This window comes from Ursus arctos, unplaced genomic scaffold (assembly GCF_023065955.2).
Source record: "Ursus arctos isolate Adak ecotype North America unplaced genomic scaffold, UrsArc2.0 scaffold_7, whole genome shotgun sequence".
NCBI lineage: Eukaryota > Metazoa > Chordata > Mammalia > Carnivora > Ursidae > Ursus > Ursus arctos.
In genome coordinates, this window is record NW_026623089.1 from 16,120,963 (window position 1) to 16,265,141 (window position 144,179).

The 144,179-nt window shown below is 39.9% G+C and overlaps 2 protein-coding genes and 1 long non-coding RNA gene across 6 annotated transcripts; 2 read left to right on the plus strand and 1 right to left on the minus strand.

Annotated features, from left to right (window-relative positions):
- Nucleotides 1-6,046: 6,046 nt before the first annotated feature.
- On the plus strand, nt 6,047-46,840 carry LOC130543081 (uncharacterized). The gene is made up of 5 exons (XR_008958100.1): nt 6,047-6,600; nt 6,996-7,206; nt 37,110-37,280; nt 41,574-41,666; nt 46,234-46,840. It is a non-coding gene; the product is annotated as an uncharacterized LOC130543081 (long non-coding RNA).
- On the minus strand, nt 38,128-98,473 carry NHLRC2 (NHL repeat containing 2). The gene is made up of 11 exons (XM_026494176.4): nt 98,078-98,473; nt 95,078-95,230; nt 76,500-76,955; nt 74,435-74,556; nt 66,617-66,746; nt 54,742-54,841; nt 51,965-52,196; nt 51,290-51,412; nt 49,943-50,152; nt 48,764-48,983; nt 38,128-45,540 (listed from the first exon to the last, which is right to left on the minus strand). The coding sequence occupies exons 1-11, from the start codon at nt 98,253-98,255 to the stop codon at nt 45,284-45,286; spliced, it is 2,181 nt and encodes a 726-aa protein (XP_026349961.3). The 5' UTR covers nt 98,256-98,473; the 3' UTR covers nt 38,128-45,283.
- Nucleotides 98,474-98,484: 11 nt separating this feature from the next.
- On the plus strand, nt 98,485-119,646 carry DCLRE1A (DNA cross-link repair 1A). Of its 4 annotated transcripts, none has more exons than XM_026494173.4 (10): nt 98,485-98,766; nt 99,346-100,478; nt 102,675-104,366; nt 105,999-106,132; nt 107,236-107,354; nt 110,409-110,549; nt 112,081-112,226; nt 113,019-113,173; nt 117,912-118,053; nt 119,056-119,646. In XM_026494173.4, exons 2-10 carry the CDS (start codon nt 100,013-100,015, stop codon nt 119,214-119,216), a joined length of 3,156 nt encoding a protein of 1,051 aa, XP_026349958.2. In that variant the 5' UTR covers nt 98,485-98,766; nt 99,346-100,012; the 3' UTR covers nt 119,217-119,646. The 4 variants fall into 4 exon arrangements, with proteins under 4 accessions (XP_026349958.2, XP_026349957.2, XP_026349960.2 ...); XM_026494172.4 differs by having other exon boundaries at nt 98,766-98,992; XM_026494175.4 differs by lacking the exon at nt 98,485-98,766 and adding an exon at nt 98,925-99,127.
- The last annotated feature ends 24,533 nt before the right edge of the window (nt 119,647-144,179 follow it).

Consider the following 144,179-nt stretch of genomic DNA (forward strand, 5'->3'; position numbering starts at 1 on the left):
TGCGTGGCTTAAGCAACACACATGTCTTTCTCTCAGTTCTGGAGGCTGGGAAGTGCAAGATCAAAGTGCCAGCAGATTGGATTCTTGGCGTGGGCCTCCTTCCCAGCTTGCAGATGGCCACCTTCGCGCTGTGTCCTCACATGGCAGAGGAAGGAAGCTCTGGAGTCTAGTCTTCTTCTTATAAGGACACTGGTCCATCACGGGGACTCTACCCTCACAGCCTCATCCACACATTAATCTCCTTCGAGAGCCCCACCTCCGAATACCATCACAGTGGGGTTAGAGCGTCAACATAGGAATGGGGGGGGGCACAAACATGCAGTCCATAACACATGGTAACCACCCTGGGACACAGATAATAGACCCTCTGTCGGATGTTCTCTCTACTTCACCTTGGCCACCACCCAGCTGAGAATGTAGATGGCAGACGTGGCTGGTTCCTTTCGCACACTCCAGGCTTTCAGGAGCCAAAGTGGAGGAAGAGAAGAGCCTGAGCAGCGGCGTGCCCAATGAGGACCTTCAAGTGTTGTTTGTTGGGATGAGTGTGTCTGTATGGGTGTCTTGTTCCAAAAAAGATTTAAGGTGTTTGCAAAGATAAAAGGCACTGGAAGGCGGTAGGAGAGATGACGTAAAAGGACAAGGATAGAGACAAAATTGAGGGCCAAGCCTTAAAATAGAACGCAAATTAAATCTATTTTGCTTAACTAGGGAAAAGTGCCATGTTTTCTGGGAAGCCAGTGGCGTTCTGTTCCATCTCTCTTTTAAATTAAGAGGGAAGCAGTGTTAGTCTCCGTTTAGGGGCCTGCATTTTGATGAGTTTGCTGTGTTTTGGTTTTTGTTTGGTTCACTGACCTTAAATCTCCATTTCAATAAGAAAAGCAGGCTCCAGTCAGGGCCAGTGAGTTTTCTTGTGGCCGCCTTCCTCTGGGGATCTTTTGGTGGGGAACTTGGCAACTCATGAGGGTAGCAGAGGAAGTCAGAGGTTAAGAAAGAATCAGCCTGTACAATGCAGGAACTCCAAAAAAGAAAATTCTGGAAGGAATATCCATTTTACCTCTAGCATTTAGATGGCTCTGGACTTAATGATTTTCTAAAAGGGAGTAAGACTAGGTAGGCATCCTCCACTAGAGCTAAAATCTCCATAAGTAAAACAGGATTATCCAGATAATTGACTTAACTTTTTCCTTTGGCTGTGTAGGCACAGGGAAGCAGAGTAGGGCTTATTCAATTCTGTGATATTTTTATTTGATGGAACAAAGGCCATCTTTTCTTTGAAACCCAAGGCTTGTTTGCCAAGATTATCCTTATTCAAATGCTCTGTGTTAATAAGCAACACCTCCGTAGGCTCAGGTAGAGGAGATATTTTCAGCTGCCGGTATTAAAAAACAAAACAAATAAGAAACAGGGAAGTCACACAAGTATTATATTAATACTGTCTAATGATTCCCCATTATCTACAGGATCCAGTCCAATTTCTTAGCCAAGGATGAAAGGCTTTGCTACATTGACTCTTCTAACTTGATACCTCGCTTTTTTTTTTTTTTAAGATTTTATTTATTTACTTGAGAGAGAGAGAGGCAGAGGGAGAGGCAGACTCCCCGCTGAACAGGGAGCCCCATGCGGGACTTGATCCCAGGACCCTGGGATCATGACCTGAGCCGAAGGCAGATGCTTAACTAACTGAGCCACCCAGTTGCCCCGGTACCTCACTTTTCCTCCAGAAACTTCCCTAAAGGGATCCTCAGCTCCATATAAAAATCTTCGGTGTCTCAGATCCAAGCGCGGGCACTTAGCCTCTCCTCCTCCAGCTTCTTCACTAACAGCCTGCGACCAATAGTTTATGGCCACTGATAATAAGGACCCAGCCTGTCCGCCTCTGAGAGCCCAGGAATCAATTGGGATTACTTGGAAGATTTAAGGTCGATGGAATCACTTGGGATGGATGTTGTTCTGGGCTGAATTGCGTGCCCCTCATTTTCACATGTTGAATTTTAATTCCTGATCCCCAGGACCTCTGCGTGTGACTATATTTGGAGATAGGCCTTTAAAGAGGTGAGTTTAATTAAAATGAGGCTGTTGAGGTGGGCCCCAAACCAGTCTGACTGGTGATCTTATAAGAGGAGGAAATTTAAACAAATAAAGAGACACCAGCGATGGGAACACACAGAGGAAAGGCCATATGAGGACACGGCGAGATTGCAGCCGTGTGTGAGCCAAGGAGAGAGGGCTGTAGGCACCTTGAACTTGGATTTCCAACCTCTGGAACTATGAGAGATCTCTTTCTGTTGTGGAATCCCCTCCAGTCTGGGCTTTGTGATGGCGGCCCGCGCACACTGATACAGGCGCCCTCCATAAAAACTTTCCTTTGAGCTCAAGTTCATTGCAATCATTCTTCCTCTCCACCCATAATTATTTTCTGTACCATTCATTTGAAAATTAAACTTGAAGTTTAAAAATTGTTTTATTTGGCTCTTCATGATGTATTTTTTCCCCTCCAGTTCCTCAGTCGTTAAGCAGATCTTTACTGAGCCGTCCTACGCACTCTTCGAAAGCAGTGAGAGCCCCAGATTTTCCAGTTCAGCTTCGAGTCTGACACAGAATCAAATAAAGCCTGGAGCACTGTAGGGCTGAGAAAAGTGTGATGAATTTCTCTGTAAAAGTCACCATTGTTCTGATTGTTAAAGTAATTGGAATTGTTAAAGAATTTGGAAAATAAAGAGAAAAGCATGACTGTGAAAATAAAATCACTCACAAAATGCCATTGGATGGGGAGAATCGGTCTTAAGATTTTGAAGAATTTTCTCTATAACCTGACTTTGACACTATGTGTTAGGAATACTTTCCTAGGTTCTGAAATAGCTCTTTAAAACCATTTTAACGCTGTAATAATATTCTATTGTACAGACTTACTTAATCTACTTATTTTACCATTTACCTGACATCTGACTTTTTCCTATGATGATGATGATGATGGTGATGATGCTATGTTAAGTAGCCTGGCTCATTAACTCTCCAGATAAATCTATTCAAATTTCCACTAGCTTCCTTGTGATAGATCCCAAGAAGGGAACTGCAGGATCATGGGACATGAACTTTGCAGGTCTTGGTAGACATGCCCAAACTGCTAGCCTGGGGTGATTGCACACCTGGACATGGTTTTTACTATAAAATAATCAGAGACATGCTACGGGTCCTTCTCTTGCTTAGATTTGATAATCCCAAACTTAGAAGGAAAATCTTTATAAGCTAGAAAACTCCTGCATAATATTGAAACGTTGACTACAAAACAGTGGTTTTTGTCATTGCACCTTGATTATGATACCAATCATTAAGCTTGTCACAATTAAGATGGAAGACTGAAAATCTGAGTTTTGGGTTTCTTTTAAGTCTAGGATTTAAAATCTAGTACAAAGAGTAGAAGGAATTTTAGAAGCCACCTGCCAGCTTTATAGATGGCAAAACTTCAGCCCAGGGAAGTGGATTCCTTAAGGTCATGTAACCACTAGTCACAGGGTGGTATCAGCATTCCTGTCTCCTGGGTACTAGTCATAGAACCTTCTCTTAACAAGATTCAAGTCAGGGCAGCAGGTAGCAAGAAAGCCGTAACTTAAACATTTCCTGACAAGATATCCCTAACTCCATTGCTAATAAATGGCTTTTCAAACACCTTCCCTTGATTGGTCAATTAGGAGAACAGTGGTTTTACAAAGAGGACTCTGAAATAATGATATTTCTAAGTAAGAGGTACAGTGGGAAATGAAGATTGCCCACTGTAGAAACCACCAGGCCTTGTATGCAGAGAAAAATGAGACCTTAATGCCTTTTGGAGCTTTTGACTGACTGATGACAGCCCTGTGCTCACCTCCTTTCTCAGGGCTTTTGGAATGAATAGTGAGACAGAAAGCGTTATTCTAGCTTATTTTGTAACCTGGGAAAAAATGGATCGAATATCCAAGGACAGTGGGCAAGGCAAAATGTTGTTTTCCTTTTTTTTTTTTTTTTAAAGATTTTATTTATTTATTTGACAGAGACAGCCAGCGAGAGAGGGAACACAAGCAGGGGGAGTGGGAGAGGAAGAAGCAGGCTCCCAGGAGAGGAGCCTGACGTGGGGCTCGATCCTGGAATTCCAGGATCACGCCCTGAGCCGAAGGCAGATGCTTAACGACTGTGCTACCCAGGCACCCCCCTTCTTTGAACTTAGAAACTTAGAATTCAAAGAAAACTAAATTCTAGATCCGCACAGTCCAACAGAACATGATATGAACCATATACGTCATTTTACATTTTCTGGTAGGCACATTGGAAAGGTAAAAAATTAATGTTATTAATGTATTTATTTGACCCAATATATCCCAGATGTTATCATTTTAACATGAAATCAGTAGAAAAATTATTATTGAGCTATTTTACATTTTTTTGGTCATATTAAATCCTTGAAACCTGGTGCACGTTTACACTTACGGCCTCTCTCAGTTCAGACTTGCCCCACTTCCAGGGCTCAGTAGCCACACGTGGCAAGTGGTTTCTGTACTGGACTGCAGAGCCGTGTACAACAGAGTCCAGTCTCCGGTGGGCCCGTGCCTGTGGGGCTCGTTAGCAAAATGGAAGAGGGATCTTAGGCTAGAAAAGATGATACAGTCATTTCTGTCTTTAAATGTCTAGCAGGCAATGTGTCTAAGTTGTTAAGTGTGTGTGGGAGATGGGGTGCCTGGCTGGCTCAGTTGGTGGAGTACTGGACTCTTGATCTCAAGGTCATGAGTTCAAGCCACAGGTTGGCCACAGAGTTTATGTAAAAATAAATAAGTAAATAAATTAGTAAGAAGTAAAAATAAAAAAAGTGTGTATGGGAGAGAGAAGTTAATCAGCCTCAGCTGGGGAATTTTGCACACTTGGCCGACTGCTTGAATTCACGTCCCCAAGTCTCAAAAGATCATCTGCTGACTGTGTAGGCCCCCAGCCCCCCAGCTCCGTTCCTCACACGCAGAGGAGCCCCGAGGGCCTGGCCAGGGAGAGGAGCCACAGGGCAGGTCTCGAACAGGATGTCACAATTGCAGAGGGTTTCTCTTATCAGGGACACGCAGTCAGAGAAAGTCTCCTTCTTCAGGGAGGGTTTCTTTTGTTTGCTTTTTCTTTTCTCTTTTAGCTGAGGGGTGTTCCTGGGAAAGATGAATGCCCTTGGAAGCGGAAATTCTTGGCAATAAGAAAAAAACCCGCCCGGTGCAGACACAGGGCCCACCCGAGCACCTCCCAGCTGCAAGGGATTCAGCAGGCGTCCGGGTCCCGCTGCTCAGGATCGCGGGAGGGCGGGTCTGCGGAGAGCCGGCCGGGCCCATCCCCTGCCTCTCTCCCGGGCCAGGCCCTGGCAGCACCGGCGCCCAGAGCCGCCTTGCTGATTGGCATCAGGGGAGACCAGGCAGGCCGGGCAGACCCTGGCCTCTCGGCATCTGCGAGTGAGGAAGCCTTGAAGCCGCCACCCAGGAATCTGGGGGAGGCCTGGAGACCACGTGCCCGAGAGGGGGGTCCAAAGAGGCAGAGGGCCTTGTCCAAGTCACACAGCTAGAGAGCAGCCACTCTGGGAGCCGAACGTGTCTGGCTGGCGGCCCCGCCTCTCTGCCTCTCATTCCTGCAGCGTCTGCGCGAGGACGTAGAGCCTTCTCCCTGGTTTGCTGCTGAAATGTCACTGTGTGTTTGTGGGTGCTGGGGTGGGGGTTGCAGAGGGAGTCTGGGAGCCATACCACACGTCATCACCCGGGCCGTCTGTGGCCGGGCTTGGGGCCACCTATACAACACGGCGACCCGGCTTGCCGCTTCATCATTCAGATAATGATCGCGTGGCTACTGTGTGTCGCCTCAGGCACGCTTCCAGACCCTGGGGGTCCAGCAGGGAACAAAATAGGCAGAAACTCCTGTCCCTGCCTTCCCGGGGTGAAGGGAACAAAATAAGCCAATGACATAGTAGGTTAGAAGGTGACATGCAGGGAAGGGGGTTAAGGCAAACAGAAGGGAGAGGGAGGGCTGCCATTTAAATAGGGTGGTCGGGGGAAGGCTTCACAGAGAACGTGGTACGGGAGCACAGTCTTCCCAGAAATGGGATGTTAGGCAAATCCTTTATCCTTCTGGACTCCAAACAATAGTCGTGGTAAGAATAGATCTATGTAGCATGCTTGTCTGCACCCTTCCGAGCTCCTTATGCACGGGAGACTCATCGAATCCCTGTAAGCCTATGAGACAGGTGCTGTTATTTACCTCATTTTACAGAGTGGAAACAAGAGGCAGAGAAAAGTGAAGTAAGTTTGCCTGAGCTCCCACAGTTAATGACTCAGGCAGGCAGGTTTGACTCCAGAGCCTGCCCCTTTCTTTGCCAGCCCTAAAAGGGGTGGTCTCGAACAGAGATCTCAGGGTCCGGCCCGGTTTCAACAAGCAAAATCAGCAGGAAGTGATCGCAAGCTAAGCCTTGCCCGTGCGCCGTGGCTCGTGCTTTATCTGGGCGGGTTCCTCCCGGTGCTTCCATTTTTCTGTCTCCAAAACCGAGTAACTAACCGTTGTTTCAACATCTACCATTTTCGAAGCATCGTGCTGGACTTTGCAGACGATACTCAGGTGTGGCACAGGCTGGGGAGACGGTCCTAAGAAACAGATCCTCCCTCTGGGCAGAAAGAAGCAAGCCCGTTAGAAGGGTAGGCAGGACGAGGTATCACCCAAAGGCTGCAGGACCCACATCCAGGGTGGTCAGTGCCCTTGGGGCCAGTGGGGGGCCTCTGGCAAGATGTGCTCAAAGCGGGTCTTGACTGCCAGGAGGATGTGGGTAAGAAGTGAATGGGGGGGGGGCAGCTCGCCCAGGCAGGAGCGGCACAAGTTCAGGCTGGGACAATGCAAAGGCACATTAGGAGGATAGTTTATCAAAAACAACCTTATTCTGAAGCCTGTTTCCTAGAGATGTTAAGATTAATAAGCACAAAACCATTCCTGAATCCTGACTATCTGTTCTGATTTAGGGGGCTAAGAAGCTGGGTAATTGACAACGTCAGCAAATCCCGAAGTAATTTCCAGCTGGTTTGGGAACGCAGCTGCTTTGACCTTCCCATTATATTGCTTGCCCTTGGCGCCCATTGCCATGGCCAGGTGGGAAGCCGTCACGGACCGACAGCAGGAAGAATCCCTTTCTGGTAGAGAGGAAGAAGAGCCCGGAGGACTGAACACAGCCGGGTGAGTTCTGTACATCTTGTTACTTACACTGAGGGTGTGTGACCTCGTCGGCAGTTTCTCTTTATCTCAGCTTCCCCATTCTGTGAATGGAGGGTACAATCCCTCCTGCCTCCCCGAGTTGTTTAGGGACCAAGGGAGCTAGCAGATAGCGTCTGCTATCAGTGCTGCACCCAGACCCGCCGTGGAGCCGGCTCGGGGGTTCTGTGCGTCCATCCCCCGGTTTCTGAGCGCTTTGCTTCCAAAGGCTCCAACCTGAGACCTCCCTCGGTGGATGGCTGTTGGGCTGCAGTAGCTGCTGCTCCCCCCCCCCCCTTGCTGGTTTCTCCTGGGAGCACCTCCGTTGTAAATCACTCCCACACGAATCTTCTCCTGAGCCTACTTCTGGTGAAGCCAACTGAAGACAGTTTACAAAAGTATTTTTGAAAATTTGCAAGTGAAACACATACTTGTAAGGCATTACCATTTGAAATAACTTCAGAACTGACTGTACAAATCTTACATCTCTGAATTATTGGGGTCAGGACAGAATGAGAGGTCAAAGGGGACCTGACGCTAGTTCCATAATTTACTGAGCACTCTCCGTCCGCCTCCATGACTACCCGACCCCCGACTTTGGGCTCACCGCCCCATCACCAGATCAACTGGGAGCCTTCATCTTCTTGGGCCTCTGGGGGCCTCTGCTGCTCTGTCAGCTGAGGCTGTGCTGTTTTCCACCCAGGGGTCGTCAGCTTATTCCCACTACACTCCCTGCATGACCTTTCTCAGGGCTCCAGGAAAAAGCCAAGTCTTGAGCGTAGGACAAGGGCCCCGGCTGGATTCATTTTTGAGAACCGTATAAACAAGGTGCATGCTTTTGGAAATTGTCAAGGGGGCAAATCATGAACTCAGATTTTTTTTTTTTGAACTCAGATTTTTTGATCAACAAAACTTAAATAGAAACAGAGACTATTCATTATATCCCCCAATTTAGTTACTTTTAACAAGGAACGCATACACACATGCTTTCAAAATAGATCCTTAAGATTCAAAGTCTTGTTTTGATCTCTCTCTTATGGTTGATGAGTTTCCACATATCAGGGATATCCTTGGGAACCTGGGGACAAGGATGGACGCGTCGCCATGTTCAGATCCTCAAAGTGTTCATTTAATGAGAACATTTCAGCTCCCTTTCAAAACCAGATCACTTTAAAGACCATAAATAATCAAACTTACCTTATGAGACCCAACAGCCTTATTTTCTAATGGCCGAATTCTTGGCATCCTGTCCTATGTGCCTTCGTGCCAACAACCAGAGAGAGAATACGCGTGCTTACCTATTTCTATGTGCACAGGGCTGCTTTAAACCAGGTGTATCTGGCCTGGCCCGCTTGACTTTCATCAGAAAACATAGACTTGATCTGGGTGGAGCAAGACCCAGCCAAGGGCTGAAGGAGGGGTGGGGTGGGGATGAGGCAGAAACCAGGTGGGAAGCCAGAGAGCTGTTTAGCCTACAGGCCCCCCCATCCTGGTGGGGCATCATCGGAAGGTACAGACGTGTGGGGTCAGAACCACCAGCCGCTTCCCTCAAGCCTAGCTAGGTGAGATCCGGAGAGGTCTAGTGAAGATTGTCCTGTGTTCCAAAAGGAAGGCAGGACCCAGGGACAGGGAATCCAGAACCCAGCACTAGGGACATCTGTCATGGGGTGTGCGGGAGAATTAGGGCCCGTGCTGAGAACAAATCATGGAACCTGGCAGGTGATGCCAGGAGAAGCTAACCCTTAGGCACAGAAGGACAGAGCACGGGCACCAACTTAGGAAATCGGCAGCTGGCCCGAGTTGAAGCAGAGAGCTGAGGGCCAGAGCTCCTTAAATCCGTCCTGTGGGCCAGGCCAGGACTGAACCTTCCTGAGGGAGCCAGACAGGGACTGACCAGACCCTAACTCAAACCCTCTGGCTTGTGATTCAATGGCTCCATTAGGCGAAGTGCCCAGGACCAAATACCCCCAAATGCTAGATCTACCTGCTACCCCTCTCAGTCTGCTTCAAGGGCCCAGAAGGCATTTGTCATGTAGGTCCTTTCCAGGGGTGCAGATACAGGGGAAATGGGCTGGATGTTTGTGGAACATGAATTTACTGAGCATGAGTCTGGTACAAAACACTTGACATGAGTGAACTAAGTAAACGGATCACTTCTAGAAAAGTCAAAAATCCTCTTTTTCCAAGAGAACACATCAAACCCCGTGAACACAAATTTCCAAATCTCTAGGTTCTGCTGGAATTCCATCATAGCAAATATTGACTGAAGTTGGTGGGCCGCTGGCAGGGTCTTGTCAATGTTTTGGTTATCTGGAAACTCTGCCAGGCTGTAGTGGGAAGATCCAATTGTGGGGAGTCAGGAGGCCTGGCTGGCTTCGGGCCCAGGCTCTGTTACCAACCAGCAGGTGTCCTGCGATGACCTTCTTTGACTCACTGCCCACCCACTTTCCTTCTTTGTAGCATGAGGGCGTTGACCTAGAAGACCTCTCAGATCCTTTCTAGCTCTGAAAATGCATGATTTTATGACATACATGGGGGCACGGTGGCTAAAATTGTCTGTTAATCTGGACTTCACATCCTTTTGATAAATGTTTTCAGGCCTGGGAGGTGGCCTGTGGTACACTTGCAAGATCCAAATGGGCCTTTTCCAAACCCCATGTCTACAGGAGGCTTGTGGCCTTGGGGAGCCATTTGGAGCCTCCAGCCTGGGCAGATGGTGCAGACTTTGGTGCCACTGACAATAAAAGTCGGTCCCTATCTGGCTGAACCCTGCAGTAAAGACCACACGGAGTATTTTCTTTTGCTTTTTACCTGGATGGAGCTCAGTGCAAACACAGACTGGAAACTCCACAAGCATTTTAATAGATAGTCTGTCAAAAACATTAAAATTCTTCCAAGGGACACACTAGACCTTGAGCCGCGTTGATACAGGCTGTCGGGACAGACTCTGAAGACCCTGCTTCGAGTCACCAGGGAGAAGCAAGACAGCTCCCATGTGGAAACGGTCTTGCGTTTAAGCTGGTCGCTAGCAGCATGACCCCTATCTCGAACATCTGCTGCTCTCCTTAAAAAAGAACAACAACAGCAAAAGGGTAAAGTGAAAACATTTTTTTTCTTTGAGGGGAGTATCAAAGCTGCTCTGACGATGGGGGGCCAGCCTTTTGCATGAGTGAGCGTTAGAAAAACCACCCAGTATGATGGTGGAGGGAACTCTGCTTCAAGAAAACGCTCTTCACAAAAACGTTAGTTCACAAAATAAAGAATGAAGGATCAAGGGGATTTTTTTCAGCTCCGTAAGTTCGCTTAAGCAGGGTGGTGTCTCCAGCAGGCTGTTCTCGGGGAGAAAGGAAGACCATCTGCCAGGGTGCTGTCAGGAGCAGATGCTGGGTTCTGGGTCCCCAGGGAGAGATTCGGCAGAGGCAGATGCTGGGTGGTGATGACAGGTGACAGCTCTCTCCCATACTCCCTGTGTGGGGCCGTCCCTTTGCTATGCTTACCGTGTGCACTTGCATTTATAACACGGGAGAAGACTTTTTTCCAGTCGTAAAAAGAATATACAGTGTACGGAATGTCCCTGGACTAAAAGTGGACTCAGTGAGACACTCGGACACCTCATTAAACATACCCCTTCCTTATCCACAATGACGGTAAGAGCAGCCTAGATAGTCCCAAATGACAGGGAGTCCAAAAATAATTTATAGCAGGCACACACATGATTGTCTGGTATTGTTTCTAGAGTTCCGTTATAGAATCCCATATTTTTAGAATGAGATTGGTCTGTGTCCTTTTAAAAAAAAAATTGTAAAACATAAATTTACCCTCTTAACAATTTTTAAGCATATGTTACAATATTGTTAACTCTCTGCAAATTGTTGTATAACAGATCTCTAGAACTTTCTCATCTTGCAAACTGAAACTCTATAATTGAACAACTCTGCTTTTTCCTCTCTCCCTAGCGGCTGGCAACCACGATTCTTTCTGTTTCTATGAGTTTGATTACTTTAATACCTTGTATAAAGGGAAACATGCCGTGTTTGTCTTTTTGTGACTGGCTTATTTCACTTAGCAAAATATCCTTTAGGTCCATCCTTACTGTAGCAGGATTTCCTTCTTTTTTAAGGCTGAATAGTATTCCATTGTATGTATAGGCCACGTTTTGTTTATCTGTTTATGGACATTTAGTTTCTTCCACCTCCTGGTTATTGTGAATTATGCTGCAGTAAACATGGGTGTGCAAGTTTCTCTTCCGGATCCTGTCTTAAATTCTTTTGGATAAATACCCAGAAGTGGGATTGCTGGATCATATCATAGTTTTAGTTTTAATTTTTTAAGGAACTTCCATACTGTCTTCCATAGTGGCTGCACCAACTTCCATTCCCACCAACAGCGCACAAGGGCTCCCTTTCCACATCCTTGCCAACTCTTACTATTTCTTTTTGATAATAGCATTCTAATAGGTGTGAAGTTATATCTCATTATGGTTTTGATTTGCATTTCCCTGATTAATGATGTTGACCACCTTTTCACGTACCTGTTGGCCATTTGCATGTCCTCTTTGGAAAATGTCTATTCAGTTTCTCTCTCTCTCTCTCTGTGTGTGTGTAACTATTGAATTACAGGAGTTCTTTGTGTTTTAGATATTAACCCCTTATTGCATATATGACTTGCAAATATTTTCTCCCATTAAGTACATTGTCTTTTCACCTTGTTGATGGTTTCCTTTGCTGCATAGAAACTTTTTAGTTTGATGTGGTCCCACTTGTTTATTTTTAGTTTTGTTGCTTTGCTTTTGGTGTCAAATCCAAAAAATCATCACAAGACTGATGTCGAGCTTATTGCCTATGTTTCCTTCTAGGAATTTTATGGTTTCAGGTCTATAGTCAAGGTTTTTTTGTTTTTTTTTTTTTTTAAACCTATTTTGAGTTATTTTTTGTGTATGATGTAAGGCAGTGGTCCAATATCCTTCTTTTACATGTGGGTGTCTGGTTTTCCCAACACCATTTATTGAAGAGACTGTTCTTTCCCCATTTCCTTGACTCCTTTGTTGTAAATTAATTGAGCATATAATTGTGGGTTTATTTCTGGGCTCTCTATTCTGTTCCCTTGATCTATGTGTCTGTTATGCCAATACCATACTGTTTTGATCACCAGAGCTTTGCATTATAGTTTGAAATCAGGATGCATGATGCCTCCAGTGTTATTGTTCTTTCCCAAGATTGCTTTGGGTATTTGGGGTCTTTTGTGGTTTCATACAAATTTTAGGGTCATTTGCTCTCGGTGAAAAGGGCCACTGGAATTTTGATAGGGATTGCATTGACTATGTAGATTGCTACAGGGAGTGTGGACATTTTAACAATATTCTTCCAATCCATGAGCACAGCGTATCTTTCCATTTATTTGTCTTCAATGTCTTTCATCAGTGTCTTACAGTTTTCAGTGTACAGGTCTTTCACCTCCTTGGTTAAATCTATTTCTAGATATTTTTTGTTACAATTATAAATGAAATTATTTTCTAATTTTGTCTTTTTGATAGTTCATTATCAGAGTATAGAAACACAACTAATTTCTGTATATTGATTTTGTATCCTGAAACTTTACTGAATTTGTTGATTAGTTTTAACAGTTTTGGTGGAGTCTTGAGGGTTTTCTATATATGGTATCATGTTATCTGCAATTAGAGACTGTTTTACTTCTTCCTTTCTGATTTGGCTGCCCCCCTCCCTTTTTTTTCCTTGCCTAATAGCTCTGGCTCGTGTTTCCGGTACTATGTTAAATAAAAGTCATGAAAGTAGGCATCTTTGTCTTGTTCCTGATCTTTGAGGAAAAGCTTCTAGTTTTTGATCACGGAGTACGATGTTAGGTGTGGGCTTGTCATATATGGCCTTTATTATGTTGAGGTATATTCCTTCTATACCTACTTTGTTGAGAGTTTTTATCATAATTTTTTAATGTGCAAAGTGGGTCCTAGGTTGGGGAGGGATTCACAGCAAATCCCTTGGCATCATAGTTATACAAATTGTGGTTTCCCTTTGGTGGGCAAGGAAACAGGAGTTTGGGGACCCTCAAACATGGATATAGGGGTCCTGGTGGAGAGGGGACCACTGAGGAAAAAAGGGCGAGGAGAGATCCCCAGTGATGGGAATGTCTATATCAGGGAAGTGATGCCTGATGTTGAATTATTACCGATCCCTGTGCTGTTCTCCAGTTCCATTAGATCCAAACCCTTGATAAAAATATATTGCTGTTTCCATGGTGCTGGGCTGGGGTGGGGGGGCGAGTGGAGAAGGAGGAGTGATGGGGGCTGGTGTGGGGCAGAAACAGAAGAACAGCAGCTCAGGGAGGCCAGGAGCTAGAATGGAAGTAGGAGAGATGGTGGGAATGTGAGCCCCTGGAGTGCTGGGAAATCTAGAAACGGTGCTGGGTTTCACACTGGGGAGGAGGATGTTATTTAAGGGTACGGCAGCTCAGAAAGGATAAAGGGGACACTGTTCCTGCCCCTAAAGCTGACAACAACGCAGTTAGGGGGAGACGGTGTGCGTGCACGCACATGCGCGCACACACACCTCCAGGAAATGTACCTGGTAACTAAGTCAGCAAATGCTAAATGCCCATTCATTGAGGAGAAAAGATAGGAAGCACTTGGAGAGTTTCGAATTCAGAGGGATTACTTTGGCTGGCATCAGTGGTGGTGCTGGTAAATGTTTAACAACCAGCTCCCAGGGAAGAAAATAAAAGCTTTACTTTGTAGCATTTGCCACTTTCCATGGTATAAATACCATAATGCCACCCTGGTTAATTTCAAGTCACCAGGCTGACTTCACGAAATGTGGAGCTGGGAAGACACACACAGGAGACACACAGGAGCAGCCCTCATAGAGTAGTTCCGCCATGAAGGTGCAGTGGGTGCAAAGACACTCAGGCATAGATTATTATCAGATGTAGGACAGTAATTCAGAAGTGATGAGTTCTGGGCATTTACTACCTTTGTCTTTAATTTCTTTCATTGTTAGTTTACATGATACAATTTTAAATGTCCATGTTCAATAATTGGCTTGCAAAATTCCTGAAAAATTACCAGTTAACCAACTCTCGTGAGCTCATATGAGCCAGCTCTGGGACGCTGCTGGCTCAGGACAGGCTTTCTGGAGAACGTGGGCCTTAAGCTGGGCTTTGGAGGGCGAATAGGAATTTGATAGGCCTGGCAGAAGACATTCTAAGCAAGGCAAAAGATGTGGTAAAAGTGTGGCCAGTAAAGCAGGTGGCATGAGTGACAATAGTAGGGCTTCTCTTGGTTCTGTAATGTTTCAAGGTTAAGAAATTACTTTTTTAACAAATCGAAAACGATGGAAAGACCCAGGAGGCAGTGAATGTTCATAATACACGTAAAGTATATAGGGCACCAAATATTCATGGTATCCTATATATAGTCAGACCCGGTACTGAATATTTATAAGGTCTTAAAATGGCCGCATATTGGTGTTACCCATTCTGGTCGCCTATGTTCCCTGCCAGATGAAATTCATAGCCGCTCAACAGGCTGATTGACGAGCCACAGCTGTGGCCGTGAGCACTTGCCTCTGCCTTCCCCCCACGGAGCAAATGTGTGTTATTGGCCCAGGTACATTCTGCCTGTGGGACCTCAGCTCGGTCTTCTTAGTGAAACCGTCAGTGGGGAGGGTTAACCTGGCCAAGAGAGACCAGAGACCCACATACTGCATAACCCAAGGCTCGGGTAGTATGGTCCTTCACTTCTGCCCTAACCCATCTCTTTCCCCTTGTTTCTCAATTTTTAAATTGATTTAATAAGCTATATTAATGTCTTGGTGAGGGCTACTATTGCAGAATACCACAGACTAGGTTATAAACAACAGAAATGTATTTCTCCCAGTTCTGAAGGGCTGGGAAGTCCAAGATCAGGAGCGGCCAAATTTGTTGTCCGGCCCCATCCTGGTTTGTAGGCTGTCCTCTCGCTGTACCCCCCCCCCCATGGTAGAAGGGAGAGGACGCTCTAAAGTCTCTTCTCTAAGGGCACTAATCTCATTCATGAGGGCTCCACTCTTATGACCTAATCACCTCCCCAAGGTCCCACCTCCTGATATCGTCATACTGAGGATTAGGTTTCAACGTAAGCACTGGGGTGGGGCGGGGGGGGGGTGGAGTATGACAACATTCAGTCTTTAGCAGTTAGTTCTCTACGGCTGTGTAAAAAATTATCCCACAACTAGTGGCTTAGCATAACAAACATTTATTCTCCAAAATTCTGTGGGTCAGGAATCGGGATGGGTCCTCTGGTCAGGGTCTCTTGCTGGCTATCATTCGGGCGTAGGCTGGGCTGCAGCCTTCTCGAGGTCAACTGGGGGCTTTCAAGCTGCTTTCAACTGCTTTCAAGCTGATTCAGTGGTATTGGCAGGATCCTCCCCTCCGTCAGAGGCCTCCGCCAGTCCCCTGCCGCGTGGGCCTCGCTACAGGGCACTTACAGCATGGCAGGTGCTGTCCATCACAGAAAGGGGGTGAGAAAGCAAGGGATGGTGAGTAAGACAGAAGTTGGGGTCTCAGGAGAGAGAGCCCATCACTTTTGCCAGGTTCATTAGACTGTAAGTCACTAGGTGTCCAGTTGATACTCAAGGGGAAAGGATTACACAAGGATGTGGCTCTCAGGAGACAGGGATCCTTGGGGGCCATCTCAGAAGCTGCCTGTCACATAAAGTTCTGTGACTTCCAGCTTAGCCAGCCCAGGGTTGGACTTGGGGGCTGGTGTCGCATCAAAATAATTCCATACTGCAGTCCACCAGAGGTTCTCGCCCCTGTCTCACAGCAACCTCGAGATGTCAGTGGTGGTGGTCCGATTTTATGGCAAAGGCATTGAGAGTTTAATGACTCATCTGTGTCCACATGAGTAAGTAAAAGAGCCAGACCTTGAACCCGGGTCTCCTGAGTTCTAGGCTGTGGCCTTTACCCTTTGCTATATGGTACTAGGGTGAATGGTGTCCCCTTCCCCATCTCCCACCCCCACCCCCACCAAATTCATGTCTACTCAGAACCTGAGAATGAGACCTTATCTGGAACGAGGCTCTTTGCAGATGTATTTAATTAAGATGAGGTCATACTGAATCAGGATGGACGCTAAGTCTAATGACGGTGTCTTTATAAGAAGGCCGTGTGAAGACCCAGAGGCCCGGGGGGCAGGGAGGGAAGGGTGCTGTATAGCAGTGGAGGCAGAGACGGGAGTGCTACAGCGTCGGGCCAAGGAAGGGCAAGGATTTCCAGGAACCATCAGAAGCTGGGAAGAGGCAAGGAAGGATTCTTTCTTCGAGCCTACAGAGGCGCTGTCAGCCCACCAACACCTCGATTTCCGATTTCTAACCACGACAACTGGGGGAGAATAGACGTGTGGTGTTTGAAGCACGCAGTTGGTAGTCCTTTGTTACGGCAGCCCCAGGAGCCCAATACACGGATCGTCTCCCTAGAAAAAGATTCCAGCCGCAAACTTCCCGAGGTCTACAGTGTGCTGAAAGGGTTTGTTGATAGTTCGCAAAACACAACTACTCTGGCTTAGCCTCCATCCAGAAATCGGTCTCCCAGTTGCCCTCTGGCCGGCATATCCCGTCTTCTGAGTCAGCAGCCATAACCCAGGACTGGGGGAAGAAAAGTGAGTAGATCGAGTGTAGATTCACTGCCTGTGATCTAAGATGATGAACGTTACGGGACAGAAGCGTGGGTATGCGGATTTGCTTTCTTCTTCCAGGTGACAGGCCAAAGATTAGAATCCCTCTGCCCTTCTCCCCCTCAACCCCTTGAACTTGAAGGCAACTTGGAGCAACTGGCTCACAATAGCTCTGTGTGTGCGTGTGGAGTTGTCGGTAGTCTCTTGCCTTGTATGGGCTGGCTTAGCATAAGAAGCGGAGGTCAGGGTTCAGCTGGAAAAGGGGTGGGTGGGGTAGGATGACTGTGGGACGCGGCCTTCTGTGTGTCCACGTTCGTAGGCTCACACAGAGGAATCAGCAGCATTGGATCAAAGGAGAGGAAGGCTCAAAGGATGTTCTTCGGACTCAGGGCTACGGCAAGGGGCTCCTGGTCGTGTTTGCAGCTTTGGAAATGCAAGAATTTCCTCTTGTACGAGGAAAAATAGCTCCTCATGTGAATTGTGATTAAGGTTTAAGGATTAGCCTTAAAATAGCGCTAAAAAAAAAAAAAAAAAAAAAAGGCCTGCCACCTTCCGGCTGACCTTCTGGTAAAAGCGACTGTCCCACTTGTATTCTGCAGGGCCCAGTGACTGGTGATTCACAGTTTGTGGTCCAAAAGCATCGCAGCCTGGAAAGGACCGTAGAGATGGTCTAAACATACTCCTTTGGCAGAAAGAGCAGCAAAGGCACAGAAATCCTTTCCAATCCACCCAGAAGCTTCCCTGTCCCCCAGAGAACCCAGCTGGACCAAGGGCTCTGCCCCCCATTTGTCTCCCTACTTGCGTTCTGGTATCTTCTTCTGACCTCCACATCTGCCTGTATGATCTCCTCTGCCCCACATCTCCTCTGTCCCTACAGCATCTGTAGTTTACATGGTGGGCTCCAGCGCGGTGTAGCCCTCATCCCTCCATCCATGTACCCGTCCCATATTTATTGAGGGAATTGCTGTGGGGCCACCACTAGGTACTGTGGATATGGAGATTAGCAAGATCCTTGCTGTCCGTGAGCTTACCGCCTGATCAGAGAGCAAACACTTGCATGCAAGGAACTAGACCTCAAATTAGCCTCCTTCAAGGGAGTATAGACTAGTTCCCATCCAGCAAACCATTTGAAGAATTAGGAAATAATTGTCACTAAGTGGCCATAGTCTCACAAGGAGGTACCGTCCATTGGCCTATACAATTTGAAAAGTTAGTGGAATGTATATTTGGCAATCCTACATCCTGAATTTTTCAAAATAGCTCCGATGTAAAATAATTCTCTTTTCAGTTCATGTGTCCTAACTGTTGGTCAAGAAGAGCCGGATGTCACACAGGCAGGGTTTTCTCTACCCAGTCCAACTTCTCTACCTCCTTCCTACTTTGCGTCTGACACATTCATTCTTTGGACCGCAATCTTGCAATGCATCTCTCCTTGGAGGAGTAACACCCTAAGCCACAGACCAGCTAGCTTTTCAGCAAGCACTGGAAGCCCCACTTCGGACGGGGCACTGCTCCGGTGATCCGGGGGTGCTTAAGTGTGTCCGGGAGCACTGGGCTGTTGGGCTGAACGGGAGATGGAATCTTATGAACATCACGACATAGACATTGACAGAATGCTTAGGGGATATTGTCAATGGGCCTTGGGGTAAAGTATTCAGGATAAGCAGGTAGAAAATGAGAGAAGGTCCTGGGCAGCGGGAGAGAATCCGATTCTTCCAGCCATTTAACCACTCTACCCAGGGCTGGTCCTGTTAGACGGGAGCTCACCGGCTGGAGACCTGGAGATGGAAACCATAGCAAGCAGGAAGAGCCTTTAAAGTCTTTGCATTTCAGTTTTATAGGTAAAGAAGCCCTGCTCTTTCTTTTCCCAATGGCTTAGAGAGAAAATAAGTCAACGCTGTTTTCTGGATTAGTGTGGACGCCTTTTCTCTCTGTATAAGAACAAATGGTTCCCCTGTGAGGCAGATCTTCATTCAGTCATGGACGAATTAACCAGAAATTAGGGAGCATGTTAGGGAGTGGTCTCAAGGCATCCAGGGTTCATCCACCCTGGTAGCCCTGACACATGACCCTGTGCTGTCACAGATGTCCTTATTCCCTCCGTGTCTTTCTCTTCCTGGTGTTTGAACAACAATTATCAGGGTAATTGAAGAGTATGTTATATAATATGCATATTTGAAATAGATATGTAAGTTTAGAATAGATTTGCTCTATTTTCCTTCAGTAAATATATTTTATTTACTGAATAAATATATTTTAAATGTATTTATTTAGTAAATATATTTTAAGCACCAACTGTATACCAAACACGAATGGGGCTGAAGAGGGAAGAGTCCCTGGGGTACGGCAAGGTGTAAAGTCTTCTGGGAAGGAAGCAGGAGCAGTGCCTCCTCCCTGCTGGGGAGTTTCCTCTTTAGACCCCAAACCTGCTCTCCAAGTCAGGTCACAGTCATGAGCCTTTCGGCGAGCTCCCTTACGTCCATGGCCGGGCACTTGAAGGCATTGTCCCAACACTCTTCTTGATCGATTTCATCTGAAATCCACTTCAGAAAACCTCTGTTTCACAAATGTTTTGACTTCAGTCATTTCGATCTATTGCTTTTTGCAGTGCTGCCTCAAGCACTTGGCAGGCTTCTGTTGTCCCAGTCCTTGATCTTGTCTCTGGATTACAGGAAAGACCTCAGAGCAAGGCCCAGAGAGGTTCAGGGACCTCTTCCAGGTTGGGCAGTGAGTTAGGATGCCTGAACACTGCTCCCAACTTAACACCAGTTTCCCACGGGATGGGCTTACACCACCTGGGGCTGAGAACGATCTTCGATGTCTAGCTTGGGTCAGGGCCCTCATCTTTTGGATAAGGAAAGTGAGAGCCGGAGTAAGTTACTGGTTGTCCACAGCCACGGAATCACAGACTCCTCGAGCTGGAAGGCACCTTGGGCCTTTTGTTATCTAGTTTCACCTCCAACCCAAAGGAGCAATACTTTCCAGACACTCTTTGCCAGTTGATCACCCAGCCTCTGCTAGAGCACTTCTGGAAATGGGGAGTGCATGATCTGTCTGTCCATTCCACTTACAGTCATGTCTCATTGTTGTCAAGCTCTTCTCTGTAATCAGAGGGAATCTGGTTTCCTGCCCTGTCTACGAACAGCTACCTTGCAGAGCGATCACCCACAACCTACAGCCTCTGTCCTAGGACTGTTGTCCCCACCGTGGATCCCTTTACCCAGCTGGACCCTTTTAGCTCACCCTGCCTCAGTTTCCCTGGTTCAGACGGCCTCTCTTTAGCATGGCTTAGTTCAGAATGTTTATTTTGCTTTTATTTATTAATGGGAACCACCGCCTTCTGTAAGTCCCACCCATCTCCCCCTTTTCTGAGATGCAGAAGGCGCTCGTTAGAGCATCAGTGAGTTTACTGCACTCTTTAAAATCAGGACAACAACCAAAAAACTTGAGTGTGGTTCCCCTGACAGGCCTCCTTAAATATAATCATAGATCTGTCACAAAATCAGCAGGCTTATGAGGGCTTGTCAAAAAGTCTTTTCTGGAGTGGGAGATGTTTAGGGGAAAAAAATTCTTTTACGTTAACTGAAAAGGAACAAAGTAGGAAAAGAACAAGGACCAAATGATTTTGTGAAGGTTTTACGTAGCTATAATGTCACAAACTTTGCCTTGATTAATGATAATGCAGCCGGTTCCGAGGAGGGAAAGAGGAGGTTCTGAGCTATAACTGTAATTCTGAGCATGTAGTTGGTCTTGACATTTCTATTCTATGAGTTTTTCTCTTAACTGAGTGAGAAAGCAGGTGAGGTAAGAGCAGTGAAGTCTTCCTTTCCAGTCATTACGGTTCCCACCTCCAGTTCTGATGGGGAGTAGACCAAAAGGCGCCATGAACGCTCCGTTTCCTTTAAGCAACGTCTTGCTTAGTGATTCCCGTTATTAAGTTGCGTCCACACCATGACTCTGGAGGGTTTAGGGACTCTGAAGCATTTGCCATTTTTAAAAAATTTCTTTTTAAAGCCATTTGGCTTTATAGCTCAACTCAGATCCTTCTGGGTTCTACAGATGGGGATCCGTAAGGTAGTTCTGGTTTTCTCTGCTTCTTGGGGCGGCCTCTTCGAGGTCTGGCGGACATCTGCCTGTGCGTCAGGTTCCCAAATGAATTCTTCACTGGCCTAAGCATCTGGTTGCTTCAAGGGCCAGCATAGACGTGTCCCCACATTGCATGACATTAGAGGAGTAATTACAAGGACAAACAATACAGAGATCTGGTGCCCTGGCTCCTCTGGGACTCTCCAGCCATGATCACATCACTCTGTCCTCGTCTGATGCCAAATCTCCCAACCAGTGCAGGGATTTCTGAGCCTTCGGCAATTACTCAGCATAATAAGATTTCAGAGCTCTCCCTGGCTTAAAATGAGCTTTCCATTTTCTCACCAGCCCACTCCCCTCCCCCGGCCTTGCCCTGAATTAGAAGTACATCAGCAGAAAGATTCACAGGCCCTTCAGCTGCCCAGTGGCATATTTCTGTCTTCCCTTTCTCCTGTGAGCATCTCCTCGGCCCTCCTCCTTCACACACCGGGCTGGACAAGAGCATTACGTCCAGACACCCCTACGTTGCCCTGCCCGGAAGTACCGCATTGTGAACGTCAGCTTAGCCTTTCCTCCACGTGAGAAAGCTGTCCCCACCTTCTAAAGTCCCAGTAGTTGTGATGAGGATTATAAACAAACACTACAGAGATCAGTTTTCGAATGAAATGTAAGAACCCTTTCAAGTGCCTAACCCTAATTGTAGGCTCTTTTGGTCGTCCTGGAGTTGGTTTTGAAAACCACGTTGATGATGCCCGAAATTAAGTTACCACGCACCTGTGCACGCAAAAGGCAGAGACATCAAAGGAGGGCTCCGTGCAGACGGCCAACAAAAGAAATGCCAGGCACAGACATTGAAGACATCTGGCTTTTCTGGAGCCTGGTGTTTGTTTCTCAGGCAAGGACAATTAGTGACTTTAACGAGAGCTGGGTGTGGCTTTGTTCTGTCCCCAAACTTGACTGTGAGTTCGTTTCTGAAGCCTCCCTAATTTCCAGGCAGAAAGGATGTGTCATTGACTTACTTGTTACTCTTTAAAACTTTTCCTTGTCTTTTAATAAAGAAGAGTAATCTTTTAGGTAAGAAGTCGATGTCGACCTGAACGCGGGCAAAGTCAGATTTAGGCCATGGTGAAGGGAATGCAGCTTGCTTGCTTTCAACCTGGAGAGACAGAACATTGCATGGGAGAGAGAGGTCTTTGGGAGATTTGCTCACATGGAAAAAATAACAAATATTTTTAATTAATGTCACTTGTCTTTTTTTATGGACTTTGACGCGTTTCAAATTATTTTTGTATGCAATTTTAACACTATCTCCTAAGATCTTTTTATATTTTATCTCTGAAATGTGTCAGATTCCAAACTGACACCATTTTAATAGAAAGGAAGTGGCGTTGGTGGTTCTAGAGTCAGCAGGGACCGGGATTTGAATGCTGGGTGGGCAGCACTGTCTGGGTGCCTCGGGCACGTCATTAACTTCAGGGGGCGGTGACAGTCCCCACTTTCTGACGGCATTGTGGAGATGAGATGACCCCATCAGTGGGCACCGCGGCTCACAGCAGGGCTGGGCACAGAATGTGAAGAACACTTGCTGATAACTGGGGATTTCTGAGCACGGCATTGGGGATTTCCGATTCGTGGGGCAAAGGCTGCGTCTGCAAAGGTCTCTGCTCCCCACCGCCCTTCCCAGGAGGAAGCCGGACAGCGCCTGCTATGCCCAGGCTTGAGCCCTAAGCAAATAACAGATCTAATCTCAGGGGAAGCAAGTGCATTTTGTTATGGGTACGGAAACATTTTATCAGTCTTCAGACAAAGTAAACAGTAGATGAAAGAACGTCATCTTTCCAGTGTTTCTGACGTGTTGGGCGAGAAAACAGCAGTGTGAGTGGCTAGGCGGCCTCAGGGGCACCTGTCCTCTCACAAATAAAACCCCGATGGGTGTTAAGTGCTAAGTAAGAGCCCCGCCCGGGCGTCTCTGGACGCCTGGGTTCTAAAGCCAGTTCTACGCTGTGCCCCAGTCACAGGTGCCGTGGGCCTGACTCCCCCTGAGGCTACGATGGCTCCACTCGTTTGTCGCCTTAGATTTTGTGACCTCCTGAGGCGTCCTACCAGCTCTGCAGGGGTGTTTGTTCACAGCAGGGATAAAATCCCCTCTAAGGTCTAAGAATACCTGCCTTCCACCAAGGCCCCGGGCAGGAGGTGTTTTTCCTGCCAGATATCCATGTCCCCAGCCGTCTCTGGGGCGACTCCAGGCAGGCCAGCCAGCCCCCAGCATGGGGATCCCTGCAGGGATGTTCTTTTTGGGGCCAACACCCACCGTCAGGCGGATGGGCCCTGGGCTTCCACGGGGCCTTCTCTGGAGAAGGACCACGCGTAGCTGGGGCTGCGGCGATTACCCAGATGGCCAAGAACACGTACCCACTGCTCCATCCCGGGCACGGAAGGTCTCTACGGGGAGTTTTAGAACCTTCCCTATTTAGTTCCAGACTGCACGTCCCTGCCTGCGTTTTGTCGGCAGGCCAGCTGTCTCTCAGTGGGAGTGCGTGCTGCTGTTTCTTCCTGACGTGGGCTTGCTTGACACCGTCGTGCTGGCTCCGTTTGAAAGCAGAGTCCACTCGCTCCAGCCAGAAGCGCTTAGAAACCAGACGCGGGTCTCTGGTGCTCTCCGAGGACGAAGCCGTGTCTTGCTGGAAAATGGGCCACCGGTTCAGTTCTGTGTCTTGTATGGGTCCAAGTACGGATATGCTTTCAAAGTGCGGCAGGGGCAGACTGAAAGCTTGGTAGCACACCGTGAGAATGAACGAGAAGAATGCTGTATGTGCTCATGAGGTGCTCCCCGAGTAAGCCAGTTCCCTTTCCTCAGCTCGCCGGCCGCCGTGACATCTGTCGTCAGGGCGCCCCGATGTCCCAGGATTTGTGGCCCTGGTGGGCTTGCTTTCCACAAAATTAGTGACACTCTTGCTTTTCTCTTATTGTTCTTATTTTTGCTCTCTATATAAGACTTGGGCTTATAGGAAGAAGGCCTTATGTAACCCATTTTTTTATTTTTTCTAAAGCAAAGGCTGGTCTTGAGACAGAGGTGTGGCTCTGAGTGGCACACTCAGACCCTGGAGAGCATGAATCTAGGGTGGTGGGAAAGAAACCAGTGAGCCTGGGGGGCGCCTGGGTGGCACAGCGGTTAAGCATCTGCCTTCGGCTCAGGGCGTGATCCCAGCGTTGTGGGATCGAGCCCCACATCAGGCTCCTCCGCTGGGAGCCTGCTTCTTCCTCTCCCACTCCCCCTGCTTGTGTTCCCTCTCTTGCTGGCTGTCTCTATCTCTGTCAAATAAATAAATAAAATCTTTAAAAAAAAAAAAAAAAAGAAAAGAAACTAGTGAGCCTGGGAAACAGTGACAAACATCCCTCAGTGAGTGAGTGGCTTCGGCCAGGCCTGGTTCTCGTGTGTGGAGCACACGGCCGGGCCTTCGCATCCCCTTCCCAGCCTTTCCAATGACAGCCATTTTATAAAGTAGGTTGACTTAAGCCACCAAAGCCTTCGCGGGGCTGACACAGGAGAGGCTCCGGGGCCTGCTTTTCTCTTCTCTCTTTTTTTTTTTCCCCTTCTTCCATTCTTCCTCTTTTCTTTTCTGAAATCACAACTTCCCACCTGTATGAGTTTTCAATGCGATGTGGTGACAAACGGCACAAACCTAGTGGCTTAAAGCAGCACACGTTTACGTCTAACAGTTCTGGAGGTCAGAGATCCAGACTCTCAGCGACCAAAAACATGCCTGCTTTCCTTCCGGAGGCTCGAGGAAAGGTGGTTTCCTTGCCTTTCCCTGCTTCTGGAGACCCCCTGTCTCCCTTGGTGACCAAGTCGCAGCTTCCGGGGACCGGGATGTGGGTATCTTTGGGCCATCCGTCTGCCCACCGCACGGGCGGACTCGTGGAGCGCGAGAGCGGGGGCGGAGGGGGGCACGGTGACTGCTCACGACAGGGGACGCTCGCGTCAGACTTGATTAGCTTTCCGAGTAAGCCGGGTCCAGGGCCTCCGGGACGGACTTGAGTCTGTCATTCAGCGTTCTTTCTTCCAAAACCGCAGAGCTCACTGTGCATTTCATCAAGACCTTCACTCGACTTAGTTATACACAGAGACCTGTGGAAATAGGTACAGAAGAGATTATCTATTATATTTTACAAGTCTTCAGGCACCGGGAGACAAATGGAAAAGAGGATTTTTGTTGTTGTTGAATGTAGCTCTTCAGAGGTAGGCAAGATTCTGAATCTTTTAGGGAAGAGTTTAGGGAGGGGGATGGTGTCTGTGGTAGAAGATAGGAAAAATCCCAGAGTGCTTTCAAAGTGAGTAAAGGGAGTTTTCACCAAACGACTACATTTACTCCGGCCCGGCCCACATTCATCACTGTCTGTACCTATGCCGTACCCTAAAGCAAATAAAATCAGAATGCTTCCTTAAGCAGAGACCATGGCTGAGTTTCCCTCCAAAAAACAGTCACCCCTGTACCAAAAATGAGAGCAACAGAGATGGGCTTCTGACTTTGAGACAAGCTACAGTTTTAAAGAAAATCTTTTCCTTTGGGGGCCTAATATTGTCTTTAAAAGATTCCTTGCCTTGCCATTCTCTTTCCCCCAACAGAATCACCATCTCCAAAGGAATATATGTATTTTTAAAGGAGGTAGGCTCACTAAATGCTCAGGAAGCTTGCTTGTGGGTCAGTCCCCTGCTGTGAGTCACAAGATTCATTTGTGATAGTGCGAGGATAGGAAGGGGCAAGCTAATAGCCCTTCCACAAAGACCAAGGCTCCGACCGTGTTTTCGACTTTAATCTGGTTGCCATATGTTGTTTCTGAAGGATTAGATAATTAAAAGACCTTATTTTCAGAACAAGTTGAACTAGCAATATGCCAGAAAATAAGAAAAAAAGATTAAATTTGTCAACTGCAGACATCTCAAAAAAATGCTTAATAGGCTTTTGATAAAAATTTAAAAAATTAATCTGGAGTAGGAAGAGAATATAGATTTTACTCCAAATTCATGAGTGTTATTAACTCACAAGAAATGAATACTCACAATTCTTTCTGAGATCATACTGAAGGATCCACTGGTAATAATGAAGTCAGTGCCTGTGATGTGGACACCTCTAAATCCACTGTATTTTTTTAGGCAAAAGTTAAAGCAGTAAGTGCATACTAAGTTAGGATTCAATATAGCTTTGCTGTTATCTTTTTTTAAACAATAGTCAATATTTGCAGAGTTTATTTAGATAATTACTGTATGTTTCCTAAGGCTGCTGTAGCAATGTACCACAGACCTGGTGGCTTGAAATAACAGAAATATTTTCTCTCCCAGTTCCGGAGGCTGTAAGTCCAAGCTCCCTCTGAGGGTCCAGAGAAGGAGCTGTTCCATTCCTGTCTCCCTAAACTTCTGGAAATCCTTGCTATTCCCTAGCTTGCAGATGCATGCCTGCATCCCCGACTCTGTCATTACATAACCTCCTTGTGCATCTCAGGGTCTCTGTCTTCCCATGGACTTCCCTCTCTCCCGTGTCTGTGTCCAAATTTCCTTCTTTTTAATAAGAATACCGGTCTTTGGAGTAAGACCACCTTAACATATTATGACCTCATCTTAACTAACCACATTGCAAAGACACTATTTCCAAATTAGGTTATATTCTGAGGTTCCAGGTGGACGTGAATTTGGGAGGTCCACTCTATTCAACCCCGTATAGTTCCTATCTCCCTGGATCAGCTTTTCTGTCCATAAAATGGGGATACTATTGCTTGTTTATATTTGGTTTTAGCATAATGAATATAAGACTCATTCTTTGACTCTTACTCCTGAGATCTAGTGAGAGCAGAAGTGAAACTTCCTCTGGAATTATTTTTATGTAACCTAAAAATTACTAAGCAAGGAATTTTTTTTTTTCATTTCATCTAGCGTTTCTCAGAACATACCTTGGGAAACATCAATTTCATAATGTGGCCTATGTGTCAAGTAGAAATAATAAAACTAGAGATGTAAGTAGTGTGATCTGAATGTTTGCGTCCTTTCTACCCCCTTAAATTCATATATTGAAATCCTAATCCCCAAGGGGATGGTATTAGGAGGTGGCGGGCGGGGTGGGGGGGGGCTTTGGAAGGGGCTTAGGTCATGAGGGCGGCAGCACTGTTATGGATGGGATTAGTGCTCCTGTAAAAAACAAACCCAAAACCCCACAGAGTTAGACCCCCTCTTCCACCACACGGGGACACAGTGAGAAACTGGGAGCCGGCCGTCCAGAAGAGGGCTCTCACTGGGACCTAAGCCCGCTGGCACCTTGATCTTGGACTTTCAGCCTCCAGAACTGGGAGAACTAAATTTGTGTTGTTTATAAACCACGCAGCCTGTGGTATTTTTATAATAGCAGCTGGAAAGGACTAAGACCGTCAGTGAAACTCTTGCCCTCAAGTCCTAGTCCCTCACACACAGACCTACTTCGAGCCCTTGAATGCCAGGTGAGATTTTGGCTTCAGGAGGGATGTTTTGGAATTTCTAGTAGTGCAGCTTAACATTTTCATTAGTGTTTTGGATGAAAGCCTTAGGCTTTAACGACGTTAGAAGATGCCCGATGGCTTTGGAGATGGCTAACGTTGACAATCATAAAGGAAGGAAACGTCTCATGAACACAAGGCAGGGAATGATGGTTCTTGCCCAGAGGACAGCACAGGAGGGTATGGGAGAGGGGACTGATTTTCAGAGTGACAGTGTGTGGAACTCTGCTGATCTGCTCCCCAGTGAAACTGGTGAAAATGATTTTTAAAAAGAAACAAACACACACAAAAAACATTTAAAGCCTCTGGAAATGGTCCTAAGGTCAAACAGTAAATGAAGAAACATTTGTTTGAGAAAATCTGTGCAAACTTGGTAAAAAGTTGGCGGTCTGGGGTATGTGAAACAAGACTGCCCTCTCCCTCATCCTGCTGGCTCAGCAAAGTTAAGACCCCACTCCGGACAGCTGTGGCCACCAACATGGGCTGCCTGGCCCCCAGCTCCTGGGTGGAGGACTGTCTTCCTGGGAGGAGCAGAACTCAGTGTTTCCAATCCCCCAGCTACCTGTCGCTGAGGCTTAGTCTTGGCAAGTATGGTCAAAATGTGGGGGCTTCCTTGTTTTGCTCAGCCCCTGTTCGTGGAATAGACTTGACCTTGGGAAAGGTGTGATGAGAACATTGGAACCCGATTGTCCTTGCCCCTGCTCTTGAGGCCGTGGTCCCAGGCTGGGAGAGGAAGGCCAGGAGAACCTCAGGCTGCTGCTACACCCCCCCCTCCAGCCTTGCAGGGAGTGCTCAGCTCCTAGAGCAAAAATGTCACTCAGAGAGCAGCTTGCCTTTGTGGCAGTCCCAATCCCAGGGCCCTGGCTCTGAGATTTTGCCCCGGGGAGAGAAGGGAGCAGCAATTATAAAAACAGCTCATCTCTTCCCTGAGAAACTGATTTCATTTTACAACAGAGAGTGAAAAAGTTCAAATATAAAGGCACTTTCAAGGGCAGGGGAGGTCGTGGTTAAAGGCAACTGACAGGTGATTCATCAATTCCATGAACAGCCTAGACTATAGGCTAACTACTTTGCGGGACAGAACAGAGGAATAAGAGCTGGGGAGGAGCCCTCCTGAGGTCAGAACAAATACCAAACACTGACCTCAGAAACTATTCCTTCAAAGGAGCCACAATTTGACTGAGTTCACTTGTGGAGCAATTTATGCCCGAGTGCACTGCTGAAAACAATAGAGCAGTCAGCTGGAAATTAGTAGAGTTTAACAGTGGGGTGTGGTCAGTGAAAGAGAGGAAGGGATCCCTGCGAACACCACAGTCACCCCAAAGTGACTGTACTCCAGCCAGTCACTAGAACTAAACAGGCAAGTAACCATAACAATTGGGGGGCCCGTATCCAGAGTGGCTGCAGTTCGTTATCTAAAGTGTTCCGTTTCCAACAAAAAAATTACGAGGCGTGCAATGAAACAGGAAAGTATGACCCACACACCAGAAAAAAAGCAGGCAACAGAAGCTGCCTGTGAGAGACAAGATGTTGGATTTAACAGAAAAAGACTTCAAAATAGCCACTATAAATACGTCCACAGAACTAAAGGAAAGCATGATTACCGAAGGAAAGGAAGGTATGACGACAGTGTTGCGTTACACAGAGAGCATCAGTGAAGAGATAAAAATTGTAAAAAAAAGAAGCAAATGGAAGTCTTTGAGTTTAAAAATATAATAACTGAGATTAAAAATTCACTAAATCAGGAGAATGAGAAGACGAGTCACAGTCTGACATTCTGATAAAGGAGTATTATCTAAGAAGTCAACAGTAAGAAAATGAGCAACCCGGTTTTTAAAAGGGCCAAAGATGTGAACAGACACCTCACCAAAGAAGATATATACCGGTGGCAAATAACCATATGAAAAGATGCTCATCGTCACATGTCATCGGGGAAAGGCGAGTTAAAGAAACGATGAGATACCACTGCACACCTCTTAGAATGGCCAAAATCTAGCATGCCAACACCATCAAATGCTGATGAAGATATGGAGCCATGGGAACTCTCATTCAGAGCTGGTGGGAACGCAGAGTGGTACAGCCATCTTGGAAGACAGTTCGGCAATTTCTTAGAAAACTGTGTGTGTGTGTGTGTGTATTTTTTTTATTAACCACATCCAGCAATTGTACTCCTTGGTATTTACCCAAATGAGCTGAAACCTTATGTCCACACAAAAATCTGCACACAGATGTGTATAGTAACTTTATTTATAGTTGCCAGAACTTGGAAGCAACTGGGACGACCTCAGTAGATGAATGGATAAATAAGCTATGATACATCCAGACAATGGATTGTTATTTGGCCCTAAAAGAAATGAGGTGTCAAGCCATGAAAAGATACAGAGGAATCTGAAATGCGTACTACCTATTTGAGAGAAACCTATCTGAAAAGGCTACATATTATGATCTCAACCATATGACATTCTGGAAAATAGAAAACCATGGAGATGGTGAAAAGATCCGTAGTTGTCAAGGGTTATGTAGGGTGAAAGGATGAAAAGGCAGAGGATTTTTAGGGCAGTGAAACTATTCTGTATGATACTATAATGGTGGATGCATATCATTATACATTTGTCAAACTATAGAATGTATAACTGCAAGAGTGAACCCTAGTATGAGCTATGGACTTTGGTTAATAATGATGTGTCAATGCAGGTTCATCAATTATAACACATGGACCACTCTAGTGTAGGTTGCTGTTAGTGCAGGAGGCTGTGCATGTGGGGGGAGGGTAGCAGATATATGGGAAATCTCTGTAGTTTCTGCTCAGTTTTGCTGTGGACCTAAAACTGCTCTAAAAAATAAAGTCCATTAAATTTACTAGAGGCTTGACAGCATATTTGAACTAGCAGAAGAAAGAAGTTAGTGAACTTGAAGATAAATCAGTAGAAAATATGACAGCTGAAGAACAGAGCAAAAGGAATGAATAAAAATGAACAGTAGCGGGGCGCCTGGGTGGCGCAGTCGTTAAGCATCTGCCTTCGGCTCAGGGCGTGATCCCGGCGTTCTGGGATCGAGCCCCACATCAGGCTCCTCCGCTGGGAGCCTGCTTCTTCCTCTCCCACTCCCCCTGCTTGTGTTCCCTCTCTCGCTGGCTGTCTCTCTGTGTCAAATAAATAAATCTTTAAAAAAAAAAAAAGGTTTTCTTTAAAAAAAAAAAAATGAACAGTAGCTCAGGGAAATGGGGACACCGTCAACACATCAACAGGATAACTGGAAAGAGAAGAGAAAGAAAGGAACAGAAAAATTATCAAAGAAATAAAAAACGTCCCAAATTTGTTGAAAAATAATATCCTGCACATCCAAGAAATTAAGCTCAAAATAGGATAAAAACAGATTTATGAATAGATACATTATGGTAAAAATTATGAAAGTCAAAGATGACAGAAAAATCTTGAAAGCAGTAAGAGAAAAATGATGTGTTACATGCAAGAGAATCCCAATAAGATTAGCAGAAAGTAGTGGAGGCCAGAGGCAGGTAGAATAACATATTCAAAGTGCTCAAAGACAAAAACTGTCAACCAGACAGACTTAGTATAGACCCCATGAGTTAAAGGGTTAGTAAAGGTCCACAGCAAGACTGATCTCATGTCAGATCAACTTGCTATAAGCCTGGGAGGTTCCCGTGACCTCTACGGGTTCAGTAATTCACCAGAACAATTCACAGATCTCAGGAAAATACCTAAATGAAGAGACATGTAGGGTGAGGTCTGGAAGGATCCCAAACATAGGGCTCTGTGCCTTGTCCCCATGAAATCAGCATCTGTCACCCTCCGGGCACATGGATGTGTTCCCCAACTGGGAGGCTCCACCAGTTGTGTCCAGAGTTTTTATTAGGATTACATGACATAAGCATGATTTATTGAACATTGACCATATGCTTGATCTCTAACTCCAGCCCTGCCTTCTCTTCCTTGGAGGTCAGGAATTCAGGCTGATACCATGTCGCTCAAAGCTTCAACCCTCTAATCACATGGTTAGTCCTTCCAACCGTGATCAGCCCCCCATCCTGAAGCTACCCAGGGGCTCGCCAGGAGTCACCTCATTAGCATAAACTTAGATGCGGTCCAAGAGGCTCATAAACAACAGAGACACTTCATCACTCAGAAGATTCCAAGGGTTTTAGAAGCTCCATGCTAGGAGCCTTAGGCAAAGACCAGATAAATTCTTTATTATACAACAGTCATGGCATGCCATTCTTTTTATATGTTGCTAGATTCAGTGTGTTAGATTTTTTTCCAGTTTGTTAGATTTTTTTAAAGATTTGTACATCTATATTCATAAGAGATATTGGTTTGTAGTTTTCTTGTGACATGCTTATCTTGGTTTGGTACCAGCCTCACAGAACAAGTCGGGGAGTGTTTTGCTATTTTTTGAAAGAGTTTTATGAAGAATTAGTATTAATTCCTCTTGAAACACTTGGCAGAATTTACCAGTGAAGCCATCTGTTCTTGGGAATATTTTTTGTGGGAAGTTTTTAAATTACTAATTCAATCTATTAACTTGTATAGATCTTTGAATATTTTCTATTTCTTCTTGAGTCAGTTTCAGTCATTTTGTCTCTATAGGAATTTGTCCATTTTATTAACGTTATTAATATTTTTCATTCATAATCCTTTTTACTTCTGTAGGGTTGGTAGTAATGTCCCCCCTTTAATTTCTGCTTCTCTGTATCACAGTTCTGGACATGGAAGTGAGGATAGTAGCCTACTTTTGGGGAGTGACACGCTTTGTGAGGAGGGCACCAGGTGGGGTGGTAGCCTCTGGTCTTTCTAATTTGCATCTGGTTGGAACCTCTGCCCCGAGTGAGGTGGGCTGAGTGCCCAGGGTCCCAGTAGTCTTGGCTTGCCATGCCTAGGGTGGAGCCTCCACTGTATGAGTGGCTATGGATGAAGGAAGGCAGACCCTGATCTCTTGGCTGTATGCGCCTGGAATTTAGCTTTCTCAGCACCCAGGTTGGGGAGATGAGAATGTTGGCAGCCTGCCTTCCTGGGGATCCACTGCAGCCCTCTCCTGGGAACCAGGGGGGAAGCAGCAGTCTGAGCTTCTTGGCCACATCCACTGGAGTGGAGCTTCTGTCATACTGATCTGGGGTGGAGGACGCGGGAGTGGGTCATGGCTCTAAGGCCACAGATTCTCAAGCTTTTTACCTAGGTTTAGTAGATTTTTTTGAATAGATGTTTCTTCATTTGCTGTATGCTCTTGGAACAATTAACAGGGATTTTAGATGGTTATTTAGAAACAATTTTCACCAGTTATGGTCGTTCAATGGAGAGAGGGTCCTCAGAACTCATGGGAAGTATGCCTAATCTCCACTATTAGCTGTTCTTTTCACAGAATGCACTGCTTAATTCTTGGCTTATGGCTTCAGGTGGCCGTGAACAGCTCAGGGAGGGCTGAGAGAAAGCAAAAGCCTGAGGAAGAGAACCTAGAAGGCATATATGTGGGGAATGAGTATTGATTTGACGACGATGCTAAAATATGAAATGACTAACTTTGAAAAGAGAAGGTTAAGGGTATGAAGAGCTAGGACACATGCTCACTGAGTAACAAATGAGTGGAATGCTTTGTAATGCAGAGCGAAGTACTTAGGCACAAGGCATCATCTCTTTGCAAGGTTGTTAACTAATAGAATGTACTACCCATAAAGGTTGCAGAATTGCATTTTAAAACAGGCTAGACCCTTATTTTTAGGTCTCGTGAGTGACTAAAATGCAACTTATCTATCACCTCATTCATTACGATAAAATCTGGCAGAGACACTTTATTAACACAAATTATCAAAATAACTTTGGTGTTGTACCTTTCACCTACCAATCTGAACCACAGCAAAACACCCAAGAATATCTTACAGTTTGTAATAGCAAGGTGCAAGTAAGCCAAATAAAGTTCTGGGCCACGCGGATGATTATTTCGTTCTTCCTCCAGAAAGTTAAGCAAATAAAAGCAGCTGTCTTTTCTACTTGCTTTTCTGCAAGGCTGACTTAGGCGTGTTGCTGCCCGAAGACCGGGGCGTGGGGTAAACAGCCTCATTAGATCCCTTGCGATGCTTGGATTCTTAGGGCATGTCAGCTTCCTGAACATGGGTAAGCTATTGTTTTTTCCCTCTCCAGGAATGGGGAGATAAACGACACTTCAAATATTTATCCTCCTTATCTTTCTTGTTCTAATAAGGGACTCGGTTGTGGTGCCATTTCCAACAAAATGCCGAATATAGAACTAGTTCAATTTAAAGAGGTAGCTGTTATTTAACGAGATGATGCTTTTCAAATTAAAACCTTAGAGATGTTAGGGTCCGTGAATGCTCTCTTGTGTTGGCGGGATTGCAGAACTTGACCTTTCCACTCTGCTAAGCGCAAGTCAGTGTTTTCTACAATAAGAGGAAGAAGAAACAACAGACACAGTGATAATGTCTAGCAGTTTCTCTTAGCAACGAAATGAAAATATGTGGGGCATAGATTCAAATTGTAATTTATAAAGTTTAATTAAACTTAACTACTTATTAAAGTTGTGCTCTAAGCTTGACTGGAACTTGAGTTTTGGGTCAAAAAGGGGACACTACAACTGGCCAAATATACACACCCAGGAATGATACGCACTAAATTATATATGTAGGCCATGATTTTATTTATATGTATGTGTATATATATAGATATAGATATAGATAGAGAGAGAGATAGAATATAGATACAGATACAGATCTCGATCTCTAGATAGTGATATATCCGTAGTGGTTATAACTAAACTATATCTAGATCTAGATAGATCTGTATCAAGGAGCTCGAATAACTGAAAGGATAAGCAGGTATCCCAACTTTCGCAAGCTGAACTTTGCCTTTTGATGTGGGGACTAAGCCCCCGTCAGCATCCAGTGGTGCGTCCGTGCTGCTGATTGTTTTTCAAGAAGGGGAGAAGCCCCTCAAGATAAAGAAACAGGATTGTTTCACATCAGTTTTGTGTTAGTGAAACTAGGATGAGAATTTTTTCCCACATAATGAATATTATAAAGTCCTAAGGCATAAGCATGGTTTGGAGGTCATGGAGAGGTCTTTAAGCTAGAAAGTGAAACCCTACTGAGCATAAAGGAGGTCACTTAAAGTGCTTTGGCGAAGAGCAAAACGCAGTACAGCGTGAGTTCCTGTGAAAAACTGGTCTCGTCGTAGTTTTTAACCTGATGATTCAAAACTGATTTGAAGCAATCTATTGATTTACTTTGAGGGGTTCCCTGCCGTCTTGGACAGGACAGGCAATTTCAGACTGTGGGAGTTTAGAAATACATTGGCCTATCACTATCCAAATTCCTCGATTCCTTAACAGCTGGTGAGATAAGCATTGAGCACAAAATATCCTCAATGTCGAGATGTATTCCCTGTATCATGAAAAAATCACATAATAAAGAGCAATTTATTGTTTGGAAAGCTGTTAAGTTCAAGGTCATGAATCCGTAAAATAGAACGATGACTGTATGTTGGATAACCCGTGATTTTTTAAAAATAAACCTTCATTTAAATGAAGTTTAAAAATATCCTAAATAAGATTTTATATACATAAAGGATATTTCAAATATTTTTGTGGCATATTCATTAAAAAAAGGAGAGGGATGAATATCCAATTTATTCCCCCTCAAGATTCGTTTAAGTCTGAAGTTTCTTACCCAGTTAGGAGTTCAAAAAAGCAATCGAACTAGCTAGAGAACGGAGTTGCACGGCATTTTTTACACTGACAGGCTGCCTTTGGTGAGGTAAAATGTTTTAAATAATTTTCGCACTCCTATTCGAAATCTGCGTATCTTTAAATGTACTAAAACTTGAGTTGGTTTATAGGTGTGTGTCTCATCCTAAAAAAAATAAAGTCCCAGGGTGTAAATAACAAATCATTGTTATTTTAAAGTGAAACTAAACGAGCAGATTTTTCCCTGTCTATTCCCAACTGCTGAATCTTAGCATGGCCCAGAAACTGAGGTCTCTTGGTTACATTCCCCTCTTGGGATAAACACGTCAACCGTCTTTGAGTCTCTATTTGAAGGCGTTCGCGGGCAGAGAAGTCGGTGTTCTCCGTGGCATGAATGACTCAATGTTTGGAGTCTTCACTAGTTGTTAGTCACTGGGCTAAGTGCTTTTCTAATGTTATAAAATGATTCCGTGAGGTAATAATATCTAGGTTAACAGATGAGGAAACCGAATGTCAGTGGAGAGGAAGTAACTTGCCCGTGATCATTGTGGGATTGAGTGATAGTATCAGGTCAGCTGGCACAAAGTCGGTGTGCTTTAGACATGAGAATATACCTCGTGACAGACTCTCGTTTATGTGATTTCTCTTCACATATTCTAAAATAACCACTATAGGCTCCCCCCCCCAATATTTATATATTCAATCCTGTTTCTTATAGTCTTCATGACCCTTCTGGTTACCTTTTTCAGGGTGCGCACAGAGCAAGCAATGTGATTGTGGGAAACAGAAGTAATCCTTTTCCCACTTTAGTTTTCTCTAAAAACTTATAATATTAATTTGTAAAATTCTAAACAATACAAAAATATATAGGGTAAATAATTACCAGTCCCTCCCTATCCCCTATATTCAACTCTATGTAGTTATTAGGGTTTGTCGTATTCTTCCATTTATCTATTCTCCCCCCTTTTTTTAACCCCCCTCTCCACATGCAGACAGTTCTTACTCTGAACAATTCTGATGGGCCCAGTTTCAGTTACCACAGTTTAAATAACACCACTCCCTCAAGAACCCAGTTCTAATTTCAGCTGCATGGATTATTGGCTGTAATCACCTAAGTACAAACTTCACTGTTAGCCCTTCAGTCCACAAATCCCTGTGCAATATCAGACGTGTCCCATGATCAGGGACCAATAATGTCACTTATTCCAAAGTCTGTTGGTGACTGGTCGCTGTGTGTGATAGTTTGTGCACAGACAGCAAAGTGTGTAGTTGTGGTGACTTCTTGTTGGATAACCAAAAGAGGGATTTGGCCAGAAAGACAGGAAGTCCAGCAAAGAAACGAAACACACCCCGGAAGTGACATTTGAGTTGAACGTAGGTGGAGTGAGAGCTAGCCTTGGGAACGCTGTAGCTGTTCGATAGACTCGATGTGCACCCGGGGACGTTGATGGAGGGTGACCTTGACATCCATGAGGAAAGTGGCTGTGATGAGAAGGATGATGATGTCCCAGAGGAAGTGATGATGGAAAAAAGCCTCACATTAAGGAAACCGTGGGAGATAGAGCACAGCATTGAAAACACGGATGAAAATGTTGGAAGCTGATCCAAACTTAGAAAGGCAAAAGACAATTTGCCTTTGAGAAAAACACTTGCTATCATAAATGTTATGATGAGAAGGAAGCAGGCACGGTTCCAATACTTTTGATACGTTTTCTTACAAAGAAATGAAAGTTTAATTCTCAACATTTGTAATGTTTTAAACTACAGTGCGATAATATTAGCTTTATTTTTTCATTTTCCCATACTTTCATGATTCAGTGGGAGGCCTTTACCCTCTTATTTACCTTGTTTCAGCAATTACCCCTTCAGTTTATTTGTTCATTCTTATCTCTCCTTTCGTGTACAGTGCAAGCTCCAGAGCAAGGACCTTGTCTGATGCGTTGGTCACTGGACCTGGAGACGGGACAGATGCTCAGTAAAAGCTGAGTGGATGGATTTGCATTTGATTTAGTGGAGTGAGCATCTTCTCATTGCTTTCTGAGCTGTATGCTCACATTCTCTGCCCACTTTCTAACGGGTATGTTTCATAGGATATATGATCTTCTGTTAATACAGACACTTGAAATATATATATATATTTCATATGTATATTATAGTTCATAGGCGCTCCTCATATATGATTATGTCCAATATTGTTTTTGCGATACTTTTTCATCTTAACTTTTCATTTGTTCTCATTTTTTATACAGATGCTTAAAACTTTTATGTAGTCATACATATCCACCTTTCCCATTATTACTTTTGGGTTTTAGGTCATACTTAGAAATGCCCTCCCCACCCCTGACACTATATTCTCTTTCATTTCCTCTGGCATTTTGTATTCTATTTATGTGTCATTAATTCCTTTCGAATTCTGTATATAGTGTTAAGTGGAGATCTTTTTTCTTGTTTTTTTTTCTTTTGTAAAGATTTATTTATTTGAGAGAGACAGTGTGTGAGCTGGGGGACGGGTAGAGGGACAAGGAGAGAATCCCAAGGAGACTCTCCACTGAGTGCGGAGCACGATGCAAGGCTCAATCGCATGAAGCTGAGATCGTGACCTGAGCTGAAATCAGGGGCTGGATGCTTAACCAACTGAACCACTCAGGCACCCTTAGAGATGGTTTTTCTTTTCAAATGTTCCTAATACCATTTACTGAATAAATGACCTTTCCTAAATGCAGTTTTTAGACTTATGATTTTAATTACTGTAATTATGATTGCATGATTTTATTTTATTTGCTTGCAGATGTTTTTTTAAATTAAGTACTATGCTCATTTCCCCAAAAGTTCAAATACTAAATCGTGACTTACAGATTTGTAAGCAGTAAAATTATCTCCTGGTATATTTAAAACAGAAAGCATATTAAAAACAGAAACATGACTTTAGGGAGAAAATATTTAATCTATTTCATGAAAAAAATGCAAAGTTTTAGAAAAGAGGCATTAGGCATTAGTGTACAGTATAAATACATTCTTGGTTTTACAATCACATGTATTACACTTCTGAGTTGGTAATGAAGGCTGGTGCACACATTCATTCTAAATGATCTTGTTAACACATGCACTTGAAAAGGTCACTGAAAATAGTCTTGAAATACATGTAGAAATACAGTGTTGTAAAAAAATATATTAATCTGTCTACATTAAACACTTAAAAATACCACATTAATTTTTAGAATGAGAGCATGAATGGAAATATGAAATTGTAAGTTGGATGTCCTTGCATTTTTTATCTTTGGAGGAAAAAAATGTAATCAAACCTTTGGAATGACAGATGTGAAGTCAGCACAGCAGACCAACTCTACTCTCAAAAATAAAACCACAACTATCCACACAAAAGATGGGAGCGTCTGAGTCTCTGAAATTTGACAAATTAATGAAATGTTACAATTTGGGAGTGTATTATACATACAGATCTCAAGCACACAGCAAACTTTGATTTGTCCATAAATCACAAGTAAAGTAGTGACAGCAACAAAAACGTTTCTAAGCTGGTTCTCAATGCACCCTAACGGTGAGAATTTCAAACCTTTAAAAAATAGTAACCTAAATATTCCTAAAGCATTAGGAAGGGGTATTGCAAATTAGAGAGCAATTAATCTTTAAATCACATAGGGTCCTGTGCTTCTCTGGAAACTGAGATAGCATTAGGAATTCTAGGGAAAAAAAATTCCTGCAACAAAACCATTCTGCTCTGTTACTTGTGAAACCATAGCTCCTCACTGAAACTTCTACAGGAACTACTATTGTTTTTAAAGAAAGGGAAGACTGAGGTGTGGAGAGAAAGCGGTAGTGTACGTTTTACAGGTAAATTTGGATGATGAATGTCACAGGTGCGCATAACGCATTTCAACTCTATACAGGCAAACACGTGTTCGTTTTGAGCAGTGCAATGAACAGGACACGCTCACGCAGGATTGTAATGCTGGTGGGATGGACAGTGAGGACCACCAATGCTTACAAGAGAAGATTGTCACATGGCAGAGTCCGTCTAGGTTTTCAGAAAGGAACATGTCTATTTTTACCCTTCATTACCATAATTTATCAACTAATATTTTGCCCTGTATATCTTAGTATATATTTCTCATGAGCATAGCACAGTAAAGAATCATACAAATTGGCTGTTTAAACCGGGCATATTTAAATCTGAAGGCCGATGTTTTTTTTCTACTTCTCAGCATTGAGGTCTCATTTCACTGGATTTGAAATCTAAGGATGTAACCAAGTCTATTAAAACCAAAGGCAGTGAGTTGTCCATGTCATTCAGTCTCAAGTTTCCAACATTGACAGCTTTTGCTTCTGCTGCTGAGCGACACCAGCTGTCAGTTGCTACTGAGAGAGGAAGGAATTCATAGCCTGCACTGACAGTCACAGAAGGGCCTGAGTATCCGCTTTTTAGTGTCTTTTAGGATACGGTTGCTGGTACAGGCAGGGAGGCCTATTTGGAAATACCTGTGATTCTTTCCTTTTGGTTGGGGGCTCCCAACACAACTGAACACCCTTCGGTGTACTTGAGAGCGACGTGCCTCAAAGAGGGACACGCTGGACAGTGGAGAACTCTAGGCAAACATTCGCAGCGGGGATCTAGAGTTCTCACTTTTCAGTTCTAACCTTTGAAAATTATTAAACCAAATCAGCAAAAAAAATGGAAGGGTTGCAATCAGAGAAGCTGCCTAGGGCTGCCTCCTGGTCCACTGTACCCAGGCCCTCTGTGGTCGGACTGGCAGCTGGGAGGCCAGAAGCAGCCAGAGGAACCTGCAGGTCTGATGGAGAAGGGCCAAGGCTTGCTGGTCACGGAACACATACAGGCAGATCAGTAAGTCCCTACTGTGTCATACTGTTCTTTAGGTTATCCTATTGCAAGGAAATGGGGAAAACAAACTTCTAATTATGCAGGACAAAATAGTGACTTTTGGTGAGTGTGAATTCATTTAAATAAACTACGTATGTGCCCCAGGAGAAAGAGGAGGAAATCTTGGTGACTAAAAAGTAAATTCTATCTCTAAAGTATGACACGGTAATTACTTTTTAAGTTGTACATTTCCTTATGGGTTTCAGGAATGGGATTTTATAACAATTAACAAATTCTAATAGTTTAAATTAGCAGACTATCTAATGAAAAGATGTTTATAATCTTGTTCCTAGATCACGAATCACCGGTGGAATTTTCCTTCGTTCCTTCCAGTACTTAACACTAGAACAGGCTGACCTGGTGACAACTTTACTGTAATAGAATCACATATATTTGAGTCACTGGGGTGGAGGGTGGGGGGGTGGCGGGTCTCATCCAGTGTCATTTACAAAGCAAGTAAGCAGAGAACTTTGTGTGTTAACAGGCTGGCCAAATATTACGCTTCTAGAACTCATTTTGGTTATTAAAACAGAATGCTCTTAAATATGAAGATGTGTAGGGTCTGAGACAGCCCTGTGCTAAGAATTCAGTTATCCTTTATGACAAGGCCTTATAATTACCTTTTGAAGACCAATTAAGATAGCATTGTTGGAACGCACACTGAAAATCTACTTAATTCCTTAATACATCCGTCTGCCAAGAAAAATTCTGGATAATAACCGAATTTAAGAAAGAATGGGACATACAATCTTTTGGGAAACAAAAGTAGACAGGCTGTTCCAAGCCAGGAAGGATAAGAGTATAGAGTGAAAAGTCCAAAGAGCTATTAGAGTTAAATGGATTTAACTTAAATTTCAAAAACAATCATCACTAGGACTTTTTGGATTCTTTGGGTTGATTACTATTTACCATATATAGCTTTGAAGATTTAGGTCTAAAAAAGCCCTGCTTTTGAGAGGCAACACGGCACGGTAGTTGAGCAGACTCGTCTAAATGGATGGTCCTGAATCTACTGGCGTAACTGCTTGGAACTTCTTAGTCTAGCTTCAGTTTTGTCATGGGGAGATAAGGAAAAACAGCCTCTCAGAAGGCTGTTGTAAGGATTAAGTGAGTTAATGCATAAAAAGCACTTAGAAAAGTGCAAGGCACATAGTAAGCACTCAATAAATTCAGCTATTCGTATTACTTTATTTAAATACTACAGAGGCTGAAGAAAGCATTCACAGAAGTAAGTACTCTTAATTCTGCAGTTTGTTTTCACTCCCCACTAGGAATAGAGGTAGGAATTAGGAGTCCTATATTCAGACAAGATACATCACTCACTCTTCACCTTTTAGTCACTCCACGCAATTGGCCGAGCAACGGCCCAGGCCAGGCCCCATTCCAGCATCAGGCATTCCTCTGAGAACTTGAGTTATGTCACCCACATTTTCACATCTGTAAAATGGGCGTAACGTCTACTTGTCTGATTCATAGGTTACTTTGAAGCTCAAATGAGGCAAAATGCACGAAGGCACTTTGAAGATTTTGTAAGCACCGTCAGAGTGTGTCACAGGAACGGGGTGTAGGGTGAGTACGTCTGGACCCTCTCGAAGTTTATGACTCATGGTTCTGGGTCTGTTTAAGAAAATTTTCATAAAACTGTAGGTTTGTTTCTAACTATAATATTTATAAAATAGTAATATACTGTATTATAAAACTGTTTCTGTTCCTATATCCCAGCTCTATAGAGATTATTAACATATCAGATAGCTGGTTGAGAAATATTTTCCTTTAGGAATTGCAGCTGCAAAGAAAATGTCAAGCTATGTGTTTATGGTCATAAATTATTATCATTAAGCTAATAACTAGCAGTTCCATTAATTACTGAATGCTTTACAAACACTATTTCATTGGATCCTTACAGTCACCCCATAAAACAGATAGAAATAGCCCCATCGTATAGGGTTAGAACTCTAGAGCCTGCAAAGCACATGCTCTCAACCACTACACTACGCTACACTACGAAACACCAGAAACAAAAGTCATGATCATTTCTGTCTTCACCAAATCACACAATTAAGAGAACCCATCGAACACAGGCTCCAAACGATGTTCTGATACTTGGTAATAAAGATGACTTTAGAAAAGTTACATCAGTGCTTACAATTCAGTTCACTTTAAATCTTTAAAAAATGCTTCCAGTTTTTTTTTCTTTCTGAAAATAACACATTGTTCACTGAAAAAAAACACAAGTAGAATTCAAATATTCATAATTTCATTCAGGAGAAACACCGTTGCCATAGTTCCTCTCCATGGTATTTTTATGCAATTGTGAACTATGGGATTTATTTTTGGATAATTGTCCTTAAACATGATGCCAAATACAATGGTCAGACTGAAGTCTTCTTAAACGGCAGAGATAATAAACTAATAGTAAATTTTGTGCAGGCAGAAAATTATTACTGATACATATTTTCAATAGTTTCCTAAGTTTTCCAACCATGGACAAACAAGCTGAGAGTAAGTTATTTCGGTGACATTAACTCAAACCTGTACTGCCCATGGGAGGATCTTAGACGGAAATTCTTGACTTGATCTTTATTATCTCATCCACATATACGAAATTTTTTTGGTGGTGTTAAGATTAAGGCTTTCTGCGGGCCCAATAATACTAGAACGAGAGTATTAGAACAGTTAAGGAGAAAATTGTTTTGTCATCATTGAACTTTATCCAAGTTACACTTATGGGTGATTAGACTGTTAAGTTTTTCCTTGTGAATGGGTTAAATATTTGCTTGAGGCAGCATTTTAAGATAAGCAAAATTCGTTGCACGATCATACTAATCCTGAGTATAAATTCAGGGAAAAAAAGTTCTACCACGTGTGAAATGACATTACAAAGATGTGGAAAAAATAGTGACAAAGCAGCACAATAATTTAGGGCAAAGATTCTAGGTGTGATGTCAAAGTGTGTGTGAGGCCGCATTACTGGCACTTTGATTAAGGTGACTTAACGAAAACCTTACTCTTTCTAAACTATCACTGGACATAATTTATACAGGAAGGGAAGCAAAAGTTAAAAAAATATGGAAGTCCTTATAGAAAACAGAAGGCAGACAAGGATCAAGTTTTTAAAAATAAACTTTCTAGTGCTTCCTCTTATGTAAGAGGTTTATGTTAGTCATAAGTTCTAGGAACATATTTATACTGCTCTAGTAGGATTTACAAAAAATCATACTAAATCCATATAAATAATATTTTTAATGTAAGTAATGGTACAGACTGGTGACTGGGTAAGAGTAAGAATGTTCAATAAAACTATACTTTGAAAGAAAAGTATAAGCTTAATACTAACCGAAACTGTCTAGACAAAAGGAATATTAATAGATTCGGAGAAACATATAATATATAACTATATGTGTGCTTCTGTATTATATTGAAACATTAATTGTCAGGTATTTCTGAATTAGGTTAAAACTGCATATACTTCTATCCCAGGGAGTGAAAATATTCTCATCATGTCCAACTGGAAATGAGAAGTATAGTATTTCAAATGAGATTAAAACATGACTTCAGCCTATTCTCTGTAAAAGAGAGTATTAATGTTATACATCCCTTTATTACAGAATGTTTTTTTGTGGAAAGAAAAGGTTTATGAGGTAATTATGTATAATTTTAAACTTTACAATTTACACATCTCTTTAGAAATAGCTTTAGCAGGTTACAAACCGAATCCAAGTCAGGACTACAGAGGTTTAGGACCTGAGTAAGTAAAGCTAGCATGTTCCACACTGTGTTTCAAAAACAAAAACAGGCAGATGACGGTGCTCCACAGATCACATTTCTAATTTGCTTTTGAAGGGGGAAAGGCATATTATGCCATCTTGTCTATAAATCTTTATTGGAAAATAAATATAATTTACCTAACATTTTCAAAATCCTGTAAGCTGATTAAATCACAAACATGTTGAATCAATTATAGTAAAACCAAGAATAGGCTTTTAAATAGTTATAAAGGGAAATGATGATATTAAAAAAACTCTTCAGTATCTTCTAGTGACAATTTCTTTTTGGTGTTAAAAATAACCCCAGTGTCATTAAATCCCTCTATGTTTCAGCCCTAATATTTTAGAGTAATAAATATATATACAAATTAATAGCATGAAAGTGCCTCACACTAAAATTTTCTTTGAAGGCTTAAAAGTGATTTTTAAAAACATTACAATAAATGATCATAATTTAAGTTCTGGATATGGGAACCAAAAAACCTAAACCCCAACAAATCTGCATATTTTAATGTGTACAAGTGAAATTTAAACCTCTAAGACAACATATATACCCATTTACTCAGATTCAGCTGTCACAATTTATTCTTTATCGTAAATAGTATCACAGACGGTTAATATGTCCCAAAGTCCCTTTCTCCGTGAAAGTTGTAGTCTCTCTGGGGACTCATTCATTATCTGGTAAGACTGTATTCATTCAGAAAAAGTTAAGGGAGTAAGTCTGTACATCCTTTGACAAACTTTTTCTGAATAGAGTTATAAGGCATTAATAATGGTCTGTTAAAATAGCAAATAATTTATAATAAAAATAGAAATTCTCTTTTAAATCACTCTCAACCAAGAGAATCACAGAAGGGATCAAAAAACATATTTACCACCCAGATCTCTTTAAGTTTCTACTGTGATGTGAAGACTTTTTTTTTTTTTTTTTGGCTTAAAACAGACCTTAGGCTTTGAATGGCAGGTGTCCTGATACCAACATGTGGACTGGATCTGAGGTTCTGTTTAAAAGTTATTGTGAAATTTATATATTCAGATGTGCTCCTTGCTACTAATAAAGGTAGAAAAAGTTAAAATATTTGGTTTCATCATTATTATCAGTATTCACTGCAAATTATCTTCATGATAATATTCTAGACTACAGTGTGGACTTAGGTTTTGTGCCAAGTAGCAGCAGAGATTACAAAATCATGGTTCAAATGATGGTCAGTGATTTAGCTGGCACACAGCCCGAACGAAGGAATTTGTTTATAGTGGATAAGTAAATATGGAGCATAGCTTTATTTTAATATCAGCTGCTAGAACTGAGCAGTGGGTTTCTTGGTATCCAGAGGCAAAAATAAAGCAGCTTTTCCTAAGTTACAGTGACGATGAAGACAGAGGACGGTGGCCGTGGAGACCGGGTAGCTAACTGGCTTGTTAAAATCCGTATTTGAGCTCTACCGGAGCGATGCAGGCTTGGTGTGCACTGCTTATTTGTAAGGGCTGACTGAACACAATTCCCTTCATCATGCAGGCATTGCTGTCTGCGCTACAGTAATAAAGGAACACGCTGACAGAGATCACGGCTTCAAGGGATAAGCAGTCTCCAGGAATCTGCAGTGAGATCACTGGTTGACTGGAAATGCTCTCTATTTCTCCAGAGGGTATCTGTCCTTGAAGAAGCCATTCATTGCCTAGAAAATAAAAAGGTAAATTACTAAGACTGTACAAGAAGACAAGTAGGTAATTAGACAAACCTTATGAAGACTAAATTCATTCAATCAACAGATATTTACTGAAAGCCTCTAAGTGCCAGGCATTATGCTCTGTGTGAAGGACATAGATGGGATATAATGACCGCCCATGAGGAGTTCCCAGGCTAATCATCTTGAGATCACGTTGTTAAAATTTTCCCTTTGAACACTGTAAATTGCAAATTTCTACTGAAACTGAACTGAATAATGCAAATATGGCTATGGATCCTTAATGCTTGAAATTAAAAATGAAAACAAGTTCTAGAAATAAACATAAATAGGTCATTTTTATCAGATAAAGTGTTTAGGAATAGCATATGACAGTTACAAAATAACCCAGGGTATACGAATTTTGTACAACTCTGCTGTGACTTTCAAGTCTTTGAAAGTCAACGTCAAGATAATGATGAATTATTAACTATCCAAAGGTAAAAACAAAAAGTACATTTTTAGAAACAACACTGCATATATTATTCAGATGGGCTCAACAATGTAAATACTAAGATTTTGTCTACCTCATTTTAATACATAACTCATCTTAAATTTACGTAGATTATAACACAAGTCTAGTAAACCACTAAAAATCTTTAAGCTTCTAGTATCAGAATTTTAAAAATGTCTTTATTCATGCAGTGCCTCCTCTCAAAAAGGACATCTGTGTCATATTGAAGAAGGACATGTTTACATGGACATCCAGCTTAAAGAGGGGTTAGAAATCAAGAGCCAGCATCTGGAAAACACAGGACACGCTTTCCTGCCACCTTAAAGAGAAGACGCGGAGCACAGTCTCATGACTTCTCAATGACTTTGGTCATCTGTACAAAAACTGGACCACCTACTGAGTGGTAATGAAATTCTATGTCTACTTTTTAGCTTTTTTTTTTTTTTTTTTTTCTTTTCACCTCAGGATGAGTCAACAGACTCGGAGCACCTGCTTCTATCAGGCCTCTCCATCTCCTTTCCAGTGTACTGCTTCTAGTTCTCTGTTGATTGAAAAATCAAATTTGAGAAAAATCTGTCAAGTCAGAGTAAGGAAAAAGTGAAAGGTAAAAATCTAAAGAGTTAAGAGATTTTAAACCAAATTCTCTTTAAAATTCTTTGGCCTTCTTTGCTTACTTTTGTATTGGGGAAAATGTTTTATTTCATGTTTGGCTTGTGGGGAACTGCTTATATTTTAAATCAAAACAGGAACACAATTGTGCTATTTTAATAAACACAGTCTTTTTAGATATTTTTCAGATACATCACAGTGGGATTTGTGGAGTGCCAGTGGTGCTTGTATAACCACCTTTTGGGGGGGCTTAAAATCTTCACATGTGCTAACAACTTTAAGATTATATAGATCAAAATTTAGTTAAAAACAGACGTTTTAAGTTCTCTAAATAACTGGCCAAGAAGAAAAACTTTCCTTTAATCATAGATGTACAAATGTACCCTATAAAACAATTTTGAAAAACCTTAAATTATTAGGACTCTTGTCTGAAAGCTTATTTGGCCATGTACAATAAAAACGGAACCACTACTTTGGACAAGTGATAAAATAAGAATTTTCTCTACAGACTTCACCTTAATACTACCTGTATTTTGTACTCCAGTGGCTCATTATTAATCTGTGTGTTGGACCAAATAGACTTGAACACGTTAATTTGTCAATATCGTATTTTAAAAATCAATCCACTGCTCTTTAGTTACACACAGAGAGATGAAATTAACAGTGATCTCCAATCGACGCAGTGCTTGCAGACTGACAGACACGGCACAGCAGCTAAGCCGACTGTCAAGGACTTGCTCTCTGATCTACTGAGGACTGAGGACTGGCCAGGGTTTGAGTACTCTCCTGTCCACAGGACTGGCTCTGAATGTCTTCCTCCTCCACACCTGCAGAGCTCAGCCCTCTCCCTTGTGGTGGGCGGGGGTGGGTTCCCACAGCTCAGTCACCCCAGGGCCAGCCTCCCCAACTCTGACCCAGCAGTTCCTCCTGGCTACACCACCAAGATCTCTGTTCCCTTGGTGTGCATGCCCAGTGGGTAGCTGCAGGACAGCAGCTGCCGCCCTGAGAAGTAGCAAGGTAGGAAGGCATGGAGCCTGGGACTGGGGAAGGCACAAAAGAAGTGTGTCAGAGGGTAGGAGGGGGGAGGCGGGAGGAAGTGGAAGACTGAGAACATGTGAAAGAGCGTGGGAGACCAGGACAGAGGAAGGTCATTAGAGACAAGAAGTCAGCACTTAGTTCTGGACCGCTAGTATTTTACTTTACAGTTGCTGTCCACGCTATTAGAGGGGCTGGAAAGCACTGCTATCAGGCAAGCGGCAGGCTGATTCCTTCTTCTACATTAATCAAGAGCACACGGCGCTTCAAATACACATTCACATCTTTACAGTTTATAGTCACTGAATACTTTGAGAATAGACTCGAACAGGAAGTGCTCTTGGCTTCAATGACTACAAATTAGTGAGTAAGGCCAAAGGCTCTGCCTGCATTCTGATCACAGGGATTCATTTGTGTTCAATTACATATCCTCCAACAAGGTTTTATTCTTCTACTTGGATGGCATACTTTTAAGATACGGTTCTGGCATCCATTTTTTTTAATTTATTTTTAAGATTTTTATTTATTTGACAGAGACAGCCAGCGAGAGAGAGAACACAAGCAGGGGGAATGGGAGAGGAAGAAGCAGGCTCCCAGCGTAGGAGCCTGATGTGGGGCTCGATCCCAGAACGCCGGGATCACGCCCTGAGCCAAAGGCAGACGTTTACCGACTGAGCCACCCAGGCGCCCCTGGCATCCATTTTCTTATAGCAAACAAGTAATGGGGCTCGAGTTCTACCTCTGGCATCTCTACAGAAGAAAATGTAGCTTCAGGCTTAATAACTGGTAAATCAAGTCCTTTTGAAATAAAATGAACAACTGAAAGCTCTAAAGCATTTGACAGATGCCGATCTGGAAAAGTAAAAGATAATAGTAAAACCACCAAAACACTGAATTGGAAAAAGCCTAAATCAAATTACTTCAGTTAAAAGAGTATGTATTTAAAAATAGCCAACTCAAGGGGAAAGTCCATTTCCTTCTTTAGAACGGACTCTGAGACTTAGATCACTGTATTACTGGAAGGTAGACTGGTAAATACAATTTCATACTGGAATGTTGGCAAGATTATTCTCATACCTTCAGCTGTTAGAAACCAACAACTGGATACTCCTTCGGTCAGCTTGGTTCCTGATGGGAGGTCTAATCTTAGCTTGAACTGGAGAGTCTGGCCTGGAGATGCAGCCACTGGAGAAAGTCTAATGTTTGGAGCAGATTTAGGTAGTTTGGGTAATGTCTTCGGTTTCTCCACTGGGAATGGGCCGTCTACCACAGCGCTGTCAGGTCTGAAGACTGAGAGCTAGGAAATAAGAAAATCTGTTAATTAAAGCACAAGTACTTTATAGTAATTGTAAAGAACTTATTTTTGAACCTTAGTCAAAAAATGAGGTTCTATGTCAATGAAACTTAATTGCTAATCTAGTCTGAATTAGAAGTGTGCTTAGACATCCTCATGATTATTTTATAGGTTCAAAAACATACTTCATCCTGGCAAAAAGATTGCCAATACTAATGAAACAGAACTAAGTTCATTGTCCAGTATGTTTATAGATGGTAGGAAATTAAAGTAAAACTTTATCAATTTAAACAATTTTCACTGCCAACTGTAAGATGATCAATGTCAGGAGAAATGACACTTGCTTATATGGCAGTCTGTATTTTTATTTTAAAACATATCTTGGGAATTCCTAGAATTTTAGGAAAAAAAACTCTCGCTTTTTTTTTTTTTCCCCTCAGCCAAATGTGATATATCAAGAGGTAGCTTGAAAATTTTTGGAGATTATATCCTTATCTTTAAAAATTGATTAGAACTCATTTATTTTCAATGTGTTCAGAAATGTGACTCCTAGAGTTTTCTTTGGGAGGTTATCTGGTAAGAGATCGTGTGATCTTTGTTTCCTATGGTGAATCCAAGAATCCTTAAAGAAAAAAACCCCAAAACACCTGGACAACACAACCCATGTAGTACGTATGTGCAGTGTGTCTATGTCTATACTTTTTTTTTTTTTTAGATATTTTAACAGATGAAAGTTCAAATTCTCTCCAACTTTCAGTATCTTAAACACTCTCATCACAAACAGAATTTTTATTTTAACAAGAACAGGGCATCCTGGAAGGAGGCATTCGCTCGCTACTCTACCTACATACTTCACGTTCAACCCTGGAGATGGTTTAACCGAAGACGCCTCCTTCTATGCCGTGAGGACTTTAATATCCTTCTTAAAATGATACTCTAACTTATACTTTCAGATTGCTTACCACAGAAATCGTTTTTGTTTCTAAATCCATCACTTTAATTTGATGATTATTGGTGTCTGCAACGTATAATAACTGGCCATCCTCTCCAATACACAAGCCTCCCGGTTCATTAAAAGTTGACTCGGTAAAGCTGGAAGTGATAGCATTACTTGCGTCTCCAGTTCCTGCTAATGTTGAGCAGTTTTTTGTTTTTGGATCCACAACTTTAATCTAAAAAGAAAGAACAAAGCAAGTATATATCTGAAGGTCAATCTCAGGTTCATAGTATAAAAAAGTGTAGTGAAAAGCAAACCAGAGAATTTGACTGCCATTAGCATTCTTACTAAATCTCAGAAAAATAGGCATTTCCAGTGCACCTGAGTGGCTCAGTCAGTTAAGTGTCTGACTTGATTTCAGCCCAGGAAGTGTTCAAGTTGTGAGATCGAGCCCTGCATCAGGCTCCATGCCCAGCAGGGAGTCTGCTTGAGATTTTCTGCCTCTCCCTCTTCCTTTGTTCCTCCCCCCACTCATGCGGGTGCTCTCTCTCAAATAAATAAATACATCTTAAAAAAAAAAAAGGCATTTCCATACTTTCTTGAAAAGCCAAATACTCAAATTATAGTCTCAGGGGAGACACTCCATTCTGAGAATGAAAAACTACGTAAAACACCCAGTTACATCTTATCTCCCAGCAGCAATCTTTAATGAAATTATTTCTGGAATCGAAAAATTTTAAATGTTATTCTTTTCCCTCACAATGAGACCCAATTGAACTGAATTTCTTCTTTCTCACGAGCATCTAACACGGGCTGAGAATTGGCCACTTATGTTAAACCTAATGATTTCCAATTGTGCCTCAATTATGTTAATTTATGGTGTCATCACAAGGTATTAACATTTTCCACTAGTTTTTATAGAAAAGAAAAATGCAATAAAAATGGCAACAGTTGAATAATCCGTGCAATAGAGACAAAAATGGAAATGCTGCTGAAGATGGAATTATTTGCTAGCAGCCACTGCAACTATGCAACAGCTCAAAACGTTCCTTTGTTAGTTGACATATTAATTTCCCTGCCACCTGCCGCCTTCTCATTTACCCTGTTACTAAGCAGCTTTGATGGACTGCAATTCACAATTTTTTGCTGTAGTCATGGGGAATTTATTTAGTCCCTTCCCCAGCTCTGAGTGCCATCATATCCTCTTTGCAAAGAAAGGACTAAGAAAAGAACAGCAAAGGCTTGTACATAGTTGTCAAAGACTGTTACTCCTCTCTATTTTAAAGTGGCAGTTGGAGGAGGCTCACAGCTTTCAGCTTTTTAAATGCCATAGATGAAAAGCAGGATATTCTAGAATTCTGTTAAGACTCACCTTGTGATTATAAGAGTCTGCCACGTAAAGTAAGTTCCTTTTTTTGTCCCAAGTTACTCCAAGTGGGTGCTGAAGCTTGGCATTGATTCCTACTCCATCAACATCACCAAAAGCAAATAAATTCTTTTTTAAAGAAAGAAACAGCACGTATTAAAATTTTTACAGTGCTACAGCGTAGGGTATAAAGTAAAAAGACTATATATGCTACTTAAGTTAAAGGGGAAATGGGCCTGATTTCATATAAATAGGCCTGGGTATTCGATTCAGACAAGAAAAAAATGACAAAATTTTGAACCTATATTAATTTGTGGCACTTGGTAGTTTTAGTCACAGTAATCACACATCTGGTTAGGAACAGGTCAAGTCTACTAATCTCTTTCCATATTCCTGCCAAGTATCTAATTTACATTTTCTTCTTCCCTCAGTAATCAATATTTTATCCCCCATTCTTCCTGAAGCCTTGACATTTGTGTTACCAAGTAGAGTCAACTGACTTTTCTTAGATGGTTTTGCTACTTGTTTCATTATATTCACATTTCCTTTGGCCTGACTTCCAATTTATGGATAGGCCAAGAACGTGCTCTCCTGAAATGGATTAACTCTTCACAATTTGAAACACACAAGCGTGGTCAGGGTCTGGGCACAGAGCATGCGAAAGCGGTCTTCACGCATTACCATGGGATCTCTTTCTCCTCCCACGAGGTGCTTCACTGCTCCGTCTTTCAGCGAGACAGTTCTCACGGTGCTGCTCTCACTGTCTGCCACAAACAGGCAGCTCCAGGGCTCGTCGGGGGCAAGAGAAAGACCTGAAGGCTGGGCAAAGCCCGCCTTGTGAGGATACGCGTTATTTCGGTTCTCTTCATTTCCGCTTCCAGCAAACCGAAGGCAGGTTCCTTTTTTCAGCTCACTAAAAAAAAGCCAAGTTCACAGGTGGAATCGACATCGTTATGTTCTGTCCAACTGAGTTATCAAATGAATCCAAGTGATGAAATCGGTGGTGATAAGCATTGTTAAAAAGCAGACTCGTGATCTTGGCCTCAAGTGTGCAGTCAGTTCTACATTCCCTGTAGTTTTTCTAGATCATTCATTTACTTATTCACTGTGCCGGGACCTACACAAAATTGAAACTATGTTCTCAACGGCGGGAGAAGCAATCCCTGACAAGAAAAATGATCGTATCGTTGACTGGATAGTTGTGTGTTTATTTTTTTTCTCCTACAAATGGCCAGAGATAGGTACATCTGGATCCCACCTTAACTTCTTACAGGACAATTATGCTGCTTTAATCAGCTGTAAAATCAGTTTCTTAGGGAAATTTCTATTTAAAGGACTTTGCAGTGATTCTTTTTGTCATAGCAAGTTTTACACTTTGGCTTCTAGGCTTATGCTGGAGGACCTGGAAGGAAGTCACGGAGGTGCGCTATGTTGAGGAGGGGAAGAAGCTGATTCAAGACGCAAAATAATGAGATGACGTGTACATCATCTCTAGGTACGGCCCAGCAGGCAGAAGTCTAAGACGACCACCAATCGCTTACCCATTGATATGCTCCCAATGCTAAGTTAGGTAGAGAACAGGGATAGAGGCGAAGGGGTACAGAATGTATGAAATACAGCCATTTATTCAAGAAACGTATAGAAAAAAAAAACACGTAGAGAAATAAATGTAATAACTAATATGCCAAACAAATTAAAAGGTAATTAATATGAATCTTAATTTCAAATAGGAGTTTCTTTGATTAAATATAAGAAGGAGTGGGCAGAAAAAGTAACTTCTAAAATGTTAGCCATCTTTACCGCTGGAAGATCAGTAATAAAGATCAAGCATCCTTAAAACCATGATACAGGTCCATGTGATCCAACTGGACATTTTCCTATTATGAACGAGAGTGACAACTCTACTTATTTGGAAATTTCGCCCACTCTTGACCATATGGGTTGAAAATAGCCATCAATTAGAACAGCGCATTCTGGCCATCTCTGTTAGTTCTTTCTGCTGTTTATAATTATGCCTCATGTTAATGTTTCTGGTCACCACATTGTTCAGGCTACTATCATCTCTTGCCTGGAGATAACCATAGCTCCCTCTCTGCTATCTCTGTTTCTAGTTTTGTCCTAGTCCAAATGCTGCCAGTATTCTTTCAAAAACACAGACTGAATCATGTCACTAGCCAGCTCAAAACTTTCCATAAAGGCATGCAGAATAATGTTCACATTTCTTCAAAGGACACATAAGGCGCTTCACGATCTGCCTGTTACTCATCACATCACTGGTGTTGTATCTTGCCTGGAAAACCTCCTTCTCCCTAACTCCTACTCCTCTATCCAGTTTTAATTTAGCAGCTACTTCCAGGAAGCCTTCCTTGATACCTCATATTTTATTGATATACGATGTGCCTCTTATTTATGTAAGGGACAATTTTACTATAAGGGACAGTATAGTAGGAGGAAATAGTTATGGAAACCAGTAAATGCAACCAGAAACAGAGCGGGGGAGAGAAGAAAAAAGAGGGAGGGAGGGAGGGAGGGAGGGAGGGAGGGAGAGGGGGAGAGAGAAGGAACTTATCAGTGCACTAATGTAGCTACAGAGGGAGTGTAGTGAGGTCAAAGAGAAGAAAGAGTATGGTCAGTTCTACCTGGAGTGTGAGGGAGAAGATACAAGGCTCTACAGAAAGGATATAAGAAACTGTGCAGACATACTACTTTTTCATCTTTATATCCCCAACAGTGGCAGCACAACTCCTACATTTACTGCATAAACCAGGTGCTAGGCTGAGCTCTTTATGCATATTATCAATTTTCAAAACAAGCCTATGCAGTAGATATAAATAAAGAGACCGAAGCACAGAAAGTTAAATTGGCTCTCCTAAGCTCCCAGAGATAGTAAGTGGCAGAGGCAGAATTCGATCTCAGGACTACAAAACCTGAGCCATTGAGCACTCTGCCACGCAGTACTCAAACGTGCGCATTCCTGAGCAGGGATGTGTGAACTGCATGTTAAGAGAGGCATGGCCACCAAACATTCCCAGTTCTCTCTCTGGAGGCTCCACAGGACTGATCTTCCCACACTCCCAGAAGTTAGCAAAGGTGGTCAAAAGACTTACTTGGGCTGATGAAATTTAAGTAAAAGTGATATGTGTCACTTCTGAGTAGAAGCTTTAAAAGCCACTGAGCGACTCACACCTCTCTCTCTGCCAGAATGACTGGCAAAGCTCCAGATGGTGGCTGCTTCACCAGCCTGGTCAACAGCCTGGCAGAGCAGCGCTCCCCAGTGAACCTGTGCGAGTGGGAAAGAAGGACAGGAACCTTGTCTTACGCTCCTGAGAATCTGGGCTGTTACGATGCCGTGGCCCAGCACATCCCAACTAGCACAGAGGCGTTGCAATCATAGGGACTCGAGGAGAGGGAATTCTGTGAACTCTTGTAGTTTACCAAAGAGACATACTGTCACTTACTTTTTCTTTGGTAGTCTGCCACTGTCCAGTAGCAGTGCCCATATCTGATGAGTCCCCGCCATGGCTATCCACAGAATGTCCTCTCTTTGGATATCTGAACCTTTATAAAAACAAACAGTAATTAATATATATGTATCTCGTTAATACAAACACTTCGCATTTCAGAAATTTAAATTAAAAGATGACAGTATGTTTATAAATCATCTAAAGAAGAAAAAAGTATTTACAGTTTTAAGCTTTAGAGATTTTTCCATTTTCCTTGTGAAAGGCTTGTTTCTTTAGATTTATAAACTTACCTGTAAATTCACAGAAATCCAAAGTATTCTTAATAGCAGGATGCCCCTCTGCATCTCTGGGCACCATGTTTTTAAATATTTGATTTCTTATTTGATAAAATAAGTTGACATGGACTCTCCAAAGAAACTCTGCCAAATACCTAGCAATAACCACTGAAGTCATATGCTTTGATAACAGGTTCTCTGAACAATTTCTCATGAAAAAACCCTATCTTTTAATGGTGTAAGAAATATGTATTTCCATTGGGGCACCTAGCTGGCTCAGTCGGTACAGCATGTGACTCTTGGTCCCGGGGTTGTGAGTTTGAGCCCCACACTGGGCATGGAGCCTACTTAAAAGTAAAATAAAATAAAATATTTAAAAAAATGTATTTCCACCACAGGATTAGCTAGACTTAGATACACATCACAGTTGCTATTTAAAAATCCATTGTTTAATTGTCTATGAGGCTTTTTCCAAAAAATATAATTGACATGCAAAAAAGCTAAGACTACAATATATTACAATATTTACAACTGTTTACTAAAACTCATAATTTTCTACTTTGATGTTACAACTTACTACAATATGACAAGGCTCTATTTCTCAAATTAATTCTATTGTTAAAATATTTAATTTAGGGGCACCTGGCTGGCTCAGTCAGTGGAGCATGTGACTCTTGATCTCAGTCATGGGTTCGAGCCCCACACTGGGTGTGGAGCCTACTTTAAAAAACACATCTATCTTAAACTGTATCCTGAGGTGACTTACATACAGTTGAGAATTTTAACTAAAATCATTTGGTCAGATATTCCATAATATCTAAAATATCTAAATTTAGCATAAGCTAAAAGAAATATCTTGGTAAGGCCATTTTATTTATATTTTCTTTAGCTTTAAGTAGTGTGCGTCCAGAAGGAACCCGTTTTCCTTCACTTATATTACCTTCAAGTGTCTTTCAATTTAATGACAACATAAATAATATTGATGGTTCTTAATAAATTGTGGTGGCTATGTGCCAAGCACTTTACAGAGATTATCACTTACATTTTCTCAAATGTACCAAGGGACAGGTAATGTTATCAGGCCCTTTTTACAGATGAAGGAACTGAGGCGTTAGAGAGGTGAGGTAACTTGCTAGGATCCCAGCACTAATAAATGAACTGGAATCTGACACCAGGCAGTCTGACAGAAAAATCTATATCACATGTTGCCTTTTTTTTTTCTGTGTTCTTAATTGCTAGCCTATGAAATCTAAAAGTATTTCAATTTAATTTTTCATAGTCAAATATTTTTATGAACAAAAATTATATTAAAAGTGACAAGGGCATCCATTTGTTCTGGGGACTCAGTCTCTGCTTAATCACCTTCAGAGTAGATCAAAAGCTTTTCATAATTATTTTATTTTGCTCCTGCCATGTGAGGACAAAGTACAAAGGTGACCATCCATAAGCCAGAAGAGAGCTCTCACCAGAAACCAATCATGCTGGCATCTTGACCTTGGACTTCTAGCCTTCAGAACTGTGAGAAAATAAATTTCTGTTGTCTAAGCCACCCCATCTGTGGTATTTTGTTATGGAAGCCCGAGGTGACTAAGACATTCCCCCTGAGAATAGAAACGAGACAAAGATATCTGCTAATCAACACTATTATTTAGCGTCATATGAACGCCCTAATTTGTGCAAGAAGAAAAAGCATAAAGATCAGAAATAAAACTGTACTTATTAGAAGATGAGATGCTTTTAAAGCCTCTACCTTGCCATAGGAGAGCTAAATTGGTACATAGCTGAGTCAAAGACTGAATCAGTTCTCCAAACAGACCAGCCTAGTTCAACCAGGGCCTACTACATGAAGGCCAAACTTCCTAGTAAAGTGCGGACAGTTTGGTTTTGCTCTCTGTGTACTTATTTCCTTTAGAAGCCTAAGGAATGAGAAAAAGTACAGAAGCAAAGGCTGCGTCAGATCAGGACTTCGGTGTCTCGGGATTTCCCGTGACAACTGATGGTGCTGCTGCTGCTGACAGTGGGGAGGGGGTGAGGATGGTGACCATCCAGAACATTTCCTATGTTTAAGGCACTGAACTAATGAATAAGCACCTTACATGGATAATCTCCTTTAACAACTTTAGTAAGTCTTATTCTTATCTCCATTTTACAAAGAAGCTGAAATTGAAAAGGGTTAAATTGTTGAAATTCACACAGCTAAACCTGGAATAATAATCTATTAGTGAGTTTGACTCCAGATTATTAGTGTTCTTATTAGAAGGAAGGAAATACAGAAGTAAGCCTGGGCTCTTCTGGCCAAGTCCCTGCTTGGCCCACTGACTTTTCCCTCCCTCCTGCCTCTGCCCCACGGACTTAGCTCCGGCTTGAAGTATACAAGAGCATCTTCTGTGTGATCAGAAGCAGAGATCTGGTCAAATGTAATCATGGCTGTCTATTCCAGAATGTTTTGCCCAGGTTCACTCCTGTCCTTCCCTCCCTGTAGCCTGTGGAATAGCCTATGGCTGAATAATCTCTTACCAGTTTTTTTTTTCCAATCCCTTGCCTTTCCATTTTTGGGTTGTTTCAGCTTATCAGCAGCTCTTTGTGACTCATGGGATGAAACTCTATGTTATAGCAAATACTTCTGCAGTACTTTCTATGGGGCCAGGCGCTGTTTAAATGCTTCATGTATATTAACCCTCATAATTCTTGCAATAAAGTTTTGAGCTAGATACTATTAATATCTTTAATTCAGATGAGGAAATTGAGGAATAAAGAGACTAGGTAGCTCGTCCAAAGTCACATAACTACTAAGACGTAAAACTAATTAGAACCCAAGCGGTCTGGCTCCAGTCCATGCAACACTGCCTCTCAGAAAGTTTTTACCCAGCCTGACCATTTCCCTGAGGGCTGAAGAGTTTGTTCTTGCAGATAAAATGAGAGTTAAAAAAAAAAAAAAAAGAAAAGAAAGAAAAAGATAGTCTGGCATTTATAAAGCTTATCAAACCAACAAGAATCATATTAATAATTTATACCGTTCACCTTGGATTTTGAAATCTAAAGCACACAGTGGTGTCACCAAGTATGGGTATTAGTTTTGTTCCTTCTAACAAGAATGTGACAATCATGAACATTTCAATTTTAAATTAAGAGTGCACTTAGTATTACTGATTTTCAACAGTCACTTAAAAAAAAATATAGACAATGCCAAAAGCTGAAAAAGGTTTTGCAAGTATTTTAAAAAGCAAAATCTTTCATGATTGTAAGGATTAGTGAAATAATTTCAGAAGACAGGAATAAAACCAGCAAATGAAATATGAAAATAAAATTACCTGCCAATAAGCTTTTAAAAATTCAGTGTTATTTTAAGCAGCTATGATAAAAAATAGATCCCAATCATTAGAACCCTCTAAATAGCAACTGTGAAATTGTCCATTTGTATAAATAATTTTTTCTACACAGTCTCTAAACCTCCTAGGAAGCAAAACCTTGCGCTATTAGAAGAAGTAAAGCCTAGCACCCCCATGGCACAGGAAAACACCAATCACAGCTGGAGAAGGGTAGGAAAAAAACGCTTTCTACCTCAGGCGGAGGGGCAGAGAACTATCTTTGGCCAAAGACTCCATCCTGACACCAATACCCACTGCTAGGGGAGCAGCAGCAAATTCCTCAAAACCACTCAGAGTTTAGCTGCCAGAGAGAGAAGGAACAGGAACAGTGAAAAAGCTCCCTACCTCCTTTCCTCGAGGCCCAGGCACACAGGGTCTCCCCAAGACTGAGGCTGACCAGAACAACAGAACACCTCCTTAGCCCCAGTGCAGCCTAGTACAGAACAACAAACAGCAGCCATCTATTTCTTGGGGAGCTGCAAGAGTGCAGGGAGACAAGCACTCTGTGGCTCAGCTGTGCAGGATGACTGCAAGCTGACGGGGTCCTAACATGGAGAAAACCCCTCCAGCATGTAGGCCCCCATGCTAAGGCAACAGCAGCCCACTGCCAGAGGAACTTGAAAACTATGATAAACTGACAGTCACCACAGCAATAATAAAACCCAGCCCCAGCCCAGGTTCTGATTTAATTGACTCAACCTCCCTTATAATGGCATAAATATACTGATCTCATCAGCCTCCATAGTTCTATTCAAAATTACTGGAATATAATAAAAAATGAGAAGACACACACAAAAGCAAAGCGGAACAAAACAAAACAACCCCAAAACCAAAACTCCATTTTCAAGGAACAAAGCAATCAAAAGAAACAGACTCAGAGATGACCTGAAATTTAGACCTGTATGACATGGGCTTTGAAAGAACTATACTTTTTATGTTAAAGAATCTAGAAAAAAAGTGGCCAACATACCTAAATAGATGAAGAATTTAAGCAGATAGATGGAATCTATAAGACATAGTAAAATGGAAATGCTATACTGACAGAAACTGTGATAAAAATTCCTTCAATAGACTCACCACCAGTTGATTAAACACAGCTGAGGAAACAATGACCCTAAAGATAAATCAATATAAATTATTTGAACTGAAACACAAAGAAGAGAGAAAAAAGGGGAAATAAAAAAAAAAACAACATGTAAGAGTTGCTGGATAGAACGTATCCGAGTCTAACATATAAGTAACTGAAATCTCAGAAGAGAAAGAAAGGAGCAGAAAACATATCTGAAGAAGATGATAGGTGAGAATTTTTCCACACATAATGAAGGACACAAAACTACAGACTCAAGAATTCTAAGCAGGATAACTCCTAGACATTATCAGTCAAACTATTGAAAACCAAAGAGAAAATCTTGATGGCAGCCATGAAGGAACTAGGAAAATAATTAAACCTCTTGTTTAAAACTATGTAAGTTATAAGGCAGTGGAATGACATCTTCAAATATATATATTTTTAAAAGTCAATCCAGACTTGCATATGGAATAAAAAATATCTTTCAAAAATGAAGGTAAATACATTTTCAGACATTCCATCTCCAACCCCCACTTAAAAAAGAAAGGCCAAGAGAAATTAATGTCAGCAGACATGTGCCTCAAGAAATGTTACAGAAGTTCTCCAGGCTAAAGCAATATTATTCCAGAAGGACACTTGGGACTCTAAGAAAACAGTTTGAAAATAGTTTGGCAGTTTCTTACAAAACTACACATACACTTACCTATGACCCAGCAATCTCAATTCCTAAGCATCTACCCAAGAAAATAAATACACACGGCTACATAAAAACCTGTACACAAATGTTTACAGAGGTTTTAGTCATAATTGCCATAAACTAGAGATATCCAAAATGTCTATCAACTAGTGAATTAATAAACAAATTGTGTTACAGCCATACAATGGAATACTACTCAAAAAAAAAGAACTGCTGATACAAGCAACAACAGGGATTAATGTCAAAAGCACTATGCTAAATGGAAGAAGCCAGACATAAAGACTATAAAGAGCAAGAGGAAATAGATGATTGTTGCCAGTAGCTGGAGTGGGTAGTAGAGGTGGTGGGAGGGACACTGAACAAAGGGTTACGAGAACTTTCTGGGGTGATGGAAATATTCTATATTCTTAATTGTAGTAATGGTGATAAGACTGTATATGTTTGTCAAAATACACAGAACTTATACCTAATAAGAGTGAATGTCACTTTCTATAAATTATACCTCACTAACCAAAAAAAATTTATTAAAAAATCTTATATATACAAAGTCAATGTGATAATAAAAGAATCTTCACTCAAATTTTAAATATAAAACTATTTTAACAAAATAAAAACACATTAGTCACATCATATAAAATTTATTCCTCAAAAAAAAATCTATCATCTGATTATCTTAGAGGATGTTTTTTATGGTATTTTATAGCATATAAATGGAAGTCAAAGAAGCATATTATCTAAGCACATAAGTACCAATACTAGATTTTTAGACTAGCATACTAAACAGTTGGATTTCAATCATTTAAGGTTGTATAAGCACAGCTAAATTATAAAATGCTGATTAAAGGGCCAAGGAAGGTTAATGGGATTCGGGCACACTGTCCTTTCCATAAATTATTCTAAATCAGGTAATGTCTAAAGTACTTAGAGATTAGCAGGGGTTTTGACCTTTATGATAAAAAAGCTCTTAGAAACATGGCAAAGATCCTGAAAAACTATAAATTTATTGTAGTTAGTAATTATTTTTAGTGCATTATGAAGCTCTGACCATATTCACAGTGATAATAAAAAATGAACAAAGATAAAATGATCTCTTTTGTAAAAACCATTTTATGTTAATTATTTTTATGATAGCATAATTCGGCTAAATATTCAGTCGCCATTTAAAATACATACATACATCTTCACATTACATGTATACTTAAAACAATCAGAGGTATTAAAATACCTTTCCCTAATTTCTTGAAGTATGTTGTTTATTAAATGGGTCTCTTGATAAGATACACATTCAGCTGTGTATTTGCCCCCATTATTTTTCGTTCTCTTTACGTCATCTGTAATTTTTATTCAATTTTTAATTAAACATAGAAATGGATATATGTTCTATACAAAGTTTAATAACTAAAAATCTATGTGCACACCACCAAGTTGAAGAAGAATATTTGAAAACCTCAGACATCTCTCCATGATCATATCCCCTCCTTTTCCCACAAGGAACCACTGGTCTAAAAATTTGTGTTTTTCATTTTTTTCTAATCTTCTTAAATTTTACCATGTCTGGTTGGAGCTCTCAATGTACAGGTGACCCCTGAAAACATGTTTGAACTACATCAGTCCACTTATGAACAGATTTTTTTCAATCAATATAGTACTTCAATTGTATTTTCTCTTATGATTTTCTTAACATTTTCTTTTCTCTAGCTTACTTTTTTGTAAGAATACAGTATATAGGGGTGCCTGGGTGGCTCAGGCAGTTAAGCATCTGCCTTCGTCTCAGGTCATGATCCCAGCATCCTGGGATCGAGTCCTACATTGGACTCCTTGCTCAGCAGAGAGCCTGCTTATCGTTCTCCCTCTGCCACTCCCCTCCGTACTTGTGCTCTTGCTCTCTTTTTTTTTTTTTTTAAAGATTTTTATTTATTTATTTGACAGAGAGACAGCCAGCGAGAGAGGGAACACAAGCAGGGGGAGTGGGAGAGGAAGAAGCAGGCTCATAGCAGAGGAGCCTGATGTGGGGCTCGATCCCACAACGCCAGGATCACGCCCTGAGCCGAAGGCAGACGCCCAACCGCTGTGCCACCCAGGCGCCCCTGTGCTCTTGCTCTCTGACAAATAAATAAAATCTTAAGAAAAAAAGAATACAGTATATAATACATGTAATATACAAAATATGTGTCAACCGACTGTTTATGTTGTCGGTAAGGCTTCCAGGCAACAGCAGACTATTGTAGTTAAGTTTTGGGGGAGTCAAAGTTACATGCAGATTTTTTCCTGCAGGGAGGTCAGGGCCCCTAACCCCTGTGTTGTTCAAAGGTCAACTGTATAGTCTTGCTTCCTATTCAACTTTCTGTAAAAGAAATCATATTGTAGGTCTCTTCTGTAACTTGATTTCTTACTTAGATGCCTGAGACTTGTCCACAAATGCTAGCTGTGGCTGTGTTCTGTTATTTGCACTGCAAGACAGCCTCATGTATGAAGACACCACAACCCCGAATCTAGTTTCCATGTTTTTCCTCCTGATAATTCCGAACGCTCTCAAATTCACAACTACAGTAGAATTTCAGAAATACTCTCTTAAAGTGTTAAAAAAACTTAACTGTTTACAAGAACAGTGTTTCTCTGCCAGTCCCCTTCAAGTTGGGTTTAATTCTACATCTGTTTAAACCAGTCGTACAATTACATAACTTATAAATATAGTAACCAATCCAATATGAATGCAAATGGAAAGTTGTTTTTATGAAAACAAAGTTGAATACTTCGGAAAGACTTAATAAAAGCAAGTAGCTAAGTCAAACTGTTGAACTAAGTGTGGAAAGACAATTGAAAGAGTAAGTTAAAAACATTGCAGCCCTGGGGTGCCTGGGTAGTGCAGTCCTTAAGCATTTGCCTTCGGCTCAGGGCGTTATCCCACCGTTCGGTTCCGGGATGGAGCCCCACATCGGGCTCCTCCGCTGGGAGCCTGCTTCTTCCTCTCCCACTCCCCCTGCTGTGTTCCCTCTCTCTCGCTGGCTGTCTCTCTGTCACATAAATAAATAAAATCTTAAAACAAAACAAAACAAAACAAAAAAACAAAAAAAACATTGCAGCCCTCAGACTTCCTTGCAAGTGTTTCAAAATTCTCATCACACTTTTAAGGAAATCGAAACAGCTTATTTGGAGTGGTACAAAACCGTCAGGGGCTACATGAAGAAAAGGCTTTGGTCCTACATCAAAATATGGGCTTAAAAATGTACATTTATAGTTCTTAGAAGAAAGTATTTTTACTTTTATGATTCTCAGATTTAAAAGATTTTTTTCCTATATCATAGTTTTCCAATTATCATAGTCAATCACATCAGTGATGGATTCTTATTCCATTTACTTCTACTTTTATTTCCACAAAGGATTCAGGTAGCTTCCAAAGAAATAAATACTACTAAATAAATTTAAAATAAAAAAGTGAAGCAGTAAGTAAATAGGGTAGAAAAGAAAGAGATGCAGCTGTACTCACATTAAAAAAATAAATGCTATGTTTCCATTATATTTTGCTAAAGATAATTTGTCTCTAAGTTTTCTGGAACTCAGTACAACAAAGGAAATACAATCAGTTATGATATTCAAATTATCAAAGAGCTTAAATCATACTTGATACTTAGGAAAAAAGGATTATTTATAATATAGAGAAGAGAAAAAAATTTCTCTAGTAGAGAAATTTATTTATAAGGTAATGATTGAACCACCAACAGATCCCTATAGTAAAAATTGTAACAAGTCCCACAGGGCTGTGTTTTGATGAAATACATAATATCAAACATATATGCACACATAGAGATATAAACAACGTGTTGATACATTTTTAAATCAATGACATGATGCCAAAACTCTATTTAGTAAAAACAACCGTAAGAACAAATATTCTATGATCCAATTTCCCCATACTCTGATGATATACATTAACCCAGGATTAGATTTTAGAATAACTGAAAGCAGTGGCTCGTAAAAATGCTTTTGGGTAATGTACAACTTTGAAAATCTAATGAAAATCTGATCGATTCCCCCAAATCTTATACAGAATTTCTGAGCAGTTTAAGTACCTCAAAAAGCCTAACCAGGAATGCCTGGGGTATACGACTCAAGGTTAAAAATTCTTGGACTACAGTAGTCATTGTGATTACAGGTCCTTCATACAGGGCTTGAAAACCATTTTCTCTTAGCATTTTGAAAGGTGTTAAGCTAAGTGCATTCAAGATTACTCCTTTTGCCAAGTACCTAGAGTGAAGCTATTCTAAGCTGTAAGTGAAATGTAGAGCCATATGCTATTAATGATCTGCCGAGCTAAGGCAGGACTCACCTCCTTTACTGAGAACTGAGCTTAATAAAGACGTAAGTCTCAGCACATTACTCCAGTTGGAAGCTGAGGGGTACTTGTCTATAGAGCCAAGATTTTCCTTAGAAAGCAATTTGGGTGCATTCTCAATAGGAAATAAACAACCAGAGATTCCATGCTATAAAGTATGAGAAACTTTCAGCCTAGAAAAAAATATTTAAATAAATCCAACTACATAAAGTATCCAGTAAAGTACATCCTGTTTTTAACCAATGTAAATTCTGATTAATGTGATAGACTGAACTACTAGTCTTAATTCTTCACTCCTCTGTTGTAATATTATACATCCCTACCCTACCAGGTCCTCACTGTAGGCAAAGTGCATATCCCTGCTCCATGACTTTGACCTTAGTCATGTGGCATGCTTAATAACAGTAGGTAAGCAGATACGACATGAGCAGAGGCTTAAAATGTGTTTAACTGGGCTTACTCTCTTGTGCTCCTGCCTTTTGACTAAAGAATATGCTTCAGACTGCTACTGGTTCAAGGAGGTTGAGAAACAAATGGGGTAGATCTAGACCCAAGAAACTAAGCCCAGGCTTAGCCTTGATCAGCTGAACCCCAATCCTATATAGGAGTGAGAAATAAAAGTTTAGGTTTGTATGAGTTTTGGGATGCTTTCTTATGAAGTATTATTATGGCAATTACTAACAAATACAGTAAATACAAGTTGTAAGTTGCAAAATGTAAATATCTATAACTGAATTGCTATATGCACTATTAGCTTTAAATCCCTGAGGGCTTACATGCTAAGGGGAGAAAAAATTTTTTTCCCCCATGAGGAAGGGTGACAGCACACCAAAGTAACAATTCTCATCCACTTTGACTATTTTACTGAGAGAGATGTTTCAGACTATTTTTCTGTCTGTAAGGTTTATGTTCAAATAGCTCAGTATATCAAAGGCAAGGAGGCAGGGCTGATAGGTAAGTCCTGGTGGGGATGAGTATTTTTAACCCTGAAATTATGTAGAATTGGGGGTGCATGGTGACAAAAAGAAGATTGAACTGTAGCTGGTTTTATTACTGTTTTAAAATTCTCTGCATATATCCCTTTACTGATTGTGCCTGGGATACACTGCTCTCCTCCCTTCCCAACCCCTTCTCCCTGTGAGCCACTAAAACAACTCATGATTATTAGGACACAGAATTCCAAAAATAAAAGTCTCAAAAGTAACTTTTGCAAAATACCTAAGTTATTATTAAGTGTAGTAATACCAGAAGTTCATTCAATTATTTTATGACTATTAAAAGCTTTACAAAGTTAATCACAATGGAAAAAATTAAGGCCTTTGAATTATAACCAGATTAACATCACAATAGGATATTATCTCAAATGTAAAGCCATTAAACTAAGCTGGTGCTTATTCACTCTATAAATATAATTCAGCTCATACAAACCATTTAGTCCCAAATTCCATTTTCAATGTACTCTACTAACTTTCTTTATTCATTACTCTGGTTTTAGACGTGTAGATAACTATCTCAGAATCACTGAGGGCCAATGAAAAATAAGAGTACTAATGCTCCAAGATTATTTTTAGTCAATTAATACAGGCAATAAAGATTATAAAGATAATATAAATCTCATTATCAATACCTACATAATTCAGTAAAGTTTTTTTTAATTACCCAAATGGAGCTATCATATTTCAATACAAATTTTAATGATCTAAAAAAAAGCAGCTATCATTTCTTGATTTCTTTTCAAATTAGAATAAATAAAAAGGACACTGTTAAACAGCATACTTCATGAATAATCATTTGAAGTTCTGAAACTACAATCTTTCCAATTTAAGAATATTCAGAACTATATTAATTGGAAACTGCAGCTAAGACAAAATTCTTTAACATTAGAGTAATATATAGTCTATCTTGTATATAAAATATAATATATAATGTTATATATAACAATACATACTGTAAGTTATATATATTACTGTTGGCTTTATTTTTACACAATAAATCCCACCATAGGTAATAAAAGTATAAAATAACTAGCAGTTAAAATTAATCCAAGTGAATGTCCCCAGAATATTTTAAAAATCTTACATTTGTTAAGCAAAGTTTACTTATATTTAGTATTAAAAGTTTACATACCTGACGTTCCAAAAGCTACATCCCAAGGGGAACTAATGGGTTGTTCTTCTCCTTGAGCTCCACCTTCTTTATCTGTACCTTGAATTCCAATGCCAGCTACAGTGCTCACCATCTCAGCTTCTAGATCAATCTACAGAAATTAACACGTTTTATGCAATGCATGTTACTTTTGTTTTTTTTTCCTTTTGGCATGTGAAGATTTCCAACAGAACATATAGAAAATTTTTGCAAAACAAATACTCTTAAAAAAAAGGCTAATCAAGTATAGGGTGAGCTTGTTATTCAAATGCACAAAACTCACTCCTTTTCATTTCCCCACCCATCCATTCCCCCCTTTATCATTGGCCTCTACCAGGATTGGTGTTAATGTCATCTTAACTATAAAATATGTTAAAAGAAAGTGAAATTTGAAATTTCAAAGCAAAATCTAGAAAGATGCATGTTTCTTACAATTAAATGTATGTATTTCAATTATGCTTGACTAGTAATTGACAAATATAGAGCTTAATATGTGCTAGGCACTGATCCAAGAATCATCCATCCATCCATCCATCCATCCTTGTAATCACCTAGGATTGTGATTCTGATTTATACTGAGGAAACTGAGGCACAGATCATAAAGCAGCTTTCCCAAGATCCCACAGCTAGTAAGTCAAAAGATCTGGGATTTAAACCCAAGCAGTTGTAGCTCTACTACATTATACTGCCTCCACCTTATAAACTGAACTAATGAAGTCTACTGAAAAAAGATGCTTTGGTTTCATCTCCTGAGATCCTTCCCCCAATATTTTAGCATGAAAATTATCAAACAAACATAAAAGTCGAAAGAATTTTGCAGCAAACATCCATACACCTATTACCTCGTATCAACCTTTCACTTAACTTGCTTTATCACATATCTTACTGAGCTATCAACCCCTCAATCCATTTGCACTTTTGGATGCATTTCAAAATAAACTGTAAACATCAGTACACTGACCCTAAATACCTCAGCATGTTTATAATTAACAAGAGTTCCATATTATTTCAGTTCCCTTTTCTTTTTTGGAGCCAAAACTTACAATGAAATGCACATACCTTAAGTGTACCATTCAATGAATTCCCATAAATGCATTAATCTGTGTAGCCTCAACTTACATAAAGATATCAATGTTATCTTCACTCTAAGTAAGTCCCTGTAAGCCTCCTTCCAATCACTCCTACCCCCAGAGGCAAACAGTATTGTTTTTCCATTATAGATCAATTGTATATCTCTTCCAGGATTTCAGATGAACTGAATCAAACAGTATGGACTTGTGTGTGTGAGGCTTCTTTCACTTAACAGGTTTCTGAGATTGATTCATATATAAGTTAAATTTGTTCCTTTTACTGCTGAGCAGTATTCCATGATAGGAATATACCACGGTTTATTTACTTATTTTCCTACAGATGGATACCCGGACTACTTCCAGTTTGGGGCCTTCATATAGAGTTGCTCTCAATATTCTTGTATAAGTCTTTTGGTGAAGGTACCTTTTACTTCTCTGTGTACACACCCGGGATACAACTGCCCTGTTAAAGGGCAGCTGTTGGATTAGTTTGATTTAAAAAAAAAAAACTGCCAGTTTTTTCCCCCAGTGGTCTATCAGTTCTGTACACCCTCCAATAATGTATGCAAGTTCCAATTGCTCCACGTCCTTGCCTTGCCAACCTATGGTGTTGTCATTCATTTATTCCTTCATTTTTTTTTGTCAGTCTTTTTAATTTTAACCATTATAGTGGATGTATTTCATTATGGTTTCACTTTGCATTTCCTTTTTGACCTGTGATGTTGATTACCTTATGGGTTTGTGGTCATTCTTACATCTTTTGAAAAAGGTCTGTTCCAATCTTTGCCCATTTTTTATTTGTAGGAGACTTAATATTTCATGGATCTTAGTCCCTTCAGATATGTTTTGTAAATTTTTGTGACTAATTTCTGACAGGCTGTAGCTTGTCTTCATTTTCTTAACAGTAAATTTAATAAGTTTTAAATTATGATAAATTCAAATTTATCATTTTTTTCTTTTATGATTGTTTCTGTGTCCTGTCTTTGAGAAACCTTTGCCTACCTGCAAGTCACAAAGATTCTCATGTTTTCTTCTAAAAACTTTATGGTTTTAACACTACATTTAGGTCTGTGATGCATATTGAATTGATGTTTTTAATATGATGTGTGAGGTAGGGGTCACGTTTCTTTTTTTTTCCCCATATGAGTATCTAGTTGTTCAAGCATGATATGCAGAAATGACTTTCCTTTCTCCCTTGATTACTTTGATGCTTTCTGAAAAATCAAATAAATGTGTAGATATGAGGTCATTCCTAGACATTCCATTCTTTTTTATTGAAGTACACATCTATCCTTATAAAAGTATCACACTGTTTTGACTAGTGTAGCATTATAGTTAAGGCTTTAAATCACACAGTGTGTCTTTTAATGTTGTTTTTTCAAGACTGTTTTAGATATAATAAATCCTTTGTTTTGCAACCGCCATGTAAAAATATTGGAATCTGCTTGTCAATATCTTTAAAACAAAACAAAACAAAAAAGCCAGATAGAATTTTGATTGAGATTGCACTGAATAGACAGATCAATTTGGAGAGACTGGATATCTTAATATTGAGCCTTCCAATTCAATTACTGGATTAATTGTTCTCAACAATGTTATATTTATTCTCTGTATTTTTTATTACTGCAAATAAAATTTTAAAAAATTCTAACCTACTTGACTATTACTAGTATATAAAAATGCTGCTGCTCTTTTTATACTGACACTGTATTCTGCAACCTTCCTAAATTCACTTTTTCAAGTAGTTTTTCTCAAAGATTTCTTAGAATTTTCTATGTTCATGACATGCAATTGGCAAAAAAAGATAGTTCTTCTTTTTCAGCCTGTATGCCTTTTCTCTTTCTTACCTTATTACAATGGCTAGTACTTCCAGTATAATCTTTAACAGGTGTGGTGAAAGTGGGGATCCTTGCCTTGTTCCCAATCTTGGAGGAAAAGTATTCAATATTTTGCATTAAGCATAGCTATAAGCTTCTTGTAGATGCCCTTTATATTGAGGATGTTCATTTCCATTTCAAGTTTACTAATTTTATCATAACTAGGAAAACATTTAAAAACATTTAATACCTAATCTAGCAAAGCAATCATATGGTTATTATCTTTTATTGTTACTATGGTGAATTACATTGATTTAATTCAGCAATATCCTCTTGCATTATTTTTAGTGGCTGTTTTATAATATCCTGAAATTGTAAAGAATATTTATCAATGTAACCTTATTTGTATTTTTCCTGAACCCAATCTGCAAAAATGCAATAGGCAGTTGGGATGGGCCCTTGAAATACATCTTGATTTAAGAAATGTATCAAAGACTTGTTATGATAATTCCTCTTGCAAAAAGCCACAGGTCCAGGTGATGTTACAGGGGAGTTTTAAATAATATTCAAAAATCATTAATTCCTATGTTAGACAAATTATTCCAAAAAATGGAAAAAGAGTGAAAAACTAATTAGCTCATTTGATGAAGTTGGTGTGACCTTGATTCCAAAATCAGGTGAGAACAGTATAAGAAAACAAAGAGCCATTTAATTTATGAACATGAATTTTAAAATATTTAATTTGGGATAATCAAATCCAACTTGACTTTTAAAAAAAAATTCATGATTAGGTAAGATTTATCCCAGGAATAAAAAATGACTGAACATCAAAAATCTATTAATTCATTACATCAAGGCACGAAGGGCAAAAAACTATATAATTATTTCAATAAATGTAGAAAATGCATTTAATAAAATTATATAATGAAATAATTCTTAGTAACCAGGAATAGAAAGTTTAACCTCATGAATAATTTTATTTCCCAAAGTTATGAAAAATATTAAACTTCTGGAGAAAATTTACTCCCTTTAAGATTATAAGCATGACAAGATATCCACTATTATTGCTAATGTTTAAAGGCATTTGAAGTTCTTGCCAACAATGTAATAAAAGAAAACAAGATGTGTAAAAATAAGAAGGGAAAAGATAAAACTCCCATTTGTTTTTGCAGACAATAAAATTATTTATATGAGAAACAAACAGGATTTTACAGGAATGGATGGGCTAATCCTAAAATTCATATGGAATTGCAAGGGACTAAGAACAGTCACAACAATGTTGATAAAGAAGAAAGTGAGAGAACTCCTATTTCCTGATTTCAAAATTTATTAAAAGTTACAGCTATCAAAACAGTGTGGTATAGGCATAAGAACTGGATGAAAGACTTGAAAGTCAATGGAATAGACCTGAAAGCTCAGAAATAAACCCATGCATGTATGAATAACTATTTTCTACAAGGTTGCCAAGACTACTCAACGGAGAAAAAACAGTCTCTTCAATACACAATTCTGGGATAACCGGATAACCACATTCAAAGGAATGAAGTTGGATCCTTACTTCACATCATATAAAAAAATAAATTCAAAATGGAGCAAAGACTGAACTGTAAGAGCCATAACTATCAAACTCTCAGAAGAAAACACAGGAGTAAATCTTCATGATCTTTCATTTGGCAATGTAATCTTACATATGACACGAAAAGCATAAGCAATGAAAAAAAAATTGGAAATCATCAAAATTTAAAACTCTGTACATCAAAAGATAGGATTAAGAAAGTGAAAAAGACAACCCACAGAATGTGAGAAAGTATTTGAAAAATGACATATACAAATAAGGGATTTTTATCTAGAATATATAAAGAAATCTTATAACTCAATAATAAGAAATGCAACCAAGTTGCAGACACTTCTCAAAGGAATCTGAACAGACACTTCTCAAAGGAAGATATACAAGCGGTCCATAAGGATGGGAACAGATGCTTGACATCTTTACTCATTAGGGAAATTATTATCAAAACCACAGTGAGAGGCCAAGTCACACCTAGTAGGAGGGCTAGAACTTGAAAAATGGAAAATAACAAATAATGGTAAAGATATGGAGAAAATGGAACCCACAAATATTGCAGGTGAAATGTAAAATGGTACCACCACGGTGAAAAAGTTTAGCAGTTTCTTAAGAAGTTAAACATAAAATATAAAACATATAACTTAGGTATCTACCCAAGAGAAGTGAAAACATATGTTTACACAAAATTTTTACATGCATTCGTAACAACCAAAAATTGGAAACATACTAAATGTCTATCAATTGGTAGAAAAAATGTGGTATATCTATACAATGGAATGCTATTCAGCAATACAAAAGAATAAACTACTGATATGCCACATCATAGACAAACTTCAAAAACATTGCTCAGAATAAAAGACACAAATGGCCATATATTGTATGATTCTATTTCTATGAAATGTTCAAAAAAGGCAAATTTATAGACAAAAAGTTGACTAGGGCCTGAAAATAGGGATTAATTATAATTGGGCATGAGGGTTCTTACAGGGGACTAAAAATGTCCCATAAACAATTTATGGTTATGGTTGTACAACTTGTTAAATTTCGTAAAAATTCTTGAATTATATACTTGAAATGAGTGCTATGTAAAATATATTACAGTAAAGTTGTTAGAAAAACAAACACAAACATTACATTTTACAAGGTCACATACAAATAGAAAGATTGGCATTAAACGTGCCAGAATGGCTGCCTCCAGTAGTGTTTACATAGGAGAACAGCAGAGGGAATGAAAGTAGGGCTAAAAGGAATTTATAAATTACTAAAGAAATTATTCTAAACAACAGTCAGGTCTGCACGAAACAATGATATTTGTGAAATATGAACATATGATCAATCCTCTGCAAATGAGGTCTTAAAAGTAAACTACAATAAATATTTTTATATATTTAAAGAGAAGAAGAAATAATAATTCCATCTTCTTTTTTTTGTAGACACTAAACTAAGTCATATAATTTAAAAATAAGTTCATGTAACCTAAATTTTTATGATTATGCTACTTAAAAAGTATTTGAAATGCAGTGAATACTCTAAAACCCATTAAGTTCTAAAGCAAGAGAAAAACATAAAAATAAAGACAAATATACCCCTGAATGTTGTGGGCTAAATATCTTACTACTTCAAGACCTTGTTAAATATCCATGACACTATGATGAATTATAGAAGCACACAACCCTGAAAAGACAGTGATAAAGAAACACTGACCTTTAAGGACTTGGTAACAACAGAAAGGCATTTTTTTCCCAAAGTGGGAAATCATGACATACCATAAAATCATTAGTCCTACAAAAAGTTCTCCCTAAAAAAAGCTTTTTCATCAAATAAATTTAGAAATACTGCACACATATCCCCCCACTAATGTATTCACAACATATTAACATATTAAAGTATCTAAAAACACAGTCTCCAAGACTTTTAAAGAATAAATCTGCTTTAATTAATAAATCCACAAAATCCTTGCCTCATATAACACGTTTTCATAGTAAGAGGAATACACACTTTAGAAAATATTTCACTACATAGGTTATTTGTTCAAAAACTCATTCAACAAGTATCTACTGAACACCTATTATGGGCCAGCCCCTGTTCTAGGTGCTTAAGATTTCAGCAGTAAAAACAAATTTCGTGACCTCATGGAAATTTACTTTACAGTGGTATTACAAGTTCTATACACGTTTTTTTTTTTCTATTATATTACATGATAATATTGCCAAATGGGCACAAATATCAATACAGAGAAAAAGTGAGAAAAACAAGGAAGTATCTGAAACAATGTGTTTTGGGAGGATGGGTTAGATGAACTTAATTATTTTCTAAATAGACAGCAACTTAAAGGCCAACGGACTATAGCCAAAATATTCATTAATATGAAATGTTTAAAATAACTAAGTACTCCTACAATGGGATACTATGCAGTCATATCATTCATGTGACTAATATGGAAAACAAATTTAAAAGAACTGCAGAAGATTATGTATGTACAATATGATTTCATTTGTTTAAAAAAGGATTCTCCAGAGACAGTCTTTTAAATATAAACTTATTTGTATAGGAGTAGAAAATTACTGAAAAGACAAAAATTTTAACAATGGTTGGTTACCTCTGGGGAGCTAGAATAGATGGTACGAGCCTTTTTTACCTTGATGTATTAACTCATGTTTAATAAATAAGATCATATATAACTTTTATAATGAGGTAAAACAAGGGGCGTCTGGGTGGCTCAGTTGGTTAAGTGTCTGCCTTTGGCTCAGGTCCTGATCTCAGGGTCAGGGATGGAGTCCTACATGGGCTCCCTGCTCAGCGGGGAGTCTGCTTGTCCCTTTCCCTCTGCTTCCTCCTCCCTGCTCATGCTCTGTGTCTCTCTCTCTCAAATAAATAAAATCTTTAAAAAATAGTTTTAAAAAATGAGGTAAAACAAATTTTAAGATTGACTGGTAAGTATTTCCAGGCAAAGCATTTGAGCTGAAGGGAGGTGGGAGTGGTATGATTTTTTTTTTTTTTCCCTAGGTTTGAGAAAATTTAACTGAGAAAAGAACAAAGCATCACTCTGTAAACAGTGGTTAGGAAAATACCACAAAATGAGGAGCTTTAGGGGTGATTAGGCACTTTGAAACAAAGGGTAAAAAAAAGATTGATAGGTTTGTCTTCTGGAACAACTACAGGCTGACACACAGAAAAACAAGATACCTAAGAATAAAACTAAAGCAGTTACCTCTGAAAAAAGCTGAATAAGGAGGATTTGAAGTGTTTCAAGTATCACCCTCTCATTCCAAAATTTAATGTAGCAAGTAAATACCATTTTTTTCTGATTAAAAGTATTAAAACTTTACTTAAAATTGAAAATTACCTTTCTCACAAGGTGGTTTTCAGTATCTGCCACGTATATGATATTATTCCTCATGGCTACACCCTGTGGTGAATTGAAAGTTGACTCTGAAAATATTCCATCTTTTCTTCCAGGGTTGGGTCCTAAAAGACAAGAGCACCACAAAACAATTTTTTTCCACTTAAAAAGTTATCTCAAAGTAAAACCCCCCAAAAATATTTTTCCTTTATTTTCTTTTATTGTAACTATAGGGAAAATGGATATTAGCTGAACTTGCTGTGGTAATCATTTTACAACATGTAAATCAAACCAAAATAAATAAATAAAATTTGTATTTAAAGCTGGGATTTTAATATAAATAGCATGATACTTTCACCTAAAAACTATTTCCCAAGATACGTTTTTCTCAAGAGTAAGTTTTACTAATGACAAAGCTTACTGGATAATGGTTACTTTAGTAGCATGTATCAGAAGAGAATATATTTTAAGAATTATTTTAATTATCTATTACTTAGACTAGAAAGAATTAAAAATAATTTTAATCTTTTCACATCTAGATGAATGATTTTTAAAAATTTTGGAAGATATACTCCTTTGATAATACATTGAAAATTATGAACTCTTTCCTTAGAAAAATATATATGCCCCTAAGATGTCACAAACAATTTCAAGGGGTTCCTAGATCCTGAGGACCATTCAAGCATGTCTTAATAGTCTACGTACCCCAGGTTAAGAAACCTTCATATTTACTATTTCACTTTGCCACAAAGTTCTATAATATCCTATAAACACTTGGAGAGACAAAGAGTGATTCTGGTCTGATGGTCTACTTCTCAGCTTCTCTAATACATGAAGAGTTTCAAGGGTGGAGAGTACACAACATAAAAACACGTAACTGTTATTTCTGTGACCAGACAACAAATCATTCAAAGCCTCTAAGCACCCCAAACTATGCTTTGCAGAACTCTGCTGTCTTAGATGTTAGTAAGAGAAGTAGTATAACATGGTGCTAGGAACATGAACTCAAGAATCCAAGTGACTTAGTTTAAGCTCTACCTCTTCCTAGCTGATGATCTAAACAAGTTCTTTATAGCTCAGTTTCTCTTCTGTAAAATGGAACTAGTAATATACCTAACTCACAGCACTGTGAGGACTAAATTAATACAAGTAAAGTGCTTAGAATAATGCCAGGCATATATATGTTTGCTATTATTACTATTATTAATAATACTATTATTGTTGTTAATGGGCATTCCCTGTGGGAAAAAAGGGAGAGTATCATGGTCCCTTTTGACTGGAAAACATTGTATAGTACAACCTCTCTTGAATATTCATGAGGTACATAAACAGAGTAAAATAGGAGGAGTACAGTGACACCACTACCAACAAATGTCTCTTTAATACATCTAACCAGTATTTCCTAATTGTATCTCATCATAGAATTCTTTTTAAAAATTATTGTAGATTAACTTTTAATTTATCACGAGATAACATTATTCCTAAAAACACGTTAGGGGAAGGTAGCTTGCTGCTGGTTTTTCTGTTTAACAAAGGAAAATATGCATTTACACTATTTTGAAAATTATACAATTAAAAACCTCTTACCATTTAAATCAACCTACTACAACAGATAATTTTTAAGCAACAATTCTCATAACTGCCTGTCATCAACCCAAACATCAAGCTGCTGAAACAAAAGAAACATAAAACATACTCTAACAAAAACAAAAAAGAAGAAATGTGAAAAATTCAAGGGCTAGGGGAACAATATCTAGGCATCCTAAGAATAGCACCAGGACTTAAGAATAAGACTCGTTTATTTGCATTAGGAATGCAGCTGCCCCTACTTATGTACTAATGCTGCGTATGTTACTAAAGCAGGATTGAGAAGAGATGTGACTTTGACTATTACGTTACTAGATGTCAATTCAGCCTGAGTAAGCAGGATTAATACGAATGTACTTAACAGATTTTATTAACTATGTAGATGTCAATAAGAGCCTGTTTTAAGATCTAAAACCAAGGTGATAAATTTCAATTTTTACTGTAAACTATATTACGTATCATAATTAGAAGCAAACTTTACCTCCAATGCTGTACTGAAGTTGTCCATTCTTCCAGATGACCAAAATTCTATGATGTCCAGTGTCTGCTATTACCAATCTATTAGAAACATGGTCTACTGTTACTTTGCCAGGAAACAGCAATGGTGAAAGTGGCAAAGAATCTTTATAGAGTTTTACTTCAATTTTATTATCTCGGATCTGTCCCCTGTCTTTATAATACTTTAAAGCTATGGAAGTATATAAAAATAATTTATCTTTGTGTCCCTCTCCAATCAAAGAAAATAACATATTTCCACGGGGTCCAAGTATGACCAGAGTTGGCCAGCAGGAAACTTCTAGTTCTTGCCAAAGACTGGCATCTGCATCATTAACAACAGGGTGGGTGATGTTGTATCGAAGAACAGCGCTCTTAATGTTATCCAGGACTTTTTCATTTGGAAACTTAGCCGAGTGAACACCAACAATCAGAAGACCATCTAAATGGGAAAAATTATAAGTTAAACATTAGGAAGTATTAAAGTTTGAATGTCACCATCCACACATTAGGTTATGGGTCATTAATAAACAGTTCAAGTTTTTGGGGTTTTTTTTAAAGACAGAACTAAAATAGTGTTTTCAACCACATTTAAACACATGTATAAAAAATGAACATTTAAATCTAATGACAATCTTGATAACCACATAAAAATACATATGATCAAAATCATGTGGCTATTTCAGGACTGAACCTCTTTGTGTCCTTTATCTAGACAAATTTTTAAAAAACACATTAATTTCTTACAAAGATATTGAAATACTGTTTTCCCCCCACCAATTATAAGCCCCTTTGAAATTCATAGTGATTATGACTGCTTTTTGCTAATATTGTCATATTATCCTCTTAGAATTTTTCTGGCCTACCTACATTATAGATTAACAGAACAAATATAAGCAAGATGTTTCTGTAATATAAGGTTTTTGATTTATTTAAAATTTGTATTATATGGTTCTTAAAACAAGCCTTAATTGTAGATAGCAGAACTGCTAAAAACTAAGAACAACATATTTCTTTTACCTAATCAACATAGTATGTCTAAAAGTGATATAGGAAAAAAAAGTAAAAAGTGTTTGGCTAGATTCAGAGAAAGAACTCAATAATGACTACCAAGGTAAGAGAGGTAATAAGGGCTATGTAAATTACAATTTCCCAACACACTCATCAAAAACTATGCACATCAGCATGAAGAAAAAAAAAACCCACACAAATTAGGGGGTATAATTTCCTCATAGCCCATCCTTCCATTTGCAACTATTAACTCCCAACAAAACACATACATCACACACATACACATACAGCCCCCCTGCCTAAGGACCCAGAAAAGTATACAAAAGCAGGTACATAGTTAGAAGGGGTCAAAACTTGGAGAAGCCAACCCTGAAGGGGAGTTTTCAGTTCTTTTCTTCTTCATGGCTTTGCACTGAGGGTGGGCACCAGTCTGGAAGCAATGCAGGTGGTGAAAACAATGGAAACCCCTTCCTGACCCAAGGAGCCAGGGAGACTGGAGGGTGTGGGGGAAACCCCAAGGGGAAGAGAGCTGGAGAAGGAGACTCCCCATTTCTGAGTATGAACACTCGCAAGTCTTGGCTTAACTCCTAAACTATACATGTGTGAGGCAGGCCTACAAAAGTACAGCCAAGGCTTAAAGAACCGAGAACTGAATTGCTGAGCTGATGAAAGGAGAGCAGAGCTGAGAGAAGATGAGCCAGAACTTAGACTCCAAACCAACAAAGCTGAATGCCTATGAAAACAAATGACAGATATCAGTACCAAAATAAAGCAACAGTATGAATTAGACAAAGACTTCAAAGGAACTATATCTATGCTCCATGAGGTAAAGAAAAACATGCTTGAAATGAATGAAAAGACAGGAAATACAAACAGCAATAGAAACTATAAAAAAGAACTAAATGAAAATTTCAGAACTCAAAAATACTATATTTAAAATAAATTCACTGGATGAGCTCAATGGTAAAAAAGAGATGACAGAAAAAAGAGTCAATAACCTAAAAATAGCTCAACTGAAATTATCCAATATAAGAAACACAAAGAAAGAAGGCTGGAAAAAAAAATGAACAGAACCTCAGGGACCTGTGGAACAGTTTAAATGATCTAATATTCGCATATAGATTTGGAATCACAGAAGAAGAGGACGAAAAGATTGGGCAGAAAAAGTATCTGAATACAAAAACATCCAAAATTCGACTAAAGATAGAAATTTACAGAATTCAAGAAATTCCAGAATTCAAGAAATTCATTCCAAATAGGATAAATTAAAAGAAAATCATGTTAAGACTTATTATAAACTGAAAACCAAAGATTAAAAACCAAACCCCATAAGCATTTTGAAAGAAGACACACAGAAAAATGACACAGTGATCAGTGGTTGCTTAGGCACTGGGAAGAAGGGTGGTGGGGAGGAGTGGGAAGGATTATACGCTTAAAATATGTGCAGTTTACTGGATGTCAGTTATGCAACAATAAAATTTTTCCAAAAAAAAAAAAATCATTAGCTCTGGAGTCATACAACCTGTAATCAAATTCTGGCTTTACCACTTGCTGAGTTACTTTGGGCATGTTACTTAACCTCTCTGGGCATCAGTTTTCTTATTTGTAAAACTGGGAAAATACCAGTAACTGCCTCAAAGGTCAGTTTTGAGGATTAAAAGAGATGATCTGTATAAGGCATTTAGCATAGTACCTACTATACTGTAAAAGCTCAATGAATATTTACTATCATTTTTTAAAGTTGTAAGTACAAAGATAACCAATAAAAGAAAAATACAACTTTTCTAACTAAAGCAATTAGTAAAATAAAATAGCAAAGAAAATACATCACATGAAGAAACACAATGAACAAAAGCTAATACATATAATGATTATGCATAATAATCATAAGTAAATATGAATGGGCTTAACTCATCTATTGAAAGAAAAAAATTTGGATACATTCTGTGTATGAGAAATACAACTAAAACAAGTTAACCAGAAAAGCTAAAAATAAAGGGGTAGGCAAATGTGCACCAGGCAAACGAAAGCAATACAAGGTCATGATCCTAATATTAGACAAGGTAGATTTCACGCCCCAAAGCATTAAACATGACAAACATTTTAATGCAAAAAGTATTCATGATAAGGATAAAATAATAATAGGATAAAATAGTAATGAATATCCATGTACCAAGTAATAAAAGAAGCAACTTAATAAAGCAGAAGCACACCACTTTCAGTGTGAACCAGATCAAGCAGACACAAGATACAGAAAGCCTAATTCACATAATCAGTGAGGTAGATCTTACTGATACATATCAAACTGTACTGTGATAATACACTTTCCTCTGAAGTATACAGAGTATTTATAAATACTGATCACACCAAGAAAGCATTCTAAAGAATACACTCTAACCACAATACAATAAAACTGGATATTAATAATGAAACAAAGGCCCTTTTTTAAAAGTAGCCTCCATGCCCAATGTAGAGCCCAACGAGGGGCTTGAACTAATGACCAACCCTTGAGATCAAGACCGGAGCTGAAATCAAGAGTCAGATACTCATCTGAGTCACACAGGTACCCCAAAAGGCCTTTTGTTCAGGAAAAACACACTATTTCTGTGTTTCTCCTTTCCTCTCACAATATGACCACACTCAAAACACTCTTGACACCAGAAATGTGGGGTTTTTTCCCCCCACATTAGGCAATTGTCTGTGACACTGAGTGAGTGGGCGTCCTACGAACCAGAATTAGCGTAGATGACATAGGTTGAGGGCTCAATCCCACAAGATGGGGCCCTGCCAGTTTAGATGCCAATCACAAGTAACAGGTCCCCAGGTTATTCTCAACTTCCGTTGGAGCGGTCTACAAATGAGATTCCTTTGACTCTTCCCTTGGATTCAGTTATTTGCTAGAACAGCCACAAAACTCAAGGCAACAGTTATGTTTATCAGTTTATTATAAAAAGATATGACAGGGGCGCCTGGGTGGCTCAGTCGTTAAGCGTCTGCCTTCGGCTCGGGGCGTGATCCTAGCATTCTGGGATCGAGCCCAGCATCAGGCTCCTTGCTGGGAGCCTGCTTCTTCCTCTCCCACTCCCCCTGCTTGTGTTCCCTCTCTCGCTGGCTGTCTCTCTCTCTCTGTTGAATAAATAAATAAATAAAATCTTAAAAAAAAAAAAAAAGATATGACACAGGATACAGATGAACATCCAAATGACAGATACACAGGACAAGCTCTGGGAGAGGGGGCGGGGCTTCCACGCTCTCACCAAGGCCTCCACTCCCCCAGCGCCTTCACGTGTTTACCAACTTGGACGCTCTGAACTCTGTACCTTTGGAATTTTTATGGAGGCTTCATCACATAAGCATTACAGATCATTAACTCCGTTTCCAGCCTCTTCCCCCTCTCTGGAAAATGGGGTGTGGGGCTGAAAATCGCACGCTTCTAATCATGGCTTATTCTTTCCTTCTGGTGACCAGCTCCCACCTAGAAGCCCACCAAAGGTCACCTCAGAATAAAACACACTGTTAATCTCCCAAGAAACTCCAAGGAATTCAGGAACTCTGTTAAGAATTGGGGTCAAAAACCAAATATTAAAACAAAAGATGCCCTAGTGCTCTTATCACTTAGGAAGTCACAAGAGTTTCAGGACCTCTGTGCCAGGAACCCAGGGCAGAGACCAATATATATATCTTCAATTATCTCACACTTTTCCACTTAGAAATTTAAAAACTATCAACTTGACAGAAAGGTGAAACAGAAGTCAAAATTACGGAATTTCTAAAAAAATAATGAAAATACTATCTATAATTTATGGGGATATACTTAATGTACTGACAGAAGAAAATTCATAGTCATCAATTCAGAGCCTTAAACATTTATATCAAAAACTAAAATAGATAATTAATTACCCTGTTATAAAAACCTAGGAAAATACACAAAAGACCTCGAATAGCCATAGCAATCTTGAAAAAGAAAAACAGGGGTGCCTGGGTGGCTCAGTCAGTTAAGCACCTGCCTTCAGCTCAGGTTATGATCCCGGAGTCCTGGGATCGAGTCCCACATCGGGCTCTCTGCTCAGCGGGAAGCCTGCTTCTCCATCTCCCTCCGCCAGCTGCTCTGCCTACTACTTGTGCACTCTCTCTCTCTGTCAAATAAATAAATAAAATCTTAAAAAAAAAATCAAAACCAAAACTGGAAGTATCACAGTTCCAGACTTCAAGTTATAGTACAAAGTGGCAGCAATTAAAACAGTATGGTACTGCCATAAAAATAGACACAAAGATCAGTGGAATAGAAAAGCCAGAAATAAAACCATAATTATATGGTCAATTAATCTTCGACAAAGGAGGAATGAATACACAATGAAAATAAGACAGTGTCTTCAACAAATGGTGTTGGGAAAACTGGATAGCTATGCAAAAGGAAGAGGATCAATTTCTTTCACCATACACAAAAATTAACTCAAAATGGATTAAAGACCTAAATGTGAGACCTGAAACCATAAAAATCCTTGATGAGAACATAGGCAGTAATTTCTCTAACATCAGCCATAGCACTGTTTTTCTAGATATGTTTCTTGAGATGAGAGAAATAAATGCAAAGATAAACTATTGGGTCGACATCAAAATAAAAAGCTTCTGCACAGCAAAGGAAACAATCAACAAAACTAAGAGGCAACCTACTGAATGGGAGAGGGTATTTGCAAATGACACATCCAATGAAGGGTTAGTATCCAAAATATATAAAGAACAGATATAACTCAACACCCAAAAAACAAATAACCCAATTTAAAAATGGGTGGAAGACACGAACTGAAATTTTTTCAAAGAAGACATCCAGTTGGCTAATAGACACATGAAAAGATGTTCAACACCACTCATCATCAGTGAAATGCAAATCAAAACCACAATGAGGCATCACCTCACACCTGCCAGAATAACCAAAATTGAAAACACAAGAAACAACAAATGTTGGTGAGGATGTGGAGAAAAAGGAACTCTCTTGCACTGTTGGTAGGAACGCAAACTAGTGCAGCCACTGTGGAAAACAGTATGGACATTCCTCAAAAAATTAAAAATAGAACTACCCTACAATCCAGTAATCACACTACCGGGTATTTACCCCAAAAATACAAAAACACTAACTCAAAGGGATACATGCACTCCTTTATTTATTGCAGCATTATTTACAATCGCGAAACTATGGAAGCAGCCCAAGTGTCCATCCATAAATGAACAGATAAACATGTGGGGTGTGTGTATATATATATGATGGAATATTATTCAGCCATAAAAAAGAATAAAGTCTTAACATTTGCAACAACATGTATAGTTAGACTATAATGCTAAGCAAAGTAAGTCAGAGAAAGACAAATACCATATAATCTCACTCACATTGGAATTTAAGAGACAAATGAGCAAAGGGGGAAAAAAAGAGAGAGAAACAAACCAAGAAACACATTCTAAACCATAGAGAACAGATGGTTATCAGAGGGGAGGTGGGTTGGAAGATGTGTGAAATAGGTGACGGGGATTAAAGAGTACACTTATGATGAAAATGAAAAAAAAAAAATCTAGGAAAACAACAACAAAATAAATCAAAAGCAAGCACAGGGAAAGAAATGAAAATAAAACCAGGAATTAATGAGGTGCAAAACAAAATCCAACATCTATTCCTGATTAAGAATAATAAAGAAATAAAGAGAAATAGAAAATAAATAGAAATTGATGGATATTTTCTTTCCAGAGGAGAGGGTACACTTATTCACATTTATTATTACAACTGGTATGTCTGATCTAAATTCTTTCATATTTTCCTCTACTGTAATTTCTGTATATATTATATTTGTGTTTCTCTATATGCTGTGTCCTTTCTTGTAAAAAAAAAAATTGGGTATAAAGAAGATGCGTATGTATATGTATACATATATGTGTGTATATGTATATAATAGTATATATAATAGTACATATAATATTATCCAGTCATAAAAATGAATGAAATCTTGCCATTTGCAACAACATGGATGGAGCTAGAGAGTATAATGCTAAGTGAAATAAGTTAAAGACAAATACCATATGATCTCATTCATATGTGGAATTTAAGAAACAAATGAGCAAAGGAAAAGAGAAAGAGACAAATCAAGAAACAAACAAACCAAGAAACAGACTCTTAACTATAGAGAACTGAGGTTACCAGAGGGAAGGAGAGTGGGGGGATGGATGAAAATAGGTGAAGGGGATTAAGAGTACACTTGTCATGATAAGCACTATGTATAGAATTGTTGAAACACTATATTGTATAAGTGCAACTAAAACGTAACACTGTATCTTAACTATACTGTAATTAAAATAAAAAAATAAAAAATTTTCTTTGCATTTTAGGAGAGTTTGTATTTTTCTTCCAGTGGTTACCTTTGTAATAATATTTTTTATCATTTTACAAAAATATTAATCCCCATTTTTCATAATCTTTTACTATCTGGTCAATCATTTTTTTTACATTGATTGATTTGAAAAAGAGGAAGCGGGCATGCAGGAGAAGGAACAGGAGAGAGAGAGAGAGAAAGAGAGAATCTCAAGCTGACTCTGTGTTGACTGTGGGTCCTGACGCCAGGCTTGATCCCACGACCCTGAGATCCTGACCTGAGCAGAAACCAAGAGTCAGACACTCAACCGACTGAAACGTCCAAGAGCCCCTGATCAATCATTTTTAAATGGCATCCTTTAATTCCCACCTATTACCTATACAATAATCAATAGTTTTCATTCGCTCCCTCTTTTTTCCCTTTCTTTGGTTGTATTCTTTCTACCTCTATATGATTTTACGTTATTCTTCTACCCATAGGTGACAGTTATATTTTATCAATTTAGCTAAAGTGGAACTGTTTTCCAGTATTCTACTCCCTGCCTAGTTCTTATCCTCTACCGTAAAAGATATCTTGTGCATGGACTGGAAGGTGCAAAGGCAGCAGCAGCCATATTCTCTTCTGCTTGGAACACTGTGCAGGCACCACGTGCTACTGCATTGCACACACTCTGTAGCTTATCTGCTGTCTCACCTTGGTGGCTGGCTGGCTGGGGGACAGCAGCTAAGCCCCATAGCTGTACCAGAGCTCTTGCCGAATCTCCTCCCTCAGCTTCTCCAACTCCTGGGTCAGATGAGTGCATAGCTCCACAACAAAGGACACCACCTTACCCTGTTGGTCCCCTCACTATTTAGGTTGGAAGCCTGCATGCGTTCCAGTTCATGCTTGCAGGCGGCAGCTTGCTTTTGCTCTCCCTTATTTCATTTCCATCTTTCCTTTTCAACTGCCTCACCTGCTGACGTCAAGTGGAGGCACCAGACACACAAGTAACAGTCATATGCAGACTAGATGAGCAGCTCCCGCAACTATATAAGGTCAAGCGCCTGTAAGAAATCCTTTATTATTTCTCATCATGAATACACATATGAAATCTTCAGCCACCCATCCATCTGGCAGTTTCATTAGTCACCCTGGTTAGAAGAAGCCATCTATCCCTCAAATAGATTCACCAGCAAGTAGATTGAGAGGTACATCTATTCACAGGTGATTCTGAGTTCTTGGACATTCAAAACTAGTGTTCTATAACCCTGATTGACTCCTGAAAGATAGCTGGTTAGCTATAATATCCTTGGTTTGTAGTTTCTCTGTAAAGCTTCTTAAAAATGTGCTGTTGCTTTGCTTTGTATGTTATTTGTGTAGTCTGTCCTGTCTAACCTACATGCTTCTGAAAGTCATTTTTCCTGGAGGTCCTAAAGATATTTTTTTAAACATCTTTAACGTGTAATAGTTTAAAATAGGATACTTCTTGGGCTGTTGTTCTATGTTAATTTTCCCTGGTATCTGGTAGTACCCTTCAACATGTAGATTCAAGGTTTCTTTTATTTTCAGAGCATTTTTTGGATTCTAATTTTACATATTGGTTTTTGTCAGTTTTGTTTTGTCTTCGGTCTCCAAGCAGACCTCTTCTGCCTGTCTTTCTATTCAATCCTTTCCTCTGTTTTTATTTCTTTTTAGCTTATTTTCATTCTCTAAGTTTGTCTACCCCCCGCTTTACTTTAATGCCCCTTATTACATTTTTATATGACTTTATTGCCCCTTAGGCACCTTATAATTTAGTCTTTACTTCTAACATAATTCTGATCTTTTTCTTATTCCTTTTCTGAGTTCAATCACCACTCATTTCTTACAACTTTGGGCGGGGGAGGGGGCATTTCCATTCTTAGTTTTTGAATTTCTGATTCAAGATCCTTTTTCATTATTCCTAAATGCTGTTTGAGGATCTATCTCTAATTCAATATGGATTGTGTTACAGTTTTTGTCAATTTTGTGATCATTTTTAAGAAAGGATGTTCATCAGCATTTCAACTCTGAATCACATTTTCAGCTTTTTACAGTTTTATATGGATGTGATCTGCTTTTTAATAGTCCCATCCATTTTGTGGACAGGGTTCCTAGGTTAAGAGTGTGCTTTTCCAATAGTTCCCTTTTTCTGTGCAGTTTCATTTTTGGATAGCTATTTTTGGAAGGAGGGATTGATGTGTATTTTGTCTTTTTTTTTTTTTTTCCCTACAAGATCCTTAATTTTTCCCTCTTATTTTTTTTAAGTAGACTATCTTCAAGGAAACTAGAACTCTGTATCTAATTCCCTCCAAGAAGCAATGTTTCTCTCAGGCTTCTGTTCTTAGTCCCACACTCTTCCAAGAGCTGGTGCTATGATCCAAACTGGTGTTCAGTATTTTGCACTTAGTGCTGGAGTTTCTCTTTCTGCTGCTAAGGGAGTCACTCTGTGCCTCTCCCAAGGTCTGTGAACCACTCTCCTTTTTTTCATGGAGACTTTTAAGCCTCTCCCATTCCTGTTCCAGCACCTGCAGGCTTGCAGGAGAAGGACCTTTAATGGAATTCAGTTTATTTCTCAACTTACAGGTAATTTGAAGGCCATGATATTCTCTGTCTCCTAATATTGCTGAATGAATGATCAAGTGTGGTTTTAGTTACTCTCCTTTTTGTTTTTATGTTTGAGGAAGAGGAAAAGATAAATGAGGAGACTCAAAATCAGGTGGCCCTCATTCTCCTCCAAAACCAGAGACAGGAGAAAGAGATTCCTGTTTTTAACATCAGTTATATTGAGATATAATTTACTTAATTTTGTCCCTCGATACTTTGTTAACTGATTAAATAAATATAGCTAAATCCTAAAGCCAGCCTCTTACTTAACAGAGAAAAATGAGAAGTATTTCCAATAAGATAAAAACAAGGGAAAGGTGCCCACTGTCTCTACTACTACCGAATAATGAATTGGGAGGGGGTTTTTAACCAACAAAATTAGACAAGAGAAATCAATTATAGAAAAAAGATTTGAAAAATTTCTTTGCAGATAATACGGCATGTTAGGAAACCACAGAGAAACAATTATAAAAGCAAACCAAGTAAAAAATTCAGGAAGCAGAATATAAAATTAACAGATAAAAATCAATAGCTTTTATATACCTATACAATAACCAGTTAGAGTATATAATGGTAGACAAAACCCCACTTACAATAAATACCCACAAATAAATGAAAAGATTTTCGACCACATTCTAAAATGCAATTTAAAACTACATCAAGGGGCACCTGGCTGGCTCAGTCAGAAGAGCATGCAACTCTTGATCTCAGGACCATAAGTTTGAGTTCGGGTGTAGCACTTACTTAAAAAATAAATAAAACTACATCAAGATACCATTTCTCACATATTAAATCAGAACAAATTAAAAAGCATGTCAACACATTTTACTGGAGCAGCAGCGGGGTAAGAAGCACCTTCACACTCTCTCAGCAGAAACGCAACTAGTACAACCCTCCTGGAGCAGAATATGGCAATACCCAACGAAACTATACTATATGTATTTAGCTTTGACCCAGCAATCCCCCTTCTAGGAACTCACCCTTAAGATATGCCACCAGCAATATAAAAACATATTCGTAAAGTTATTCACTGTTCGTAACTGCTAAATACTGAAAACAACCTAAAGGCTGATGCATGGGATAGGACAGTAACTGAACTATTTATTATTATAAATTACAACACACACACTTACACACAATGGGGTGCTACGTACTATTAAAAATAATCAGGAAGTTCTCTATATAGAGTGGCTACCAGAATACACTGCCACATTAAAAACACAAAATGCACAAAAACATCTAGAGTAGATCACTGTTAGTATTTTTTTTTTTAAAAGAGAAAATAGAAAGAATGGAAGAATGGGGTGGAAAGAATGGGAAGACAGAAACAGCTAGAAGAGATGGCTAAATGGAACTATACTTTCTGTATAGTTCTGACTTTCAGGGCCATGTTTAAATTTTACATCCTCAAAAACAAATAAAATCAACTAAAAATACAAACAAACAGATGAATCTAACTGTACTTAAAATGAATAACATAACCTCATGGGGAGTGGGGAGGACCATTCTAAGTAAATTTTGAATTAGTTGAGAGGGACTAGAAGCAAAGACAACCCAGTAGCAATGAACACGGGTAGTGCCCACATCTTGGCTTCTCAAAACCATTCCCAATATTCAATACTAAAAGGTATCAGAGCTCCCTAGAGAAATGGTTGATTCAGGGAAGGGGCTGGGAAAGTACAAGAGGAACCTTTAAATATTTTGTTGTGACAAGTAAGAAAGTGCTCAAAGAATGATAAGGACATATCAAAAGGACACAGGTGATAGCCTGAAGAGGATTCCATTTGTCAAAGAGGGTCAATATGAATATCTAAATAATGGTGGTGATGATTATAACCAAACGAATTAAATAAGATTCCATGAGTCAAATCTTTATATATTTCACGTGTAATATACATACACACAATATATATAGAGAGAGCATAACATACATTACGTCAAAATATACATACATATATTCCTTCTGATAAATATATCCAGCACTTCTTCGAAGAAGTGAAAATTAGGGGGAGATGGGAACCCTGAGAAGGTGTTAACTAGGTGAAGAGCATAAGGAAGGAGATTCATGGAGAGAAAACAACACACTACAAGAGAGTACATGAAAGATAGAAGAGACTGAAGAAGGTAAGTGACGAAGCACAGAGAACGAAGGAGAGCGTGGGACAAAATGAAAATAAACCTATAGATAGGATTGACCTTGTAAGTCATTTTAAGGATGTTTTAGATTGTTATTCTTAGGAGCAATGGAAGTCATATGGAGAATGAAGTGCAAGTCTCAAAGATAATTTAAACTAAACTCATGACCTTCCGCTCCAAAGCTCTTCTTTCTACAGTGTGTCCTTTCACTGAATGGTACCAGCATCTGTCCAATTATATAAGCCAAAAACCTACCTAGGATATCTCTGTAATAACCAAAGGGCTCTCTCTCATCATCCATATTTAATTCGTGACCAAATCCTATTAATGTTATCCCTCTATAACTAGTTTCAAGCTATTACCATGTCCCATAGGGAGCATAATAGCCTTCTCACAGGTCTCTCACATCCCTTCTTGAACACTAATTAGTTACCCACCCAGGAGTGGGACTAATCTTTAAACAAACACAAATCTCATCATGTCACCCTCTTCCAGAAAATCTTTCATTGTCCTTTGTATAAAACCCAAATCTCATCTCCCCAGCATGTTTTCCACTCCTTCTTCTCCTCCCCTCAGGGTGTGATAGCAACCTGGCCTTCCTTCAGTTCCTCCGGAATATCATTATTCCCCTTGCTTTGATCCCTTAACACACAATGCTCCTTCGGCCTGGAATGTTCTTCACCCTTTCTCACCTAGGAAAGCCACACTTTTCTTCTAGATCTCAAGCTTAATTTTTGCTCTTAAGAAAGCCTTAAATTCCTCCAGATTAAACTCCATTATTTGTTTTCATAGCACCCTATAACTTTCCTTCTTAGCACTAATCAGAAATTATAAAACTATTTGTGAGTATTTGATTATAAGTCTTGCCCCTGTTAACAAGACTATAATTCCTATTAATTATTTAGGGATCATGCATGTTTTATTATTCACTAGCACAGTGTTTAGTAGGAAATAAAATGAATAGATGGGACATGAACACTGAAGAAATTTATATGTTTATACAATATATAAACCATATCATATTGTCTAAATAGAATATCTATATTAATCTACAAAGACAACTGCTAAGTAGTGATGACTCACATTTTTTCAGTGTCAATAATCTTTTTTTTTTTTTTTTTTAAGATTTTACTTACTTATTTGACGGAGAGAGAGACAGCCTGTGAGGGAGGGAACACAAGCAGGGGAAGTGGGAGAGGAAGAAGCAGGCTCCTAGTGGAGGAGCCTGATGTGGGGCTCGATCCCAGCACGCAGGGATCACACCCTGAGTCGAAGGCAGACGCTTAACGACTGAGCCACCCAGGCGCCCCTCAGTGTCAATAATCTTAAAGTATAGAGATTTTTTAAAAATTATTTTGCTTTTTCTGTCAATCATACACAATAAAAAATAGAATGTAAAAGATTCTCACTTTTTGAATCTTTTGCCAGCACAGGGATCAAAACTACTCCATTAAAATAAAATATGGGAAAAAAAATAAAATATGGAAGGAAAGGAAGGGAGAGGGAGATGAAGGCGGGAGAGGGATGAGTGGGAAGGAGAAGCCATAAAAGAATAACTGCTTCTAAAAATATTAGTAATAAAATAATAACTTCAAAAATCATTTTAAAAGCTTCAAAGATCTTAGTTTTCAGAGAGATAGATATATAGAATTGTACTAGATTATAATTATATATAGCAATATATATAACTTTATATTTATATAATATACAGTAGAAAGCACAGTTTAATCACAGACACTGTAATAACCTAGTTAAATGCAAGGACTGAAAACAGTTGACGAGTTTTACATGTTACAAAATCGTAAACCGACACATTCTGAGATCTAAACGACAAGGCTGATACTTTACGAGGCCAGAAAGGGTAAGGGTATTCCAAGCAGAGTGCACACTATGTCAGGGACTTAAAGCTAGAAGAACCATGACACTGGGGAACTAAAGGAAGGCCAGGGAGGCTAGAACACCCTGAGGGAAGAGGAGTAGGGCATGGACAGGTAGGATTTTAGGTTTCATACTAAAAGCAATGGAAACATGAAATGATCAAAAATCACTGAACACTAAAACACAGAGCCGAAACAAATTTGAAAATTTTTTTTTAGAATTTCAAAAACTGACATTGCCCTAGGTCTCTCCTGAAATATCCCAGAAGTTTGCCATAAACTGACCAATATTTCCATCATACTTTATCTATTTAAAAACAGAATAATATATGGACCGCTACAAAAAGAATGGCTAACAGACACATGAAAAAATGTTCAACATCATTAGCCATCAGGGAAATTCAAATCAAAACCACACTGAGATACCACCTTACACCAGTTAGAATGGCAAAAATTGACAAGGCAAGTAACAACAGATGTTGGCCAGGATGTGGAGAAAGGGGAATCCTTTTATACTATTTGCAGGAATGCAAGTTGGTACAGCCACTTTGGAAAACAGTGTGGAGGTTCCTCAAAAAGTTAAAAATAGAGCTACTCTAAGACCCAGCAATTGCACTACTGGGTATTTACCCCCAAAACACAGAGGTAGTGAAAAAAAGGGCCACATGCACCCCAATGTTCATAGCAGCGATGTCCACAATAGCCAAACTGTGGAAGGAGCCAGATGCCCTTCAACAGATGAATGGATAAAGAAGATGTGATTCATATATACAATGGAATATTACTCAGCCATCAGAAAGGATGATTACACAACATTTGCATCAACATGGATGGAACTGGAGGAGACTATGCTAAGTGAAGTAAGTCAAGCAGAGAAAGACAATTACATGGTTTCAGTTATTTGCGGAACATAAGGAATAGCAGGGAGGTCATTAGGAGAAGGAAGGTAAAAATGAAGGGGGTGCGGATAACAGTGGGGAAGACAAACCATGAGAGACTATGGACTCCGGGAAACAAACTGAGGGTTTTAGAGGGGGTGGGGGTGAAGGGATGGGCTAGCCCAGTGAAGGGTATTAAGGAGGGCATGAATTACATGGAGCACTGGGTGTTATATGCAAACAACGAATCATGGAACACTAAAAAAAAAAGAAAAGTTAACATAGCATGCCGGACTGGTATTCTTTTGAAGACCTGCTTATAAGGCCCTTGCCTGGATTTCAGGAGGGTTCCCGCCATTCCCAGAACGGGTAAGAGTGGCTCGCCATGCCTAAACTGGTCGTACAAATAATATGGTTTATGCTGAACACTTGCCTTCTTTCTGGGGCTTTAGAATTTTCCTACTTGCTGCCAGGCAGAAGCTGCCTATTTGGACAGCCCCCAGTAAAAACCTTGGTTGCTGAGTCTCTAATGAGAGTCCCGGGTAACATCTCAAATGTGCTGTAACAACTCCTTGCTGGGGAATTAAGTTGTCTTGTATGATTCCAGTAAGAGAGGAAGAAGCCTGTGTTTTGTCTCCTCTGGACTTAGCCTCACCTGAGCACCTTTTCCCTTTGCTGCTTTCACTTTGGATCCTTTAGCTGAAACAAATTACAGCTGTGAGTCCTCCGAAAGAATTATGGAACCTGGGGATGGTATGGGGAATCCTGACACACCATCAAATTATATATGAAAGGTTTAATTTCATTATAAAATTAGAACTCCATTCTTCTAATTTTTAATAAACTATAAAACAGAAAAATAGCGTCTACTACACAGTGAGAATACCAGCATTTACCCAATAGTACCCTGGCATTTAGGTTGTTAAGTCTGACTTAATTATGCATTAACACATACCTAGCAGTCACATTTTAAAATGTCAAGTGTTCCTAATACATGTTTTTTAAATAAAACAAGAGTACTTTTCCTTAATAGCCATTGTGCTAAATTTGGGTATTATATAATAACATACCATTAATGTATCCAGCATAAAAAGGCAAAACAATTTATAAACTCTCAAGTAGAAACAGAAAAAAAAAACAACCCAAAATGTGAGATACCGATCAGTTTAATGTAAACATGTGCTAAATCATTATGAATTAATAATAAGCTTAGGGCACAGCTACATTCTTAAATGTCTGAAGATCAGAACCATTCATTACTATTAAATATCTTTTTACTTTAGACTCTGGCATTTATAATATCTCATGCTATTATAAAAATACTGGTCACTGTTACAAACTTGATTTTAAAAGCTGTTTTACAGAGGAAGGAGACTGGGTATTAATTTGGACCCTTTCCAGGCTGTTTTTGAATTAATAAGCACTTCCTCACTTAGCTGAGCATTTTTGGCTTACTGATGAAATGAACTGAATATTCCATGGAATTTAAAATAGGCTGCTGAATGTCACTTCAAGAACTATTATCATTGCTGCAAATATGTTCAGAAACAGATCGTAATGAGACAAGACACATCGCTGTAAGAAAGCAAATTAATTTAGTGACAGCTTACTGAGCTTTCATGTGATAATCTCTGGGTACATCTGCTTTTGTGAATATGAATTAAATGTATTATTTTGAGTAATATAAAAATATTTTGAAGTTACCAGCATTTTCATAAAGTAGCATATTATTGAAGTAATGTTTCTTCCAAATTACAGTGTTGGGATCACTTCAAGTATCTGACTTCTCAGAAGTGTATTGTATATAAAAATAGTTTTTATTTTGTGTCACAATGTGCTACAAAATTGATGCTTCCAGTAAACCAATAAAGAGGTTACAAGGACCCATTCCAAGAAGTTCTTGAATTTGCTTCAGGTGTGGGGTAACCAATTAAGTTAACCAAATACAGTCTTTTAGGGATCATCTTAAGTATGGAAACAGTTAAGTCTGGAATTCTTAACCCAGTCTTTCATCCTCCTATTAAACAAACAAACAGGGACACCTGCGGCTCAGTTGGTTATGTCTACCTTGGGCTCAGGTCATGATCCCAGGGTCCTGGGATTGAGTCCTGCATCAGGCTCCTTGCTCAGCGGGGAGCCTGCTGCTCCCCCTACTTGTGCTCTCTCTCTCTGGCAAATAAATAAATAAAATCTTTTGAAAAATAAGCAAATCAAAACAACCTCAAACATCTCTGTATCTTCAGTGGAAGACAAAGGCTAAGCTATTATGAATGTTAATTCTTAATAACAAAACTTTTCACAACTGATCTGAACCTAACCCACCTTCCTCTCCTTTCATCTTTCCTAGAAGTCCCTACAATCCTGCCACATTGAACTACTGACCTCTCCCCAAGAAGTCTACTCTTCCTTGCTTATTTACCCGTCACTTCCTCAGCCAGCTTTCTCCTGCTCCCTTTTCATTTTCAGCTGTACTCCTGCTTATTTGTCAAGTTCCAGCTTAACTGCCTCCCCCTCTGAGAAATCTTTTCCAATGCTTCTAGACAAAGTGAATTACTCCTTTCCTCAGGTACCATGATGCTTTTTGTTCTGTTAAAACTGTTACATTATTTCCTCAGCAGCTAGCAGAGTACCCTGCATATACTACATGTTCAATAAATACACTTACACATGCGCTTGACCAAGACACACAGGCATCCAAAACTAGCAGATAATGAGATACTCTTATTTCTTAAATCAATAGAGATAAAGTTTTGAAAACATGATTTAGCTACCAGGAATACTAGAGTTCTTCATAAATCTCAAGGACTGGCAATTTCAAGACACAATGTATTACAATTTATAAGCATCCGAGGTTTCACCTGCACTGAAGATTTTAATCTAATCACTCCTTTTTTAAAATTACTCCTTTTTAAAAACTATGTTATCTTTCAATCTGTAGTATACTCTGTTTTCATTTTTACTCGAAGATCAGTGACCCTCTCTCCTTTTTATCACTCCAACTGTAATTTAAACCTAATTAAATGGAACCTTTAATTAGTTGCATTCACCCCATATGCTCTCTTTTTTTTTAGAAAGAAGCGAGAAAAATCTGAAAAAAAATTTCAAAGTTCTAAAACAAATACTAAGTATAATCTCTTACATCTTCAGAATTTGTAATACCATAAAAGAGGATTTCCTAGTGTGCTTTGGAAAACATTAACCTTTATAAATCATTTTTTAATAAAGCAGGGTCAAAGAAAAAGTATCTGCTATAATACCTGGCATTCCACTGTAGTTCATGTCATCTGAAATTAAAGGAAGTCCAATCACATTTCCTAATAAGAACTTTAAACCTTTATATCTTAGTGAGAAGAGTGTAAGATTTGAGTCACAAGTTTCATTTTCTCATAGGACAAATTTAGGTAAGTCTAAATATACAAAATGAACTTTTAAAAATACTTGATCATAAAAAAGTAAATCATGTCCTCAGCCTCAGAGGAAAAAAATATACTAAATGCTGGTTCTTTAGGAAGGCAAACCATTATCACTAAGCTTAACTCTTCATGAGAGGGTACAGAGAGTCCTTAAATCATAGATTAGAAATTACTTTTAGAATCACTGAAGTCTTGCCAAATGTTCATTTTCCTATGAGCAAATGAGTCAGCTACTCCTCCAGTGCCTATGCCAGGACAGTCTGTTAGAAACCAATTAAAGGGCAGATACCTTTAGCAGAGTATGTGTGTTCTAACGCATGAAGATCAGGCAATAGGTGAATACAGTTTATGCAGCAGTAGGTGAAGAAATCGAGGATGACTACTTTTCCACACAGATCCTTGTAGAGAGAAATAGGCTCTTCTGTGTTCAGCCATTCTAATCCTGAAATTTACACAAAATAGATTATGATTAAAGGAAAAGGGTTATCTAAAACTTCCCATTAAAACGTAAACCATTATTATTTCTAAGGAAGGGATGCGGGGTGGGGTGGGATGGGAAAGATGCTATTATGGGGCAGTATGCAAAGATAGTAAGAAAGAGCTACTAAATTCTTTCAGAAATAGAATAGTCTGTGTGTGAAAGAAAGCAAGATCCACACATTTAGGCAAGAATGAGAGTAAATATCAAATATTAAGAGGACTTAAGTACACAATCAGGTTCAAATGAACTTTTGAGAATGAAGTAATCTTAAGAATAGCGAGACAGGACTAAATTCTAAAAGGAGCAAAGTGTTAAAATATAAACATACAAAATGCCTAAGCCAATTTCATAAGAACTAAAGTGCTCTGGATTTGAATGAGACCTTAAATACAAAATATTTTAAATGCAAAGTTAAGCAAAATATACTATTATAGATTTCATGGAAGCAACATTAATATTGATGAAGAATGTGTTCCCTTCCCTCCAAAGAAAAATGGAATCTCATTAATCTGTACTTTTATAAATCAGAATTTATAATCACTTGAGCATGACTTATACTTTTAACTATGCACTATAAAGAAGATTTTATTAAATATTAAAAGTACAGCATCTCTACTTAACCAACTTAGAAAAACAAAGAAAATGAGCTTATTGTTTATAAGTAAATGCAGCCACTAACATTATTAATTACATCTCGAAGCAGATATTCAGAAATATTTTATAGAAACTGAAAGTCAAAGTTGGGTGGAAGTGAATAATAACAACTAATGACTAGTCATAGTAACTGGAGTTACTCAATTAAAACAAAATTCTAATAAATAAATAAGTAAATAAATGAATAATCTGCCAATCAAACTAGACTTTCTGCCTTAAGTAGTCCAACCTAGTGAGGTTTTAGGGTAGAGTAAGCTCTTAATTATGCATTTTAATAAAGCGTTAATGGTACACCAGGTCAAGTAATCATATAAAATTTCTAACTTATGTATGTTTCACATCTTAATTGCAAAATATTTATGAATCGGTCTTTTAAATTTATTTTTTGTAAATAGTCAAGAGTGACTTAGATTAGAGGGTAAATAAAGTATTATTATTACATGTCAGTTATTGCGCTTACCAGGCTTAATAATAAATTTTACAATAACAATAATTACAATGAATATAATTTTAAAAAACTGTCAACATTTATTGAGCTATCCTACAAACTTAGAACTTCAGATGTATCACCTCTAATCCACATAATTAACCTGAATGCTAAATACTGGTTCTACTTTATGAGGGAGTAAAGTAAGGCTTGGAGAAATCAAGTAACTTGCTCAAAATCATGCAACTAACAAATGAAATAACTAGGATTTAATCCCAAATCTGTCTGAATCCATCTGTTACACCACAGTTTCCCATAAACACATCTCTTTGAAGAAATGAACAAAGCATATTGTTTCTGAGTTATGTTTATGACTTCTTGATTATAGCTTACTGATAAAGAAACCAAGAAAAACTGTTATCTAGTATTCTGAACTCAATAATCAGATCCAGCAGAAAATTTCACTATCTCAAATACGAAGCCTGAATATTTTGTTATATTATTTATGAGTCACTAAGGTCAAATCTCATGGTAATAAAATACACCCACTATAAATATAAACACGACCAGAAAATAAAAACACTGGCCCAAAACCTAGCTGGTGGCCTGCTTGCTTATAACACTATACCATGTAACTAACTTCTTAGCAAACTTTTAAAAAAATATGCACATACGTATATAATCTCTCAAAGTTCTTTTGATGGGAGAAGCAGTCATGCACCCAATTCTTTCCTAATAACTCCACAATATTTCAAATTCATTATAGGATTAGTAACGGAAAAAATAAGCATTTTTGAAGGTGGGCGCAAAAGGCTTGGAAAGACATAAGACTCTTGTCAAAGGCAAGGTTCTGATGTATCTCCCATGAGACACTGAACTTTGCCATATCCAAACAATTAACTATACATGTGGTTTCAGTGTCACACCAGGAGACATGCCAACACCAACAAAACAATGCCAGTCCCAACCAAAGAAGGGAAAGTATGGTTTCATTTATCATAGCAAGAGGTGCTTCCCAAATAGCACTACTGGGAATATCCGTTCCCTGGTGTTCCAAACACTCAGAGCTGGGATTCAAACCCTAGAAACAGACCGTAATTGATTCAGATTTTAAAAATTACAAATTTCAAGACTTTTAACAAAGAAGTGTCGCACAGCTAAGATACTTGCCAGTCCGGGGTCTGCATAATCCGGCTGTGGCAGTTATTAGTTGTGAAGCCTTGAGGAAATTACTTAGCCTTCTTGTGCCTCAGTTTCCTCAATTTTAAATAGCTCTTTAAGAGGCCTCAACGAGTTGTAGAGAGGATTAAATAAAATAGTCCCCTGACGTGTTTACAGTTGTGTGTGGCACGTAAGTGAGCAATAAATGTTAGCTTGATGTGCAGGGGATGACAATGACGATGCTGGGCAACCAGACTGAAAGGCCAGGGTGGCATGGACATTTCAATCCTTGCCAACCGGGGCCACTAAACATTCATGGAATGTCTACTTAGTTTTACACAAGACCCCGGCAGGGACTCGGGATACAGAGGCGGAAGTGCACGTCCCCGCGCTCTCCAGAAAACCACCTTTTTCCGCCGCTTGGGGACCCGGGGAAGCCGCAGAGCTGGCGAACCGCCCGGGAGCGGTCGCGCAACCCCGCCTCGCCCCCCGCTTCAGGGGAGGGCGCCGTCCCCGAGGAAGGGGAGGTTCCGGGAGGGGTCCCCACCCCGAAGCCTGCCCCTCACCTTCCGGAAACTCGGGCACTGACAAGTCCTGCTCCCAGCCGTCCACCTTCTGCAGATACTGGTAGACCAGGCTGTCCTTCTCCTCCTGGGTGACGGCGTCGAGCAGGGCGTACTCCAGCGAAGTCTGCGCCGGGAGCAGGCCCGCGAGGCTACAGCCCCGGGCTCCGGGGACCGCCATGTTCTCTCCGGACAGTCCAGAGGCGGCCGCCGGGCCCGCGGGAGGGTCTCGAGTGGGGAGAGAGGAAGCGCTTACTGTCCTTTGGTTTCAAAACGGCACATTCACCTCACTCTCCACTAGCCCAACTCCACATAAACGACACCTTTCCCTTTTGTAATCATGCATTCCAATGCTAAGGTGCAAAACTGCTGGAATTCCCGGGCCCGTAATTTAGCTACGGGCCCAAACCACCCCGCCCCTTCCAGAGCGTCCCGGCAAAACTGAGCCTGGACATTCAGAGCGCCAGATTCTGCATGGAGAAAGCCTCTGGGTCCGCGTTCCGGAAGCTCTGAGCACCGTTCCCCCTCCACTTCACTTTGGAAATTAGCGGGTTTTAGAACAAAAATAAGATAAAATAAATCAGTAGAACGTCAAAGGACACAAACTTTTTCAAAGTCCCGCCCTTAGACCAGGATCAGCCGATTCGACACAGCACGGGCGAGGGGAAGCTGTTCCCGCCAAGACACCGGAGGTAAAGCGGGTAGAGATAGCCTCATGGGATAGGGTTTGTTTTTTTTTTTTTTTTTTAAGTTGGGAGTAACTGGCAATGACTTTGGCTTATACACAAATACAGCATTTTGTCTCCCCGCAGTGCTGAAAGTGCGAGCGCGGACAGATTGTCACCGGAGCAGGGGGAGGGGGGGCGCCGAGGGGAGCGGACGCAGCTGGAGCTACTCCCGAGGGTGTGCGGGTGGCAGGTGGGCTGCGGGTGGCAGGTGGGCTGCGGCGAGGATCCGGGTGGGCTGGGCCTCCGACTTCAGAAGCAGAGGGCTCTGATAGCTTTTATGGAACCGCCTGTGCTAACAACTCACTCTCTCCCTGCCCTGGAAAGGGTAAGGCCCTCCTCACTGGCCTTGCAGCCTCCTGAGTTCAAAGAGAAGGCAGAGCAGGTGGGAAGGCATAAGGCAGGTGAACCTTGGTTTTGAGGCTGGTGGAGAGGGGGCTGGCCAGCTCTAGGGCAGACCACTTCTGCAGTCTGGAGTTAGGACTGTGGGTGGCCTCTGTGCAGTCACAACTTCACATATTTGGATTTTGTTTGTTCATTGTGCAGTGTTTGTTCGTTGCTGCTGGAAGAAGATACTGGACTGACCCAGGAAACTGAAGTGGTTGACTATCCAAGAGTCAAGGATAAGGGCAATTACTACTCCCCCCTACCCCGAATCACACACCTCTTTGATTATGGTGTGGTTATGGTGATACTAGCAAGCTGAGAGAGCCATTTAATGTTTGGAAACCCTGCTAAGCCAATTGGCCAGGGACTGTGGTTTTATTTGTGAAGTATTTGGACAATTGTCCAGTTGAAAGGGAACTGATGGGAGCTTTATAACAATTTTACAAAGCTCATTCTAAGATTAAGCTGTTGAACCTATACTTCCTATTAGTGCTTAATTTTCAAAGCATTACTGATTCTTAGTTCTATGAATCAAGTCCTTGGAAAGGCTGACACACTTGAATGAAATAGTGGTCAAAATGCGAAAATTCTCAGATGCTACCCCTGTGGTAGGTTCTCTTAATTTTATTGTGGTATAAATGGAATAGCAGGTGTTCTCAGGTACAAGGTTTGTAGTTTGCTAATATATTCATTACCAAAGCTTTAGATTCCCCCCATCAAGTTAGTGGGGGTCTTGTTACTTTTTTTTCTTTCTCAGCAAAATAATTCCATTTAAAATTTTTGTAACAAGAAATAGATTCTCCATTTACTTAAACATCATTTTGCCATGTTAGAAGATGCTTTTTTGGAAGAAGACATCTGGGAATACAAATCTAAAAGAAAACCAAAACCAGTACATACAAATAATTGCTCTGAGAATATTCCAAAATCTGTTGAAAAAGCAACAGATGGAAAATACCAGTCAAAACGAAACAGAAATAAAAAAAGAACTGCAGAAGCTAAAGAGAAGACAAAGGACCCTGAAATGTGCTTTGAAGAAACAGATAATCAGACTTCCATAGCTTCTAGTCAGAATTCTAGTTGTGGAGATGGTATTCACCAGTCCCAAGACAAGGAGACAACTCCAGGAAAGCATTGTCGGACTCGCAAAAACAAACAAGTATCTCCAAAGATACGTCCAGTTTATGATGGATACTGCCCAAACTGCCAGATGCCTTTTTCCTCATTGCTAGGTCAAACACCTCGATGGCATGTTTTTGAGTGTTTGGATTCTCCGCCAGTCTCTGAAACAGGTAAGACGGCAAAAAAGGGAGTAGTCTTTAAATAGTGTAAAAAACCTGCATTAGGCCAGATGAATTAGCCAGATGGAACAAGCAAGGCAAGCAGTAAAGTGAAAGGGAGATACTTTATATACTTTATACTAAAGTATAAATGATTTACCGTAGAAGGAAACAAGGAAACCCTTCTTGAGAAGGGTAAAGAGATCATAGTGAATGGTGTAATTGTAAAGAATGTTGCAAACTTGAAAACAGTTGAAATGCATTTTATTACTTCATCGAAGTTCCTAAATATCTCAGTGGTTTTTCATAAATGTTAATTGAGCACATACTATGCTAGATACTTTCATTCTGTTAACTTGACTCTCACCATGACTGCAAAAGGTAAGTGGTATTGACGTTTTACAGATGAGCATTTTTAAAAGTTAAACTGCCCATTTGTTATCTTTTGTGAAACAGAAATGTAGAGGATTATGCATATAGTGGAGTCTTCTAAATGTTGAATTTATCATGCGATGATACAGGAAGAAGATCTGGGAAGGAGTCTTAGATTTTTAAGATTCGAATTAAAAATGTGCCAAATGATAACGGAAGTAATGTTATGCTTTTATTATATTTTAAAATATATAATGTCATGTTTAACATGTAGGTAGTCCTACTTGGCGTATGTGAAGAATGGGTTGTTATGATGATTTGTATATATCAAAGTTATATATACCATATATGGATTTTTAAATCTCAAAGAATGAAAATTCAGCAAAATAAAAATACTACTCAGTATGGCTTTCATGTTATGTATGATTCAGAAGACATTTTATTATTAACCTCTGTTATTTTAAAGTACTGCATAAAGACGCAAAAGAACTTTAAAAACATTTTGGCATCAGCTTTTTTTTATAAAGTGAAAGTCTCATCAGATGCTACTAATTTGCTTTTAAGTGGCTCGAAAATCAGAAATGGAAGTTGGAGTCTCGTGGTGAGCAGCTCAGGGTGAAATGTCTATGATGAAGGCACCTCAGAGATTTTTCTTTTGGTTTTTCACTGACTAAACCCCTTTGAATAGAATCTCAGATGGACTCTTCTTGAATTGAGTTCTGTGCCACAACAGATATTTGTATGAGGTGGTTTTAAGTTAAGCAACGAGGTCTTCTAATTTAATGTAACGTCTTTTTTAGCAGGGAGAGTGGGTCATTTTTTGATAAACCTGGAAATTGGGACACCTAGCTGGCTCAGTCCGAAGAGCATGTGACTCTTGATCTAGAGGTCATGAGTTCAAGCCCCACACTGGGTGTAGAGATTGCTTAAATAAATAAAACTTTAAGAAAAAAAAAAAAGCTGGAAATTAACACACAGGGGGATATGCCAAGATGGTTCACGGACTGTTTCTCTATTATAATGGTATGACGGGGATTAGTTTCCAGATTATTATTAAAGCATTATTAACCAGTTCATCAAATTGAATTTCAAATCTTAGAATCCAAACTATTCAGTGTATGAACAGCTATAGCTAATTAAGATTGTTATTACTCTTATTGTATGCAGTGTAAATATTAAATAACGGACCCTCATTGGGTACTTTAATTGTCACAAATCCGTATTACTTGATCAGATAAAAATTGGGGTTGAACTTTAGTTCCCTCAGAGGCACACTAGTCTTTTTCACTATTGCCAAAACAGTAGCGAACTAGGGAGCACCTGTAAATACCTTGTGTAGACATGGACTGTAGTTTGAAGGGGCTCCTATTTGTGAGAGTTACTTAGGGGGGAAAGGTGTTAGTCTTACAAAATTTTTTTGAAAAAAAAGATCTGAAAAGAAATTTGAAGAAGTATTTGATTTAAATATAATTTAAAAATAATTTTACAAGTATTTAAAAATAATTTAGCCATATATTTCAAATCCATGTATGATTTAAAAATAATAACTAGCATGTAGCAAAACCATACTGGGTACTTATTATTTTATGCTGGATCTTTTGACTGTATAAAGATAGCCATGGTCATAAGGCCTCAAGGTAGGACTGATGACTTTCCACTTAGGTTTTAAAGCTGTCTCTGCTTTGATCCTGCATTACTTTTTTTTTTTAATGATTTTTTTTGTTATATTATGTTAGTCACCATACAGTACATCCCCGGTTTCCGATGTAAAGTTCGATGATTCGTTAGTTCCGTATAACACCCAGTGATCCTGCATTACTTTTTAAAAATTTTCAGAGTGTCCTGATGGTCTTCTGTGCACCTCAACGATTCCTTCTCATTTCAAGAGATACACTCACCTCCTGCTGGCTCGGAGCAGGGCGAGCCACAGTCCTTTCAGCAGCCCACTGCATGGGTCAGGGGATGGCTTCAGTGAGACTAATTCAGGCGTTCTCTGGGGCCTTGAGGAAAGATGGTCTCTGCATCAGAAGCCAATGGAAAACTTAAGAAGTGTTTCAACTCACCCCTCGTTAGTGGCACCGTGTCTAAGGAAATCTCAGTCTCCAACTGAAGCCAATAAAAAGATTTCTTCTTCTTCTTCTTCTTCGACAAATATCCAAATGTCCCAACAAACCCCACAATTTCCAGAATGTGTTAATAATGACAAACTGGTAGGAGTTGGTTTGCCTCTTGCTGAAGAATTAGACAGCCAGTGCAACTCAGAACACATCCCATTGCCAGAAAACGACTTTAGTAGCTGTGAAATCTCTTATTCTCCACTTCAAAGTGATGAGGAAACTTACAGTCTGGAAGACAAGCTGGGTGACTTGCAGCAGGAGCTATTCTTTACAGAGAGCTGTAAAGATGGCAGCCTGGGAGAAGATGACAGCAACTCCACTGGGTTTCAAAAACTCCATGGTTCCTTCCTGAAGGAGCAGCAGGAGAGCGGCCCCCACGTGGACGGCTTAACTCAGGATAAATGCCATGAAGTACTGTATAAATACAACACTCTAACTGGTTCATCTCCACTTTTTTTCCAAAATAAGGGTGTTATTCCTTGTGATGATCCAGCACGTACCGGTAATGATTTTGCACTGTTTCCGTCTGCGTTAACACGAGGGCTTGCTTCTAGTTATCAGGCCACGAGAGCAAAACCTAGTAAGCCAGAATGTGACCCATCTCAATCAAATCAACAGAAGCAGGTAGTTCAAGAATCAGCTGTTCGCAATCAGATTTCTCTGCCGTCACTTCATAGTGAGATGCCAGAAGCTTTCGAAAGGCAGGGAGAAGGGGATCTTTCTTTTCGTCCAACCCAAAGTAAAACTAGAAAATCAAGTAAGAACTTCAATGCAAAGAGCAATGCTAATTCAGCATGTGTCTGCAGAAAGGCATTAGGTGGTCGACTAGGCAGTAAAGTTACAGTTCCCAATACGCAGAATTCTTCCGGTGCGCTTAATGCTGCCGAGTCTCTGAAAATGTCGCCTTCTGGTCCCAAGTGTCCTGCAACACAGCCTTCTTCCAAAGTAATGAAACAAATGGATATAGGTGTTTATTTTGGACTACCACCCAAAAGAAAAGAAGAGAAATTGCTCGAGGGAAGTGCAGAAGGAATGAATTTAAATCCAGCTGTGAGTCCTAATGAAAAGAGGTCCCGGCAGCGCAAGAGGAAAGCCGAAAAATCTTTAAGTGATTTAGAACTTGATGAAAAGAATTTAAGGGAGAGTCAGCCCCCTGTGGAACTTTCTAGTAAGAGGTCACAGCATCAGAGAAAGAGACTTAGAAAGTCAGATTCACTACAGGAAGGAGCACATCAGAAGAGGTCACATCACCTTAAGAGGACAGAATCTGGAACAGTCAATTTAGGGAAAGACAAAGTCTTCATGAAATCACCTTGTGGGAGGCTGCAGAGAGGGAACACGAAAATCCCAGAGTCACCTAGTGCAGGACAATTAAGAACAAGGACATGTCCATTCTATAAGAAAATACCTGGTAAGTTGAAATACCAACGCTTAATCTACAAAGAATTGACTTTTAAAAATTTCATGTTTATTGCCCATGTTGTGTGTGTTTGTATAGAACAATTTGTTTGTATGTATTTCCTTTGTTTTTTATACTTTGTTGACATGTAACATAGATTTTTTTTTGCCTATTTAAATGTTTTTGCCCCATTCAATTCAGCAGACTTTTATTAAGTAAATTTTGTGTACAAGATACTATATTAGTAAGATTTTACAGACTTGACACAGATGAGTAAAGGTCAGCTTAATACGGAAGGAGGAGAAGCTCTCTGTAAGTAATTATAATAAAAACATATAAATTATAAAATTTAATTAAAATAATAGTCTCTAAGCCCTTAGGAGAAAGACAAAGTGCTAAATAGCTTCAAAGAAGGAAAAGTAACAGATCGTATAGGTCCTAATAAATGCCAAACATTTTTAACCCCTATCATAACTTAGTTTCTTGTCCTTTTTTACATTTTGTAATTTCTCACGCCTTCATAGATGAGTTAGAAAAATGTGTTGTAAAATGAATTTTATTATTGAAGAAACCAATAATTCTTCTTCTGAAAAGAATATAAAATCTGCCAAAATATACCTGGTTCCAGAAAGATTGTTTAAAATGCTTTGGTAGTCGCAGTCTGTAATTTGCTCAAAACGTTTATGTAGGAAATATCATTTATGTACATCATAACGCCAGTTTTGTCTTTAATACTTATGGTGATGTATGTCCTATCTTTTAAATGAGCCCGAGACTAGTGTGCCATGTGTGGGGATAAGCCTCAGTGAGACTGTGAAGGCGTGCCTGTTGACTTGCAAATCACAGTTCACGCACTTGGTTATTTCCTTCAGGAACAGTTTTCCGAACAGCTCAGCCATTTTTTCTCTTTACTGCTCCTCTAGATAGCCTTTTTTTGGCACTTATGTTCTTGTTTCCCTTCTTCCCCCCCGCCACCTCCCATCCCCCACGATGAAATTCAAATACTACAGAGACGCTGTCCCTCTGTTATTGCGCTGTGAGGGTCACAGCCACTGTAATACGTATGATCCGTTGGGCCTTGGACCATTTGTGCCCCCAGTAGCAATTGCCAAAGTAGAGTAAAATAAGAAGAAAGTGAACATTTTCCTTCTGCTGTTTCACAGAAGTAAAGAATTTTAAGTCAGTAAAACAAGCAAAAATGGTTTGTAGCTTAGTATTTTAATTTTTTGGGTACAGTTATTCATTTTTTTAAAAAAGCCAGTGGGTACCTGTGTCTCTCTGTTGGTTAAACATCAGACTCTTGGTCTCAGCTCAGGTCTTAATCTCAGGATCATGAGTTCAAGCCCTGCACTGGGCTACACACTGGGCATGGAGCCTACTTAAAAAAAAAAAAAGAAAGAAATTTAAAAAAATATATTTAAAAGCCAATACTGGAATGTTTAATAGAAACTTACAAGACTCATTTTCATCTCTAGTATCCCCTTTTGCTGAATTTATGTGGCATAAATTTTTAAATTATGGAGCTTAGTTGGATTTGAGATGTAAAGACATTAGGGGGTTCACTATTTACATTCGAATTGGACATCTTTCACTCTTTCGCTCTGTTTCTCTTGCTCAAGCAGCCCTGTGCTCTTCTCATTGCAGGGACTGGCTTTACAGTTGATGCCTTCCAGTACGGATTGGTTGAAGGGTGCACAGCCTATTTTCTCACACATTTTCATTCTGATCATTATGCTGGATTGTCTAAAAACTTCACATTTCCAATTTATTGTAGTGAGGTAAGTTTTAGCTTTCTAAATTCTTAATTTATAGAATGCAGTGAATTTCTAAGCAATTTGGTTAAAAAAGAATAACATTGTAAGATCTATCACTCTACTAGAAAAGATGTGAGAGAAAACAAATTCCACTTGAAGAGTCTAAAATGAGCTACTGTCAGTAGTCACAATCGTTTTTTTTTAATGCTTTAGTATATGGAAACAGTAAACTACCTCACGGTGTAACTAAAACACCTACGTTCCATTCAGTAAACATTTATTGATGCCCCAAAGGACATTCAAGGCGAAATACCTAACTTCAAGGAGCTCACAGCCTTCAGGGGACACATTCACAAATAACAGTGCGAAGGAATTGGAATTGTGACCAAAAACTAAACAGACCACCAGCAAATAGGAGAAAAAAGTGCTTTATTCTGGCCCAGGCCAAGGTTAGAAAAAGTTTCATGGTGGAAGAGATACCTTGAATTAATTATTAAATGGTGACTCTTCTAATGGCTACTACTAAGGGCTTTGGCTAGAATTCAATTTAATCATTAAGCATTCTTGAATTATTTTTATTGAAGTAAAATGAATCTCTTTTTATTAATGAAGCAGCCAAGGCTGGGAGAGATTAATTGATGTGCCCTAAGTCACAGAGCCAGTAATGGCAGAGTCAGAATTCAAACGCAGTTATGCTCGATTCCAGAACCAGGTGGCGGAAGGAGGAGAGAACATCCCAGGTAGAGAGCAGAGTTTGCATTCAGGCATAGACACCTGAGAAATCTCCCCATTGCAGGCACTTCAGATAATTCCTAAAGGCTAACCGTGAGTTAGGGAATAACAAAAGATAAACCCGCAGAAATGAGCAGCGGCCGGATCACGAAGGGTTTTGTATGTCATCTGGGGGCGAGGGACTTTTCACAGGTGAGGGAGAGCCAGTGAACCATGTTTAAGCAGAGCTGGGACATACTCATGGTAGGAAGTTCTTGCGGGCATTCTGGAGGGTTTCCATGGATATAAGTAAGTGGGAGAACAGAGACTAAGATACTTAGTTCTAAAGTAGATCTGGAATAAGAGACTTATGTAGTGTTTTACTGTATCAGCAATAAGCACATTCTGTTTTGCAGATAACTGGCAATTTGTTGAGGAGCAAACTGCACGTGCAAAAACAATATGTCCATCCATTGCCGATGGACACGGAATGTATAGTAAATGGTGTAAAAGTTGTTTTGCTTGATGCCAATCAGTAAGTATTAAAGTTACCTTCAGACTAGCCTCATTGATTTAAAATAAAACCATATTAGTGTGGCTATTTAAGAACTTCTTGTGTTGGAACTAATATGGTTGATATTTTTAAAACTTTGAGTAAAACGTGTTTCTCCTTTTGAAAAAAAATAATATACCCAATTACAGAATCAGAGATTAAATGTACTGAGAGAGCCTTTGAATGTTATCTAATTCATTTTTAATGCAGTTTAAATTACTATGCTTGACATGAGACTCCATCTTATTTTTTAAAAAAATATTTGAACATGTTGCTGCTGTTTTGAAGAGCTAACTTTTGCCTTTTTTTTTTTTTTTGCCATTTTCTTTAATATCACTTATATAGGTTAATAGCTTACACTCCATTCAGATACCAGAGGATTTTTTCCCCCCTTTTAAGAAATCCTTCAGGCATTTGATACTAAAGACTTGGAAGATTTTTTTCTTGGAAGTGGTTTCCCTTTTTCCTTCATTTTTTCTTTTAATGTAAAGCACTGTCAGTATCCTGTTACCAAAATGCAACTGTCAACTGTGCTTTTTACTTTTCATAGGATTTTAGCCATCACAGACGCTTAGAGAATTAAAATTAAGACAAGGTCTCCCAAAATCCAGACCCATGCTCTGTGTTCAGGTTGCTTTTAACGTTTTGTATGCTAACTTTGTTGCTGTTTCTTTTTTTTCTTTTTTCCTTTTGTTTTAGAGAGGGGTCGGGGGCAGAGGGAGAGGGAGAGAGAATCCCAAGCAGACTCCCCACTGAGTGCAGAGCCTGATGCAGGGCTTGCCAGGCCTCGATCTCACCACCTGGAGATCATGACCTGAGCCTAAACCAAGAGTCATGCTCAACCAACTGGGCCACCCAGGTGCCCTGCTGCTGCTGCTTTTTTAAATCAATGATTATAACAGCTCAAGTTCTGATTTTTTTAGTCAACTTTCTTAGGTGCAATTTACATAAATAAAATAGACCTATTTTAAGTGTTTGCTGAATTTTGACAAAAATACACACCCATGTAATATCCACTACAGAAAAATAGAGGAAATTTTCCCCACCCTAAAAGGTTTCCTTGCGCTCCATTCCCAGTCAATTCCCAAGCCCAACTCTAGCCCAGGGGACCATTGATCTGTATCTTATCACCATGGATTCGATTTGTCTTTCCTAGGGGTTCAGTGAAATGAAATCCCATGGTATCTACTCTTTTGCGGCCGGCTTCTGTCCCTCCTCTTGTTTTTGAGATTCATCCCTGCAGATGTGTGTATCAATGGTTTGTTTCTTTTTATTGCTGAGTGGTATCTGTTGTATGGGCACACTACAAAGTCTATCCCTTCACCTCTCGATGGACAGCTGATTTTCGTTTATTGACCTTGTATCCCGAGACCTCGCTGAACTTGAACATTAGTTGTAGTCGGTTTTTTACAGATTCCTGAAAATGTTCTGCATGTACTGTCCTGTCATCTGCACATACAGACAGTGTTCTTTTACTTTGTACTTTCCATTCGGAGTGCTTTTTTCCCCATCTTGTTTATGGTCCTGGGTCAGACCTCCAGAACAGTGTCGAATGGGAATAGTGAGAGCCGATACTGCCTTGTTCCTGACCTTAAGAGGAAAGCGTTCAGTGTTTCTCCATTTAGCTTGATGTTAGCAATAGGTTTTTCATAGCTGCCTTCCATCGGGTTGAGGAAAATCCCCGCCATTCCTAGTCTGCTGAGAGTGTGTGATCACGAATGGGTGTTGACTTTTGTGAAATGCTTCCTCAGCATCTTCTGAGGTGATCGAACAATTTTTCTCCTCTATAATGTTAGCAGGGTGAATGATGATGGACTTTTTGAATGTTAAACCAGCCTTGCATCGCTGGGATAAACTCCACTTAGCCTTCACGGATTATCCTTTAAATATATATATATATATATATATATATATATATATATATATATATATATTGCTGGATGTGATATGCTAAATACTTTGTTAAGGACTTCTTTGTCTGTTTTCGTAATGGATATTGGTCTGTAGTTTTTTTTATAATGCTTTCGTCTGGTTTTGATATTAGGGTAATACTGGCCTCACAAACTATTCCCTCCTACTCTGTTCTGAAAGATGTATAGTATTAGGACTGTTTCTTCCCTAGGTGTTTCATAGAATTGCCCAGTGAAGTCATTACGGTCTGAAGTTTTGGGGTGGGGAGGTAAAGGGAAGTTTTTAATTACAAAAGTAATTATTTCCTGTGCTTTCCCAGAATTCAAAACGAAAGTTCCGTGTGTTTTGGCAGTAATTTCCAAGCCCCAGTATGTCAGGGGTCCCCAAGACCACTTTGAGGCTCAGTGGTTTACTAGAAGGACCCACGGGACTCAGAAGGGCTGTTGTACTCATGGTTACAGTGACAGGATACAGATAAAGTCAGCAAAGGGAAAAGGCAAATGGGGGCAAAGTGCAGGAGAAAGCAGGCCCAAGTTTCCAGGGATCCTGTTCTACTGAGTAGCACAGACGCACTGGTTCTCCCAGCAGCGGTGTTCACCGCACATGCCACGCGTGGCCAAGCAGGGAAGCTCATCTGAGCCTGGAGTTCAGCCGGAGCTTTTACTGAGGGTCAGTCCTGCACGCAATGCAACAGCCACATGACTTGCCTCAGCTCCTCAGACTCGGCAAAACAGATAGTCACCGTAGATAACATCCTTAGCGTTAACTGTCTGGTCGCACACGGCCCATGCGTCAGGCCTACAAGCACTCTCACTGAGCAGAGCATTCCAGGAGTTCAACTCCTCTCTCCAGGGCCAGCCAAGGACTATTCCTGAAGACATGTCTTAGGTGGGAAGTGTGGAGTTCCAACAAACCCGGCCTGCTGAATTAATCCTTTCCTGCACACCACTTTTTTTTTTTTTTAATTACGATGTAAACTTCCTAAAATGCTGCATTTCCTTTGTAGTACAATGCTGTATCAGGCGGTCACTCCTGAGTGTATTACCTTGCCGATAGTGAAGAAGTCCTCTTCCTTCGGCTGCCGCGAGCGTGTTGAGACTATTCCTCTGAAATGTTTGTGTTCAGTTGTCCAGGTGCTGTCATGATCCTGTTTTATCTTCCTAACGGTAACGTCCTATTACACACGGGTGACTTCCGAGCAGATCCCACCATGGAACGTTCTCGTCTTGCAGGACAGAGAGTCCACACGCTTTATTTAGATACAACGTAAGAGAGGCTTTGTTTGTATGCTTCCTTTTCCCACTGACAGTATTTGTCCTGCTTACTATGAACAATTTGGCCAGTTGCTTAGGTAATCAAAACGATGGCTTATTGTAAAAAAAAAAAAAAAAAAGATAGCTTATTGTCAATTTCCATTTTAAGATCATTTATCAGTGAACTGCTATTTGAAAACATACACACTTGCTTAAGAACAAATTTGGGATGCTGTGTCTTAACTAACTACAACTCAGTTTGTGCTTTTTTGTGATTTCCTTTGGTTTATGTGCGAATCCTGTTACTGAAACAAGGAAGAAAAATTGGGGGGCAAACTTTAGAACACCCTTTTATCTTTGCAAAGTACCTGTGTAACTCTTAAGTATAATTGTGAAGAAGAAACAGAGGCCAAAATGTGATTGTTTCTGAATATTCAAAATGACTTTGTTCCTTTCTCCAAAAGGTAATTTGTAAGTGACAACTTTGAATCCCTAAATGTTATAAACATCATGGTACCAACCATTTTTTATTATATATTAAAATACCTCATCAATTTGTTAGAAATGAATTATGTCAACTATTTCAACCTGTTTTAAGGAGTTTAGATGTCATATTTTAGTAAAAGGTGGTCTTTCCACTTCCAGTTTTCTAACGCTATAGCTAATTTTTCCATTCTTTTATATGTACTTTAAACACTAAATAAGTTCGGAAAATAATAAGTAAACCCTCCCTCCCCTTTTTTTCCTTAGTTTTTCTCTGCATAGAATTCTGAATTTCTTTGTGGGTTTTTCATCAGAAAAAAGACAAGTGTTTTCTCTATTCTTATGCCTGACCAGCAAAAACAATTTTGAAAATGGGGGAAAATATGTTTCTTTGATGTTTGTACTTTATGACTTTCTTTTTAGTGGGAAAAAAAATGCTTTATTTTCATCCCGAATAGAGCTAGCTAGCTAGTAGTCTTAGGGTTGCTTTTTCATTGGGTGTAATTGTATTGAGGTAGACCCAACTGGATCTGTTGTATTGTTGTAATACTATATATATTTCTGTATCACTTCAGAAGAGCGGATAACCATGTGAATAGTAACTGATTTAAAACTGCTTCATTAAATTCGTGTTTGGTTTCATTATTTTAAGAATTTTTTAAACCGAATCAGAATTCTTTAGTTCAGAGATAATCCCTACCACCAGTATTTTCTTTGATAGTGATTGGAGTTAAAACAGAAAGATGCCACGGTATACAATTCACAACTAAAATAGCCAACTAGAACTGTTCTGGAAGAAAAAGAGCCAATTTCTTTATGTGAGGGCAATAAAGGAAATACACTGTAAAAGACATACTGGAATTGTAGAATTCCGTCATAAATTATCCATAGCTTGTAACAAACATTTTAACCAGAGGCAGTGGGATAACCGCAGTGGGGTTAATCTATTACACTACCTCTGTCTGTAAGTTTGCTGAAGCTTGGTTTCTAAAACGGCACCTCCCTTAATGCTGTGGCTTTCTTATTGCTCATTTAATAAGCACAATACTTCCCTATTACAGATATTGCAGCCCAGAATACTCCTTTCCGTCTCAGCAAGAGGTTATCCAGTTTGCCATCAACACTGCCTTTGAGGCAGTAACTCTAAACCCACGTGTTCTCGTTGTCTGTGGCACTTATTCTATTGGAAAAGAGAAAGTCTTCCTAGGTGGGTGGTAGCTGTATCTAATTTACATTAATATATTATAAAGATCAGATTCTCTTTTGCATAAAGCCTTTTCCGTCTGGATGCTGCACTTGATACTTATTTCCTGCAATGGTGCAATATTACCTTCAAAGAAAAATTTGATAGAGCTGGATTCATTTAAACTTGGAAAGGCTTAACTTAGTGGAAACACTGGAGAAGGGTGTTTATGGTAGACTTTACACCTGCAGAACGTTTCCAGGGCAAACGTCCGTGCTACACTAGTATTTCGGTGAACTTGGAAAAATGACTAATGCATTGTTGGACTGCCGCCATCTTTGAGGGTGACCATCAAGTAATTATTTTAGAGAACAGTTTTGATTCTTGTACCTAAACGATTTGGGATATGTAATTGTAGTTTGTCTAGATGGCGTTATTCTGTTTCACAAAATACTGTTCCATTTCTTCCTAATTATGGTCACATCATGTCCAACATTAAGCTATGAAGTGATAACGCCAAGGTTTTCGGTCCTCCAGATTTGGTTCCTTCTTCTCCTCTACCCCTTTCTATATATCTTTTGCAGTTTTTAAATACAAAGGTCTTTAAAAAGAAATTCTTTGAATTTCTCATAATTTATTTCATACAGTTAACCAACAAAAGTGTTCAGCCTTTTTGAAGTATAGCGACAGTGTGAATGTTTGGAATTCCTTTTGTTGTTGTTGGTAAATTCTTATTTTAAATTTTGATGAAGTTGTAACTTTATTTTTTTCATAAGCTGCAGTTTTACTATTTTTAACCTTTTCCTTTGCCTGTAGCCATTGCTGATGTTTTAGGTTCAAAAGTGGGCATGTCCCAAGAAAAATATAAAACCTTACAGTGCCTCAACATACCAGAACTTAATTCCTTCATCACTACAGACATGTGCAGTTCACTGGTTCACCTTCTCCCAATGATGCAAATTAACTTTAAGGTAAGCCTTCAGAGAGATGTATTTCTAGGGTGGACTAGAAAAGGTAATACAGCGATTATAAACTGGAATCCCCTTTTACCTGCATTTAACACAGAGGAATTCAGTGACAGTGGAGTCATAGTAAACCTTGCCCTAGAAGATCTTTTAAGTGGAATTTAAAATGTTTTTATTTGTTGTGTGTGTGCGCCTGTGTAAACTAATTCATAGGCCCGGAGGAGAATTGTCATAAAAGAAACAAAAATAGAAAAGTGTGCAGCTATCTGGTCATTCAGATCTTCTGTGTCTAAGATTGTCTTCCATTTCTTTCCACTGAGTGGGGAAATGAGCAGAGAACTCTAAGGAATTCCTACTTTTCTTCGGTCTTTTCTGTATTAATATTAATCCCTAATAACATTGATATATGTTGGAAGCTTACTTGTGAGGATTAAGTGAAATAGTGGAAGTGTATCCTAAGAGCAAGTTGTAGTATCACTTCCGAGGTATAGATTAAGATACAGAGATATGTACCTTCCTGGCTCAGTCAGTAGAGCATGCAACTCTTGATCTCAGGGTCATGAGTTCAAGCCCCACAGTGGGCACCGAGCTTACTTAAAAACAAATAAACAAGAAAAAGATAGATGTTAGGATCTCACTGTGATTTGGGAGACTTCTCAGATTTATTCATCTACTAAGATTCATTCCATTTACTAACATTTTGATGCCTAGCAATGGACTACATCAGACCTGCTTGTTAAAAACAGATCAGAACATAAGGTACACCAAAGAATGTACTTTCACTTCTGCTATAATTTCATGAACTAACTTTTATGGAACTTTTTGAAATAGCTTAGGATGTCGATTATTATATCTGTCTTATAAATAAGAACACTTAAACTGTATTAATAAAATGAGTATTTTATCCCTGGACTTACAAGGGAATCGTTAACTGGGAGAACTCCTTTCTTCATAAGATTAAGGTGAAATTTTTATGGCCTAGTTTCCTGAGTATACACTTCATAAAAATTTCAGGGATAATCAAGGCAGAATTTTGTCCCTTTAAAGCCATCTTTGGAAACGTATTTTAAATTTGGGAGGCATCTAATTTGTGTGGAAGTTAATCAGATGTTAATCATAAAATGAACATTGGTATCTTCAGGGTATAGCGTATTTTTTTATGATTTTTATCTTACACTTTTATTTCCTACTAACTTAGTTTGTCCCATTTGAACAAATGATCCATTTAGGAGGATAATAGGGATGGCAGAGTGAGAGTTTTTTGGCAATGAAGGGACAAGAACTTTTCATGAGAGTTTTTAAAGGTGCCCAATGCTGCAGGGAGGCCATAGAAGGAAAGAATGGCAATTTGGCAATTAGAACATCTTCAGGGACCTGCACAAGAAATGTTTCAGGGAAGTGATATTGAAAGGAGCCAAATGGCAGAAGCCTAAGGAGTGAATGAGAAAGTATAAATGTCCTAAAAACATGAAAAAAGAGAATCAACACTGTTGGGGCACCTGGGTAGCTCAGTCGGTTAAGCATCTGCCTTGGGCTCAGGTCATGATCCCAGGGTCCTGGGATAGAGTCCGCATCTGGCTCCCTCCTCGGCGGGGACTCACCTTCCCCCTCTGCTCTTCCTCTCCACTTGTGCTCTCTCTCAAATAAATACATAAAATCTTAAAAAAAAAAAAAAAAAAAAAGCAAGCAAGAAAGCAAGCAAGCTGATGGTCACCAAGAAGCTATATTTTAGTTAGTACTTAAAGCCAATATTTTGCCACCAAAAATAGTTTTGTTGCATGAGACCTAATGACATTTTGTGAAAATGTTAACGAGTGCGATTTTCACGGTTTGTAAGGCAGGCTTGAAAGCCCTAGAAGCCCTGTAAATCCGTTCATGCTATCTAGTTCGACATCCCGAGTTCATTTATGTGATATGGATTGACTGCCGCCTCTGATTTAAACCCAGTGGACTGAAGGTGGTAAAACATTACAGTAATAAACAGTAACGTGATAGATGATTATTTGCCTGCTGAAAAACAGTTCTCGTGGCATAATCAGTTTTATCACAAACAGGTTACCAATAAACAGACAAGTCATGGATCAGAGACTTTATGTTGACTAAATCATTCTTTTTTTGTTGTTTTTTTTTAAGATTTTATTTATTTGAGAGAGAGCATGACGGAGGTGGGGGGCAGAGGGAGAGGGAGAAGAAGACTCCCTTGCTGGGCAGGGTGCCTGATGCTTAGGGGTTCGATCCCAGGACCCTGGGATCATGACCCGAGCCAAAGGCAGACACTCAACTGCCTGAGCCACCCAGGCGCCCCTTGGCTAGATCATTCTTAGTAAAATTAATAAAATGGCAGTAGTTCCCAGATTGTGGTTTATGAACGACTAGTGGCTGCTGGCAATGTTTTCTGTATGTTTGGCTTGGATGATAATATCTATTTTTGTTTATGGCATAGGTTAATGATGTTTTTGTGGTAACTCTAATTTGTTTTATGAAAAGCATAAATTCTCACTAATTCTACTTGTGGATTTTGTGGAGCAAATGGGAATGGATGTGTTTCATGACCTGTATTGAAAATTGGATTCTCACTTTATGATATTAAACGTGTAATTGCTTTAAACCTCAGTTTTATATTATTTCCTTTCCTTTGTGAAGACAAGGGGAAGAGGGCTAGTAGTTAAGCACATAGTATCACATGACCTAGATCCTAGGCGAAACAAGCCAAAACCTGAAAATTTGCAGAGCCGGGGATTATAATGAAAACTTAGCTATCTATCCATAACTTAAACTTTTTTGTGGGGAGGCAGTAGTTAGTAAGAAATACTACTGTTTAAATGGTAGGTATTGGGGCTCTTGGGTGGCTCAGTCAGTTAAGTGTCTGCCTTTGGCTCAGTTCATGATCTCAGGGTCCTGGGATCACGCCCCACACTGGATCCCTGCTCAGTGGGGAGCCTGCTTCTCCTTCTCCCTCTGCCTGCTGCTCCCCCTGCTTGTGCTCCCTCTCTCTGTCGCTCTCTCTCTCCCTCAAATAAATAAATAAAATCTTTAGAAATAAATAAATGGTAAGCATTTAAGTTAATAAGAGATCATTGTTTGATACAAAGGAGAGATCAGAAGATTGTTATTAATTCACCAGTGGAATATAAATATCTGATAAACACAATCACATGTTTAGCCTCTAACTAGTAATCAAACATAAAAATAAAACAAGAATGTGTTTGTCTCCTACTAAATTAGCATACTTTTTTAAAAGGTAGTATTCCTATGCTGTGATTAGAGAAATTAGCACTCTCACCCACTTGGATAGAAGTAGAAATTAAGGGTAAATCCTTTAACGCAACAACCCCATTTCTAGGAATTTCTACTGAGAATGAGTCCTTTGTGGAAAGGTCAATCTGCAAGGCTTCTAGTTGCTGATGGTATAATAGAAGATGAGAATTAGAAGAAGTTAAGAAAGGGCATATCATTTCATTAAAAAAAAAAAAAAAAGACCCAGAAAGTGGGTTTTATTGACCATCTCCCTGCTAGGCTCTAAGCTTCCAGAAGGTTAAAAGGCTGTGTCTCGTATCCACCACTCTGACAGCACAACATGGCCTAATCCTGGAACCGTCATGTATTAGATGAGGACCAAGTAGACGGGTGCATGGATTTGTCTTTGCTTACTTCAGAACTTTCTACCAGCATCTTTGACAGCACTTTAACAGTTCGGAGTATGGATGATGAAGGAAGAAAAAGGAGACCTTTGGAAATCCAAGATGACATCATGTACAGTTTAGATTTTTTTATTATTTTAAATAAAACTAGAATTTTATTATAAATTTACACTGAGCCCTTGACACTGTGGGTTTTGCCTGAAGTCCAAAAGTATTAGACTTTCAGTATCTCTTGCACCATTACTGTCTTTATTTGGATTTTTATCTTCCCAAGATTGAACTTTGGTTGTTGATTTTCAGATTTCATCAAATGTCATCACTTTTGATGACTTTAGTTTGGAAAGTTCTACTCAAGATTTATTAGGGAACATAGTACTCCCAATTGTAGCAGCATGAAAAGTTTTGCAAGTATTCTAGTTCATGATTAAAGAGTGAAAAGGAGTAAGAGCCTGAGAACAGTGCTAGTGTGCATCTTTGAAATACACGTGCATGTTGAGTATAGTGCCGTTCATAGACTTAGGCCCATCTTTCTATCCACCTGTCAGTCCTCCATTGTACACATGCATGTGGGCATGTTTGGGCTGCTGTTTACCAGTGTTAATATTGGTATCTAACTCCTAACAATATATTCAATATCCTAATAGTAGGATTTGGAGAGTTTCTTTCTTTCTTTCTTTCTTTCTTTCTTTCTTTCTTTCTTTCTTTCTTTCTTTCTTTCTTTCTTTCTTTCTCTCTTTCTCTCTTTCTCTCTTTCTCTCTTTCTCTCTCTTTCTCTCTCTCTCTCTCTCTCTCTCTCTCTCTCTCTTTCTCCTTTTCCTTTTTTGATAGCTATCTAAATTGTAATCTTTCAATTCATAATTCTTGTGTTTAAAGTTGCCTCTACCCTTACTTTTTTTCAGACTGCGCTTTAGCTTGTTTAAGATAAGGGGAAAAATTTTTTGTCAGTGATTGTATTCTTTCTGGAAGTATGGCTCCAGGTTATTGCAAATTAATATTTGCCAAGTGCATATTCCCTGAGACTATACCAACGTGATCACTCTCTTTTATTCCACATAACCCACCTTCACTGACGGTTACATAAATATCCTATTTTTATTTAACAGGCTTTACAGAGTCATTTGAAGAAGTGTGGTGGAAAATATGATCAGATTTTGGCTTTTCGACCTACGGGATGGACGCATTCTAACAAGTTAACGAGTATCGCAGACATTATTCCCCAGACCAAAGGAAACATTTCAATATATGGTATAATTATGAATTTTTTTTTTCATTTTTAATGTTTGTTACGACGTTTTTTAAAAAGAGCTATAAAAATAAGATCCAAGAAAAACAGACACCAAAGAATCTTTAAAAATCGAGTGTCTAATGGCTCTCCGTACTGTAAAGCTGTGTCTTCAGTGCCTCAGAAACTGATGGAAAGGAACATGGCAGGAGGAAGAAGACATTGGCTAATACAGACGGTTTCGTTTGCGTGCTTAGTGCTTTGCGGAGGAACCGTAGAGGAGGGGCGGGCAGTGCTGTTGGGTCTGGGAGCTCAGGTGCCGCTGTCAGACGGTCAGCAGGAAGACTGGATTAGATGCCATGACGGCAGGAGGGACCCAGGAGGTTTACCTTTGTCCTCAGAAATTGCTTATTGTAATCGTGGCTGATGGAAACGTTTTTGATAATGTCCCTAGACTAGTGACTTAATTTCAGCCCCTGGAGATCCCATTTAAAACAGGACCCCTTCTCCCTTTCTCTGTGGCACGTGATCTTCAGGAAAGATAAAGGGACTTTTAAGATATTATTATTATTATTATTAATTATTTTGCTTATTTCTTATGTGTGCAAAGCTCAGGGGCTAGACTCTGCTTCTTTGCGCTGGAAACCAAGAGTCTCTTGCTAGTCACTCTTCACATTTTACTCATTTTTTCCAGGATTTTCCTGAGTGAAGCACTTAAAGAGAGAAGCCTAATTTAAAAAGAAAGCCTAATTAAAAATAAGAATCTATAGAAATACATATGAAATGTCTACATAGAAAAACAGTAGAATTATTTAATGTCCAAGGTTTCTGTATCATTTTAATGTTTTAATCCTTATTCTCCATAAAAGTTATTAACAAATCTTTTTATCAGAAATAAAGTACTGAGGAGTTTTTGACAGCAATACTCTGGATTGCTTTCCTTTTTTATTTTATTTTGGGCTTGTATATATATTTTTTAAATAATTTGATTTTTCGTCTGCAGTACCTTCTCTTTTGTGTTGCAGGAATCCCTTATAGTGAACACAGCAGCTACCTAGAAATGAAACGTTTTGTTCAGTGGCTGAAGCCCCAGAAAATCATACCTACTGTGAATGTTGGCACCTTGAAATCTAGGAGGACAATGGAGAAATATTTTAAAGAGTGGAAATTGGAAGCTGGATATTGATGTTATCCGAAAGGACTCAGAACTAGTTAAGTAACTTAGGTATAGCTCGTTACTAGTTAAATCTTTAGTGATATGAAGTATGCTGTATGTGGAAAACCTTGTGAAGGCTGCTCAGATAGCTTGTTTTCTTATTTATGTTTGAATCCATGTTCATGGTGCCAGGTATCTCTCAGCATCATCAGTAATGATGCAGACTGGCTCCCCAGGACCCCTGATTCTTGCTCCTCCCTCGGGAGCAGTTATTCTCTGCATCTAGCCTCAGGAGGGGCAGCCAAGGCAGCCTTAGGGACCAAAGGAGTCATGATAATAGATAAATGACATTGAAAGCATTATATATTAGTAATTATGTATCTTTAAAATTATTTAATATGGAGCATATTTTTATGAAATAACTTTTATATGATACTTAAATAAAAGACCTTTAATTTGCCATAGTGTCTTTTGTTTTTTAGGATTTATAACTGTGGTGTTCATGCAATTTTAAAAAATTTCAATGAAAATAATTCAACATTTGATGCTAAGGAAGAGGATTCAAAGAGCCTAGGTAGTCCCCCATTAAAGGACGGCAAAAAGTTTGCATGAAAAGATGTTTATCTGAACTGTTTACTCAAGACATCAGATAACTAGAAATTCAGATTGCCACATTTTGTTTTTTTAAGTGAGCTTATATAATTTATTTATGAATCTTGATGTCTCCAACACAGACAGAGTAGCTGATCCAAAATGAAAATTTGGGACAGGCCAATGCATATTAAAAATGTTTTTATGGGGGGCGCCTGGGTGGCACAGCGGTTAAGCGTCTGCCTTCGGCTCAGGGCATGATCCTGGCGTTCTGGGATCGAGCCCCACATCAGGCTCCTCCGCTGGGAGCCTGCTTCTTCCTCTCCCACTCCCCCTGCTTGTGTTCCCTCTCTCGCTGGCTGTCTCTGTCTCTGTCAAATAAATAAATAAAATCTTTAAAAAAAATGTTTTTATGGGATTTAGATAAGAAAACAAGTATAATGCACGTATGCATGTGTGTATATGCATGTCCTTGCATTACCTCTAGCAATGAAATTATTTGGGGAATTTCTTAATTAATGTTTTCATGGAAAATTATTTCCAGTAATGATTTCAGTAAGGATAGTAATCTCCATGAACTTTATTTTCACAAGCTTGGATTTTACTTTGCTGTGGAGGTAAAGGCTATCGGGATCACATTTAAGGGAGGAACAGCTTTGAGGGGCACAGCGGTAATAAATCCAGTTTAACTGTGCTCTCAGTTGACTTCAGTTACACATTTAGAATATTTTAACTTGTTCAGGCTTTCGATGTTTTAAACTTTTCGTAAGTTGTTACAAGTTACAGTTAGAACGCTGTGCAGTCCACAAAAACAGGCATTTTGGGGAGATGGTCAAGTCATTTATGTTCATTTTAGTTTATTATTTGAGTAATAGTTTTTTCTTGGAATTGTCCTTTTTCATCGATAAAAAGATTTTTCATGATTTTGGAGATTTGACATTGAAATCCAAGTGTGTTACTTAAGGGCAGCCTCAGCCTTTTTCTCATCCAATGCAAAAAACCTCTTTCTACACAAACAGCACTATTTACAGCAGCTCGGAGTGATTGCGTTTGCTGCCATTGCCGCAGAACACGCAGAACCTCATTTAGGGACCACCCCAGAGAGTTTTAAATATAAGTCACAATCACAGCCAAACCTCCCGAGGCTCCGTCGAGAGCTATATCTGAAATTCTTCGTTCCAACACCTCACACTTTGGTAGATAAAAAATTTCAATTTTAAAGTGAAACGAGAGAAGAAGAAACCTACCACCAACCCAAAATAAATGGATGACAGCTCTTGAACATCCTAAACACGTGTAGGGAAGAAATAGAATTAAGCCAGCCCAGAGGAAAACGTTTGACTATATCTGTACTTGGAACTTTTCAGAACCTTCTGCTTCAGCACCTTACCTGACACTGAGCATTGAATTCCCAGAGGCAGTGACACTGGACAGACTGATTCCAGGTTGTCATGACTTCAGTGTCACAGAAAAATCTTTTCTACTTGATGTCAATGCCCTTTGAAACCTAAATCACTTATCCCTGATTCTGTGTTTATTAATGTACCTAAATACGAAGCGGGTTTTTAGAACAACAAATTTAAGTTCACGGTGTGTTCAGTTACTGAGTTATAGTCCTATAAACCAAATGCATCCAGAATTTCCTTATGTGGTCCTAAATAACCATCAATAAATAGACTAAGGAACTAAGAAGGGAATCATCTTCGAGTACTAATCCTCGAAATAATCGGTCTTGAAGGAATATTACTGTTGGCTTGTAACCTTCCTGGTGGTTTTATTACTGTTCATTCAGTTCATTTGATATTGATCTTAGAAAAATTCCAATAAAAAAGTTATTTGAGGGTCACCTCGGTGGTGCAGTCGGTCGAGCCTCTGGCTCATGGTTTCCGCTCAGGTCGTGATCTCAGAGTCCTGAGATGCAGCCCGATGTCAGGCTGCAGACTGGGTGGAGAGTCTGCTTGAGATGTTCTCTCCCTCTCCCTCTGTCCCCACCCCCCTCCCCCCACGCTTTCGTTCTCTCAAATAAATGGGTAAATCTTAAAAAAAAAAAAAAAGTTATTTGAAGCCAGCAAAACTGTAAGTTACTGGTTATAGATAATAGTAGAACAGTTTAGGTATAAGAATTAGTTCTAATCCGAATAGTTGGAAGCTTTTAACTTGGCAGTCATTTTAATATGCTAAATACGTTGCCTCTTTCCCTTAATATCTACCCCTTCCTCCAAAAAGTAGACCTGCTCTTTTCATAGGTCTCATTCCCATGATTTCACAGTTCCATTTTTGGTGAGCCAGAAATAATTTGTAAAACTTTTGTTATAGAGTGTACCAAGTCTACAAAACTGAGTATAACACAAAATGATTATTTTCTTAAATATTCATAGCTGGTCCAGAACTAGGATGAAGCAGGAGAGGTTAGGGTGCGTGCTTTAAACAAGGGCACTGGTTCTCAAGGCTGACCCTGCATTTGCGTGGCCTGGGGAGGGAGAGCCTCCCTACTTTTTTTTTTTTTTTTAATTTTTTTTTTTAAGATTTTATTTATTTATTTGACAGAGAGAGAGACAGCCAGCGAGAGAGGGAACACAAGCAGTGGGAGTGGGAGAGGAAGTAGCAGGTTCCTAGCAGAGGAGACTGATGTGGGGCTCGATCCCATAACGCCGGGATCATGCCCTGAGCCGAAGGCAGACTCTTAACCGCTGTGCCACCCAGGCGCCCCAAGCCTCCCTACATTTTACACTAGGAAACTCTCTTGCCTTACCCTATTCCCGGGCCCTGCTTCACAGCATCTAATTATGTGTTTTGCTGTTCTGGTGAATCCAAAGTGGTTTTCTAAATAAAATACTGTTATAGCTTTGTTTTTAATATACATTGAAACCTAAGTATTATAATCTGAATTGAAGAGTGTACATTTTAAAGAACTTGCAGATTCGTCAGCATAGAGCTAATTAGTCCCTGTTTTTCTAAGGCACCAAAACCCAGATTCCTGTGAGACTTGTCCCCCAGGATATGTAAACACCTTCAGGGCAGGGCTTTTCATATTCATTTTATGATCTACCTTTTTCAGTGTCGGGTCCAGAGACATTTCTAATAAACGTAAGTGCTTGGATGAATCTTGAATAGACAGTGAAAAATCCATCCACATTCCAAGAATTTGACGTCCAAAATTCTTACACGTGCTTTCCTCAGGTGAAAATAGTTTCACTCCAGAAGAACCACTGAAGATAAAAAAAAATACTGAAACTACTCAGTTGACTGTTTTTGGTACATTAAAACTTATCTATTACTTAGGTCTGATTCCGCGCGGGAACAATTCAGAGAAGCAGCTTTTCTTTGTCAAGATGTATCACTTTAGTTTGTCACTAAAATCAGTCATTGAGCATTTAAATCCTCTAAGAACTTTTATCAATCAATATAATTTGTTGATTAACTGCTATGTGCTCCACACTATTCTTGGTGTTATATGGAAATTAAGATAAGAGCTATTCAATCTAGGGGCACCCAGGTGGCTCAGTCAGTTAAGCGTCTGCCTTCGGCTCAGGTCACAGTCCTGGGTTGAGCACTGCTGTGGTGGTGGTGGTGTGTGAAGCTCAGGCTAGGAAGTGTAGGTGGGGGAAGATGGCAAAGACCTTTGAGAGCCATACTATGTTGTTTGGAGGCTATCCTGAAGAAGATCAAGAGTTTTTGAAGATTTCGGGGCAGTCGACACAAATTTATGTGTTGGAAATGAAGAAAAAGTGAGTTAGATATCCATACACACACCATGCATTGAATAGTATGTCAGCCTATGAATTAGAGCGTAACAGGAGAAGGAGGCCAAGCCTTGAACCTTGACAAACACATTGTAATTATGGGGTCTCTGTAAGGTGTTGATGTTTAAAACAAGGTCCTGGCCTTGGAGAAGCTTAGAATTTCCTTAGGGGGCAGAGTAAAAGCTCATATATGTAAAATACTTCAGAGGTCAGATTTGTGCGGTTTTGTATCTTAAGAAAGGAGAGGTTGGGGTAGGTTGGAGATGTATGAGCTACTTGGTGAAAGGATACACGAGAAACTAATTTAGCAACACGAAACAGCATGTAAATAATTCATGAGTGATCAGTTGAACTTCTCTTTAAGAAGCTCATTTAATTTAAATGAAACCTGGTTATAGAAGAGCTGCTGTCCGTTTGGGACTGCATTCTATGGCGTAGCTCCCCATAGAGTGTTGTAGATAGCCTACAGACTTAAAAACACCTAAGAACCCCGGTTCATCCTAAATATGATAGACGTTTTCTTCAATGAGAAAAAGTTTCGTGAAGTCGAATTACATGAGCTGTATAAGCCCCTCTGGTATTTCAAAATGGAAAGCCAGAGCTTAAGATGGTAAAATGGCATCAAAGCAGTGCTTTAGTGCAGGATTAGATAATGTGATTACACTGTTTTTTTAAGTTTGCTTGAAAGAACAGTTACAGACTTCCTGTGGAGGCTCCGAGCTCTGATTACATATCGCACAGGATAAGTAGATAAAATTGTAAATGAACTAACAGCAACCTTGTCTGGAAGGGGAATAAAAGCCAAATACCCCGGTTTTGCTACATCAGCCAATTTCTTTTTATGAGTGTCTTTTATGCATGGAAAGAGTGCTCAACTCTGGTATGTTTTGGGTTTTTTAAAATAGGTTTATTGAGATATAGTCACATACCAAATAATCCACTCATTTAAAGTGTGCAATTCAATGGTTTTTAGTATATTTACAGAGTTGTGCAGCCATCATCACAACCAATTTTAGATTATTTTTATCACCCAAAAAAGAAATCCCATATCCGTGAGCGGTCACTCCCCAGTCCTCCCCTCCCTCTCCCCCATAACCCCACCCCCCACTCCCATCCTAGGCAGCAACTAATATTTTTGGCTCTATAATAGGTTTACCTCTTCTGGGCATTTCATATAAAAGGAATGGGGTGTGTGTTCTTTTGTGATTGGGTTTTTTGACTTAACATAATGTTTTCAAGTTTCATCCACGTTGTAGCATGTATCAATACTTTATTCCTTTTTGTGGCTAAAAATAGTCCACTGTTAGAAAAGACCACATTTTGGTCATCCATTCATCTGTTGGACGTGTGAGTTGTTCCCACTTTTCGGCTATTATGAATAATGCTGCTCTTAACATGTTGTACAGGTTTGTGTCCATTTCTCTTGGGCATTTACCTAGAGGTGGAATCGCTGGGTCGCACGGTCCCTGTGTTTCAACTTCTTGAGGAACTGCCAAATTGTTTTCCAGAGTACCGCATCACTTTACATTCCCATCAGCAACGCAGGAGGGCTTCAGCCTCTCCACATCCTCTCCGACACTTGGTATTGTCTGTCTTTTTGATTATAGCCATTTTGGTGAGTGCGATGTGGTATCTCATTGTGGTTTTTATTTGCATTTCCCTAATGACGACTTATATTGAGCATCTTTTCGCTAATTTGAAAGAAGATACCGCCCAGAAAGCTCAGTGCCATGGAAGTTCTAAATGTGTTATTAAGCCTAAGCAAAATAGCCAGTTTTATAGACTTTGACTTTGATTTGCTAGAAAATGATGGTGTTTAATGATTATATGCCTATAATTTTGGTCCAATAAGAATTTTTTGAATTAGTGACAGGGCAAATTTAAAAGGCGTAGCAGCATTTCAGGTATCGTGGAGTGGTTATATGCAGTGCGGGTAAGACAGACTTACTGCCTTAGCTTATGGAAAGGAAGCAAAATGATCCTAATTATAAGTTAGAAAGGAGGATTTAAGATAGGAGGGTTTTAAGTATCAGGGTGGATAGCACCAGCTGACCTTGAATAAGCACAGCCGTTTATAAAAATGGCCCACAATGTTGACGTGATATATAACCGTAAACCTTTACCCAGATTTTATATTTTAAAATTGCAGCATGCTATTTAAGATCTTCTCTGAAAGCTAGATAACGAAATAAATAACTTATCTGGGTCCCGTTTAGCCCTGAATCCTATAATTATATAATTCCTGGCTGACATCAAGTTTTCCTTTAAGTCCATAATAAAAGCATACTGTTTTAAACAACTCAGCTATTCATATGTCATGAGAATAATCAGCCAAGAAACTTATCTTCTTGTTTCAGAGCTGTTGACTTTTATGTAAGAACTCTATACTTCTTCCAGGTTGTGCTCTAGTAATTTATTTATCTGTGTTAAAAATTTTAACAAGTTTCTGACAAAGAACAGGTGACATAAGTTGGGAGTCATTAGAAGTTCAGCATAAAGTTCTTTGTGTCACCATTCGAAATCCCCGGACAAGAGCGAACAGATGGGTTTGGTTACACTATCCTTGCTGTGCCAAATAAACAGTCGAAGAAAACGTTAACTATCCTCTTGCTGCGTGTCTGCATCTAGGCTGGGAATGGAGCTTGATGTTAGCCATGCTAGCTCGTCAGCTGCTAAACATGAAACGATAGAAGCTGGAAATTTTAAAAATACACAATATTCAAAAATGTATTTGAATCCTCATTGGATGACTTTATTTATTTATTCAGGAAACACTTACTGGGTGCTAATTAAGGGTGAGACGCTGACCACGCTGAGTAGAGGAAGGGGGTTGGATTCCTTAGGGAAGTCCTCAGGGGCCAGGTAGCATTCGAGGTGGGCTTTTACACGTGAGGAAAACTGGGATTCTCAGAGGGAAGATAAAGCTAAGAGCGGCATTGACATCTCAAAAAAAAAAAAAATCACACGTAGTTATGAGTAAAAGCTTCCTCTCGAGGAAGAGGTGGGTATATCGCATCCAGACATCCAAGAAGTAGGTAAGTGTCCACCAAAGTCGTTGAGGCCATAAGCCGAGCGGTTCAAAAACACCAACAGGACAGAGACGCCTGCCTTTCCAGGGTGAGAGGAATACACGGGGCAAACGAGACATGATAATACATTATAGTGGGAATGGGACGGCGTGGGCAGGGACGGTGTCCAGGCTGGGGGCCCAAGGACAGAGGAGCGGAGCCGGATGAAAGCCCAGGCAGCTCATCGTCCCCTCCTGGCACTCAGTCCCATTCAAAGGAACAACCTGACAAAGCTTTGAATCTTTTCTGTGGTCTCACAAAAACGTCTGAAGGGGAGTCTCATTTTCAATGTATTTTACCAAGTTAAAAGCTATCGCGAAGGAGAGAGTTCTTAAGCTAAAACGTTAATGAAATTTAGATTAAATTGGTGGCCGGAGCATGCTTACTTTTTTCTTCTCTCTATCCCAAGCTTCCTTCACAGGATAGTAAAGATATTAAAAAGGAACCAACTCACAAGGATAATCTCCTGGGTGGATGAGAGATTGCGGCAAGAAATGTCTGGAAGACAGAGAAAAGTACACTGGGCAGAACAGACGATGGATCGTCTGAGAGGATCTGAGGGAATTGAAGCCACGGATCTGTGTGCATGGTGTGTGTATAATGACGTGAGCAAAACACTAGTGGTATCGTTCACTTGAGGCAAACTAAAAGCTGTCCCAGAAAGGAAATGGACCCTTAGTAGACTGTGTGGTTCTGCCACGAACGACATTTGCATATTCGTGGTAACGTGTATAGTGATGAATGATTCCATCGAAATCAATGACAGGGTGCCAGGAAGGAACGGGGGAAGGGGACGGTGCGCGAGAGAATGGCTACGTCAGTTCCCCGCTGAAAGCTCTCCCATCGCTTCCAATAGAATAAAAGCAAAATTCCTTGCTGTGGTTTTGCAATCCCCGCGTCACCCGGTCCCTGTCTGCCTCCCTGATCTCATATCCTCCAGCTCTCCCACTTGCAGCCACCGTGGCTTGGCACTGGCTGCTTTCTCCTCTTTAAACAAGTCACGGCCTTTCTCTCCTCAAGGCCTTTGCCTCTGATCTTTTCTCTGTGTGACGTGTTCTTTTGGCAGAGAATAAGTCAGTCCCCGACGCCCGTTCTCCTCTTCTTCCACAGGAATAGAACTTAAGCTCAGCTCACGACTGCCCAGAAGAGAAACCACATTTCAAGTTTCTCTTGGAGCTAGGTATGTCCTTGTGACTACATTCTTGCCAAAAGTATGTAGGCAGAAGAGATGGGAAGTTTCTGAATTGTGCTCTTATAGAAAGGGGATGCGCCCTTCTCCTCCCCCCATCTTGCTGTTTGAAACATACCTGTGGTGCAGCGATCTCGGACCATAGAGATGGGGAGCAAGAAACTAGAAGGAGGCTGGGCTCCTTGAAGGCCTACCCTCGGGCTCTTATATAAGGCAAAAAATAGACTCCACGTCCTTAAGCCATCGCAGGGTCTGTCACATGCACCCAACCCATATCCTATTGAATACAGCTCTTGCCATAGATCGTCACCATACAACTCAACTCAGATGCCATCTCAGAATGTTTCCTGACCCTTCCTGAAGTCAGTCTTTTTAATCTCTACTACCATGTTTTATTTTTTTGTAATACATAACAGTTTATTAAATTGTTTTATTTAGTTATTTGCTTTATAATTGCTTTTCTTCTAGAACATAAGTTTCATGAATGCAATGATCTTGTCAGTTTTGCTCATTGCCTGGAACAGTGCCCGGCGCTGTGAATAATATATATTTGTTGAATGATTGACTACATCACCCTGTAAGTTGATAGGTAAAATAGATGGATCAATTAAAAAAAAAAAGCGTCAGGGCACCTGGGGTGGCAGAGCCGGTTAAGGTTCTGACTCTTGGTTTTGGCTCAGGTTGTGATCTTGAGGTCATGAGATTGAGCCCTGCGTCGGGTTCCAGGCTCAGCACAGAATCTGCTCCAGATTTTCTGTCTCCCTCGCCCTCTGCCTGTCCCCTACTCGTGCTCTCTCTGTCTCTAAAATAAATAAATAAATCTTTTTTTTTAAAGTGTCATGCCCATATTATTTGGAAATATAGAGGTAAATTTAGAAAAGCAGCAGCTAAAATATTCTTCAATGGCTGCTTCTAGAAATGGGGGCTGAAATGGGGACAGGTGGCATAGGGTGCTGTTGTTTTTTATTATAAACGCTTTAATACTATTTGAATTTTTTAAACTGTGCATATATCAGTTTGGAAAAGATCAAATTTAAAAATAGATAGACCAATAAAACACTGTGGAGTCATCAACTGATGTGGCAGAAGAATGTTTAATGACACGGAAAGACATCCACGACATGAAAATAAGAAGACTGGGTTACATAACCTATCAGTATATAGTGCACGATCCAGTTTTCTATACGTATGAAAAACACGTATGCATAAAAAATACCATGTCATAGTCAATGCATATGGCAAATTCCTAACTTCAGATGGAAGTGGATATTCAATTTTTTATTAATAGAATCATTTTTTTTCTGATTAACAATGTTGAATGAATATTTAAAGACTTCAGGGGATATTGTGTTTCCACAGACCTTGGCCAAGCCCTTGCGTTTAGCCATCTAACGAGTTTAACCTTTATTCTAAGAGCGGGGAGGAGCCACTGAAGTATGCTAAGCAGAGATAGTGTGAAAAAATTGGTTTTAGGCAGATTTCTCTCCCCTGTATTGTGGAAATGATTTGGAAAGGCAAGCCTTGACTCACAGAAATGAGTTAAGAAACAGTTGAGGCAATCAAGGCAAGAAATGAGGGATATGCAACCCTTTCAGAGGAGAGTAGCCGTCTGGTAGAGAGAAGGGGGCTGTCTCAAGAACAATAGCACGGTGTTCGCAGGGTGGGTGGTGAGAGTGAGAAGTGCCCGAGGCTGTAATCTCCCCGAGAGCAAGGACCATTCTGACTCATATACGGCTCCATCCCCGGCCGCCTAGCACAGTCTCTCGTACATACTGACATCAGTAAATATTTGTGATCCAAGGAAGAGGAAAGAATCAAAGATGAGGCTCAGAAGCCTGACGAGGTGACCTGGGCTGAGGGAAGGGGTGTTCGCTGAGCAGTAGCACGAAGGCCAGTGTGGGTAGAAGGAGACCAGGGAGGAGCTTGGGCTTGCAGCACTATCGTCCCCGGTGCTCTCTCACAGGAAGGCAGCCAGTGGATGCGTTTCCAGGGCTGTAAGATCTTGGCTCGAGATAGGTTTGAGAGTCTCCAGCGTAAAAATGGTACCTTGAGGCAGAGAAGGGAATAATAATTCATTAGAAGAGTAGATCAAGTAAGAGGAGAAGATAGAAGAGACCCTCTGAGCTGCTCCCAAATTATAGGACAGCTGGCCAAGGAGGAGACTCAAAAGGAGCGACCTGAGAGGCAGAGGGAGAAAATCCGGCATCACAAAAGAAGGGAGAGTCAGCAGTGAGGAATGTTGTCAACAGAGCATCAAGATGGGTCTTGAAAAACACCTGCTGTGTTTAGAACAAAGGCATTGTTGGTGACATCGGTGACATCAAGGAGGGGTTTTAGGATGCACAGGGCAATTGAAGATTGGGAACCGTTTTACTGTGTTAAGGAGACTGATAGAATGACCTACCACCTTTCCTCCTTTTTAGTTTTTCCCCCTTTATTTTGAATGTGTCTCTGAACTTGGACCCACCACTGACTGCACTGTCACCATCTTATCAACCTTCCAATGCCAAGTTTGGCAGCAGGGAGGTTTTTCCAGTTGGTCACACTGGTAATCTGCACCATCAGGAGGCTGGCAGGGACTTGCTTGTGATGGTTCCGAATGTGGCTGCCACAAAACCTCTCCCCACTGCATGATTGCACCATAGGTCCTGTGTGCCCTTCCCATCTCTCCTGGAATAAAGACACACACACACATACACAAATCCAGAGAAGGATAATCAACTTTGCGACATTAAAAATTACACTGCCACCATATTCTAGGTTATTGATGGACTTTTGCATTGTGTATTTTCCCAATTTTCTCAGCCAAAGACATTCTCAGCCCATGGCTATTTTCTGAGTCTAGCCTTTTTCCCTTTTTCTATCATCCCTCAAGCCGTTATTTCTCCTTGTATCTTAGCTCCATAATATTATTACTTTTCCTTTATAATCCACCGGTCCTGTGTCTTGCTTCTCCTTGGACAGCATGAAATCTCTGTCATCTTTCCCATCTTGCCTTTCATGATTTTCTCTTTGTAAAAACTCTTGGAAGCAATAAGTGATTTGGAAAATTACACAGGAATATTAAGGGCGTGATGGTTTTGTGGTGGAGTGCACTGTGTTCAAACAAAATGCTTCTAATTATATACTACTTGTTTTATCATCAAAATATTCATTCAGAAAACACTTTACTGAGCACCTTCTGGGTGGTGGGTACCACATATGTGCTGTAGATACCACTAGCAAATACAAGCCCCAGCAACTATGCAACAGATCCGTGCATGAATGAGAAACCTCAAGCAGCCACTGACCGGAGGTTTGGGGGACAGGATGATATGAGATTAGTCTTCACACTTGGAAAATCCAGGAGATAAAGCCACGGCAGCATTCCACAGGGGGAGTGGTGGTCTCTGTTACAGCAGCCCAGACAAGAGCAGCTGAAGTGACAAATGGCAAGTCTTGAGTACCTTTTAGTGATGAACACGAGTGGATGAAGCACCCCACACTCCACCATGGCTCTCTGATGATGAAAACCTTTCGATTGGAATGGTCACCAACCAAAGGAAGAGGGGGATTTTTCCAGTTCCAATTAAGCCTGGTGAAATTAGCCAGATGAGCTGGGAAGACTAATACCACTTCTTGTTGATCTGAGGGGCCAGGGGTTAGCTCTGCAAAAATCATCATCATACAACCTGTAATTAATGGAGGACTCTTTGAGAAGAAATATTGCTCATGCATCGGATGTAGTAACGAAAACTTTTAGCTTAGTGTCCAGAGACTATCATTTAGGCCTGATTCTGCCACTAATTCTGTGCCTTTAGCAAAGTAATTCACTTCTCTGAATTAATGAAACCTGGTCTCATTTCTCAGTTTCTTCCACTACAGTGGAGAGAGCTGATTGCTCTCTAGATCATGCCTCTACAATTCTGTGAGTCTTTCAGCTCAGTTTCTTTTTTTTTTTTTCCAGAATGCTTCATGCTTTCCCAGGGCTTAGATATAATGGTATTTATCAAGCTAATTATTACAACGAATCTGTTCTACAATATTAAATTGTCAGATGAGAAAATGTTTTGTGTATTTCTCACTTAATGTTCACCTTTCTTGTATATAAACAGCAGAACTTCACCAGCTTAGATATGGGACCATGGAGGTGGAGCAATGGGAAATCAGTCCCTTATAATGGTATTAACTGTAATATGGTTGTATTAACTCTAAAATAGGGCCAGGTGCCCACAGCAACAGAACAGCTGTCAATAAGTGGGGGAAAGAGAGAGCAAAGCACATTCATTCTTCAGTATTTGCAGGGTATAGTGAACACACAGGAACGGAACAATCCCACAGATGCAGATTATTCATTTTGATAAACCAGATGTTGGTACAGGTAATTGGTAAGACTTAGGTGTTATATCAATCGCCAAGTGATGACTTATGGTTCAGAAATGCAATTTCCAGATTCAACTTCATGATGCATGGCATTAACAGGCTTTGGCAGAACTATGGAACCTCTTTGGTGATGCCATGGATGGATAATACACTGCAGTATCTGCTCCTCCCCTGCACATAGACTAAAGTGATGGTTCCAGAGGCATCAAAGAAAAGCATGTATTTAAAGGTTTGAGGTGTCTATGGGGAGAATTGGAAATTGAAACATACAGAAGTTGAATGGCCCTGAGTAAGAACTGCTCATTTCTACTCATAGGAGAGAACTTTTACATCCCATTCCCTTCCATGCATCCAGGATTCCCTCTATAGGCTTAAGATAGCCACGTTTCCAGAGGGAAAATGGGTCTATTCCCAATCAGGAAAGGCAAGACCAGGCAATGGCCCCTTGTGGTGTCACAAGGAGACAGAGCTATTCTGCTTTTGAAAAAAATAGTAGCTTTTAAAAGTTCCATTTCTCTCTCTCTGTCTCCCTCTCTCTTTCCTTTCCCTCTCCCAGTTATTCTCTGGAGACAGTTCTAACCACAAAAAGCATGGCTACAAACACTGCCAGGGTTCAAACCCCACTGTTAATGTTTGCCGATTCTTGCAACTCCTTTCTTCCCAACCACACAGCTAAATGTTCAAGAGATAATAAGCATTTCCCTCTGTTTATCCCTAAAGGGGTCCATGGAGACATTTTTTTCATCATTTCCTGGCTTGGTGAGAGAGGATGTTGTTAACCGGCTGCCATTTTACTGGTGAGATTACAGTGTCAAGACTAAGGGCAGCTGGTTTGCTTCACCGATAAAAGAATGAAAGCCCTTGCTTGTAAATAGCTTTGTCTGTGTTAGCAACCTCTTAAATCGTCTTGCTACCCTCACATTCCCCAACTGCTACTTCAAAAGCTCTGCTCCATTCCTAGGCTCTGTTACCCTGGTGACTAATCTCGATGATCAGCTCTTGGAGGTTTCCATGGAGGCAGTGTCTTAGCACCTGTGTGTGATGGCTTTGACTGCGATGGGACAGGTGACTGTGGACTGTGGCAGGTGTGCCTGGTAATGGTGGTGGGGGGGTGGTGGGGGGGTGTTGTATTTGAGTGGACTTGACGGGGAGATTCCCTCGCTAGGATCTGAGCAACGGTGTGCTACTGAATTCCTCTGCCACTTCGCATCCCATGTATCACGGCTATCTTAAACGTAAGAAAGGGGATTTATTCCCAGCCAATGCCAAGCTGTTGGAGAGGGTGGCCTCTTGGCTTTTTGGGAGTTCTGAATCTCTCCTCCAAGTTCTGCTAGGAGTTGATACTGACCTACTACGTCTTCTAAAAATGGTCACCTGACGGAGATTGCAACAGTTTCTGGGAAAAGAGTTTGGGTGAAAGGAGAAAAGAATATAGTGCCTAAATGAACCAAAAAAGGAGGAGTAAGAGGAGGAGGGGAAGAGAAGAGGAAAAGGAAGAAGAGGAGGAGGAAAAAAAGAAGGGAGGAGGGGAAGGGAGTGGGGAGAACAGGAAGGGGAAGAAGGAGAGGGAGGAGGGGAAAGTAACCAGATGATGAAATGAGGCCAATTTTTGAAACAAAGCATTTGCCATTATCTCTTCCCAAGGCTTTCAGAAACTTTCCACTGTGTAATGCTTAGTTCACTCACAAAAGGGTTTTTTAACTCCTCAAGGGTTTCTTTCTGAGCTTAGACAGAAATTACTCCAGATGGCAGCTTAGTAAGTGAGTGGGAAGAGCTAAACCAGTTCTCCCCCATTCTAGGCTTTCTCAGAGCATGGTCTGTGGGCCTTTCTCACAGTCACCTAGGGCTCTAGTTTACAAAAAAAAAAAAAGACACATTCTTGGACCTAAATCATATATTTAGGGGTGGATTCTGGGAATTTGCAGTCTTCAGGCATTTTTGCTTTTGTATTTAAGGAGGAAGGGCCCCAGGTGCTTCTTAATGCAGATAAAAATTCGTGAACCACTGCTTTAATCCATAGGACTCAGAGCTCTGTTTTTCTCTCTGTAAAAGATAGCATTTAACGGTTTTTTAGCATTTGAATCATCAGCCAAGACGTGTGGGTGTTGCTTAGCTCCAAGCATCCTGAAGCATTGAAGAAATATGTGTGTACAAATATTGAAAGGGCAAACAGTGGTTGCATCGCTATGACACAGAGTCAGAGAGTGTAAAAGATACTGGCGTGATGGGTCACTTAAAACAGTGCGAACTAGGAACCACATGGGCTGATACCTTAAGCATGTAAGTAAGTCCGTATCCGGAGAAAGATGATGCGCCTGAAAACAAGGAAGTGGCTTTGCTAGGGATCCCTTCACGGGCTGCACTGCAGTGAATTCTAGCACACGGAAGCACTTGTCACAGCCTCTTGGAGGGCACAAGGCTCAGTACCCACAGTCTGTGGGCTGTAGGGCCGGCTACTGTAATCTAAGGCAGAAACACATCAGGATCTCGTGCCTCGCCCGTTGGCTGGCTTACCCCCATCCTACAAAGCCATGCTGCCATGTTTTCTCTGGTGGGCCCGATGCGTACGAGCTTCTGGAAGATACTCGTGAACGACCCACAAAGCAGAGGGAAGTAAGGATCTTGAAGAGGGGCCCAGATTGCCAATGGCGTGCTGGAAATAAAAAACATCGAGTGCATCTGAAAGCCTGGTTCTTAGAATACTCAAGGAAACAAACAAAACAACAGCATAGAAGCCCCTATGTTTTCCAGTTTGTGTCCTATAGTGACCCATCTGCTAAACTTCATTTTTCATGGGTAGGAGTTGAATGAAGAAATTCCTGTATGCATGTAAACTTAAACCAAAGTAAATCCATCAAGAATAGGATCATTAAATAAACAATGAGATTAAAGAATCAAACATTCTGAGAGGAAAACAGTCAATGGTAGTTTACTTTTGGTCTCTAGAATTAAAGGTTTTTGTCAGTCAATAATTCACTTTGAGTGGATTAAGTGAATATTCTGTGAAGTGATGAATTGAATAGAAAACAATTCTGGGGGTGGCTGGCTGCCTCAGTCGGTGGAGTGTGAAACGCTTGATCTTGGGGTTGTGAGTTCCAGCCCCACACTGGGGGTGGATATTACATAAAAATAAAATATTTTTAAAAAAGAATGAAAACAATTCTGGTTTTTATTTATAAAGGTTTATGCTGAAAAATTAGTTCTCTGGTTTTACTTAATCCTAATAGGTTTTGATAAATAGTGCCTACCTACTGATCCTACATCCTTTTTTCTTTTTTGGGTTTTTCTAAAGAGATAAGTGGCTAGAAAGATGCAGCCAGCAAGGGCAGAGGAAGAAAAAGCTGGTTAGGAAGAGGGAACAGCATGTGCAAACATCTTGCGGCTGGGAAGAACTTAGAGCCTTCAGGTGCTAAATGGAAACCAGTGGTTGGAGTATGGGAAGCTCAGGGACAAGTGACCATGATGGTGGGAGAGCCATCACACTGGGCCTGAGTGATGGTGACAAGGAAACTGGATTCCATGTTGGCTATGGAATGCTGTGTGAGGGCGCTGGGAGTGACCTGATCCACATGTTCAAAGATGTGAATTTGTTTCTCAAAATTTGCAATAACTAAAGGCAGAATAAGAGGGAGCTATGATAGTCCATATTTTATTGTTATCCTGATTTTTTTTTGGCTGGTTAACTACGTGTTACTGACAATTAATTGATTAGACGTTGTATTATTTTAAAAGCAATAAATACAGGTATCCCCCACTTTTCAAAAATTCACATTCCACCATTTTTCTTTTCCAAAGGACCTACATGAGTACCTGCTTTCACGAACCATAAGAAATCCAGAGAAGATTTTTCCTTTTGGGGAAAAAAAAGATGAAAAGAGAAAATAGCAGTCAGCGTTTGTTTGGTGGCAAGCCCTTACAGAGGCAGCACACCCGAGCAGTGAGGATAGCACGGCCAGCTACCTTCCCTGGGAACAGCTCTCAGCATCTCAGCACGAAACCTCCAGAGCTCTGAACTGCGTCTGTGAGCACCTGTGCTTTATCTCCATTTATTTTGCACTCCATTAGCAAGATGCGTCTGTCCTAAGGTATCAGAAAAGCCTAAGGGGCACCTGGGTGGCTCAGTCAGTTAAGCGTCCGTCTCTTGATTTTGGCTCAGGTCATGATCTGAGGGTCGTGAGATCAAGCCCCGCATCAGGCTCCACGCTGGGTATGGAGGCTGCTTAAGATTCGCTCTCTCCCTCCCCCTCAGCCCCTCCTCCATGCTCCCTCTCTTAAAAAAAAAAAAAAAAGAAAAAGAAAAAGAAAAGCCTAAAAGAGGTTATCTTTTGAGTCTGGAAACGCTCAAAAATTTTCCATGTAAATTAATGGTAATTAGCGCCTCACTTTACAACATTGGTTTATGAAGGGTTTCATAGGAGCATTCTATTTTTGTTTTTTTGTTTTTTTTTTAAATAATTTTTATTTTGTTATATTAGTCACCATACAGTACATCCCCAGTTTTTGATGCAATGTTCCATGATTCATTAGTTGCGTATAACACCCAGTGCACCATGCAATATGTGCCCTCCTTAATACCCATCACCAGCCTATCCCATTCCCCCACCCCCCTCCCCTCTGAAGCCCTCAGTTTGTTTCCCAGAGTCCATAGTCTGTCATGCTTCATTCCCCCTTAAACATCTGATTTCTAATATTAGCCTCATTCGCTTACTAACCCTATTCACTCACCGATTCTAGACCTATTGTAATCTTGCGTATTTTCACTATAAACACTAAATTTCACCAAATGCACTGTTCTGTAGTTGAATACAGCTGAGCGTAGCAAAATGACCATCTCCAACACCTAAATCACAGAAATTGAATGTTAGCCTCTGGTCCAGCCCGGAGGAGCATTCTATTTTTGGATAGTGGGGGCCACCTGTACTTAAAACAATGACCGCGCTTTGGGGATAATTAACATCCATAGCCAGCAACCAGCACAGGACCCCAAGTCATGATAGATTCTCGATGACTTCTTCTTGCTAATGCTGCTCTCTCTACTTCTGTCTGGGAAGGACACAGATAAGGGATATAAATCAATGATGTCTGTAAAACGTTATCAAAAGGGTTACAAAAGGAGGCTATGAACGCAATGAATAGAAACAACAGAAAACTTTGTCACGAAATAGGTGTTGAACTTCACGTCATTAACTACATACATGAAGTCACTGCTTATGATTTGTAATATTTCTCACTACATAAGCTTTTTATCCATTTACTTTTTAAGTTTTCCTATGTTATGAGGCTCTCTTAAGATTACTGATAGGGGCGCCTGGTGGCTCAGTCATTTAAGCGTCTGCCTTCAGCTCAGGTCATGATCTCGAGCCCCACATCAGGCTTCCTGCTCAGTGGAGAGCCTGCTTCTCCCTTTCCCTCCACCACTGCCACCCCCAGCTTGTGTTTTCTCTCTCGCTCTATCTCAAATAAATAAATAAAATCTTTAAAAAAAATTAAAAAGAGTACCGATCATTCATCACTTATGTATTTTGAAAGAAAAATCCATTGTATTTCCAAATATCACCACGCCCCCCCCACCACTTCTTGCCATTTCTGTATTTGTCGTTGCTTTGGTAATCAGTCCGTTCATCAATTTTTCAGAAGCCCAGCTTCAAAATCCCCCCCCCCATGCTCTCCCAAATAAAATTGTTGACACTTAGAAACTTAAAGAACTTAGGTAAAAATTTTCCAGGTGGATGTGACCCTAATGCATCCAGTGTAAAAAATGACCTTTGAGAGTAAAAATGAGAGGAAAAATCACCTTTGAGAGGGGATGTGATTTCAATGCTGTACCATTTCCAAAGGAATAGATATGTCACTCAGACATTCCCAGTGTCCTTTAATAATCCATTGGGTATATCATTCAGGAACTTACTTAAACCTTTGTTAAGCTCATCTATGCTTTCAACCTGTACCTCTTAATGGGGTGAGGAATTCCTTGATTTTATAGGTGTTTGGTAATGTCTTTATCTTACATTCACTTCCTTAAAGTAGACTTTCAAAATGTCCCTAGGGCTCTATGCTCAGCCTCTACCCGAGCTTGGTGTCCCCCTCCTTCTGGGGTGACACTGCAAGGAGAGGGACAACAACACTCCTCTGTGCTCCCAGAAGAGGCTTCCTTAGGAGAAAGGAAATTAAAACTTCACGGAAAGCCTAAGGACCAGAGGTTCCCATGGTCATCAGGCTGGGGAGTCAGGCAGCGTGGGGTGCAACACTTGCCGCTTACCAGCATGTTGTTTAATGTCTCTAAGCCTCATCCCTTCTTTTGCAAAGTAGGCTAATAATTAGTCCTCGCTTCATGGGTGCCTGTGTATAACAAATGAGAAGATAGTGCGTGCTAGGCGCTCAGCAGAGCTGGCACATCAATGGTCTAGAACGTTCGTCCTGATCGGCTCCGGCTGGTTCTGACTTTACAGAGGGTCATCATCACAGCAAGTTTCATCTCCAGGACTCCAGACACGGCAGCCCCCCAGGCCCTTCCCATGCAGCTCTGACCCCTCCCTGTCCAGCGTGGCTTGGAACGTGGCATTGAAATCGCCTGACGGTGTCTGAGTACGCTACGGTTTGTACAGTTTCGTTGGCACACCCCTTCCCGAGGACATGATGTTTTGTTGGCATTTGATTTCAGCTGCAGTACTTTGAGCCCACGCTTTTAGAAAACTCCATTACGGCTCTGCAGGAATCAAAGGGATAGCTGGATCCCATGATCATCGAAGCACAGTTGCTTACACTGAAACTTTCTATTTCCATTCTGGCCACTCTCAGAACTCAGCAAGCCCTGCTACCATTTATCCTTATTAGCTTGGCATTCAGCTTCTGGAAAAACTTAGCATGATGTACGAACTCCGAGATTCCAATTCTGGGTCATTTGTAAAAATTTAGGGCTAGTTCTAGCACACATTCCTAAGAAGTCACTAATATTGGCAGTTCTATTTAGAGAAGAATCATCCATCTATCCCTAATCTTTGATTGAGTTCCCAGTTCTTCTGGTCTGGATTTATTTTATTTTAGAACTAAAGCCATGGGCCCAAGCTAATTTGCATGTTAGCTTTAGATGGCTATTCCGTCTGTATCTGAGATTTGACTTTTTGCACAATTAGCTTTTAGCTCCTAAGAATGATTCTTGAGAAAAAGTGCAGACCTCAGATTGGAGACACCAAGTTTTCTCTGCCCCCCAAGTACACAGCCATATTAACTATTCTGGTAACTCTCCTCTGGTGGGCATTGTGCCAACGTGCGTGCTCGGTCTTCACTAGGGGACACAAATTGCAATTCTAATTGTCTTAATGTCTTTATACCCCAGAGATTTCTTGTCATGAATTAAGTAACATAGCTGAAATTGATATTTAACTTCATAAACTTCAAGTGCTGGAACGCCTGAAATCACCAAATTACACTGGAATCATTCGCAAAGCTATCCTGTTCTTGTCAGCCTTCCTTCTGTCAGGCTTGACATATTATCCAGGTGTGGATTTCAATCCGCGGTGTGTGGGTATGTGCTTCCTACATACATTAGAGTGAGGAAATGGTGAGGGACCCTCCCTGCTAGCATTTGGGCCTTTCCCCTGATGATGGGAACAAATGTGGCCACTCTGCATTTTAAAGATTTTATTTACTTATTTATTTGAGAGAGAGAGAGCGAGAGCATAAGGGGGGGTGGCAGAAGGTGAAGGAGAGAAACTCGACATGGGGCTCAATCTCACTACCCTGAGATCATGAGATCATGACCTCAGCTGAAATTAAGAGTCAGACGCTTAACCCACTAAGCCACCCAGGCACCCTGCCACTCTTCATTTTAAAAGCCAAGAGTGAATCCTGCATCCTTGATACTTTTTTGTTCTGACTCCAAATTCCAACAATATACATAAAAACCAAGCCTCTTCTGCATTAAAATGCATGATGGACAGCAATCTCCCTCTTGCTTGTCTGGCGCGCTGTTATTTACAAATCCCTGTCCCACTCCCTCTGCTTCCCAAATCCAGACCAATACGAGCAGATATCCTGAGAGCCTTGACTCAGAGCTTTGGTAAATCAGTTTGTTCTCTTTTAAGAACCAGGTCCGGACCAGCTGGGAAAGTTCCTGGAGGCAGCCAGGGGTCAAAGAACCCACCTACTTTATTTCTGTATCTTTATATCCCCCTGAATGCCACCAATTCTGCCTTCGTGTGTCCTACTCAGACTTGTAACCTAGTGTCTGTCCTTCCATCATAGGGAACCAGCAGGGTGCTGGGGGAATAGAGGGACTCCACACCTCTCACTCCTTCTCATTGTCAGCCTTTCAAACCATTGAGTCTTCTATGAGCTTTTCAGTGCTTCTTGTTAATTCATCCAACGAATCTGGGAGTTAGGAGTCCTAGCTTCAAGTTCTCATTTTGCTACCGAGTTACCTTGGGCAAGTCATTTGACTTTCCCCTCCCCCATCTTTCAGCCTCAGTCTGGAGATGAGAATGTTAGATTTGATGGCATCCCACACTCCCTTTAGCTCTGGGACTCCATAGAGGAAGAATTGTTGAGTGTCTGCTCTGAATGAGACATGTAACGGAAGTCCTGGAGCCTGCCGGTCAGTAGCTATGGTGCGGTTGGGGCGCACAGGCGTACAAACAGGAGTCCACTTTATCAGTCTCGGGCGATGTGTTATGAAATGCCCGAGCAGCTGACTTCTGAGGCTCACGATTTTGATTGCAAAGCTTGAAAATAATACTGATTATAGTTTGTAAACGAATCTGTGAGCTCTGGGGAGGCCAAATATCATCAACAGTCTTTTGCAATTTGTTGGCATAGGGACAGACATCTGCAAATTGTAGATATTTACATAGATGAAATACAATACTCTAAGGGGATTAGACTACATTTCAGTAAAAATGAAATGTCCAGTCACCATATTATAAATTTAATTCCAACCAGAATCTTTATTAAGCCTTTTGGGGCAGGAGGACATGGGGATATAAACATTTTAAAACTCGGCTGCTCTCCAGAAGCCTGCAGTCTCAAATGCAGCAATGTTCTTTCCAGTTGCTGAGAAGAGAATGTCCTATTTTAGTCACATTTAAGTAACATTAATTGAACATTAACTCCTTATTAGCTAGTTCTTGAGATGCCGAGAAAAAGTCAAGGCATGTACAGGTATTTAGAAAAATGGCTACATTTTGGGGTGTGTATTCTCAGTCATACTTGACAATGAGTCAGGGTCTTCATTGGACCACAGCCCTTAAGGATGAAGTTGTACACATGGGAGGCTCTCGAAAAATGATTACTGACCGAATGACCCTGAAATTCCAATATACCCGAAAGCCAATTTTAATTAAAGAAAATAATTAACACTTGTACACTTGAAAATTGTATAAATGGTTTGGATTTCCCTTATTTTTCTACCTAAACCTCATTTTACAAATAAAGAAACAGGCTCGCGGAGATTAACTTGCCCAAGATCACATCGTCAGGGCACCAAGATTCCTCCACCTTTAATTTTAAATTCCATCGTTCTTTCCAAAGTCCTGATGGTTTAAACCATACATAAGTACAGACATAAATATGGATGGAGATATTTCTCCCAATAACTTTGCATGTGTTGGAGGTAAGGAAGTCCTTGAGAAAGAACAGTTTTCGTTCTGTGATTTTTTTTTCCCTTCGCATGCCCTCCCCCATCTTTCAGGCTTTTACATACAACTTGCCTTGGTTGCATATGTTGAATTTTTGAAATATCATACCCAGGTATAAGTTTCAGAAAAAGCCAAAAAACACAACCTTGAGAATAATTTTTTTAAAGATGTATTTATTTATTTGAGAGAGAGAGAGAGAGAATGAGTGGGGAGGGGGGAGGGCAGAGGGAGAGGGAATGAATCCTCAAACAGACTCTCCACTGAGCGGGGAGTTGGATCTGGAGCTCCACCAGGACCCTGAGATCACCGCCTGAGCCGAAATCAAGAGTCCAACACTTAACCAGCCTGGGGAGCCACCCAGGCACACCGAGAATAATTTTTAAGAAGTCCTTCAGTCTTTAAAATTTCCTTTTGGTGCCCAATGTGCATCGGTCAAGCTTCTTAACCAGGGCTGGCATCTGGCCTGGTTTTTTTATTTCCCTCTACTGCTACCTGCTGGTGATAGGTCTGCAATGGCATCGTCCCGAACACAAACCGCGTGATCATTCATGGTTCTAGGGTCAGAGTCTCCGTTAAGACCTAAATCAGTGCTTCTCAACTCTGGTTGCATATTAGAATCATATGCAATGTTTCCAAAAATGCTGATGCCCAAGCCTCCACCCACCCCCCCACCCCCCGCCCAGGGATTCTGATTCAATTTGGTCTGGGAGGGGGCTCATGCATTGGTATTTTTTGAAAAGCTCACCAGAGAATTCTAATATGTTGCCAGGATTGAGAACCACAGACCATATCTATCAAATGTCACTAGTACAGAGATAATTAGGAAGGTTAATGTAACCATAAAAATATGCATTTGATTTTGTCATATCTAGACCAGTTTTCTGATTTATTTCGTACCCTTAATACAGTTCGTTTCAACTCTATGTGACTTTAATGAATTAAGAAAGATTGAAATCAATTATTTTCTCTGCTAACTTTTAGGACTTTGCTCACGACTAAACAGGAGTCCAGCCTAAAATGAGTCAGCGTTATTATTTCTCACATTTCATATTTATAACCTATGATATAAACAAATGCTAAAAATAAAATGAATTATGAAAAACGTATGATTCAGAGAGGTAGGCTTGCATTTCAAATTCACGTTCCTGTAAAGTTAGCATTCCTTTACCACGTGAGTCCATGTTAGACTAAGAAATAAGAGGCTTTCTTCTATTTTATGCAGGCAGATTAAAAAGGCAATTTATCTGAGATTGAATTTCTCTTCAGTCATGAAGAAAACCGAGATCTGTAGAAGGAGAAAATAATATATGATTTAAACACACACACACCATACACACATCGTGTATAGATCTTACGTATTTTCACAAATTGCAAATGAGTGGGAATAAGGGTTTGATCTTCTTGGAAGTGAATTTAACAAATGATTCACAGAACATATGTTAGAATAAGTAAATATTTCCTCTGTGTTCCCAGGAGATGTTCCGTAGGTCTGCAGGTTACGAAGTGTCTCCACACCATTGCCAACCCGAAGCCCAAACCCAAAGGAAAACATGGCGTACTTATTCTATGAATGTCAGAATCTTTAATCGGCACCTGTACCTGCAAGGCCTTGACCCTTTGACTTGCCGGACTCCCTTGTATCCGGGAAACTGCAGCTGGGGCGTTTTCTCCTTCACCATGAGAACTTTCTAGAAAAAAAAAAAAGCAAAACCTAAAATTGAACCAAAAACCAAAAATCCCACCCAGTATCTTTCAGCCTCTAGGCCGCTTCTTTGCTTAAAAAATTTTAAGAAAACACAAGGGATTCACAATCTTGTTAGGGAGTGTTTTCTCGGCCTAATGGGAGGGAATTATCACTGTTAGCCTCAGTGGCAATTTGTACTGGAACAAAAAGTTATATAATATAACCTGTTCCTCAGTAAACTGAATCTGAAATTTCCACTGAACTTTAAAGATTTCCAATAAACACAGCTCTTACGAAAAAGAAGGAAATGGGGAAGAGAGGCAGAGTAAATTCAGTTGGTTTTAGTCGTATTGCCTGATTTCAACCTGATTTAAGTTCTGAAAATATTGTGCAATTATTTATTTCCATGGCTGAAGAAATGAGTTGCAAAACTAGGGAGATGTGATCTTGAAATAATCTGAAAACAAGCCACCGGCTCAGTCTCATCCTTGTGTTATCTATAGGATTAGATTGCAGTTCTGTGAATTTCCTGAAGTGATGATTTCGGATTACAAGATTCTAATTCTGATTACTCGGAACAGACCTTGGGGAAGTAATGTGACTTTTTGAACTTCTGTTAAAATCATTTTGTGCATGTGAGGAAATAATTTCAGTGCCCTTTGGTACCAAAAAGTAGACAGCCAGCCCTAAATTCCTGAGATTAGTGTCCATACATCAACCAAAA

Coding starts and splice junctions, on each gene's coding strand:
- NHLRC2 (XM_026494176.4), bottom strand. CDS start 98,255: ATGGCGGTCCCCGGAGCCCGGGGCTGTAGCCTCGCGGGCCTGCTCCCG. Junction 74,557..76,499: donor ACTTCAGTACAGCATTGGAG/GTAAAGTTTGCT, acceptor CTTGTCTTTTAG/GACCCAACCCTGGAAGAAAA. Junction 52,197..54,741: donor GGCAGACTACCAAAGAAAAA/GTAAGTGACAGT, acceptor GCTTTTTTTTAG/TGAGCTGAAAAAAGGAACCT.
- DCLRE1A (XM_026494173.4), top strand. CDS start 100,013: ATGTTAGAAGATGCTTTTTTGGAAGAAGACATCTGGGAATACAAATCT. Junction 100,479..102,674: donor TCCGCCAGTCTCTGAAACAG/GTAAGACGGCAA, acceptor AAAAATTTTCAG/AGTGTCCTGATGGTCTTCTG. Junction 118,054..119,055: donor AGGAAACATTTCAATATATG/GTATAATTATGA, acceptor TTTGTGTTGCAG/GAATCCCTTATAGTGAACAC.